This window comes from Phocoena sinus, chromosome 1, assembly GCF_008692025.1.
Source record: "Phocoena sinus isolate mPhoSin1 chromosome 1, mPhoSin1.pri, whole genome shotgun sequence".
Classification (NCBI taxonomy): domain Eukaryota; kingdom Metazoa; phylum Chordata; class Mammalia; order Artiodactyla; family Phocoenidae; genus Phocoena; species Phocoena sinus.
Window position 1 is genome coordinate 78,871 of NC_045763.1, and position 121,896 is coordinate 200,766.

Here is a 121,896-nt window from a genome sequence, read left to right on the forward strand (position 1 = left end):
CTGCACACAGCAACGAAGAGTAGCCCCCGCTCACCGCAACTAGAGAAAGCCTGCGTGCAGCAACTAAGACCCGACACAGCCAAAAAATAGAAAATAAAATAAAATAATTTTTTAAAAAGCTTTTAAAAAATGGTTTAAATGGCAAATGTTATGTGTTTTTAATCACAATGGAAAAAATGAATGAAATAATGATCAATGTTACAATGCGGATAAACACTGAAAACATCCCAAGTGAAAGAAGCCACACAGAAAACCACCCAGATCAGGCTCATCTTGTACACTTTCAATCCAGCAAGGTTGTTAAAGTGAGGAAAAGCCCCAGTGATGGTTCCAAGAAGAGAAAACTGGATTCGAATAGAAAAATACATTTCCACAAAGCTGGGGCAGCTGGTGAAAGTTGAAGCGGGTCTGTGGATAGGATTATAATGTGGAAACCTTAATTATTCCTCACTTTGGGGTTATGTGCTGGTTCTCTGGGAGAGTAGCCCTCCCACTCTCACAGGGTAAAACAAACTGGAGTATTTTGTGAAGGTGGAAAACTTTATACTGCTATTTAAACTTTTTGATACACTTGAAATTTACTAGAAAATAAAGTACTTATCAAAACAACCATGTCATACCATGCCAGAAATACAGACATCAAACTCTGTTATAGAGGCCAAGCCCTACCCAGATCCAGTTCACCCACAGTGGGGATGCTAATCACCCTTGTAGGAGTCCATATACTACAAGAGGCACCATGGGAAGATTATATTGGGAGCCACTATGTCTTGGGTGCTGTGGATGACCTGGATGTAGATGAAACAGTGAGATTTCTGAATTCTAGTTTTCCACATTCAACCACCAAATAACTGTTACATCTAAAAAATGAATTCAGTAAAGCTGCAGGATACAAAAAGAAAAAGAAAAATCAATGCACAAAAAGCATTTGTGATTCTATACACTGATAATGAACCATCAGAAAAAGAATTAAAAAAAAAAAAATCCCGGGCCTCCCTGGTGGCGCAGTGGTTGAGCGTCCACCTTCCAATGTAGGGGACACGGGTTCATGTCCTGGTCCGGGAAGATCCCACATGCCGTGGAGCAGCTGGGCCCGTGAGCCATGGCCACTGAGCCATGGCCACTGAGCCTGTGCATCCGGAGCCTGTGCTCCGCAACGGGAGAGGCCACAACAGTGAGAGGCCCGCGTACCACAAAAAAAAAAAAAATCCCACTTACAATTGCATCCAAAAAGATAACTAGGAGTAAATTTAACCAAGGACATGAAGGACCTGCACACTGAAAACTGGAAGACACTGATAAAGGAAACTGAACAGACAAAAATAAATGGAAAGATACCCTGTGCTCATGAGTAAAAAGAACACTGAGGGACTTCCCTGGTGGCGCAGTGGTTGAGAGTCCGCCTGCCGATGCAGGAGACACGGGTTCGTGCCCCGGTCCGGGAAGATTCCACATGCCGCAGAGCGGCTGGGCCCGTGAGCCATGGCCACTGAGCCTGCGCGTCCGGAGCCTGTGCTCCGCAACGGGAGAGGCCACAACAGTGAGAGGCCTGCGTACCGCAAAAACAAAATAAAATAAAAAATAAAGAAAAAAAACTACCCCAATAATAACTTATAAATATGAATGTAAAAATCTATCACAAAATAATAGCAACATGAAACCAACAGAACTTTAAATGGATAATGCCATGAGCAAGTATCTCTACACCAGAGGTTTCAGGTTGCTCAACATATTAAAAGTAAGCAATGTATTAAAGCACAATAATATCATATCAATTAAAGCAAAAAAACTACAGTGAAAATCCAGTGTTATTTCATGACAAACACTCAAGAAAGCAGGACTAAAAGGAAATTTGTTCAATATGGAAAAGAGTGGTACAAAAAGCCACAGCAAACATCATGCTCAATGCTGAAGACTGAAAGATTTACTCCTGAAATCAGGAGCAAGGCCAGGAAGCTGGCCTCCATCACCGTTACTCAGTAGTGTACTGGAAGTTCTACCCAGACTCTTGAGGAAAAAATGAAAGGCATCCGTGGGTGAATGGAAAAATTAAAACTGTGTCTCTTCACAGAACATAGGTCACATCATCTTATATATAAAACTACCTATAATCAGCAAAGAAATTATTTGAGCTAATCAACTAATTAAGCAAAGTTATAGAACAAAATATCAATTCATGAAAATCTGTCTTATATGTATACACTAGCAAAAAATAATCTGAAAAAGAATTCATGAAAACAATTCCGTTTTAAATAATGTCAACACCAATATTTAGGAGTATATTTAATCAAGGTACAAGACTTGTTTTATGTATGTAAAGTTGTATGTTTGAAATTACTGGAAAGTAAATTACTTTTCAAAACATCATGTATGTCAATAGCACGCCAGAAAAGCAGAGAAAACATCAAGCTTCCATAGAGCAGCCAAGCTTTACCCAGATCCAGTTCACCCAAAGTCCACACGTCATTTAGAGGCACTGGGGGAAGGTTATATTAGGAGCCACTGTCCTCCGTGTTGTGGACGACCTGGATACGGTAGAAACAGTGGGATTTTTGAATTCCAATTTTCCACTTCATTCCACATAAAAGCTATTAGAACTAATAAATGAATTCAGTAAAGTTGCAAAATCAATACACAGAAATCAGTTGCATTTCTAAACACTAATAATGAACCATCAGAAAGAGAAAGAAGGCAACCCTATTTACAACTGCATCAAAAAGAACAAAATACCTGGGAATAAAGTTAACCAAGGATGTGAAAGACCTGCACACTGAAAACTTTAAGACATTGATGGAGAAATTGAAAAACACACCAATAAATGGAAAGACATCCTGCTCTCAGGGAACGGAACAATTAATATTGTTAAAATACCCATTCTACCCAAAGCAATGGACACAGTGAATGCAATCCCTCCCAAAATTCCACGGTATTTTCCCCAAAAATAGAGCGAATCCTCCTAGTATCTGTGTGGAGCCACAAAGGACCCCAAATAGCCAAAGCGACCCTGAGAAAAGAGAACGGGCTGGAGGCATCTCCCTCCCTGACTTCACACTACATCACGAAGCTACAGTCCCCAAAACAGCGCGGAACTGGCTCAAAACAGGCGCAGGGACCAGAGGAACAGGACGGAGAGCCCAGAATTCAGCCCACACGGGCGGGGTCAGTTAATTCATGACAAAGGGACCAAGGACACACCACGGAGCACGACACTCCCCACAATAAATGGTGCTGGGAAAACTGGACACCCCATAACTCATGCTGGCTACCCTGCACACAAACCTGACCAAAAGCCCAGCTTTCCACACCAAGCCCTTCCTCGGTCACATGAAGACGGACCCCCTCGGCCGTCAGTCGCTCACAGAAGCTTCTCCCCACTTTTCCTCACTGTCTCTTCACCTTTCCCTCAGGCATCACCTGGGTCCTCAGGTAACCTGTTCCCTAGTCAGCGTGGACGCAGCCCCACTTTGTCCTGAAGCCGAAACCCCAGCGAGTCCTAAGGAGACGGAGACCGAGCTCCTCTCGGCAGAGACGCTGAGCCGGGCGTCCCACCCGAAGCCCCCGCCCCCGCGCCTGAGGAGGAAAAACTCCTCTCAGCTGCGCCCACAATCGAGTTCGCGGGGAACGAGCATGCGCTGTGGGTCAGAGAGGGGAGCTTTGGCGCCACCATGTGGTCAGTGCAGGAAGTGCAGGCCGCGCCTCCCTCACAGGTCACTGGAGACAGCGCCCCCTACTGACAGAACTGCTGAACCCGTTAAACTGGAAATTCAAACTGAAGTGGAGTCTCTATTCCAAAAGTTTTCTAAAATTAGTTGAGGAACAATTAATTGGAAACCATTTGGAATGAAATGAATGTAGATGCAAACTTTACAACTTATACCAAATTCACTCAAGGTTATTCAGAGGCAAATTTTACTTTATAATTTATTTTTCGCTGCATTGGGTCTTCGTTGCTGCACGTGGGCTTTCTCTAGTTGCATCCAGTGGGGCTACTCTTCGTTGCTGTGCACGGGCTTCTCATTGTGGTGGCTTCTCTTGTTGGGGAGCACAGCTAGGCGCGTGGGCTTCAGTAGTCGTGCCGCGCAGGCTTAGTTGCTCTGCGGCATGCGGGATCTTCCTGGACCAGGGCTCAAGCCCGTGTCCCCTGAATTGGCAGGAGGACTCTTAACAACTGCGCCACCATGGAAGTCCCCACAGACAAATTTTAAATACAAAACTATTCAAATTATAGAAGAAAATTGACATGAGCTTGGGTTTGCCCATGTAAATCATGAGCTTTGGAGTTTTAACACACAACACAAAAAGGCAATCTAAAAATGAAAACAAGCAATAACATGGACTTAATTAAAGATTTGTACTCTGTGAATGACCTTACTCAGAAAATCAAAAGACAAGTCACAAACCAGGAGAAAAATATTTGCAAACACATATCTAATAAAGGTTTTGTCTCAAAACACAAATAACTCTAACACAAACAACCCAATTAAAATAGGGAAAGATCTGAATGGACACCTGGCCAAAGAAGATACACAGACAGTACACAAAACTATGCCCAGGACTAGGGGGCAGAAAAACAATGGTCCAGCTCAACTCCCTGAGCCATTTGTGACTGTGGACTAGTCCTGTCCTTCATGGAGGTGTCAGAGACATGGAGAGAGAGGAAGGGGAAGAGGGCCAGTTATGCTTAAACCTAACACTAACCCTGACCATTCCAGCCACTTTCATTTGACATGGTCTAAGAAGTCCTAGTCATAGTAATGAGATTTAAAAAAATAAAAATAAAAGGAATCTCATGGCAGAAGAAAAAGTAAAACTGTCACTGTTTGTAGATGACATGGTACTCTATACAGAAAATCTTGAAGATGATACCCAAAACCAAATAGAACTCATCCGGAAACACAGTTAAGTTGCAGCATACAAAATTAATCTACAGAAATCGGTTGCATTTCTATACACTCACAACAAAATGTCAGAATGAGAAATTAAGAAAACAACCCCATAGACAATGACATTAATAAAGATAAAATACCTAGGAATACATCTAACCGAGGAGGTAAAAGACCTATACTCAGAAAACTGGAAGACACTGATGAAAGGAACTGAAGACGATACAAATGGGAAGACATAACCATGCTCATGGATTAGAAGAATTCGTATTGTTAAAATGATTCCACCCCCCAAGGCTATCTAGACATTCAATGCCATTTCTAGAAAAATACCAATGGAATTTTTAGGAGAACTAGAACAAAGACATGAAGCCATAAAACTCCTAGAAGAAAACATAGGCAGTACACTCTTTGACATCAGTCTTAGCAATACTTTTTGGACCTGTCTCCTCAAGCAAGGGAAACAAAGGCAAAATAAAGCAATGGGACTCCATCAAACTGAAAAGTTTTTCAATGGCAAAGGAAACCATCCACAAAACAAAAAAGGCAGCCTACTGAATGTGAGGAATATTTACAAACAATATATCTGGTAAGTGGTTCATACACAAAATAGACCAAGAACTCACTTACACAAGTTAGCCTCCAAACAAACAAAAACCCAAATAAAAAATTGGCAGAAGACCAAACATGTTTCCAAAGAATATATACAGTTGACCAAAAGACACACGAAAAGATGGTCAGCATCACTCATCATCAGGGAAATGCACATCCAAACCACAGTGAGTTTATCAGCTCACACCTCAAAGAATGGCTACCATCTAAAAGACAACAAATAACAAGTATTGCTCAGGATGTGGAGAAAAGGGAACCCTCATGCACTTTTGTTGGGAATGTTCATTGGTACAACCACTATGGAAAACAGTATGGAGGTTCCTCAGGTAATTAAAAAAAAACCTACCATATGATGCAGGAATTACACTTGGGGGTATCTTTCTGAAGGAAACCAAAACACAAATTCAGAAAGATATATGCACCCTTATGTTCATGGCAGCTTTATTGGCAATAGTCAAGATGTGGAAGCCACCAAAGTGTCCATTGATAGACAATCGGATAAAGAAGTTTTCATATATATGTATGAAAACTGAACAGACACACACACACACACACACACACACACACACACACACACACACTGGAATATTACTCAGCCATAAAAAAGAATGAAATCATATGACAACATGAATGGACCTAGAGGGCATTATGCTAAGTGAGATGTAGCAGACAGAGAAAGACAATTACCTTACGATATCACTTATATGTAGAATCTACAAAACAAAACAAATGAACAAACACCACAAAACAGAAATGGACTCATAGATGTCAAGAATACACTGGTGGCTGCCAGATGGGAAGGAGTGGAGGGATAAGTGCAATAGTTGAAAAAGAATGAGAAGTTCCAAATTCCAGTTACAAAACAAATGTCCTGGGGTGTGATTTACAGCATAGGGAATAGCGTCCATAATACTGTAATAACTTGTATGGTGACAAATTGTAACTAGACTTATCTTGGTGATCATTTTGTAGAGTATAAAAATATTAAGTCACTATGTTGTGTTCCAGAAAACTAATATATAATATTGCCTGTCAAGTATACCCCAATTTTAGAAAAGAAGAAAAAATACTATCTTAAAAAGAGGAGGGGGGACTTCCCTGGTGGCACAATGGATAAGACTCTGCGCTCCCAATGCAGGGAGCCGGGGTTTGATCCCTGGTCAGGGAACTAGAACCCACATGCATGCCACAACTAAGAGTTTGCATGCCACAACTAAGAAGCCCACATGCTGCAACTAAGTAGCCCACATGCTACAACTAAGGAGCCCACGTGCTGCAACTAAAACCCGATGCAACCAAATATATAAGTAAATATTTTTTTAAAAAAAAGAGGGACTTCCCTGGTGGTCCAGTGGTTAAGACTCTGTGATCCCAATGTAGGGGGCCTGGGTTCGATCCCTGGTCAGGGAACTAGAGCCCACATGCAGTAACTAAAATATCCCGCATGCTGCAACAAACACATGGTGCAGCCAAATAAATAAATAAATGAATATATTCTTTAAAAAGTGTTGGGGAATTCCCTGGTGGTCCAGTGGTTAGGACTCTGTGCTTTCACTGCTGAGGGCGCAGGTTCAATCCCTGGTCAGGGAACTAAGATCTGGCAAGCTGCACGCTGCAGCCAAAAAAATTTTTTTAATTAAAAATGTGTAAAAAAGAGTGTAGTGAGATAAAGAGCGGGCGTCAGATGAAACTTTGAAAGGATGCTGATTGAAAGGCCAAGTGCATCCTGAAGTTTGACTCTCAAGTGGTCCAGACAAACTGAGGACTTGAAGAGGAGGAGTCATGTGATGCTACTGGAATGTTCATTTGTTTCTTTGTTTAAATGGGGTTTATTATTTTTTTAAAGAAGTTTTGAGTTCGCAGCAAAACTGGGCAGAGTACAGAGAGGTGCCACATGCCCCAGCTCTGCTGTTACTGCTCTCTCCATCCACCCCCTCCCCGCCACCCACACAGGTGCTCAGAGTTTTTCTCTCCCCAGCTATCCTATCAACATTCTGTGTGTTGGTCACTATCGCTGACCACTACATGGACACATCATGGTCATCAGAGTCCAGAGTTTACACTAGGGTTCATTCCTGGTGTTGTACATTCTATGGGTTTTGACAAATGTATCTCACCATGAATGTATCACAATGAATAGTTTCACTGCCTTGAAAGTCCTCTGTGCTTGACCTATTTATCATACCCCACCCCTTAACCCCGCCACAAACCCCTAGCAACCCACCCTTTCTGTGGTTTGCCTTTTCCCAAATGTCATAGGTAGTTGGTACCCTAAGATATGGCACCTTTCCAGATTGGCTTCTTTCAGTGAGTGACATGCAGTTAAGGTGCCCCACCTGTCACCCCGTGGCTCCCTCTCTCTCTCATTTTTCTTTTCAGTGCGAAGAACATTCTGCTGCGTGGATGGAGCCCCGTCTATCTGTCCATTCACCTTCCGAAGGACATCTTGGTTGCTTCCAAGTTCTGGCAGTTATGAATAAAGCTGCCGTAAACGTCCAGATGCAAGTTTCTGTGTAGACGGAAGCATTCGACTCATTTAGGTCCATCAGTACCAAGGAGTTTGAGGGCTGGATCGTAGAGGCAGAATGCGTTTCATTTTGAAAGACCCAGCCCACGTTCACAGAGCTTCTGAAGATGGTCGCTGAGAGCATGTCAGCATGCTGAGGAGTCAAGCCAAGGAAGGAGGTAGAATTCAAAGATGCCGGCAGGGAAGATGTGGCCGAGACCGAACCTGACCTCCACCCTCTTAGAGCTGACGGCTGGTCCTGAGAATTAAATGGGCATGAAACAGACTCACAGGAGGGAACCATACACATTTATATTTCCCACAAGCTTTACCTGACCCAGGCCGCCCTCCTAAGGAAATGAAGAAAGACCCAGAGAAGTGGCAAAACCTAAATTCTTTTCTGTTGGGTTTGAACACAGAGAGGCGATTGTAGAAAAGGAACTACACTATGTGGGGAGGCTAAGGAGGTTGAGAATTAGGTTGAACAAGGTCTGTTTGTACAGAATTCTCTCACTCTCCACTCTCTGCCCTTGACGATCACAATGTCACTCTCCTTCCAGCAGAGGGAAGGCGTCTTCCTGGGGGTGGGGCGGGGGGACATGTTATCTGCTGCTTCCAGGAAGAAAGAGGAGAAGGCTCAGAACGCCCTTCTGCACCTGCTGTATTGTGGAGGGAGGGGGAGTTGTTTTTGCTTTGTTTTTTGAAGTGTCCGTAGCTCAAGACGATATTCTGGTTTCCTTTACATCTAAGTCCTTTACCTGGGGTTAGGCTTCTGACAAGAGGAGGGACACATGTTTCTGACATGACGGGCTGGGCAGGCAAGGAGGGATAAGATGGGTGCAGGCCTGTGCCTGTTCTCTCCTCATGTGTTGGGAAGATGATTCTGCTCTTGCCAAATGGGATCTAACTTCTCCATGAACGATCTAGCAAGATATCAGCTGAAAAGAGGAAGAGTAAAGGTCAGTAAAATATGGAGAAGATCGCTGATAGATGCTGGGGTCTCCTGAGCAGTGATTTTATCAGAGGCACATGCACATCTCTGGTCTCTGAACCACCATGTTTAAGGCCGATTTGGTGTGTAGGCCATTTTCAATGTATGACGGTACCATCAGGCCACTTCGGGGTACTGTCTCTGGCTCACCCGAGTGGTGCCATCGTGCCCAGATAAGACGGGGCTCACCCGGGGTTGGCATGGTGCCAGAGAAAGGGAGACAACGGTATGTCATTGAGCTTAAGGTATTTCTAACAGAGTGGCTCTCTGGAGAGGTTGAGGTAGAAGGAGGTCAGCTGGATGTCTGTCTGCTTGTTTGTTGGGTATTGGGGGGGGAGGGGCGTGTGCTGTTTATTTTCTGGATGAGGCGAAAGAACTCTTCAAATGCAGGTGTTTGTACAAGGGGTCTGGCAGGATGGGAGGGTGGGGCTCGGTCCTTGTGCCAAGATATCTAGAGAATCTATAGCGGCTCAGACTCAGGCCTTTTCTCATAAACAGGCAGGGAGAGGAGTTGGCTTTGTCATCACAAAGCTAACTGGCACCACAGTAGTCACGACAGAAGGTTCCCAGAATGAATTGATTTGCAGGAGCCAACACACACAAACTGGAAAAGCATTCCTCATAACCAAGGCCAGAGAATACCTCTTGAAAATCAATGTTCTAAAAAGAGAGCAAACACATGCAATTCCAGTGAGAGGCCGTGCATATGGCCAGTGTATGGGAGAGATGCTCAGATGAGGACACATGCAAGCATAAACACTATGGAGACAGCTTTGGTCACCATCGCACTGGCAGGTTTCTAGTCTGGTGACCGCCAGCCCAGGGGACAAAGTGAGGAAGAAGAGACCCCAGCAGATCCCCTAGAGGGACGAGTGACCAGAGACTCCTCTCTGGGAGAACAGTGTGCAGGACCCATCAAAGTCCCACAGGTGCGACCCTTTACTAGCAGTGCTGATTCTTAGAGTCGATCCCACTACAATCCCTGCACCATTTTTCAAAGATGTCATTTCAAGGATACTCATCACAGCACTGGCTGAAACAGAAGGTGATCGGAAACAACAGTAACCTTCATGGAGAGGGGGTGGGATCCATCAGTCCTGGTCCACACGGATGAATGGATGCTGTGCAGCTGGGAAAGTGGTTGCAGGGTCTCTATCTGATGACAGGGGAGACTTCAGGGTTTATATGTGGGATGCATGTAAACCAACCATCTGCACCCAGGATCCCATCTGTAAGACTGCATATATGTAAAATCAACATAGATGTAAATGAATCTGCTTGTGTGTGAGAGAGAGAGAGACAGAGATAGAGACAGAAGGAGAGAGACAGAGCCTGAGAGAGAGGCACCAAGCCATTCATGACAGTCACCTCTGGGGGTGGGATTTGCAAAGCTCTTCTCTTCTCCCTTAGGTGATATTTCAATTTTTATAATGTGTGTATTACTTTAATAATTCTACAAAGATTAAAATTGTATGTCGTGTGATCCATTTGTATTCATCTATGGAGTAACTAAAGTACATTATTTCTTTTTTATTTTTAAAAGATTTATTACAAGGACAATAAATACTTATGACAATAATGAATTCTAAAGGAATTAAGAATTAAGTAAATAACAAAGGCTTTTGGTGACTCAGTTCCAGGCCAGCTAGGTGGCAGTACACAGCAGGGTTGGGGCAAGTTTCTCCAGGAGGTTGTGTATGTTCTGAATCAGCATTCAGTAGAAGTGAGGAAAAAGGTGGATAAGACTTGTACACTGATCTGATGACATTGAGAAAACGCAAAAAGACTGGTACACTGAAAACAACAATAGCTTGTTAAAGAAATTAAGAAAAAATTCTAAATTTCCGGAAAATAACCCCATAGTCATGGGTCAGAAGGCTTAATTCTGTTAAGGTGGAAGTACTCCATGAATAGATCTAAAGAGTCCAAAAACTGCTACCAAAATCCCAGGTTATGTTTTGCAGAAATTGACAACCAATCTAAAATTCACGTGAAAAATGCAAGGGGCTCAAAATAGATCAAGGAATCTTGAAGAAGAAGAAAAAGTTGGAGGTATGGAGAGTCAGGCAGAACCCCACGATTGGTATAAAGACAATTTATACCTGAATATACTTGAGATTCAACAGATACAGAAAAAAAGCCTTCTCGGAGTTCCCCTTATCTGAATAAAAGCAGAAACTTTTGAGAAATGACCACGGCCATAAATTCCTTCTTCAGGGTGGCTTCTATTCGCAGGAGAGAGACCAAAATAAACCTACCATAAATCCCTTCTGTGAGGTGTTTTATGACCCTGAAGAAGATGCAGAGAACACTCACGCACAGACAGACAAACATGATCACAAACTTTCTTATAACCCGTTGTTTTCCAAACAACCTGTTGTCTTTCCTGAAGAAACCCATCTGTTCTTCCCATAGAAGCCAATTCTCCCCTCTCCCTTTCTGCTATTAAGTTAGGTTTATAAGCTTTTAACTTTCACCATTTACCATGTCAGTTACTTTTTTGGTTGGCTCTTGGCTGTAGAAATAACCCTTTCCTCTTGTTCATCTACTCTTTATTTCTTTGGGCTGTCTTTGGGAGTGACTCTGGATCATGGGAGCTGCTCTTTTTTCACCCTCTTTAGTGACATCTTGTCCATGGTTAAGCTATGAAAAGGCTTATTGGGGACTTCCCTGGTGGTCCAGTGGGTAAGAGTCTATGCTCCCAATACAGGGGGCCTGGGTTTGATCCCTGGTTGAGGAGCTAGATCCTGCGTGCCACAACTAAGAGTCCACGTGCCGAAACTAAGACCTGGAGCAGCCAAAATTAATTAATTAATTAATTTTTTAAAAGGCTTATTGGGGCTTCCCTGGTGGCACAGTGGTTGAGAGTCCACCTGCCAATGCAGGGGACACGGGTTCATGCCCCGGTCTGGGAAGATCCCACATGCCGCGGAGCGGCTGGGCCCGTGAGCCATGGCCGCTGAGCCTGCGCGTCCGGAGCCTGTGCTCCGCAACGGGAGAGGCCACAACAGTGAGAGGCCTGCGTACCGCCAAAAAAAAAAAAAAAAAAAAAAAAAAGGCTTATTGGTTTTGACTCACATTTGGAATAGGTATACCCTTGGAGACCCCCTGCAAGGAAGAAACAGGTTCAATACTGCCAGGAGAATTTGCCAGTTGTCCTGGCCAAACACCTGATAAAACAATATTTGCAAGGATTTTTTTTTTTTTTAGGTTTTCACCTTAAAACAAAGATCCTACTGAAACCTCTCAGATGATCAAATTAAAAGAAAGACAAAGGAGTATCCTGGAGAGCCTAAGAACACTTCCTTAACAAAACAAAGAACAGAAATCAGATTTAGAGCAAAAGTTAAAGAGAATTCCCTGGCTGTCCAGTGGTTAAGACTTGGTGCTTTCACTGCCGTGAGCCTGGATTCAATCCCTGGTTGGGGAACTAAGATCCTGCAAGCCACGTGGCGTGGCAAAAAAAAACCAAAACAAAACAAAACTTAAAATCCTTGTACACCATCAATCATCCCACCCATATATACACTGTGCTCATGGCATCCTCCAGATGGGCAGGTCAGCCTCTTGAAGTTATCATTGAGTAGGATATGCAGTTCTTCAAAGAATTAAAAACAACGATCTGGGACTTCCCTGGTGGCGCAGTGGTTAAGAATCTGCCTGCCAATGCAGGGGACATGGGTTCGAGCCCTGGTCCGGGAAGATCCCACATGCCGCGGAGCAGCGAAGCCCGTGCGCCACAACTACGGAGCCTGCACTCTAGAGCCCACGAGCCACAACTACTACTGGAGCCCACGTGCTGCAGCTACTGAAGCCTGCGCGCCTAGAGCCCGTGCTCCACAACAAGAGAAGCCACCACGATGAGAAGCCTGCACACCACAACGAAGAGTAGCCCCCACTCGCCGCAACTAGAGAAAGCCCATGCACAGCAGTGAAGACCCAACACAGCCAAAAATAAAATAAATAAATTAATTTTAAAAAAAAACAACCCTCCGTGCTTTACTAATCTCACCTATACAGAAACAGAAATGCAGCTCTAGGAGGAATTCAAAGCCCACACAACCTTCTTACGGATATCAAAGTCTCCACTTTCTTCTTATGCCTGGGCGTTGGGAAAAGAACTGTCCTACACTCTAGAAAGAAGAAACAATTAAATAGTAATTGCCCTACACCTCTGATAATAGGATACTGGCCCCAGAAGTTCTTCTTTAAGATGCTTCCATCCTTCCTCAGAACCTTCTGCCAGCAAGAGCTGTGTCCTCCTGGTCCTGAGAACTGAGTCTTTAAATGTGAACATCCAAGGAAATAACTCTAACTTGAGGGTGCCTTGCCTTTAATTGTGCTCCTTGCCTCCTGTCATAAAACATGAGACATTTCTTTCTTCACCTGATAAGTGCAATGACAATCTCCTCCCCACCACACCCCAAAAAAAGTCACAACACTTTCTTCCTTTGCATGCTCAGCCATTGAAAGTAGCCTAGACCACTAAAATCACTGCCTGAGACTGGAAAGGAAAATGCAAACTGTAGACAAACTGGGTATTTTATCCACTCAGATTGGCTTTAAAAAACACCAAGATGGGCTTCCCTGGTGGTGCAGTGGTTGAGAGTCTGCCTGCCGATGCAGGGGACATGGGTTCGTGCCCTGGTCTGGGAAGATCCCACATGCCGCGGAGCGGCTGGGCCCGTGAGCCATGGCCGCTGAGCCTGCGCGTCCGGAGCCTGTGCTCCACAACGGGAGAGGCCACAACAGTGAGAGGCCCGCATACCGCAAAAAAACAAAAACAAACAAACAAAAACACCAAGATGCACACATGGTATTTCCAAAAATTCCTCTGTCCAGAGTTTAGTCCACAGCCTCCATAAGATTACATATCAGGGCAAATCTGAATCTTAAAAATCTTCTCCACAAATATTAGTGAAAACCTTTAGCTCTCACTAAGCAAGTAATCTTTCTTGTTCCACCTGCCAGAAACACAATTCAGAGCCTACTATTTTATATAAACAGATAATATTTTATTACTCAGTTTTACTGACTCATGGCTAAATTTTTGTAAAGACAGATATACCTATTTGCATTTGTCTGTATGATTATGTATGTCTTTTTTTTTACAGGAGTCAAGAACCTAGGAGGGTAGAGGGAAAATTGTTTTTTCTCCCATACGCATACAGTAAAATACTATTCAGAAATAGAAAGGAAGAAACAAAAAGCAAGGATGAATCTTACATGTGTACTGCTAAGTGAATGGATTCAGTCTGAGGAGGCCACACACTATATGACTCCATTTCTGTGACATTCTGGAACAGGTCAATCAGAGACGGCAAACAGGCTATGCGGTGGGGGGTTGAAATAGTCCCTGTGATACTTGAGTGATGGATACCTGCCACTATTCATTAGTCTAAACTCATGGATTTTTACAATGCAACAAGTTAACCAAATATTCAAATTCAGTTATTCAGGGTATGGGAGTGTCACAGGGTGGAAGAGAGAATGTGCCAAAGAACCTGATTTAGAAATGTACGAAAGAAAACCCACTGTTGGTGGTGGAACAAAAGGTCCTTGAGCTAGTCAGCTTTGGGAGAGAACGGAATCTGCAGTACAAAAGCAAATTGTGCCACGCGTAAATACTGGACTCTGTAAGTTCTTTCCCAAGGTGGTAGAGGCTAATAATACTGAAACCACTACATCTGTAATCCGAAGTGGAGCAAGCAATGGATTCAATGAAGGACAAATGGCGGAAGCCAGGTTTCTTACCCTCGGAGTGGGATGTTACAGATAAGCAAAGGCCAATGGTTACAATACCCACGTGACAATGGATAGTTTACATTTCCTCAATTTTAAAAACTTTTGTGCATCAAAAGGTGCTATCCAGAAAGTGAAAACACAGCCCACAGAACGGAAAAAAGTATTTGCACAGGATATAGCTAACAAGAGACTTTTCTTCAGAATACACCAAGAACTTATACAAATCATCAACAAAAAGACAACCCAAATTTTAAAATGGAAAAGGACTTCAACAAGGACCAGACAAAAAACGCAAATGGTGAACAAGCACATAAAAAGATGTGTACCAAGAAAGAAAGAAACCCCCAAGACGGAATTATGTCAGAGGAAAGCAGGAGCCAATGGAAAGAGCTCTGACTCGCCAGGGCAGGAATGAACTGCGCAGGCATATACTGTACTGCTGGCTTCTAACCAAAAGCTTAAAATAACTATCCGAGTGGGCGTCCACACCGGTTAAAATAAATAATTACACAGTGGAGGTTTCTTCTCCTCAGGAGCGCTGAATAGAAATCTCCTACGTGGAAGGGTTCCAAAGAGTTGACGTAGATACTCAGCCATTCATTAAGGAGGCGGGGCTGACCCCCCTCTCCTGGAGTGTGCGGGCCACATAGTAACTTCATCCCAAGGAAGACACACAGTACAGACTTGGGGAAAATCTGACAAACACTACCTGAGCCAGGAAGGCAAAGTTAACATGAACAGTGGTAAGTTGCCTTGATGTATGTTCCCGTGGTACAAAGTAATGAGATAGCACTTTACCCCTGTGATCTGCTTCCTCAAAACCCACGACCCCATTCTAATCACAAGAAGAACACCAGGTAAATCCCCACTCGGGACAGTCTGCACGGAGCCCGGCTAGTCCGCCTAGGCCACTGAGAGAAGGGCAGTGTGAGAAAAGGTCAGAGCCATGAACATACGAAAGTGACACTATGACGAAATGCCATGTGATACCCTGGGTGGGATCCTAGGACAGAAAAAGGGAGAATGAAGGGAACCTGAATAAAATACGGATTTTAGTTCATAATAAGGCATCCGTATTTGTTCATTAACTGTGACAATTCCATAGAAAACTAGAATGAGAGGTGAAATTAATAGTCAAATACGAACAAGCTATTGCATCACCCTGTAAATCTAGAATAAAAGGGTGATTTCCTAATAACACCCACATAAAATGAACCCTAAAATATGGGAAATACAAGCAGACCAGTTAATCATGCTCTGACCCTTTTTCCCAGCGAGCTCTCCTCTCATTGTTCTGGAGTTTCCCTCTCCTGGGACACAGAAGAAACAGACACAGAGTGGATTGGCAGCTCCCCTTAGATCTGACCCCACCTAGTATCTTCATCTCCCCCCGAGACGCCCACCCAGTGAGGACACGGTGCCAGAGGGTGTCTCAGGAACCATTGGTCCTGACATCTCAGGACTTTTTTAATTACAAGGGTTTAGACACGCTTACTCAAGTAAAATAAATTAATATTATTTTTAAATGACAGAAATAAATTATTGCTTCCAGGAGACAAGTTGAGAGTGGGGTTGGAGGTATCAGGTCCAAGGGCTCACATTCTCATAGTGTGGCCTGGTCCCTCTCCAACCGTCAGTCCTGCTGAGGGCCTTGGGGGCCCCGTTCACAGGCGCAGTCTCCCTCACTGCATCTGCAGGATGACACACACTCGACGTGCCTTCTACTGGGAAGGGTTTCTCCCTCCCTAAGGCTCCATGTGAACGCATTACTTTGAATGCCTTTGGCCTGGCTTGGGTCACATTCTCATCCTTGAGCCAAACACAGCAGGCAGAGGACTGAAGCTGGGATTGTCTAGACGAGGATCATACATTCATCTTCCAGGTGGGTGGAACGTGGGTCAGCTCTCTGAAACTGTTTGGACTGGAAGCAGGTGAGGTGTAGTTCCCAAAGGAAAGCTAGGGGCTGCACGTGGACATGAGGACAGATGCTGGCTCGGTGAAAGCGTGAGACTCCACGTCACTGACGGCCCGCTGCACAGCACAGAATCTGAAGCCCTAGGTCAGAGAGGATTCACATAAGGTCAGGGCTGCGGCCACCCACCCGATGCTCTTGCTGTCCTCCCGCGACAGCAAGAAGTTCTTCCATTTGCTGAAAAACATGGCTGATGATGGTGATAAACGAAAGGATCCTGTCTTGGGCGCCAGGTAGTTGTATTCTCTTCTACCCCATTCAGAAAATAGAAACAGTTCACATTCACATGGAATGGACAATATACATTTACTCTCTCGCCTCTGTCAAAATATGGTCCAAAGAGATCTGACCATCATGGCATCCTGCAGAGCACAACACTGATCCATTTCATCGATGAAATTATGTTGATCAGATTAGATGGGTAAGAAGCGAATAGCTTGCTGGAGGTTTTGGTGGACACGTGACTAGAGCAACCTCATTCTTGGATATTTATCCCAGAGAAATTAAAAACTTAGTTTCACTCAAAAACCTGTACACAAGTGTTCATGGCAGATTTGCTTATAATAGCCAAAAACAGGAAACGCAAATATCCTTCAATGGGTGAATAGATAAACTGTGGTATATCCATACAATAGAACACTGCCTAACAGTAAAAAGAAATAAATTATTGATACACACAGCTACTTGGGTGGATCTCAGGACATTATGAGTGGTTACATGCTGTACAATCCATTAATATTCTCAAAGTGATAAAATTATGGTGTTAGAGAACAGATCAGTAGTGGCCAGGGGTTAGGGCTGGGGGAAGGGTGTGACTATTAAGGAATAACATGGGATAGTTTCTTTGTGAAGGGGGAACATGTCTGTATCCTGATCGTGGTGATGTTTATTCAAATGCCCCTGATAGGGGCTTCCCTGGTTGCACAGTGGTTAAGAATCCACCTGCCAATGCAAGGGACACGGGTTCGAGCCCTGGTCCAGGAAGATCCCACATGCTGAGGAGAAACTAAGCCCGTGCACCACAACTGCTGAGCCTGCGCTCCAGAGCCCACGAGCCACACTACTGAAGCCCACGAGCCACAACTACTGAAGCCCGCGTGCCTAGAGCCCGTGCTCCGCAACAAGACAAGCCACAGCAATGAGAAGCCCACGCACCGCAATGAAGAGTAGCCCCCACTAGCCACAACTAGAGAAAGCCCGCATGCAGCAACGAAGACCCAGTGCAGCTAAAAATAATAAATAAATAAATAAATAATAAATTTATTTTTTTTAAAAACCTGATAGAACTATACAACAAAGAGTTCATGTAAAAGCTGGCAAAGTCCAAATAAGTTCTGTAACTAAGTTAATAAAATCGTACAAAAATCAGTTTCCTTGATTTACCAGTATGCTATGACTATGTAAGATATTATCATTGGGTAAAGCTGAGTAGCGTACACAGGAAATTTCTGTGCTATTTTTGCAAGGTCTTTTGAGTGCAAACTTTTCAAAGTCAAAAGTTATAATGAAAATTGAAACTCACTAGATCCACCTCACAGTCGTGGATCGGGGATTTCACAGGGCACGAACACCAGGAGGCAAGGGTTACTGGAGGCCACCTAGGGCTACCACACTCCCTAACAAGCATCTTGCACGTTTAATGCCGTCTCAGCATCCGCTTCCAGGTAACTCGTCCTGTGATGACCATGGTAGGTCTAGGGGTGGCTTTCTTTGTATTTATCATGCTTGGGGTTCCTCAGCTTCTTGGACTTGTGTATCGACATCTTTCATCAATTTTGGAAAGTATTTCTTTCCCTGTTTCCTCTCCTCTCCTTTCAGGACTCTAATTATACCTCAGTTAGACTTTTCGATAATATCCAACAGGTCTTGGATGCCTGGTTAGTTTTACCCATTCCTTTCACTCTTTGTGCTTCAGTTTGGAGCTTCAGTTTGGATAATTTCTATTGAAATTAATGGCTCCTTTTACCACTCTGCCCAGACAGACTGAATTAATTCTTCAATTTCAATACTGTATTTTTCAGATCTCAATTCTCCAGTTGGTTCTTTTTAGTTCCCATTTATTTGCTGAACTACACTATCTTTTCACCCACTTTTATCCATCATTTCCTCTAAGTCCTTTAGCACATTTATGATTCATTATTTTTAAGTCCTTCTCTGCTGATTTCAACACATGGGTCATCACATCTGTGGGTCTCCTTCTTGATTATGGGTCACCTTCTCCTGCTGCTTCATGTCTCAAAATTGATTTTGTATCCCAGACACTCTACACTAGAGACAGAAAATGTTTCTCCCACACTATTTCCTCTGTCAGGCAACAGGGGTGAAGGGTGATCTCTTCCAATTAAACAGCATTAGGTCTGGGTTGATTCTTTAGTTTCACTTCACCTCTGGTTCAAAGGTGTTGATGGTGGGGTCAGGCCTCTGCATCCCACGGGACCTTGAGACACTGCAATGCTCAGAATGCCCAGCGCTGCTGTAGACTTAACAAGAGCACCAGGTGGGAAACTGGTGGGCCGGGAAGATGCACTCTACCCTTCAGGGCTCCTCCAGATTCCCTTTTACCAGGCCAGCCCACACAAACACATCAAAAGTGTGCCTAGTTTGTCCTCATACCCACAACGTTTCCTTGCCTGTGACATACTGGCTCCTATGTCCCCAGACCCCAGAATTATTCCCGGGATAAAAGCAGCAGCCCAGCCTGCTTGCACTATAGTTTGTGGAAGAGAACTTACTTAAGAAAATTAACGTAAAGGGCTTAGCACACAGCCTGGCACACAGTGAGCAATTATTCATTTTCACTACTATTGATGCTGTCCCCATGTGAAATTATGAGTTCCTGGAAGAAAGATGTAGTTATTCATTTCTCTTGAACATTCTGTGGGCCCAACGCATTTCTGACAGTGGGTGAGAAGATGTGAACTGACCGTGTGTGTAAATGTCACGTGGGGAAGAGACAGGACACTATGACCCTTGTGAGAGCACGCTGATGCCCAGGCCTCGCGAGCTCACAGAGAGGGGATTTCTCCACCTGCCACACTGGGCCTTCTGGTGCCCATTGTATAGGAAAGAAGAACTGAGGCTCCACGGGCGGGTTTTAGAAGAGCAGTGAAGCACCAGGCCAAGGAAGACAATATGCTTACCTATAGCAGAGACAGATGACTTTTAGGAAAGGGGAGGAAAGCCTCAGCTTACCTGGGACAAGGATGCCAGGAGCACAGCAGCATCCCTTCTGTGTTCCCTTCGTGGGTCCTGAGGAGGCCACAGGACAGAAGAGTGAGGTGTATCAATACTACCCCAAACTCTCACACATTAACCTAGAAATCCTCACACATCAGTTTGTGCGTCCCTGACATTCTCTAAAAAATGATAAATCAAAAATGTACCTAATAAATGTGGAATCTAGAAGAGTGGTAGATGAACCCATTTTCAGGGCAGGAACAGAGACGCAGACGTAGAGAAGGAACATGTGGACGCAGAGGGGGAAGGGGAGGGTGGGAAGAAGTGGGAGATTAGGATTGACATATATACGCTGCCATGTGTAAAATAGCTAGCTAGTGGGAACCTGCTGTATGGCACAGGGAGCTCAGCTTGGTGCTCTGTGACGACCTAGATGGATGGGATTGGGGGGGAGGGAGGGAGGCACAAGAGGGAGGGGGTATATGTATACATACAGCTGATTCACTTCGCTGTACGGCAGAAACTAACACAACATTATAGAGCAATTATACTCCAATTTTTAAAAATGTATCTAAGACAATGAAGTAATAAATACACTTTTGTCTACTGGCTGGTCTCTCTTTCAGGAAGTACCCATGTTAAAAGTCACAACATGAAGGTTGAAGCATGATTTTTCCATATTGTGAAATTAAGTTAATCCAAGTAGCAACCAAGAGCGACTGAAAGTTTCTGGAGCTCTTGGTGCAACATGCAAGTGTTCGCTCAACGTGGGAATGGTGGAAAGTCAGGTATAAAGCAGTATATGCTAACAGCTGGGAATATGAAATGAATGGTTTCATCAACCATTACCAAAGAAAGTGATAAAATAACAGATTTTTTATTAAGAGAGATTTAGAAGAAGATAAAATAATCATAGCAGAACTTAAAATAGCCTTCCACACTGTATTTCTTCATTGGTCTTTCTACTCAAACAGCTGTTTGAATATCTTTTCTGATTCCAAAATTGCAAGCAAAGTTTCAAATGCCAGGATGAAATTTACAGCCATCAGAGAACTGTAACAGCTCCATTTTCTATCACATAAGTTATGAAAGGTCTAAAAGTCTCACCTTTTCACAGGATAGTCATGGGTGCAAGTATTCAGCGCAGAAGAAATTTCCCTTTGCTTGTGCAACATTTTTCTCATGAAAAGTTTTGTTTATAAAGCTATTTTGAGTACTGTTCAAACGGAGTGAATTAAAACAAAAATCACACGTCACTTTACCCCGTGCATGTACAAAGGTTGGCAAGGCAAGGGTGGGGCACGTGGAGGCCGGAGGAGTGTAAACTGGTGAAGCATTTTCTGGAGTGCAAGCTGTCAGCACTTGGTACCGTTGAACACACGTGTCCCATGACACAGCACTGCAGCTCCAGGCCGTTCCTGAAGAGACAAGGGTGTCCGTCGCAGCTTTACCTGGGAGCTGGAGGCTCCTTCCGGCCCATCACGGGGGCAGGCGAGCTGGGCGGGGCAGGCGCCTACACAGGACAGCTGCACTGTGCACATGGAACGTCGCACTGAGATTGCACTGAGCGAGAGGTGCAAGGTCTGCAGCCCAGTAACACGCACAGAGACCAAAAGCACACGCACACAAGCAGGGCGTGAAGGATATGCACATAACCTAAGACATGTTCTCAACGCTTTCGCTCAGGGGTCCAAGACGCTGCGGAGACATTAGGGTAGGGAATGGAGAAGAAAAGAAAGTAAAAACCAGGGGGGAGGCTGCACGCCCAGATGATTGCCAAAGAAAGGGCAGAAAAGGAGATTTCAGTTTTCAAATCCAGAGTCCTAGCTTCTGAAAAACATCAGAAGATTTAGCGGCACTGGGCCCGTCGCCACACGGCAACAACGCCAGGGTGCTGCATAGTGCGTCTGCTCTGCCATCCACTCTGTGCGCCCAGGCCACCTCCCTCGCTCCACACCACGAGTCCAGCCCTGCAGGCCCCTGGGGCCGCTGATGCTTGAGGACATGAGTTTTGATGCCACAAAGAACAAAAGTGGTCCTATACAGGGTGGGACTGGGAACCAAACAGGTGTGGGGACTGAGAGAAAGGGAGAAATTGTAGATAAGATCTGGATTCCTGCCTTAATCAAGTGGGCGGGTGGGCTGCTGCTGAGACAGTGGGTACTGACACAGGGCAAGTTTCAGATGAAGAGCTAAAGTGCCATTTTGGTTACATTAAGTTTTAGGTGCCGTTAAGGATCCTCACAGCACTGAGAATTCTTCTCTAAAGAGGGTCAATTAGACAGGGTTTTTTCTGGGGCCAAGAGAGGAGTTTAACTCTCCTCATGCTGAGGAGACCCCATTGTGCACTGACGCAACCTCTGTCCAGCTACGCCAGGCTGGGCACATCTATACTTGGGTGAAAAACTCACTGCCCAAGTGTCCCATAGGGTTCTGGATTTCCAGGATCAGAGCCTCCTGGGGGCACACAGTACTCCAGGTGCAGAAGGGGCCTGGAGGTTGAAGTGCACGGTGAGGAGTGTGGCGTAGGTGCTGAGGAAAAATGCCCAGGAAGAAGCTCCTACTTATGTGAGTCACGATGGCCCTTCCCAGGGCGCAGAAGCATGACATTTAGTCGAGGGCACTGGATCCCAAGCAAGTCAAAGGAAGCAGATGCCACCAAGCCTCTGAGGTGGGGTCGTCCTGCCCAGTGAGACCCTCAACCCCCATTCAAGATCTCCCTGGACCAGGACATCGAGAACTTCTCAGAGCACCACAAAGTTTGTACAAAGAGAAGACATTGCCCCACCCAGAATCCGAGCAGGAACCCGTAGGTGTGATGTAGGGAAGCTCGGAGAACTGGGACCACAAGATCTCTGCCTAAGAGAGCGGTGCCGCCTCCAGGAGCGCGGTCACAGGGAAAGTGTGTGTCTGACTCCAGTCTGGGACCCACACAGCCTGAATGCTTGGCAGACGTGTGAGTGGAGGGTCTAGTGACGATGGGGCAGATGGGCAGAGAGTCCGAGCTAGTGGTGCGGATTGGGAGATGTGCACAGAGGTTCTCACTGAGGCTGGGTTCCAAGTGAGACCATCCAGAGAGGGTGCCGGAAGAGAAGAGGGTAGAGCACGGGACACAGACATTGGCAGGAAGAGAGAGAAGGACCTCAGAGGAGCGGCAGCCAGGCAGCCAGAGGGAGCCAGAGGCCAAGGGCAGAGGACATTTCAGGAAGGAACTGGTGGTCCCATGAGCAAAGACAAATCCAAATGACTGGTAGAAAACCACACAACTTATCTCATTAAAAAATAGGGGGCTAGGGCTTCCCTGGTGGCACAGTGGTTAAGAATCCGCCTGCCAATTCAGGAAACACGGGTTCGAGCCCTGGTCCGGGAAGATCCCACATGATGCGGAGCGACTAAGCCCGTGCGCCACAACTACTGAGCCTGCGCTCTAGAGCCCGCGAACCACAACTACTGAAGCCCGCGCACCTAGAGCCCACGCACCGCAATGAAAAGTAGCCCCAGCTCGCGGCAACTAGAGGAAGCCTGCGCACAGCAACGAAGACCCAAAACTAAAATAAATAAATTAAAACAAAAATTTGCAAGTATTACATCATTTTTTTAAGGGGCAGCTAATACTCCTAATAAATAAAGATCTTTTAAAAATCGAAAAGGAAAAAACTTAAAGCCCTTTAAAAAAAGTAGGCAAAATACACAGTCTGTTCGCAGAAAAGACAAACAGCCCTTGAGCATAGAGAAAGATGCTTGATTCCACTAATAATAGACAAATGCCCTCGAACATAGAGAAAGATGCTCGATTCCACTAAAAATAGAGAAATGCCCGTGAACATAGAGAAAGATGCTTGATTTCATCAATAATAAGAGAATACACAGACAGTCTGTTCCCAGAAAAGACAAACAGCCCGTGAGCATAGAAAAAGACGCTTGATTCCACTAATAGAGAAATGCCCTTGAACATAGAAAAAGATGCTTGATTTCACCAATAATAGAGAAATGCAAATCACATTACACTGACATCATGAATTAGTTCTCGTCTATCGAGGCGACAAAAATCCGGAATTCTGACGAAATGCTCCGCTGGAGAAGCTGTGGAAGAATATGGGCAAAGAGCGTGTTAGCAGCTTCAGCGGCAGGGTCTGGGGAACGGGCAGCAGGTGCCACGTCCGGTGGCAAAGCTGAAAGAAGCAGCCCCTGGAGCAGCCCAGGAAGCCGGCAAAGGGGGTGGTGAGGAAGGTGAGGCATTCCCGCAGAAACAGGAGGACGGGCAGAGGGAACGCCAGGGGCTAAAAGGGAAGCCGCGGGGAAGGGCCCCTGCCACGGGGGGAAATTCAGGAATCTAGCCAAGAAATAAGCTGTTCCTTCCGCCCGAGGCAATGATGATCCTTAGCCCCACTCTTGTGTAAACGTCTGGATTCCCTGCCATAACATCTGTTGCCACCTACAGCTAGAATGAAGTGTTGTCTCAAAACCTATTGTACACTTAAGAAACATACAGTGGCTCATCTTTTCTTTAGTTCTTCACAGCCATTTCTACCTCATCTGTGAGATCAGAGTAAACCCAGCCCAGAATGTGTGTTCTTCGGGTTCTGTTCTATCCTGAATTCTGTTCCACCTGGAATTAAACCAACTCATTTCAAATGGGAAAAAAAAAAAAAAAAGAGTATGTTATCAATGAGAAGAATTTGATTCCATCTAACAAAGTTATGGGTACATTGCCCTTTGACCTGGCAATCCCACTTCTAGGAATCTATCCTGAAGGTACACCTCCACAAGTCAAAATGTTATATGCCTGAGGTCTTCACTTAAAGCAATATTTGTAAAAGCAAAATATTAGAAACAACCCACATGTCTCTCAGCAGGGAACTGGTTGAATAAACTGCAGTGCATCCGCATATGCAGAACTATGCACATAAAGAGCAGGAGGAGTGACTTCCCCGGTGGCGGCGCAGTGGGTAAGACTCCGCAGTCCCAATGCAGGGGGCCTGGGTTCGATCCCTGAAGAGGGAACTAGATCCCACATGCATGCCGCAACTAAGAGTTTGCATGCCATAATTAAGGAACCCACGTGCCGCAACTAAGGAGCCCTGAAGCCGCAACTAAAGAGCCCATGTACTGCAACTAAGATCCGGCACAACCAAATAAATAAACAAATAATGTTTTTTTGGTTAAAAAGGCAAGAGGAGGGTCCCCATGTGGAAGAGTGGAGGGCTCCCCAAGACACAAGCAGGGTGCTGGGCAGCCCACACAGTGTCTATCATCTGTGAAAAAAGAAAGTGAATGAGAAGGTCCATGTGGGCATTTGCATAGTTTGCTTCCAAAATAAGGGTTCACCAGAAACTCACAAAATGTGTTGTGTTTGGGGAGGAGGCAGGTAGGGAACAAAGATTTCCAGGTCTTGCTGTTGGTCTGAGTTGTGAACCACGTAAGCAACCAGAAAACTGAACAAGACAGCAATAGCTACTTAGAGACTTTGGAAAATGGGCAAGGCAGGGCTGTAATCCCCGAGAGAGGGGAAATAAAACTGTGAGCCCTAAAGCCACCGCAGCTCCCTTCCAGGCCCTGGCCTCTGCTTGGGCCTCCCTTGCCCTGACCACCCAGACCTGCGGGGCATGGGGCAAGGACATTCCCTGCATCTTTACCAAGAAATCGAGTGTCTAGCAAATTTAACTTAAAAAAAAAAAAAAAGGTGTCTCTCAAATGTAATTGAGAGGCCAGGATACAATACATCAAATCAAGATAACCAGAAACACACATATGCCAAAGCAAAGCCAGTTTAAAGAGTATAGCAATTTAATCAAAACTATAGAAATCTTTCCGCCTGGGAAAATAATATGTAAGCAAAAGGGAAAAAAAACAAGTTTTATCTAAGAGAAACCTCACAGCGAAGAGCTGTATCCTGTCACTAGTCAGCAGGCCCTAGACAATGAACCTCTTGTGAAAAGTGTGGCCCCGGGGGGTCACTCACAGGTCAGATCTCTGAACTTAGCTCCCACCATAGAACACTTTGGTCCTGTTTTTCTAGTCAGGAGGCACTATGATCTTAAAGCTTGTGTTCCCCCGCATCCACACCAAAATTCACATGTTGGAATCCTAATGCCCAATGTGATCGTGTTAGAAGGTGGGGCCTTTGGGAGGTACTTAGGTCATAAGGGTGGGGCCTTCACGAATGGAATCAGTGCTCTTGTAGAAGAGACCCTACAGAGCTCCCTCACCCCTTCCACCATGTGAGGACACCAGGAGAAGGCACCAGCTAGAACAGGGAAGGCCCTCATCCAACTCGGCTGTCACCCTGATCCTGAAGGTCCAGCCTCCAGAACTGCTGTGTGCAAGCACCCCTTCCACGGTGTTTGGTTACAGCAGCCTGGACAGACTGAGACAGGAGGAGCACCGTAGGATGTGCTTCCTCCTTCGCTGCCTGTATGTTGGCTCTAAGCCGTGTCTGCAGACTTGGAGTTGACACCAAGGCCTGTCCATTCTTGACCAGAGGAGGCAGAACCAGGAAGCCAGCTCTGAGCTCTAGTCTAAGCCCTGGGCAGTGACCAGAGGAGGCATGTCTGGGGCCTGGCATTGCAGGTTTCTCTCTCTGAGTAACTGGTCTTATGTGTCTGCCCCTCGGTGGAAACCCATGGGGAAAGGTAAGAAGTAGGAGTGAGGCAGCTCTAACTCCAGGCTAACGCTGCTCTGAGCACTTGCTGCAGCCAGGCCTTGTTCTTAAAGCTGACAACAGCAACCCTATGAGGTAGGTGCTGTTATTACACCCTGTCCACGGATGCAGAGACTGAGTCACAGAGGTGTTAACAGGCTTGCCCCAGGTCACACAGCCAGGAGGCTGTTAAAGGGTCTCCCCGCTTCAGCTCTTGCCTCTCCAGAGTAGCTGAGTGATCCAGTTAGAAAAACGCCCAGTACTGTCACCCTTCTGCTCGAAACTTTCCAGTGGCTGCCCATCTCAGCCAGGGAAGATCCAAAAGCCCTCCAGCCCTCCATGCCCTGGCCCGTTTCCCACCCCCACCCTCACTCGCACCCCCCACGCTGCTGCCCTGCCTCATCCTCAGGGGTCTGCCCAGGTGTGCGCGGGCTCCCGTCATACCTGGGCCTCTGGTCCAACGCCAGCTCCTCCGCGGGCCTTCTCCGAGAACCCTCTAAAATAATCCCCCACCCCTAGTCCCCTCCTCCCCCCCTCCCCTCCCTGGTGCACTTTCCTCCATGGCACCGTCGCACTGGGGCTCATCCAGCGTTTTTTGTTTTTTGGGTTTTTTTTGCTGCATTGGGTCTTCGTTGCTGCGTGCGGGCTTTCTCAAGTTGCGGCGAGCGGGGACTTCTCATTGTGGTGGCTTCTCTCTTGCTGTGGAGCACGGGTTCTAGGCGTGCGGGCTTCAGTAGCTGTGGCACACGTGGGCTCAGTAGTTGTGGCTTGCGGGCTATAGAGCACAGGCTCGGTAGTTGGGGTGCACGGGCTTAGTTGCTCCGCGGCACGTGGGATCTTCCCGGACCAGGGCTCCAACCCGTGTCCCCTCCATTGGCAGGTGGATTCTTAACCACTGCGCCACCAGGGAAGTCCCTCATCCAGCTATTTGAGTGTTGCTGTCTGACGAGTGTCCATCCCGCGAGGGCAGGGACGTTTTCGTGGCTGTTGCATCCCCAGTGCTCAGAGCACTACCAGGGACGCTGCAGTGGTCAAGTACTGTTGAATCAATGAATGACACGGTGCCGCGGGTGTGCGGGCAGCGGTGTAGACCCGGGGGTGGGTAAATGCAGGCGGTACCAAAAAGAACTTACGTCCCGAGGCGACTGACACGGTAAATGCTCCCACACCTGAAGGCGCAGAGATAGTGGGGCACGTGCGAGGGGCGCTCGGCCCACACTGGGCGGGCGAAGAAGGCAGGAAGTCTGTTTCGTTGACGGGTACCTCGTTAGCCAAACCGAAAGGGCCCCCAAAGCAGAGCGCCGCTTAGGTTCCCGACTTAGCAAAGGTGACTGAGCGGCGTGGACTACACTTCCCAGAAGGCTCAGCGCCAGGCGGAAAGGGTACGGACGACGCGGAAGGCGCGAGGTGTTCCGGGTCAAAGAGGGCCCCGATTCGGATGGAGGTTTGCAGAGTGTCGAGAGAGAGAGGAGTCGGTGTTAAGTAAGGCTGAAAGTTTGCCCTGAGCAACGATCAATTTTTGACTTGAAGATGTTGGTGGAAGTTGGGGGGGGGGGCAATCCTAGGAAGCACAGGTGGGGCGGGGCATGCAAGTCATCGCTGCGGGCAGCTGGACTTGGCCCTTCCGGGGAACCTCACGGAGACTGTGGGACACACCTCAGATTTGCACCCTGGCACTGTGGGGGGCGAGGGGGGCGGCGTTGTTCACTGACCCCCATCCATCTCTGTTAGAACGCTGCTTCCAGGGCATGAGTTCTCTGGCACTTTGGCCTGGGCGTGCACGTTCCTGTGACCAGAGAAAGCCCTGGGCAGAGTGCAGCAGCTTGCAATGAAAAGCTGTAGGTGGGTGTGGAGGACAGGTGTGTGGGCTCCGTCAGCATCTGCTCCAACATCCGTGTGGAGGTGTGAGTCCCTGTGAGAGGGAGGGCGAGAGGGGTGCACGTGGATAACGTGTACAGCTGTGAAACCAGATGAGATCGTCACAGAGAGGGCAGTGTAACAAGAGAAGAAGCCCAAGGGCAGAGCACCGGGGCCTCCAGCTGTCAGAGGTCCAGTAAAGAAGGAAGAATCAGGAAAAGAGACTGAGAAGCCTCGATCAGGTAGGAGAACAGCAGGAGATTGTGGCGTCCTTGAAACCCAGTGAAAAGCAGTGATCGGAGGAGAAGTGATCAACTTGACGGCAGATGGCATTTACCGTGTAGAGGTCATTGATGACCTTAAACAACAGTTCTGGGGGGTTGGGATGGGGAAACTTGACTGGAAATGATTCATGGGTTTTAATAGCTGCTCTCATTCAAAACCTGTATGAGTCAGCTTCCTCTAGGTTATGTTGAGTGATAAACAAGGTCAAAACCCAGCAACTTAAAAATCTCACTTCTCACTGCACCTGTCAGTGTCGTCAGGAGACAGAAACCACACTAGTCATTTAATATAAGGAGTTGTTGGCTAAGAGAGCTGGGTAATAATAAAAGGTAAAAGCCCCTGGTGTGTCTGGCCCTGGGTGCTTCGGCGGCCCAGATCTGTAGTCCTTTCCCTCTGCCCGCCCTGTGAGAGTGAGGCCCCCTGAGGAGGTGGCATAAACGGCGTCACCAACATAGGGCCACCCTCCCTCACACTATGTGTTCTGTGAGGCCCACCAATCACAGTTTTCTGTGTTCCACCCTTGGGTTAACAAACAAACAATATGGTTTGTTTTTTCTCTTCTAAATATAAAATACAATTCTAAAAGCACCTTCTCAAATGACACTAGGAGTGCTGAGACTGGCCAGCCTTCAAGGCCACGTCTGGAAGTCAGTAAGGGGGTGTGGGCCAGTGCCAACCCGGGGTCCTGAGCTGCATCCCCCATGGCTGTCACTGCCTGCATGGCGTCCAGGACAAACAAGTCCCTGCATCTCCCGGGCACAGCAGGGAGAGGCCAGGACTGTCTTCTCTGAGGGAAAAGCCCCGAGACTACCGGGACCAATGGTACCCAGGCCCACAAAGAGCATTCCATCTGCCCTCCCTGGCCTGGAGTCTCTGGAAGGGGTCCCAGGGAAAAGAGCCACCTAGAAAACCCCTCCCTCCTCTCTAGGTGCATGGGGTGGGGAGGGCCCTGTGTGAAAGGGGAGTCTGCACAGGCAGCCGGGTCTGGGTGGGGTGAGGTGAAGGGAGAGTGGGCGTCTCCTGTGTGTGGTGGGCAGGGTCCACGTGGGCTGAGTGTTCTGGGAGGTGAAGGGGATCCGTACACCCGTGGAGGGTGCCGTGTGTGTGTGTAGCCACGTGTGCGAGGTCTCTGGGGGTCAGCATGTGTGACCAAATGAGGTGGCAGCCAGGTAGGCAGCTCTGTTTACTAAGAACTCTCGGTGCAAGGGTGTCCTCGTGTATCCGGGGAAGAGGTCGGTCTTTGCGTGCGACCCTGGGTTGGGGGAGTGCCCTGTGCGATGTGCTTGAAGCGAGGAAGGAGCCTCGGGGACAGCTGTGACAGCAGGTCAGTTAGCAGACCCAGGGAAAGGACTTCCTGCCTGGGGCACCGTGGAGAGCAGGTGACAGATCTCCTGGGGGGATCCCCAGGGACAGAAGGCTCTGGTCTCTCCTGGCCCAGCATCCCAGGCTGCTGCTGGGCAGAGCCCATGGGCTCCTGGGCTTCCTGCCTATCTCACCCTGAGAGCTGGCCACAGGGCCTCAGGCCTCATCCTAACTGAAGGACACTGCTCTGTCCAGGGGGCCCTGCTCCCCAGCCTGCACTACCCTAGAGGCTGTGCTCCCCTGTACCCCCTGGGGAACAACTGGGGTCAGGCCCCCAGAGGGGGAAGGGTGGGTTAGTGGGGGGCAGTTAGTAACAGTTCCCTCTCACCTGGGTTCTGGGAAATCAGTCAAGGTTCAAGGCTCCTCCGCTGAAAGGCAAAGCTGGCTTGCAGGAAGTGGGGCGCGCAGGCCCAGCGTGTGGGCTGCACCGTGTCACTCACCATATTTGTTTGCCAGGGCTGCCACCACAAATAGCACAGAGGGGGTGGCTTAAACAACAGAAATTTATTTTCTCACAATTTTGGAGGCTGAAAGTCCGAAATCAAAGTGTCAGCAGGGTTGCTTCCTCCTGAGGCCTCTGTCCCTGGCGTGGAGACGGCCGTCTTCTCCCCGTGTCCTCACATGGTTGAGCCTCTGTGTGTGTCTGTGTCCTAATCTCTTCCTCTAATAAAGACACCGGTGCTTATTTATTTTTTCACAGTTCTGGAGCCTGGGAGGCCATTTCTGTTGTTGGGGCCACCCAGTCTGTCATGGCAGCCCAAGCCGAGTAACACGGTGGGAAACAGGGAACCCAGGAGAGCTGCACTAACCCCCGTCACCGCTGTCAGGCCCAGGCCACCCTCTCAAGGAGGGTCCAGAAGTGAAGGTGTCTAGAAGGCGGGGTGCCCTGTCAGGGGGATGGGTGACCCCTACCACAGAGAGGCCTGTGGGAACACAGGTTGGGGGCAGCTTCATTTGGGACCAGCCAAGCCTGGGTGTCTCTGGGCTTCCAGATGTGGGGCTGGAGGCCTCAGGAAGGGCAGTGGGGGGAGGGGTCAGTCTGCGGCCATGGTAGGCTGTCAGCACAGCCTCCCGAAGAGCACCCCTCCATGTGCTTGTTCCAGGAAGGTCCCGCTGCACCTGCCAACAGGTCCGTAGGAGCGTTTCAGGGCCTGGTTTCTTCCCAGTGTTTGCCAGGACCCCTGGGCCATGGGCACACTGGACACTTGTTCAAAAGCAGGGGGGCCATAACTTAGAGCAAAAGGAGGAGGTGAGGGACAGGTCACATGTGGGGTATGGATGCTTTGGCCCCTGCCCCCCACCCCGGCTTCTCCTCCTGAATTATCACAATCTCTGGAAAGGCAGATTGAGCTCCTGCCGGCCCCACCCCTGGGCACTGAGCAGGGACGGGCCACCGTCTCAACAGAAGCCAGCCTGACGCCCACCCCCTCCCGCATCCTCTAACACCCTGAGTCCCAAGCCCCCTCCCTGCTCCTTCCCCATTCCCCAGCATTCCCCCCCCCCCAGCCCCTCTTGTTTCCTAGCAGCGAGACACGGTGGTGGGGGGGAGGGAGAGAGTTAATAACCGCAGGGGAGGAGCAGGGAATGTGGCGAGAGAGCGTAGTACTCCCCCTTGGAGCTCTGGGCGAGAGGGCTGGGCTCATGAGCCAGCGAGCAGGGTGCTAACTGCTCACAGTAAAAGAGCAAGAGACCAGCAGCAGCTCCTGCAACCGGCAAGGCAGGCTCAGAACCGGAAGCAGATACGGAAAAGCCCAGGCGAGGAAAGCGCTCTCACCTGGGGGCGGGGGCGCCCCGGCTGGGACCCCTGCGGCAGGTGCACTGCAGGCACCTCTCGGGAGCAGCCGGGCCTGACGCTGACTGTCCTGCTGGGGATCTGAGGAGCTGCGCGCTCCGGGCACTCCTGCCTTCACCACGCCACGCAGGAGCTGAGGCCTCGGCCGTGAGTGTGCTCCTGGGGCCCGAGGTGTCCTTGGGGGCAGGATTGGAGCTCAGACACTTCTGGGGGCCTTCCAGATCCCCACTGCATACGGCAGGGAATGTAGTTTTCTCCGAAAGAGGAAAGGCGAGTTTGACCGCAGAGGAGCTGGGGAGAACAGAGAGGGGTCACGGGGACAATGGGATGGCGGCCTGGCGTCTAGATAGCAGGTAACAGTCTGGTTAGAGGGTGAACACCAAGGGTGCTGCTTCACGGAAACTTTGGAGGCTCTGGGCACAAGCGCGGTGCTTCAGGCCTGTGGGGTTACACGCCCTTCATGGCTCCACCGCAACCAGGACAGCTGTGCCTGCCACACTGCCGAGGTGCTGATGAGAATGTGAACTGGAGGGGAGACCTGGGGAACTTAACGGGAATATCTGGAAACTTTCAGTGGCAGGGCTCATGCTGGAGGAGCCCTTCATTCAAGAAAAGTCCCTGCCTGCTAACCCTCCTTCGCAAGGCCAGTCTTTTTCTCTGCATTTTCTCCATTCCATGAGCTGCCTTTTCATTTTGTTGATGGTTTCCTTTGATGTGCAGAAGCTTTCTAGTTCGATGTAATCCCACTTGGGTTTTTTTTACATTTGTTGCCTTTGCTTTTGGTGTCAAATCCAAAAAATTGCCAAGATTGATGTCAAGGAGCTTACCACTCTATGTTTTCTTCTAGGAGCCTACATCTGGTCTTACATTCAAGTCTTTAATCCATATTGAGTCAATATTTGTGTATGGTGTAAGACAGTGGTCCAGTTTCACTCTTTCACATGTGGCTGTCCATGTTTCCCAACACCATTATTGAAGAGATTGTCCTTTCCCCATTTTATACTCCTGGCTCCTTTGTCATAAATGAATTGACCATATAGTCATGGGTTTACTTCTGTACTCTCTGTTCTGTTTCATTGATCTATGTATCTGTTTTTATGCCATTACTATACTGTTTTGATTACTATAGCTTTGTAATATAGTTTGAAATCAGGGTGTGTGATACCTCCAGCTTTGTTCTTTCTCAAGATTGCTTTGGCAGTTCAGTGTCTTTTGCATTTCTGTACAAATTTTAGGTTTTCTTTTTCTTTTTTCTGTGAAAAATGTCATTCGAATTTTGATAGGGATTGAGTTGAATCTGTAGATTGCATTGTAGATATATGCTGGACACTAAGGAGTTGAGAGTGAAGGAACACGCCACATCTATGACTTCTGCTAACACAAGTTCATCTCCCTCCTCTAGATTGTCCTCCACCCCCACCCCCACATAAAGCTCCTCAATTCATCCTCAAGGTCCGGATCACAGCCCTCCTCAGAGACCCCGGGGCATGGCATTAGAAAGGGGATCAGAGGCCCATGCTCTTTGGACACTGGCTCAGCCTCCAACTAGGCCCTGCATTAATTTTACATTAATGTATGTAAATGCATACTATTGTGAAGGGTCATATTTTTAGCTGGAAAAAATTTCTTAAAAAGTCAAAGACAGGGCTGAATACTGGGCTTGGGCAGGGGGGAGCCAGAGCCAGAGGCCCAAGGAGAAAGATATCCCAGGCCTTTTCCTCTGCCAGTGAGGAAAGAGCTGACACCAGAGGGGCAGGGACAGACAGCGTCACAGGTGACCAGGCCCCGGAAAGAGCTCGGATCCAAGCTGGACCCGGAATTTGGCCTAGAGAGGGGTGTCTCAGCGAGACACCTGTGGCTCTGGGCTAGACCGCTGCAGCCAGAGTTCCCCCGGCAGTGGGAATCACTGGGCCGCACAAAGGGGCTTGTGGGTGAGCACTGTGGCAGCCGCACAGGACGCAGTGATCCGTGCCCCTGATTTGAAGCAAGGCCTTCAACCCTGCTGAGCCTCAGCGAAGTGCTGGGAAGAGCAGCAGGAGGGTGGGAGGGCACTGGGTCCCGCTTGTCTGAGCCCAGATTTCTCCTCCTCAGAGCCAGGGCCCGGAGGAGATGAGGGTGGAGGACCCTCCTCACATGCAAATCCATGAGGTCTAAAGAGGCCCTGCCACCCAGGATTTTGGTGAGGCTCCAGGGCCACCTGATACCCCCGCCCATCACCCTCCTTGTGTCGAGGAGATGTGCCCACATCAAGGCCCCACCTTCTGCTCACCCTTTTAAGAAAACCCCAAGAAACAGGGGTCCTGGGGCTTGGGGTGCTAGGCCCATGTCCTTGCCTGCACCTGGGCCTTCCCTCCTCCAGAACCTAGAAGACTGAGGTGCTGCTGCCTCCCACCCTCCCCGTACCCCTGTTCTGTCCCTCGATGCCCTGGGCTCCCGCATGCTGCTGCTGCGGGCAGGGGTCTCTGTCCATTACCTGCACCCAGAAGGCACCGCCCACCTGATTTCCCGGGCGGGAGCGGCGGGTCCTCCGCGCAGGCTCGCAGCGCCGCCACCAGGGGGCGCTGCCCCCTGAAATGACGCGGAACTGTCCCTGGATTTGGGGCAGCCCTGCGGAAAGGAGTTCCAAAACACGGGCGCGCGGAATTAAGGGTGAGCAAACGGGAAGCTTTGACGGAAGCGACAAACATCATAAAAATGGCCAGGTTCCCAAAGTTATGGTCTAGTTCTGGACCCCAAAGGTACATTAAAGAGGCTCATGTCCTGGGAAGTACCTGCCTATTGAAATTTGGTTCTGACATCTGCCCAAGTCCCCACTTCTGGGTGACCACATGTGGGACTCCAGCGCCACAGCGTGCAAGTTTGTGGCCTTTTGAGCTCATCTGGGGACGAGCCTATTTCCCAAGACACAGCCTTGTAGGGACAGCAAAGAATAAATAGGGGAGAAGAGGGCTTTGAAATCAGCAAATTCCTTCCCTAGTAAGAATCCGCATGAGTGAGTCATCCAGCCTCTCTGAGGCTATTCTGTGATAGAGATAACAGTGCCTCCTGGAGGGGTCGTTGGGACCATCAGAGGCAATGATGCTGCTCCCACCCCACCCCCAGACAGCTGAGCCCTCTCTGTCCTCCACACCCCACTGGTACACTGCTGCCTTCTGAAACCACTGTCCAACTGAGAAAACAAATACATAAAACAAACAAACCAGGTACCACTCCACATCCACTAGAATGGCTATAATCTTTTTTAAAGGGGGGGATAAAAAAGCAAGTGTTGGGGAGGCTGCGCAGAAGTTGGAACCCTTGTGCGCTGCTGGTGGGGATGTAAAGTGGGGCAGCCACTGTGGAATAGTCTAGTCATTCCCCAGAAAGTTACACATAGCATCGCCATTCCACTCCCTGGCAGTATGCCCAAGAGAACTGAAAATATACGTTTGAGCAAAACCTGGTCCACAAATGCTCATAGCGTCATCCAAAAAGTAGAAACAACCCAAATGCCCATCAGCTGATGAATGGATACAAAAATTGTGGCATAGGGGACTTCCCTGGTGGCGCAGTGGATGGGACTCTGTGCTCCCAATGCGGGGGGCCCCGGTTCAATCCCTGGCCAGGGAATTAGAGCCCACACGCATGAGAGCCGCAGCTGAGAGATCGCATGCCACAACTAAGGAGCCCATGAGCCACAACCAGGGAGCCCACATGCTGCAACTAAAGAGCCCGCCTGCCACAACTAAGACCCCGCACAACCAAATAAATAAATAAATTTTTTTAATTGTGGCATATGTACCCAATGGAATATTATTCAGCCATAAACGAAATGAAGCACTGATGCAGGCTACAACATGGATGAATCTTGAAAACATGCTGCATGGAAGAAACCAGTCACAAAAGGTCACTTATTGTACGAGTCCATTTTATGAAATGTCCAGAAGAGGCAACTCCATGGAGATGAAAATAGATGAGTGGTTGCCAGGGGTACGGGAGAGGATAACAGGGAATGACCGTGTAACGGGTGTGGGGTCTCCTCTTGGTGTGATGAAGATGTTTTGAAACTAAACAACAATGTTGGTGGCACATCACTGTGAATGCACTAAATGCCACCAAATTGTTCCCTTTAACATAATTAATTTTACATTATGTGAATTTAATCTCAATAAAATAAATAAGTAAACCAAGCCAGCATTATGTGCCTGGGGTAATGGGAGCCCAGCGACCCCCTGGGACGCCGGCCCACAGTCTGCTGCTCTGGGGCGAATGGTTCCCCCACCCCCACCTGCAGGCCCCCCATCCATGCCCCTGCTGGCACCTTCCTCTCCACATCATCTGCCCTCACCCAGGCCCTCCACCTTCCTCCGGCTTCACGCCTCTCGTCTCCTGCTTCCTCCACCCCGCCATGGGACCCATGACTACCCCAATTCCAAAACCCGCACCCCAAGGCCAGTGACCCGGCAGCAACCTTTGGGCCCATTCTTCCTCCTCTTTCACCAGCCTTGACCTGACCTGTCGGGCACTCCTGTTCTCAGCCTGAGGCTGGGCTTCCTCTTCCTGTCTAAGGCTGACCTTGCTCCTTTGGGAAACTCCTCCTGCCTCTTCAACCATGGGCTCTAAAGCAGACCCTTGGCCTCTAACACACTCAGTCTCTCCCAAATTGAGGGACGAGGCATCAACTTTCCCTCCACTCTGCTCCTCTCTCTGGCACTCCTGGTCAGACCTCTAGGCGGTGTAGCCCACAGGCAGACCTCTGCTCACCCTGTGCCCCGGGCCACATCCCAGCTTCATGCCAGCCTTGCCGGCCCAGGAGGCAGCTCCAAGGAGCGCTTCCAGCACTGCATTCCAGCGTCCCCATGGCCTTTCTCAGGGCTGACGGCTCCCCTCCTCTCTAAGCCCCCTGCTGCTTCCTCTCACTCCTCCCAAAATGTGAAGGCCTGTTCTCCGAGCTACCCTGGACCCCCCCTCTTCATCCACCTTGGGGCCGGGTGGGGGGGCAATGATAGCTACCTTGTGTTCATCAGGGTGGGCAGACATCTGGGGACACATAACCCAGAATTGGAGCCTCACCCTACAGTCACTGAGGTCCTTTCTCACTCGACAAAATTGTGTGGGATCCCCTGGGTGGCTCTCTACCTGACCTGAGGGAGTCAGGTTCTTCCACCTGGGATAGCTCCTTCCACGCTCCAGGAGAGAAGGCGAGACCCCCAGGAAGGCACTGGAAACTCAGCCTCCACTCACCCTCTCACCCCAGCCACTCCTCACCTAAAATACAGAGGCCAGGAAGACAGTCGGGCCGAGCTGCCTTCCTGCGGAACCCTACACTATGGGATGGGGACGGCGGGGTGGGGGGGGGGGCTCTGGGGGATCAGCGGCGCCTCTGTCACAACCTGCAGGCAGGTTGTCTCCCATTAGCTACAGACAGACAGCTCAGTGCCTCCTAGGTTTGCAGCCACCTCCCCGTTAAACACACTCGCTCTACAGTTTTCTGCGCCCAGACACCCAGCCCCAAGTCTTGGGGAGCACAGGTTACAGGGCCACCGTGTGAAGAAGCTGGGCCCACAGAAACAACTTGGGGAGCCCCACTCTGTGACATCTGATTTTCCCCGTAGTAGGTGAAACCTAAGGTAAGTCCCAAGACTTTTCTGTCATTCTCCAGTAACTGAAGTCTTCTGTTCCTTAAGGTCATTTTTAAAAGTCTCATTTCAGTGATTAGAATGCCCAGTCCTGTGTGAGTGGTCAAGCCGGCCTCCTGCAGTGGGCAGAAGGGACTTGGTTCTGCGTGCATTTCCTCCGCCCCTGCCTGCAGGGTCGAGGAGGAGAGGGCAGGGTCGGGGGGGTCTCACCTGATTAAAGCTGCTGAAATCCACATTCTTTGGGCTCAGCGAGTGTTTGGAGCTGACACTTCCTCCCCCTCCCCCCCCCCAGGGATCATTGCCTGCCAACCCTCATCCTGAGCCCCAGGAGTCCCACAGTTACCTACCCGTGGGCCACATCGCCTCGGCACAGTCCACCTGGGGAACCAAGAAGCCCCCAGTTTAGCGCTCTTTCCCCGACATTAAGAAATCTCGAACTCCCTCTGTCCTGACCAGCAATGGGAGTGCAGACCCCAGCGTGGAGATCACCCAGAATCCCTGCACCCTCCCCTGCCCCGCCCACCAAGCTTGGTCTTGCCTTAGGGCTTCCCAGGGATCCTCTTTCTACCTGAAGGGGCTTCCCTCTGACCAAGACAGACATCCAGCCAAGAACTACCACAAAAGCACTGAGCTTGTTAAAACCACTCTCTCTCCATCCTCCACATAAGACTGTCTAGTGTTTTTCTTATTTATTAATTAGTCTATTCACTATCTGCCCCACCCCTAGTGGAATACAAGCTCCTGGCACCTAGCAGAGCTCTGCACACAGTAGGAGCTCAATAAAAACTTTTCGTCAGTATATGGGGCCGTTAAAGCTGCATGGCAGCAGGCGTAGAACAAAACAAAAAGGTACAGATGGGAGTGCAGGGCATCCAACACTGAGGGTGAGAGTGTGGTTTAGATCCTGGGTTGCAGGGAGGGGTGGGTGGAGTCCTGGCAGCGCCTGACAAAGCGGTTTCCTGGCTGGTGAGGGTGGAAGCTGGAGTGTGAAGGTTACAGAGCAGGGGAGACTGTCAATCCTCTGCGAACAACTCTAGAAGTTTTGCTGAAACAGGAAAGAGACAGGTGTGGCTGAAAGGAAAGGTCTGTGCGTTGTGATGTGTGAGGCTGTGGGGCTGGGGAGAAGCAGCTGCAAAGGAAGAAGAGTCTGAATGTGCGGAGGCGGGTGGCGCAGGTGGGGCTAGAGGGGGCCCTGGCCCTGAAGCAGGAAGCAGGACGCTGCTCATGTGGTTCTTGGTGACTGTGGCCAAGTCCTTGCCTGTCTGGTCCGCCATTTCCGCATCTGCACCCTGAGGCAACACAACGATTGTTAGCTTCACGACTTGCATGAACAGCACGGTGCCTAGCACACCAATAATACGGAAAATGTCATTGTCATTGGTATGTCATTGTCACCCCTGTGATGTCGGGAGGAAGGGCAGGAGGGCAGATGTGGCTGCAGAGAGCCTGGTGGCCGTGGGGCCAAGGCCGGGAGGGCTGGTTTCCTCAGTGACCCGGGAGGACCCAGCCGCGGGTCCCAGACCTGCAGCTCCCGGGACCGCCCACCGGGACCTCTGCGCCGGCGGCATTGCGGAGCCGGGGACACCCAGGCTCTGCGTGCCGGCCTCAGGCCCGGGTCCAGCGGAGTCGCCTGGCACCTGCGCGCCAGGCCGGAGGGCCGGGGAGGGAAGGGTTAAGCCGCGCGGCCGGGTGGCTGTGGGCGAGCGGGGGGAGCGTGGGGAGCCGCGGGCGCGTGGCCCCGATTGGCTGGGGCGCAGGCCCGGGGGCAGCTACGGGCGGACGGCCGCCCAGACTTCCCGGACGCGCCTGGCGCCTCCGCCGCGCCGCCGCCGGCGGCCTCTGGGGACAGGTCCGCTCCCGCGCCGGCCCCCAGCTCCCGCCCCCGGCCTGTGGGCGGCGGGCACTGTCTCTCGAGGGGCTTGTCAACCGCAGTGACAGCGTCGCCGCCGGCGCCTCCCACGAGTGCCGCTAGGGCTGGTGCCCACCAGCCAGCCAGCGCCTCTCCCCGCTGCAGGGCTGAATGTGTCCTGAGGTCCAGCCGCGGAGCGACCTGCGGGTCCCGTGGAGCGGAGGGGGTCGCCCCTCTGTAGCCGATCGCTTTGGCTGACCGTACCTGGTGGGCGGGGGCGCCGGTTCTGTTAGTTCCCACCCACTCCTAGACCCCAGACCCTCGCATCCCATAACAGACCGGGGTGAACCTGCTCCCTGGGCATCCGGTGGCTGCTACTAGCACCCTCCTGCCCCGCCGTCAGCCACCCGACCTGATGCGGAAAGCTCAGCTTCTCTGCACACCGGTGCGGAATGGAATCTCGGAGACAGAGTTTTGGGTAAAGTGGAAAAGGAGAGCTTTATTGCTTTGTCAGGCAAAGGGGGACACAGTAGGCTCCCGCCTCAGAAAACTGTGTGTCCCCACCCGGGAGGATGTGATGAGGAGGTACTCATCAGTACTCAGTACTTCAAGGGAGGGGTTGCTGACAAGATCAGGGTGTGTGCAGGGCTTGTACTCCCGTAATCTCATCTCCACTGGTCACTCTCCGAATCTTGAGGAGCTTCTCGGGTCCCTCGAATCTCGCCTCGGGTGGTTTCCTGGCTGTTTCCCCCCTGATTAGCAGCTGTTCGAATCCGCCCTTTGGAACCCAGGGAAGGTCATGGAGGCTGGAGTCTCGCCTGCAAGAAATGGGGGACAAAAAAAAAAGAGGCCTCCATGCCCAGGAGCCTCACAGGGCCCCACTCGGTTTCACACTGTGGCCGGGGACCTTGGTGGTGGACGGGCAGGTCAGCACCCCCGCGCACACCCACCAGCAGCTGTTCAGACTAGAACCCTAACGGGAGCACCTGGAAGAGGCTCCAGAAAACCCAAAACTGGCCCCCAAGCGCTGAGATAGTCTCGGTGTCATTTTGAAAAGTATAGACCTGCTTGCTCATGCCAGTGAGCTGAGCACTGTTGAAAAAGATACCAATTCATAGAGAATTTCATCACAGATAAAAGATGGAGTTGAGGCTCCTGGGAAGGACTGTGGCAGTTTTCAGACAAAAGTTGCTCCGCGTTTTCCGGTCTGGACACTGGAGCAGCGCCCCTGCCCTGCCCCCAACGTAGGACCCCCTAAACCTCGACCCTGAATAGCACTGGGGGACACATCTGCCTGCCCGCCTGGGCTCCCACGGTGTCCTCTGCCTCCCCCACCCCAGCCCCACGCCGGCCTTGCCCACCAGGCTCTCTGTGGCTGCTCCCCACGTGTCCCCTCCTGGCTGCCTTCCCTTTATAGAAGGGCAGGAATCTCCTTCCAGCCTCCCTCTCCAACGGGAGGGAGGCAGTGAGGAAATCATCTGCCCCGCTCCTTCATCTGTCACCCTGAACTGTGCTCCTTCATCTATCACCCTGAACTGTGTTTCACGATAGAATTACTCATCCTTGGCCAGTGATAAAGGAAATCAGCCCAGAGGCAACCACACCGGCTGGGGGTGGGGACGCCCCATTCAGGGTTTCTGGGCCTGGGTGTGGGAAACCCAGGTAAATTGTGTCTCTGTGTTAACACACAGCCCGGAAAGAGCCAAGTTAGTGGGTTTGTGTGACCTGATCTGTATTCTTGCTGGTAAGAAGACACACGCGTGTGATTCTGTGCGTGTGCTCTGAGCCAGCATGTCAGCCCTGCAGAGTGATGATGGGGGTGGTTGGGGGCCGAGCCTTGGAGGGCGACCAGTGGGGATTCGGAATCCCGGCATGGTAGCCAGGTGGGTGCTGAACAAGGTCCCAGAGCAGAGAGGCTGCATCCCCAGGGGAAGCCACTGGAGGAATAAGAAAAGTGGGGTGAGCCACAGAGTGGGGTGCTAAGGCAGACAGGAGGAGGGGCTGGGTGTCTCGGAGCCCAGCCCGCTGCCGAGGCAGGGAAGCAGGCAGCTCGTTGGCATACAGGCAGGATGACCGGCACGGCCCCCACTGCAGGTTCGTGCGTCACGTGAGCTCCTGGCCTTCCAAACAGCAGCCTCCAGACCTTCAGGCATCCAGAGCTCAGGCAGCTCTCAGCATCTTGCCTGACAGCAAGACGACGTCCAATGGCACCTCTGGATCCTGCTGGCTCCCCTGCTTTCTTCTGCTTTTAGCCCAGGAATCCCTGAGAAGTCCTTAGCTGATAATTAAGGGGGTAATTAATAATCAAAGTGATGAGCTCAGGAGCAAGCCTTGGCCCAGAGCAGCTGAGGGCTTGTTTGATTAAAGCACAGAGGATGTGGCCACAAGGCTATTCTGCCACCTGCCAGCTGTCACCTGTAACAGGAGGTAAAAAGAGCATCTACCTCAGAGATGCTCTAAAGGCACCTGAGATTATGCTTGTGAAGCTTGTGAAATGCTGAGTCATTATGACACATATTTCCAAGGCCTCCTGAGTGCCAGCTGCCCCCAGAACAGAGAGGAGACCCCTCTAGGGCCCCCAGTTCAGGTGGGAATATTGGATTCCTATGCAAGTCAGAGCCTGAGTTCTGGAAATGCAGGAACACATGCTCACAAGCTCAAGGGACAATGTCCTCATCTAACTGGAGAGATCCAGAAGGTTTCATGGAGGAAGTGGCGTTTGAAATTGGCATCAAAAGTTGAGTAGGGAGCAGACGGAGGGGACTGGCGTCAAAGTGCTGTTCTGGGATGCGGGGGATCCCGTAGCTCCTGGGCTGCGTCCTGCAGGGGCTCTGAGAGGTGGGTCTGCCCAGTCCAGGAGGTGGGTCAGAGCCTCTTCTCCAGCTCCCACACCAGGAAGCAGGGACCGTGTGAGCCGCCCACCTTGTCCCGGGCGTGCAACACTGTACCTGGCGCAAAGGCAGGCTCAGCACTAGTTGAACAAATCACGGAGAAACGGTAACTGTGTGCTCGTCCTTCTGGCAGTGGGGCCGTGGAGATAATGAGTCGGGAAATGACAGGCTGAATGCTCCAAGCAGCACCAGGGAGGCCAGCGGGGCAACAGCAGGGGCCTAGCAGGGCTGCCCGGCAAGGGGAGGCCTGAGCCTCTAACAGGGGGCAAGTGTGGGGCAAGTGGCGGGGGCGGTGGAGGGGCGGTTCCCACCTGAGATCCAGCCCGGGGCTGGAAGAAACGGCTGGGCGGGGTCTGTGGCATCTGCTGCTCGGGTACTACGCTTCCCAAAGCCACCGACTCTGAGGACAGCGCCTCCCAATCAGCACTGGGCTTCAAGCCCCCCTAGGGCTGCGTCGAAGCAGCGCCCTCCCCACATCGGCCTCTGACTTGGGGTTCCCAGAGGCTCTAGCTTGCTGCTGGCTGTGTTGAAGGTGGGTGGCATTTTGAACTAGGCCCTTTTCCCAGGCTCTCTCTGGGAAAGTTTTACCTGCCACTCAAAGAATGCCTGGCTCCTTGAAGCCTATGGGTCTCACCTGCCCCACAAACAGAAGAAACATAGCACAGTTCAAGACCAAGATTCATACGGATGGCACCCTCACTTCCCCTCCGCTTTGTCCACCATCCCCAGCCTGCTCAGGAAGAGCCCATCCACCTGCAGAGCTAGGGGCCAAGGCCCAGGTCTGCCTGCAGGTCAGACGTCTGCCTCCTCTGGGTACCATGCCCCAGGCTGCTCCAGAAGGCCAGCCCTAGAGAATCCTCCGCGAGCGCCCCATGTCAGCAGCACGCTGTCCTTGGAGCCCCTGGGCGGTGGCAGGCTGAGATCTGAACCCACCTCTGTTTCAGACAGTGTCCACTCCAAGCCAAAGCCTGATGCCGCCAGCCCTGCCTGTGTCCCGTGTGTGACATGTCTGTGTCCATGACTGAGGCTGCTGCTCACACAGTCTACAGAGTGTACTTGCAGGAGATAAGACGAACCAGGGGCTTTCCAAGATTAAATTTCTTCTCCCAATGACTGTCACCGGGGCACTGATGACAAAGCTTTCCCCACTGATGGATGGAACCCCGGTCCCGGGCCCACTGGGTTCTCCCCAGAGTGGACTCAGACTCCGTCCCAGCTCTCGCTGCTCTACCACGCATGGGGGGCACTTTCACCTCTAACGTGCCGTGGCCCTCACTCCCTGCTCCCATGCCCCCCTGGTCCCCATAGTAAAGCCACCAGCCGCCCCGGGCAGCAGGGATGGGCCTAAGGGCCTGGAGGTGGAAGTGACCAACAGAGGACATGCTGGGGTGCTGCAGAGAGCACGTCTTCCAGGCCCTTGACCATGGAGCCCCCTCTGACGCCCCTTCCCTGGGATGGAGTTCAGGATGTCCCGCCTTTACCAGGCTGCGGTGAACTGGCAAGTGATGGGGCTGAGAGTCTGCTGTGAGGCAGACCGTGGGGCCCAGAAAACACCTGCCGAGGGACTCCCCTGCCGGCACCATGGCTAAGACTCCGTGCTCCCAATGCAGGGGACCCAGGTTCGATCCCTGGTCGGGGAACTAGATCCCGCATGCCACAAGGAAGATCCCGCACACAGAAACGAGGATCCCATGTGCCACAACTAAGACATGGCGCAGCCCAATAAATAAATGTTCTTTAAAAGAAAAAACGAAAATACCTGCTGAGAGCCTCCTCTATGCCTGGCCCTGTACCAGGTATGGGGCAACTTGTGAGCTCGTGGGACAGGCACTCTGACAAGACAGAGCAACCAGGCCTACTCTCCTGCCAGAACAACTCAAACACCAGGCAAAATACAGGAAACAATGGCCCTCGAGACAGCACATCAGATGTCAAGGGACGGGGAACCATGACGCTGAAGCATCGGGGTGAGCCCTTGGGGTGAGCCCTCGGGTCCCCCAGCGCGCTGCCTCCGGGGTCTCCAGCTGTGGCGCAGGCAGGGGACCCAGGCGGGCTCAGGGATGCCCCAGCGGGGAGACACGGAGCTGGGAGGCCCGGAAAGCTGAGGCGGCAAGAGTTCGAAGCACAGAGAGGAGAGAGCCCCAGAGTCTGCAGAGCACGGATCAGCCCGTGCGTGTGAGGATCGTGCCAGAGGCCAGGAAAGACCCACCAAGAAGGTTAAAGGGAGTCGGGTCCAGAGCTCACATGGGCTGTGAAAAGTGCAGGCTCGTTCCAACAGCCGGGCCAGAAGACCTGAAAATGGGGCAGAGGATCAAGTGGGTCTTGCCACAGTAAAATGGGACAGAATTGGCCCAAGACTAAAGGCTGCTCTGGTTCTCCCAGCAAAGCTTAAAAGCAAGACCTGAAGGGACCAAACAGCTACCAAGTAACTTCCTGGTGTCCGGAGCAAAGTGCAAGGATGTTTATGAAAATATTCAGCTCCCAACAAAACTCACAGTCCTGATTACCCAACCAAAAACCAAGAGGCACGCACAGAGGCAGGAGGATACGGCCCAGCAACAACTGGGACGAAAGCACGGGTGCTCCAGGACATGGAAGCTTTTCCTACAACCGCATCCAGGTGTTCGCGAGGCCAGAGGACACACTGAATGTGTCTGGAGCAAAAATGAATGCTGCTGTGGAGTGGGGCTCAGAGCCAGACCCTGCGGAGGCCGGCGGCACACGTACCCCGCCCCACACAGGCCTGGGATGCCTGGCACAGACTAGGTGCTCAAGGCATATACTTTCATCTTGTTTAATTCTTACTCCCTTTTTACAGACTCAGGCTCGGAGAGGGTGAAGTTTGTCCCAGGGCCACGCAGCCAGTAAGTGGGGGGTGCAGCGGCCTGGGCATGTGGCCTTGGGCGCTCTGTGCTGCATACCACTGACCCCCAGGTCTTGCCAACCTGGCGGGTTCAAGGTAGGCTTAGGGTAAGCAAGCCGGGACAGGGAAGCCCATCAGCGTTCGGGTCCAACATTAGCTGGCAGGAGAGAGGTGTCGGTGCCTGCGTCTGATCCTGCCACATTCTCCGTCCGGGACGGCTGGAGCCCAGAGCCCCCACCCCAACTTCCCAACCTGGCCTCTGCCTCAGCTTCCTCAGCTTGGGGGTGGGAGCCCGGTCTGAGGGTGCTCATTTCTGTAATTCTGTAATTACCATAATTGCCTTAACCACCACTCAGGCTGGAGCACGCTGGGGTCTGTGGCCTCGGCGTTCAGCCCCCACGTCTGTGCATTTCCGCAGCTCCACCTGGGGGCACAGACGCACAGCCCAGGGGACAGCCCCGGGCCACCCCCCTCCCCCGGCCCCACCCCGCCGCGGCTCGGGGCACCTCCGTCAGACCAACCACGGATCTAGACTGTTTTCTCGCAGCCCGCCTGCCTGACCAGGAGCCCAGTGCTGGACACAGGAGGACAGGATGAGCCAGGGGGTGAGTGCCATGCCTGCAGGTACGCACACCTGGGACAGGTGCCTGCGCTGAGTCCCACCCAGGGAGGCACCACAGACGCACCTGAAAGAGGCCACACAAACCCAGACACCGATCCTTCCTTCGCCCTGGGTGGGGCATTGTGGGGAGGGGTGTGGGGGCCTCTGTTGTGCTGGTGATGGTGACCTCGGCACTGACCGGGCAAGTACCAGGGGCCAGGCGTGGGAGGCCGCTTCAGCAACCTCCAGTGATGGGGCTTCGCCGGCGGGGGCGGGGGGGGGGGGGGGCGCGCTGTGTTGAGGTCCAGAGCACAAGAGCGAAACCCCACAGCCCCGCCTGCTCCAGAGTCGGCCTTGGCACCAGCCGCAGACTCTAAGCCAAGGCCGAGGCTCCAGGGGTCCCGCCATTAAGGGAGGGAGGATGAGGGGCCCCCCGGAGTCTCCACAGCAAGCAGCAGCTGAGAGCCAGGCCCAGGCAGGCGGGGGGACTGCCGCCGGCTCCTGCCAGGCCCCTGGCAGCATGAGCGATGGCGGGCTGAGCGATAAGAAACTAATAATTTATGTTTCCAGCTCCCGCGGCCCAGGCGCCGAGGGAAGGCTGGGCCACAGCCTTCTGCTCCCCGAGCGGCCGCGATCCTTTCTTGCACAAATTATTAACGACCAGAGAATGAATGAGTCTGTAATCAGATCAGTGCTGCCAGCACTTTTCATTTCGTTTATTTGTATAAATTCTGAAGTCAGGGTCTAGCCTGAGCTCCAAAGCCAGCCTCACGCAGGCCAGTGCCCAGGCCCCCACCTGGACAGAGGACACCCCTCCCTCACCCTCACCCTCACCCAGGACTCCAAGGGGGTATTGACAGAGCGGGTTGCGGAGGGGGCAGGGAGGGGGGCCTGAGCTGCGGCGCGCCCACCGAAACCTCCTCAGACAATGGGTCCCGGGCCAGGGTCAGAACTCTGTCCTTCAACCCACCGTAGGGCCCTCTGCTACCTGTTCTCAGGGCCAGGGCCTTTCCCTGGCCCTGAGGGAGCCCCTCTGCGCCCCCTGTCCTCCTACTCCCCAGGTCCCTGCTCCAGGCCAGCCTCGCCGCCTCTGGCCCCAGCCCTGCGCCGCACTGCGTCAGCTTCTCCTGCCGCCCCCTGCACCGCCACCCCCCACCCCACGCCCACCCCACCCCACCCCACCCCCACCCCCCCATCCCCACCCCCCCACCCCGGCGGCGGCGGCGCCTGCCTCCTGGGCTGCTCTCTCTCCTGCCCTTCCTGTTCCTGCCCTGCCGCTCCCCGGGTGCAGGGGCTGCTGGAGGCTTTCTGCGGCAGCGCTGAGGAGTGAGCTGTCCACGGTCCTCTCGCGAGCCCACTTTTAATCTCATTGACCCCTCGTTATACTGCAGCACATAAACTCAGATGTGGAGAGCTTCTGTTCCATCATAAACTGGGCTGGCAGACTTCCGATCAACAAGATAAAGCTGTCTCCTGTGAGGTGGGGGTTTTATCAGTCTTGGCCTCAGTGCTGCAGGCAGGGGAGGTGGGGTGGGGGACGGAGGTCTGTGGAATCCTCCCGCGCTGTTCAGAGGGGCCTGATGGTTCCTCCTGTTGTCATGGGCAGACCCCAGGGACACGGGCACCTCCTAGACCCCATCCCCACAGCAGCAGAATGAGCAGCCGCTGCTGGACCCCCAGGCTGGGCACCGGAAGGCCAAGAGGGAGACCCCTGTGCGCCTAGGCCGGGGTCGGTGTATGCCCCTCCCCCATGGTGGGGCTTTGTGAGCCTGGACGGAGCCAGAGTGGGGTTCAGGGGTGGGGGAGGCACCTGGACCTGCCTGGGCATCCTGAGGGCCAAAGGGCTGGAGGAGGGGCCCAGAGGGAGGGCGTTCAGGCCCAGCTCCAGAGCTATGGTGGCCGGGCCAAAGGGCTGGAGGAGGGGCCCAGAGGGAGGGCGTTCAGGCCCAGCTCCAGAGCTATGGTGGCCGGCACAGCTCTGGCTGCAGGCGCAGGTGCATCCCGCCGGGATCCCCAGAGATGGACACGGGGAGGTCTCGGCATCTATGGGCCACCGTGTACCTGGGCTCCTACTGCCCACCCAGAATTGGGGGTGATGTCTGCTGACCTTGCCTGCCCCTCCCTGAAGGCCAGGTTCTTCTTCAAAAACTCAGTCTCGGGACTTCCCTGGTTGTCCAGTGGTTAAGAATCCGCCTTCCAATGCAGGGGACGCGGGTTCAATACCTGGTTGGGGAACTGAGATCCCACACGCCATGGGGCAGCTAAGCCCGTGCACTCTAGCACCCACACGCCACAGCTAGAGAGAAGCCTGCTACCACAACAAAAGATCCTACATGCCACAACGGAGAGCCTGCCTGCTGCAGGTAAGACCCAATGCAGCCAAATACATAAATACATATTAAAAACAGAAACAAAAACTCAGTCTCTTCCAACACTCCCTTCCCCTGCTCCTAGCACTTCTGGACCAGCTTCTGGACCAGGCTGCCAGCACCACCTCTCATTGAAGCCACCCAAATCAGCACCCCCAAGGGGGCGCCACCTGACCCTTCTAAGCCACCAGCACCCTGTTCCTCACCCACTCTGGGTTCAGTTTGGTTGGAGCACCTCGGAGTACCCGGGCCTGCCCACGGCTTTGGCAGCACAGCAGGAAACCTGTGGGACTGGGGTATGTCCTGCTGTTCTGGACACAGCGGGGCCCTAACAGGGGAGGAGGGTGATCCTGGGAGGCTTTTGGAGGAGGGGATGCTGCCGCGGGTCTTGAAGGTGAGTAGGTAGTAAGTAGCAGGGCCGATGTCACCACCAGGCACAGAGGGTATAGCACCTGGACCCCTGGTACTTTTAAGGATCACAAAAACATTTTTATTTTAATTTCCTTTAAAGTCAGAAGGAAAAAAGAATATAATAATAGTGAATAATGAATCTAGCATGGATTATATTAGTCTTTAATGGAGGAGGTGGCCCACAAAGGCAAAAGGTGGTATGCAAGTCGGAATGGGACTGGGTGGCTACAGAGTAGTAGTATTGGGAAGTGGGGCTCCTGGGCAGAGGAAACCACTCAGCTGTGCTCTGACATTGAGGGAGGGCAGGGAGACCAAAAGCTGGGCCCTGGAGCAGAGGCAGGGCCTGGAGTGCAGGCAGCCTGGGCTGTTCCCCGAGCAGCCCGGAGAGCAGTGTGGCCAGACGTGCCCATCAGGCGCCAGACAAGCTGGGGCAGAGTCTGGGGTGTCATGGAAATAATGATGGGTGAGAGGGGCCAGGTAGGTCACCAGGAGGGAGAGGGATCTAGGCGGGAGCACAGATGAGGCTTGCCACTCGGCTAACGGGGAGGAGTCTAGGGTGGTCTCTGGGTGACTGAAAGCCAGACGGCGATGACAACACAGTGGTGGGAAAGGGGCTCCAGGGACTGTGAAGTGGACACATATGGTGAGCTGTAGACTCTTTAGTATCTGGACTGAAGCTAGATCTGGGGTCATAATCTATAAAGGAAACCACAGGAGTACACAAGAAAGAGAAGAGCGCCTAGGGCGGAACCCACCCAACCATCATCCACTCAATCACCCACCCATCCACCCATTCCTCCATCAGCCATCCACCCATCCACTCATCTACGCATCCATCCATCCATCCATCCATCCATCATCCATCCATCATCCACTCATCCAGCCAGCCAGCCAGCCATCACTCATCCAGCCAGCCAACCCATGTTTAAGGAGCGGGTGAAGCAGAAGGATCAGGAAGGAAGGAGTGAGGAGTGAGAGAATGGGAGGCTGATCTGAGAGGAGGGTCTCGGGGCATGTGCCCACGAGTGGAGCTCATCTAATATGCATTCACCAGCTAAAAGCAATAAGAAAGACCCCAGTGTGTCAAGGCCAGCATACGGCAGAAACAGGAAGCAGAACATCAGCCCGGAGCAGAAGCTGACAAGTTTGCTGAGGGCCATGTTCCTGGCTGAAGGTGGGATGACCCAGCCCAAGTCCTAGGTTTGCCCTTTACCAGTTTTTTGGGTTTTTCGTTCTTTTTTTAAAAATATTTATTTATTTATTTTGGCTGCACCAGGTCCTAGGTGCGGCTCACGGGATCTTTGTTGCAGCATGTTTAGTTGTGGCATGCGGGCTTCTTAGTTGCGGCATGCAAACTCTTAGTTGCGGCATGCTTGAGGGATCTAGTTCCCCGACCAGAGACCGAACCCGGGCCCCCTGCATTGGGAGCGCAGAGTCTTCCCCACGGGACCACCAGGGAAGTCCCCCTTTACCAGTTTTCAATCACCTGTCACATCTCTGAGGACTCAGGGGCTCAGGAACCCACACATTCCCACTGGATCTCAGACACAAAATTACGCAACTGCTGACATGGGGCAAATTCTCAGATTTTGACAGTGCCACCGAGTCCAGGCGAATGACCTGTCTGTTCTGGCAGGAGAGTCTGTTGGCATCTGCACGTACACAGAGCATCAAAAGTTGGGCTCCTCTGACCTGGCAGCGCAGGAGAACCCCACACTTGGAGATGCCTGCACTCCTCTATAGAGAGGTGCAAATACCTCAAACCAGCCCCAGCCCTGCCAACTGCCTCTTCTCCTCCCACTTCTCAGTGGCCTCTGAGCAGTCTTCCCAGTTCCCCAGTCTGCAAGCGGGAAGCCCCCAGTGCCAACCTGGAACTTTGTTAAGTGCCCTGGGAAAAGCGTCAGGTTGTGGCCTTGGACACAGGCATGGAGCTGCTGCCCTCCCATGTCTGTGGTAGGTCTGGTCTGGCCTCTGCACACGGGCTCCACTCAGGGTCTCAGCTAGTACCAAGCTGTGCCCTCCAGCCAACCCACTTCTGGGCACCGTGCATAATTCCAGGGGCGTGCGCATCCCAGGGCTGCCCGTTGTGACACCCCAGACATCAGCACAGAGGACTGGATGGCCTCGTGGAGAGCTCAGCAGGTCACACCCAAACGGCGCCCACAAAGACATCAAGGCGCCCCACAAGGATGTCACTGACTCAACCTGCCCTGGAGGGATAGGATCGTTGGCAATGGGAGTCCAAGACTTGGCCTTGGATGGGGTCCATCTAAGTCCGTGACCTCAGAAGGCCAGGCTGGGCCAGAGTTGTGAGGATAAACAGTAAAACTCACTGTCCACGTCAGCTTTCCTCTTCTGAAAATCCCTGACGGACAAATCAGTGCTGACAAAGTGACCGTTGGCCCTCCAGGTGACCCTGTGGGCGGGACTGTGTCCGAGAGACTCAGACCACCCACCCCTCCTCCTGCTGCAGGCAGGTGCAGAGCACAGATGGATGAGTTCCTAAAATATACAGCCAGCTGTACAGTGAAGCCCTGTAAACTGTTGCGGTGCAGCTGCGGTTTACGTGATGTTCCTCAACAGCCCTGGCCGCACTTAATGGCCGTGAGGTGGGCACCTGTGTGCGGGGGGGCCGGGGGGGCGGGGGTGATGTTCTGCGTTGTACACCCACGTGCATGGTCCCATTGTGTTGTGTGCCCGTGTGCACTTTGCCATTCTGTGTCACATGCTGCGTGTACCCAGGCCACACCGGGGCAAGGGCAAGTGCCCATGTGAGGAGCTCTCCGTGTGTGCTGGGACCTGCACCTGGGCCGCTGCATCCCCCCATCTGTGTCAGGCTCTCCAGGGCTGCTTCGTTACAAGGAACTCATTACCCAGGACAGAGTGGAGGCCGTTTCCAGGTAACCCTGGCTGTCTTTCTTTACTTCGAGGTCCCACTCTGCTTCCCCGTGCCTGAGTTCTGCCCTCGAAGGCCCCAGAGAACTTGCCACATGCTCATGACCCCTCCGCGTAGCACAGAGAAGGCACTTTGTGGGAGGAACATGGGGCCCGGAGGCCTCAGGTAGCCACAGCCTGTACCAGGGGTGCGGTGTCTCGGAGACCCCTCCAAGGTCTGCATCTGCTTCTTCACGCAGGAGCAGATGCAAGCCCTTGCGCACTGCTGCTGGGTGGGATCCATCATGGGGCCTCTGTGCCACCCCCAGGTCACCGGCAGGGACCTCGGAACAGACCACCACACCTGTCCCTGGACTCTGATCTCCCCCCTCAGTGTGGGCAACACCTGCCAACAATCAAGGGTGCCCACCCTGACCCCTGCCGGAGGGTCTCCCAGGCTCCAGAGTTTTCTCTCTTGCTCTGGTGAAGAGGATGCCTGTGGCCAACTTCTTAAGAAGCTTCTCGGACAGGAGGGTATTCAGAGTCCTGCCTGGGCAGAATCTCAGTGGGCAGGTGCTGGGGGAAGAGATGAGGCCAGGCTGGGCCGGGAGGGGCTGCGCTGGTGCGGTCCCTGCGGGCAGTCCTCAAACACTGACACGTGAGTGTGTCGGAGGACACACGAAAGCCCTGCTCGCAGGGAGCTCACATTTGGCAGGAAGTCCAACATATAAACGGTCACTGCTGGGCCAGCCTGGACTCCCTGCACAGCCTGGGAGCCTCTCAGAGCTGGGCCTGGGGGCAGTGACTTCCGCCCCCAACCAGCACCTCAGCTCCAGCTTCCCTCGGCCTCGAGGGTCCCTGCCTGGATGTCCTCTCTTCTCCAACTTGCACCAGTGGCCTGGCAGAGAGCCCGCCTGAGCTCACTCTTCCACAGCCCCTCCTGCTGCCCCCAGGGTCCCTGACTGGTGCCCTGTACTGAGGACGGCACGGTGGCGTCTCTGGGGGCCCTGGAGGAGTCTATCCCTTCCCTTTGCTTGGCCGCACTTTAGTGGGGAGCCCTCCAGCTTCTGCATCCTGAGACCATTTATAGAGGAAGCATGTAGGGTATGCCGGGCCCCCTCACTGTACGGCCCAGGGACCCTGCAGCCACATTTCACCCTGACTGCTCTGCTCCAAGCCAAAGGGGACCCCACAGGTTTTGAGGCCCTCTCTCACTTTCAGATGGGGAAACCAAGGTCACGATAAGGGCAGAGGGGGCTATGTCACACAGTGGCCAGCCAGGAGGACCCAAGTCTCAGGCCACTGCAGGGTCTGCTCTCTCCACCGCCTACTTCAGCCTCCCCAGCACAGCTCACGCCCAGGCAGGGCCACAGCACCGAGCAGGCGGCCCTGAGGCAGAGCCTGCTCTCTGCCCCCCGTGATGCCAGTAAGGGGGTATTTTCACTCCTAGGGAGGGACCAGGCATGCAGAGCCAGTGGCAGCCAAGAGTCCCACCCATGTGAGCAGACAACAGCTTCCTCTGTGCTGACGTCAGTGTACCCAGTGCACCCCGTGGTGTGTCGAGCACATGTGTGTCACTGCTCGTGTCTGGGGTCACTGCAGCTGTCTGAGAAGGTGTGTATATGTCAGCATGTGTAACATAGCCTGTGAGTATCATGGCATATGTAACCGACAATGTGTGCCCCGTGGGTGCCCCAAGTCTGGACACTAGGCCCCAACTCTTTGCTTCTGTAAATGGCGTAAGTTAAGGTCAGTGGACAGACCAGCCTCAGAAACACCTCATTTCCTGAGGGAGAGGTGGCATGGCCTGCAGCCAGCTCACAGTTGGCCAAAAGCAAGGCATGTCCCAGCAGGGCAGCCCGTCCTGTGTCTGACCTGGAGCCAAGAACAGACACATTCCTGGAGGCTCTGACCACTCTCGCAGAGGTGTCTGATGGAGCCCCAGCTAAAGTGCCACATACCTCTGACCTCCCAGGCTAACCCTTCCTGGTGGAACAGTGCTACACACAAGACCCTTGCACCACACAAGCTGTCTTGGACATGACAACTCTATCGATCTGGCATTCACGCTGCAGGCCCGTGTGTCTATGTGTGTTTTGTGCACAGGTCTTGGTGGTGTCTTCAATCTTGGCTGCCGTGTTAAGTTAGCACACGCACTGTTTGTGCATGTTTGTGGCTAGGATGTCAGCATCTGTGCCTCTGCACCTGTCCTGTGCGAGCAGCTTTGGGAGCTGCTGTGCATGTGTGTGGGTGTGAGCACACGTGTGGGCTGCTGTCTGTGTGTTTTGAGAAGGCATGCATGTGTTGGTTGCCGTGGGTGCTGTGTGGGCATGTGTGTGTGCACTGTGCCCACACCTGTGGGGCCCCTGTGATCCGTCCCTGCATGCCTTCCTGTGTCTGGGCAGGTCTCCGCCTGCGCACTCCCAGCCTTTCAGGCACCCGGGCTGAGAACAGGAAAACGGAGGCTGAGCGGGGCAGGCCCGGCCCTGCAACTGTGATCTCAGGGAAACACTGCTTTCCTCTGCATCTCTCTCTTCTTCCAACCTCACCTCTGGGTTTCTCTTCCTGGGGTTTTACACATCTGGTGCTCAATAATTGATTGATTGGTGAACGAATGGATGAGAAGGGGGCTCCAAGGGTGCGGTCTGGCGAGGAGGTAGGCGGGCACTCCAGGATGGGAGGGACCACCAGCTCTGGGCAGGCCGGGCAGCGCCAGAGGGGCGGTCAAGGCTGGCCGAGCCTGGGCTGGGGGCAGCAGGGTCTGTGGGCCGCCCCCGTGCTCCCCGGGGACGTCTCGGGTCACCGTCTGCACCGCTGGCCGCGCCGCCCCGCGGGTTATTTATGACCCCCTCTCCCTCCCTGGCGGCGGCTGCGGCGGCGGCTGCGGCGGCGGCGGCGGCGGCGGCGGCGGCAGCCGGGGCGGCGGAGGGCCCCGCGCGGGGGGGACCGCGAGCAGCGATGGCGCCGCGGAGGCCGGCGGGCGGCCAGGGGCGGAGCTCCGCCGGCCGGAGGAGGGGCTGCAGCCACCGACCCGACCTGTGTTCTCCGCGGGGCCGCCGGGCCTGAGGGCCAAGCATCGGTGATCCCAGCGCCAAAATTCTGTCCCTCTTCCCTCTGGTTCCAGTCTGCGGAGTACAGGGGAACGTGCGGGCTCAGGTGCCAGACCTGGACAGGCGGGAGGAAGTGAGCAGATGCTCCTGCGAAGAGTATAATGTCCAGGGTGAGGATGCCTGGTCCCGTCAGCGTGGGAACGTCACTCTGAGCCCCGTGGGCAGAGGGCTCTATTTCCCAAGAACAGGGGGAAACGTGGGGGGGGGGGGTGAACTGCCCTGATCAGCCAAGACCCCGACAGCCCCTGGAGGGAGGTCTCCTTGGAGTCAGGGAGCGGCCCTAGAAGGAGAGAGCGTCCTGCAGAGACCTTTGGGCCCAGTCACGGTCTTTTCAGGAGGGAACCCTGGTCCTCCAAAGAGGGCTGGAGCCAGATGGTGGCGTGGAGGTTAGGCTGGGTGAGCTAGGTGAGCCACCACACCTTGCCAGCTGGACCCCTCCCCTGAAAGCCAGAGTTGGGGCCCCCCATGGCACTCCTTAACCATTGTGGGCCAGTGTGTGATGAAAGAGGCCAGGGGTGAGTGAGGGGTGGTCCAGCAGAAGGGACGGGAGGCCCCCCTCCTCAGGCTCAGGACAGAGGAGAGGCCTGGCCTGACAGCTGCCTGGTATCTTCTCACATCTAGAGATGTGCTTTGCCAACCTCCCCTCCCCAAACCGCAGTGTGAAGGTCAGGGGTTTGGAGGCCGAAGGCTCAACAGACAGGTGCAGGCAAACATTAGAAGAGATGGGTGGAGGCTGTCTTTTGGCAGCAGGGTCAGGGCTGTGGCCAAGCAGTGGGCACACAGGCCCACTTGGCCTCCAGCTGAGCCCTGATGGCCTCTCCACACTGAGCTATGACCACAGATTAACAAGAAGACTCCTCCACGGGCCTTGGCTCTCAGGTGAGGACAGCCTCCTGCATCCATTTGACATCGCACCTGAGAGCAAGACACAGGCTACAGAGGCTGGGTGTGGGGGGAGCTCCCTAGCTCTCACTCCTGGGGTCAGGTATGTGCAGGTGTCCAGGTTACAGAGAGGGCAATGGGGCCAAGGGTGGTGAAGTAAGGAGGGGTCACTCACATTCACACCCATCTTCCCACCTGCCCCTTAAGCTCCCACAGACAGAGATACAAGGAGTAAAGGGGCAGAGTGTCCCAGACACATGCCTGGTCTGAGCCCAGACCTCACTCCCCAGGTTGGTCTTGGGGCTGTCTGGTACCTTAGCTGAGGATGAGGTGGGCAGCACGCATTAGCACACGAAAGCAGCGTGGTCTCCGGCAGTCGGCCACATGCCCAGGTGGTGCTGGCGTCTGGTGGGAGGGGCTGAGGGGGATTGTTCCCTCACTCCCAGCCCCTCCCTTGCAGAAGGTGCGAGCACTCCTATGACCCAGCTCAGCAGCCCCCCGACCCCCCCCCCACCCCACCCCGCCCAAGCCTGGTCAGGAAGATGCCCACATGGGTGCCCTACCAGGTGCATCTCAGAGGGGCACGGGCAGGGGTCTGGGAGCTGGGTTGGGATCAGAGGCTACTCTCTAGCTTGTCCAAAATGGCACACCAGAGAAATACAAGGTCTCGCCAGCTACTATCAAAACCACTGAGGTTCTCAGTTTCTCTTCCTAGTTATCCCACTGTGAGGCCACCATGCTGACCTGCAGGGAGGTGTGGGTTGATCCCAGGGGACAGCTGCCCTCATACCAGGCCTAGACCAAGGCTGACCTCTCCCCCGAAGGCACGGAGGTGGACATGGATGCGTAGGTCCCTCGTCCCCAGACTTGCACGTGGCAAGGAGCAGCAGTGTTCTCCGGTGCACAGCCCCCCACTCAGCTGCCCCTCCCCCTCCCCACGTGCCCCACCCCTAACCCAGATTGGATCTAGCCCACTTTCTTGCCCCACCCTATGGCTCAGATACTGTTTGCCGTGGAGGCAGACAGCCTGGATTTGAGACGTCAGTACAGTTACTTGGCCTCTTCGTATCTCACCTTCCTCATCTGTAAAATGGGGATAATAAAGGAAAACTCGTGTTGGGATCATCAGGTGAACTAAGGTGTGTGAAGTGTATGGTGAGGGAGCAATGGTTGATGGAACTGTTATCGTTGTTATTCACACACCACGAACCCTCCCCAACACCTTTGCCGAGGCCACACAGCGCACACCCTGTAGAGCAGAGGAGACTACCCATGCCCTCCCCACTGATGCCCACCACCTACCCAGAGCTGCCGGCTCACACACACCCCCGCCAGGCAAGCGGCGATTCCGATTCCGGTTCCGCTCCTTCGCAAGGAGCCAGAGTCCAGGACTCCGGCTGGGGCGCCCAAACAGTGACTCCCTCAGCACCTGGCGCGGTCCATGCGCGCCGCCTCTCGCCGGCATCCGTCCCCCGCACCACCCCATCCCCCAACACACACACCAGTCTCCTTTCCTCCTGTTCTCTCCCACTCGGGAATAGGGCAGAGGGTGCAGCCGGGGCCCGTCGGGTCTCCCGCGTGAGCCCAGTCGGCCGTCACGCACCCCCTGCTGGAGCCCGTGCCGCCCGCCCGCCGCGCCGGGGCCGTTTAAATGGGCCAAGTTGTGGCGGCGGCGGCGGCGGCGGCGCGAGTCTCCCAAGTCCCCGCCAGGCGGGCGCGCTCTGGAGTACGCGGGTGCGCGGCTGGGACGGCGGGGCGGGGGCCTGGGACCCTCCGGCGGGGCGGGGCACGCGGCCGGAGGCTCCACACCTCCTCACTGCCCGGCTCGGCCCGGCGGGCGCAGCAGCAAACCGGGCGCGGGGCCGCCCCAGGGGGCGCGGGCGCAGGTAGCCCAGCGCCCTGTGGAGCCCCAGGGTCCTGGAGCTGCGGCGCTGGGCGGGTCGATCGGGGATCGATACAGCTCCGGCAGCACCATGTCTCAGGCCGCAGAGGCCCCGCCAGCCGGCCGGGCAGCGGTCCGAGGTGGCCCGGCTGGGGCGCAGTAGCGGCGAGGACGGGTGCGCGGCCAGGAGCCTCCCAGGCCCCCGCCCTCGAGACCCAACTCCAGCCCGGGCCGGAACTAGTTGGGCCGGCTGCGGAGAGCCAGGCTGCAGGACCACCCGCCCACCATGCCGGCGGTCAAGAAGGAGCTACCCGGCCGCGAAGACCTCGCCCTGGCTCTGGCCACCTTCCACCCGACCCTGGCCGCGCTGCCACTGCCGCCGCTGCCCGGCTACCTGGCGCCACTGCCCGCCGCGGCCGCCCTGCCCCCGGCTGCCTCGCTACCAGCCGCGACCGCGGGCTACGAGGCGCTCTTGCCCCCGCCTCTCCGCGCCCCGCGCGCCTACCTGAGCCTGCACGAGGCCGCCCCGCACCTCCACCTGCCCAGAGACCCTCTGGCCCTCGAGCGCTTCTCGGCCACTGCGGCCGCGGCACCGGATTTCCAGCCGCTGCTGGACAACGGCGAGCCGTGCATCGAGGTGGAGTGCGGCGCCAACCGCGCGCTGCTCTACGTGCGCAAACTCTGCCAGGGCAGCAAGGGTCCGTCCATCCGCCACCGCGGCGAGTGGCTCACACCCAACGAGTTCCAGTTCGTCAGCGGCCGCGAGACGGCCAAGGACTGGAAGCGCAGCATCCGCCACAAAGGTGCGGCCGCCGTGGGGGCGCGGGCCTCTCCGGTCCCTCCCCTCTGCTCCCCGAGGACCCGTGGGTCCGGACCCCCCTCGTCCTGACACCTGGGAGACTCCATCTCTGCCTAGAGAGGGCGCTGCGACTCCGGGGCCACCGCAGAGACGCCCCCTTCCCCCAAGCACGGTCGCCTTGGTGGACCCGGGCAGAGCGCCCTCGGCCTCCGCGGTCCCCGCAGCGCTGGCCGCACGAGCCGGCGGCTCCTTCCGTCCGGAAGGTCTTTGCGGGATTCCTGGGCCTGAGGCTCACGGGGAAGTTTACGGGAACTCGGGAGAGCGGGCGGGAGGCCGACTGGGCGGGGCACTCCCCTGCGGGGTCGAGGAGCCACCGGTTCTGGCGGGAGTGGAGGGGCACACGTGAGGCGGCCGGGAGCGGACGCGCGCTGGTAAAGCGAACGGCAAGGTGCAGGGGTGGCGCAGGCAGGTGGGGGGCGCGGGGGCGCGCGTCGGAGCGGGAGCGCGCGCGGAGCCGAGCGGCGGCGGGGCTGGGAGCAGCCGCTTGGGCTCCCGCAGGAGTCTGGCTCCGAGGGCGCGACGTGCGGGCGCCAGAGCGGGCATGCGGTGGGGGAGGCGGGGTGAGCGCCAGGCCGGGGGTAGAGGGTGGTTAGAAAGTTAGGGGCCCGGTCACGCTCGTCGACTTTGGGGCTCACGGCTCCACGAGGTCAAGCGCAGTCCCGGGTCCGGACCGCGCCGCTCACCTGCGCCGGGCCCGACCCTTCTCCGCCCGTCTCCGGGTTCCGGAGGACCGGCTTGGAGAGCGTGGAGCGCGGGAGGAGTGGCGCAGGGGGAGGGGAGAAGGCCGCCCTCCGTCAAGGGGGGGGCGCTCACCGGATCTTGAGTTTCTGAGCTCTGCAGATCCCCGCGGCGTCCGCGAGGGTAGGGTGAGCCGCGAGACCTGGCGGAGGGTTCGGAAGTTGGACGGAGGCGGGTGTTCATAGTCGTGGTGGGAGGGAACCTGGCCTTGACCCTGACAGCGCCCCGGAAGCGTGCCCGCGTGCCCGGCCCCACCTGTGCCCGCCCCGCTCCCTCACTGGTCCTGCCTCGGCTCTCCTCGCAGGGAAAAGTCTGAAGACGCTTATGTCCAAGGGGATCCTGCAGGTGCATCCTCCGATCTGCGACTGTCCAGGCTGTCGAATATCCTCCCCGGTGGTGAGATGCGGGAGAAAAGTTGGGGCTTCGGGGTCTTGTTTCTCCGCTGCGGAGCTTGTGCCTGTATTTTCTAGGATCAGTCCTAACTTCAGCCCTGCCGATGGGCAGGAGGGAGCCCCCAGGGACTAACAGAGGAGATGACTTTGGGTGGGAATCCCGGGGCACCAGAGCCCTCGCCCCCTTGATGCAGGGCAGGGTCCTGCCTATCCTGGAACCTCTCCTTGGGAGTCTGGGAGCTGCTTCTCCTGAGGTCCTGGGGACAGCCCCACGGTGTGAAGGATTCCTCCCTGGATAGTGTCACTTGACTGGGGCTTGGGGACTTTGCCTTGTCACAGGTCGGGAGGGGGTCACCATGTCAGCTGGCCCAGCCTGGGAGAGGGGCCGGTCCTAAGGGAATGCTTGTTCTGGGATGTGACAGTGTGACAGTGTCGGCTGGCCTGGATGTACATTCTGGGGTGGCCACAGGCTTGGATGTGAGTGACGTGCATCTCTGGGTGCCCAGGGCTGGAGCCCTACAGGGCAAGGTCCTAGATGTCCAGGAGTGTCCGGGGATACAACCCAGCTTGGGGCACAGGAGGTGCAGTGTGGGCCTTGGGTGTCAAGAGAACTGCAGCTGGGAGCTGGTGTGGGGCCTCCAACCCAGTGTAGACGTCTCTTGACCCCTCACTAGCCTAGGGGAGCAAGAGAGACGGGGCCTGTGCCTGCCCCTGAAGCACTGCCTTCCCCATCGCATGCCCTCCAGGCAGCAGTGGTTGGAGGGTGAACCTGAAAATGAAATTTCTCCTTGAGGGGGACAGTTCGAGCCCCTGGGGGAGAGCCCATTAGGGCCATGGCTCCTGGCACCACTCAGTAGCCCCGCTGCCAGGAAGGCCTGAGAGGACCCTGCAGGCCGCCCTCAGCTTGTTTACTTTGGACTGGCGGTAGGGTGGGGGAGGGGATGTCCTGGATTCCTCGTGGGCCCTGGGGGTGGGCAAGCTAGGAAGCCACATGCAGTCCTGTAAAGACACACAAGTTGGGCAGGGGAAGAGGACGCAGCTGAACCTCCCCACGTGCCCACCCAACACACTGTCTGGCATGAGCTCGCCATACTCACAGGCATGCCCGCCCACAGAGCCCCCCAGACAGAGCATGTACACAGGCAGCCCACCTTTGCCCGCTGCCACCATACCTGCCTGGGGCAGGAGGCTGAGCTCTCGGTCCCCTTCTCAAGCAGCTGGTGCCCAAGAGGACACCCTCCAGGCTGGTCTGGGTTTTCTGCCCGGGTGAGAGGAGCCCTGTCTCTCCCATCATCCCCTTTTGAAGGTCTCCCGTAGGAGGGGGGTGGGCAGGTGGCCTGAGCACAGCATCAGCCCCCTCTAGGACATTGCTTGGCAGAGCTGCCTGCCTGTCAGGGGCTCCCAGGTCCCTGCCCTGCATGAGGGATGGCTCAGACCTGGGCCTGCCTCTTCTGAGCCCGGTCCCTCCCAGGCCCATCCCTGCACCCCTCCCTTAGGAAGGAAGCAGTCTCATGGACCCCCTTGTCTTTCCAGGCCCCACCTCTTCCACAGAGAGACTGTTTTCCCCTACTCCCCGTGGCCAGGTCCACAGGTATGTGCACACCGCACGGTCACAGAATATGGGTGTGCACGCGGTGCAGGGCTCACGCAGCCGTCTCCACAGACCCACCCTCGCTGTCTGAGGAGCCAGTGCTTGGCTGGGGCAGGGGCTTAGCACCCAGTTCTTAAATTTGTGTGCTGAGCAGGGGTGAGCAGCTGAGGTCTCTGGTGTGCGTGGGAGGCGTGTGTGTTCCCTGTCCTTGGCCAGGGTCAGCAGGGCTGCCCATCCTGGCCCCCCACCCTGGGGCCATCCCAGGCCACCCTAGCTGGTCTGGCCGCACCCCAAGTGGCAGCCTTACTGCTCTGTTTCCCTCTCCTCTTCCTTGTCCCACAGATGAGAAGCAGAGAGACATGCATTTACTTTTTCCTTAAGAGAACAGTTTAATTAAAGCGGAAAGGCAGGAGAGGAGGTCCTTTTGCCTGGGCTGCAGCAGGCTAGAGAAGGGCAGAGCCGAGGGGGCTTTGCAGCTGGGCACACTCCTGACAGGCCAGGGCTGTTGGGAACCCTCCCCCGAGAGCCTGGCCTGAAGAGGCTCGGGGCCCAGATGGGCAGTCACCACCCCCCACCCCGCCTCGCCAGAGCTCTGCTGTCGCTGGTGTAGCACCGAGCCAAGGCCAGGCCCCCTCGTCTTGCAGGCCTACCCCGGCTCCTTCCCCCCCCCCGACGCCACCCATCCCCAGCACTGCCCAGTCCATCTTGCTGAGTGTGTGCTGCAGAGCCGACCATGGGGGGGCCTCCTGGGTGGATGTGTGAGGGCAGGTGCGGCAGAGACTGTGGCTCCCAGAGCCTGGCAGGGGCACTGCCCAAATCTGGGGCTGGGGCGGGTCGTGTGGAGGTGAGGGTGGTCTGGGTCTGAAGAGAACCTTTCCTCTGGAGGGTAGCACTGTGGTGGCTGCACACCGCTGCCCTTCAGATCCAGGGCGACGCTGTGTGGGGAGGGGCGAGAGCCCCCTGGACACCTTCTTCCCCAAGCTCCTGCGTGTGTCCTGCGTGTGGCGGGGACACGTTGTCCTAGCAACAGGAGGGCGGGGTCCTAGGAGGCCCCGGTCACTGAAAAGATGAAAGAGAATTAGGTAAGCCCCAGGCCCCTGCCACCTCCCTGAACCAGTCACCTGTTATTAAATAAGAAAGAGCCCCCTGCCCACCAGACAATAGGAGCTTTTCTTGCGCGGGCTCTGAGCGCCTCTGGGGGGGCCCTGCGCGTGTGCCCCTGCTCCCTGCTCACGTGGCGGTCGCAGGACCGGGACAGGTGCGCCTCGTTGAAAAACTCGGAATCTTTTAGTTCCTAACCCAGGGGGCAGAGCCCCCCCCCCCCCCCAGGGCCCGTGGGACAAAGGGTCTCAGCTGCCAGGTGACCTGTGAACCAAAGGCCTGCAATTTGCCAGGGGTCAGCTTCAGCTCCCCCTGAGCTGGGCTCCATTTGGCACTAATCAGAAAGCAGGCTTGGCATGGGTGGGGGGTTCACGCAGAGTGTGAGGGGGGTTGCCAGGCAGACATGCAGGCAGAGGTAACTGCACGTTGAACAGTGACAGGACCCACAGCGTCCCGCGGGTACTCGCGGCCCCTCGGCGCTCCCTGGAGCTGGGAAAGCCGTGCTGGTCTCCAGCAGGCGAGTGCCTGTGGAGGGGCCTGGGCCGAGTGTGGAGCCCTGACAAAGCACTGCCACACCCCAGCCCCCCAGGGTGGAGTGGAAGGCAGTCTCTTCAGGGGTTCCTGGTGGAGGCCTTGCCCCCCGCTCTTGTCTTGGCCTCTGGCCGGTTGTGACGGTCCTGGAGGCTGGAGGTCCCTCTGCTGTAGGCACGCAGGAAGCTGAGTGACCCGGTTTGTCCTAACCTTCCTCTCCCCACTCCCTGTCCAGAACCGGGGGCGGCTGGCAGACAAGAGGACAGTTGCCTTGCCCCCTGACCGTGTCCTGAAGAAGGAGCTGACCCCCAGCTTCTCAGCCAGTGGTGACAGTGACAGGAGTGGCCCGGCCTGTGGGCAGCGGCTGGGCTTGAAGCGGGAGGACGACCCGCATGTCCGTATCATGAAAAGAAGGTGCTTCAAGGGCTAGGGTGGGAGGGCACGCGGGCTCTGGCAGGGTGGGGACATCAGAACTGGGGTCTCCAGGCAGCTGAAGGCCACATCAGGCTTCGGGTGGGGGGCCTTTGCCCTGGGGATAGGGCCCCAGTTTAGCTTGCTGTGTCTCCGTGGACGCTGATAGCTGCCACGGCTGAAACAGAACCTGGACCCCCGGGGACATGCCGCAGGATGGCTGCGAGCCCACCTTGCCCCCGCCTGGGGGCCGAGTGTCGGGCCAGGACTCGGTGGCATCGCCGGGGAGCAGGCACCACCAGTGGTCACGGCCAGAGCAGGCCACGGAGGGTAGTTGGCCAGGAGGCCCGGAGCCACTGGGTGTGAGGAAGGAAGGCGTCTCTAGGAGGAAGGTCTGGTGGCACCGCAGCCAGGCGGGGAAAGGGGAGCTGGGCGGGCCCCATGCTCGCTCTCACCAGAGGGGCTGCTCCCCCCGGCTCCTACTGTCCCTCCCAGGCTTGGGGCCACCCTTCCTTACCTCCCACCTTCTCCCCTCCTGACAGAGGCCCCTCCCTCTGTCCACGCACCCCTTTTTCCATCCTTCCATCCATCTGTCCGTCGATCATCTGTCTGTCCGGCGTGTCTTGTGCATCCCCAGAATTTTAGGCCCTTTCTCTTCCTGCTTGGTCTTTGTTTTTTTTTTGCGATACGCGGGCCTCTCACTGTTGTGGCCTCTCCCACTGCGGAGCACAGGCTCCGGACGCGCAGGCTCAGTAGTTGTGGCTCACAGGCCCAGCCGCTCCGCGGCACGTGGGATCCTCCCGGACGGGGGCACGAACCCGTGTCCCCTGTATCGGCAGGTGGACTCTCAACCACCGCGCCACCAGGGAAGCCCCTTTCTTGGTCTTTTAACATGTTCCAATTTCTCCTACCCTAACCCTAACCGTCCGGGCCACCCGAGACACACATCCCCCGCCAGCCCCCACTCCTACCCGTGGTAAGGTAAAGCACCACGTGGGCCTTCTACTGCCCTCCATCAGCCCGAGGGCCTTTTCAGGGGTGCTGCTGGGATGAGAGCGTGGGCATAGGGCAGAGCTGCTTCCTTTCTTGCCCTCGCCTGCCTCCGCTGCGTGACGGTCGCTTTCAGGAGGCAGGTTGGCAGCAGCCGGGACCCAGGGGCCACCACTGGAGCCGACAGTGGCCATGGGGCTCATTCCCTGCCCGGAGCAGCTCTAGCAACTAGGAAGTTGGGTTCAGTCACATGAGTGACACGAGTGACACGTGCAGAGGAAGCCACAGCCCCACCCCCAGCACAGCATGGGGGCTGCTCTGGTTCCACTGCAACAAGAAGGCGAGACTCGGGCTCTCAATTCTGCCCTTCCCAATTCCTCTGTCTGGTGAGGCCAGGAGCTGGCTTCTGCCCCGCGGGCCTGTCCTCGCGGCAGCCGCCAGCCTGTTGAGGGTGCTCTGAGCCAGCCCAGTTCCCTTGAGGCTGGCGCTCCAGGGCAGACACAGGGTGTGTCACACAGACACACACACACACACACACACGTCCTGCTGTCCCCGAGCCGAGTCCTGGAGGCCACACTGACCCTCTGCTTCTCTCTTTGCAGAGTCCACACCCACTGGGATGTGAACATCTCCTTCCGAGAGACGTCCTGCAGGTAGGGCCGGGCCGGGGCCAGGCTGCCTCCACATGCTGTGCATGCGCAGGACAGAGTCTTCTTGCTCCATGTCCCCTGGGTCTGCTTCTAAGTCTCTCCAGCCTCCCTCCCCTCCTCCTCTCCTTAGTCCGTCGTCTGTCTCTTGACTTGTGCCTAGGCTGTGACAGCAGCACGGCCGTGGGTGCTGGACTGCCCAACCCTGAAGCCAAAGTGCGCTCCCCCTAGCACATTGAAGCCCATCTGCCCAGAGCTAAGGCCATGACCAGCCCCTCCCACCCTCCCAGAGAACCACTGGGATGTGAGAATGGTGATGTGTGAGTGGGGTTTTGAAGGATGCATAGGAGTTCACTAGGGAAAGGGGATGTCTGCAAAGACATGGAGGAGGGAGGGAAGGGGATGTGAGAAGGGAGGAGGGGAAGCTGGTAGGCCTGGCTCAACTGGATGCTAAAGGGCCTTAGATGCTGGGACTGTTGGCATTGTCGTTCAGGCAGTGGGGAGCCACTGAAAGTTCTTGAGCAGGGGAGTAACCAGTGTATGTTTTGACAAGGTCCTGCTGGAGGCCTCGCCCAGCAGGTTGGGGGTTTGCTCCAGTCCATGGTGATCCAGGCATGGTGGAAGCAGAGAGGCTGAGGGGGCTGCCAATCCAAGATGTAGTAAGGAGATAAAAATGAGGGAACCTGATGAGGAGGTTGGGGGGTGTTGGGGAGACCCAAGTCCCCCGTTTCAAAAGGGCAGGGGTGGACAGTCTGTGGGCAGAGCCCAGGCTGTGGTGCCTGTGGTGTCTGCTCAGTGGGGTCAAGTCTTGGTCCAGCACTTCCAGGGAAGGCACAGGAAGGGCCCAACCGAGCAGGCAGTGGACGTTCAGCACTGAGTGGCCCCACTTGCTGCCTGGCTTTGTGCCAGATGTGTTATTTATTTATTTATTTTTGCGTTGGGTCTTCGTTGCTGCGCGCAGGCTTTCTCTAGTTGTGGCGAGCGGGGACTACTCTTTGTTGCGGTGCATGGGTTTCTCATTGTGGTGGCTTCTCGTTGCAGAGCACGGGCTCTAGGCACGCGGGCTTCAGTAGTTGTGGCTCGCGGGCTCTAGAGCGCAGGCTCAGTAGTTGTGGCGCACGGGCTCAGTAGTTGTGGCTCACGGGCTCTAGAGCGCAGGCTCGGTAGTTGTGGCTCACGGGCTCAGTTGCTCCGCGGCATGTGGAATCTTCCCGGACCAGGGCTCGAACCCGTGTCCCCTGCGTTGGCAGGCGGATTCTTAACCACTGCGCCACCAGGGAAGTCCCGGATGTGTTATTATTTACATTTCTGAGAAGGTCTGGGTCCTGGAGCCCAATTACAGTGGAAACGTCTTTAACTTATCTCCACCTCATCTTGAAGTTGTCCACTCAACTGATCGTTTTTATGAACCGTCATGAACATTGACGACGTTTTATGAGCCTTTTACTTGGGAAGCTACATGATACATTTGTCAGCGAAGCCTGTAGGGAAATCCCAGGCTGCTCCTCCGCTGCCTGTAGCCCCCTGCTCACCCTACCTGGCCATGGGATGTGGGAGAGGGCCCAGGTGTCCAGACGCAGGGAGCCCCTAGCAAGAGGCCAGGCCCCAGTGTGAGGGTGCTCCTTCGGCCTGGCACAGGCGCTCAGAGCAGCTGGGCTGATTTTCTGGACTTTACCAGAGGGGAGACTGAGGGGCTCAGCCAAGAGGACTTACAGCCCATCTGGCCCCCCCCCGCCGCCAGTCCCCCACTGCACACCCCAGCGTCTGGCCAGAGAGGGCTGGGCAAGCACACGGCCCAGCAGCCTCACACTGCCCCCACCCCGGCTCTGTCTTTGTCTCTTCCTGGCTCCTTTTGGCCCTGTCCAGCCATGTGTCTTTCTGTCTCTAGTCTGCTGTCTGTACTTCAGGCTCTGTCCATCTGTTTGTCTGCTGTTGCCATCCTTTCTGTCGGTCCAGTAGCGCCTGTCCATGTCTGTCTGTCCACCTCCGTCTGTCTGGTCATCTGACTTCATCCATCGATCTTCATCTGTCTGTCCATCGGTTCCATCCGTCGGTCCATTCGTCCCCGTCCCTCTGTCTGCGTGACTGCAGTGAACCACCTGCCTGGTTGGAGCTCCCCATTAGGCCCCCTGCATCCTGGGCAGCAGGCAGGAGATGTGGCCCCTGCCCTCCCGAGGCCCCTGAGCTGGCCCGGAGGTGGACAAGGGCTGGACAGTACAGCAGGCACTGGAGGAACCCGAGGGCCCCTCACGGGGAGACGGGGTCTGAGGGTTCACACGTATTCAGGCTGGCGTGTACAAAATTTCCTAGCTGTTCTTTATATAAAGCCTGGCGTGAACGACACCAGGCTTTATGTAAAGTGAATGACGGAGTGACCACACAGGTTTCCTGGGGCCCATGGGGCAGACCCCCAAGGCAGGGAGCAGGGGTTTGGTGGGTGGACTGTGGCCTGTTTCCCACTAGGCTTCGCCTCCCTAGGGCTGCAGCACCTCCAGTGCCTGAATGACCAACGAGTGAAAGCACTGCTGGCCACGGTGGTGGTGAGGGGGGCAGACCCAGTCCCTGCGTGGGGCTCTCAGCTGAGGACTCATGGGGAGCAAGCTGATGGGGCCTGACCCTACTCCTCAGTCTCTGGGGAGTTGGTCCCCCTCCTGCAGGAGTCCTAGGGACACCAGAAGGGGGTCCCCTCAAGGGAGAGCTCCATGGCGGCGGCAGCCTCGCCACTAGGCACCCGCTGCCCCTCCCTGGTGCTGAGGACAGCACTTCTCTCTTCCACCCCCCCACCCCGCCCCCGCATTGATGAGGATGATAGAGGGGGTGAGAATTGCTGCCAATTAATCCCATAAAGTACTTATTCCCACCCCACCTGCCCTCTTGTTTGCATGGCGGGGGGCCTTCTCGCCTCCAGGGAAAGGGGGTTGGGGGTGGGAGAGAGCCTGCGTCAGGGTCTCCCAGAGGCTCTAGAGCCCAGCCCTGGATGCTTCGGAGCTGAAACTGATCTGCTTAGGGGCCAGCTCTGGATTAGCGCGCTCCAGCCACCCAGGCTGGGGGGAGGGGTGCTGGGGGCTATTTAATGAGGTTTAGGGTTGGTTCCCAGGTCACTCAGTGGAGGCCCCCCTTGCAGTGGCCCAGACAGGAGGCTGCTCCGTTACAGGTGGGGTGGGGAGCGAGGGTGCTGGGGAGGGAGCGCTGGCGAGTCACAGGGTGGGCTGGGGAGCGAGGGTGCTGGGGAGGGAGCGCTGGCGAGTCACAGGGTGGGCTGGGGAGCGAGGGTGCTGGGGAGGGAGCGCTGGGGTGTCACAGGGCGGGCTGGGGTCCGTCCCTGCTCCTCTTCTATGGTATCCCAACTTCCTGCCACTCCTGGCTGCATCTGCAAGGTGGCGAGTGGCCCTTCTCTGTGCTAAGGGAGATGCTCTCAGAGCCCCAAGAGCAAACGGGTTGGGGGACCATTCCCTCCCTCTTTTCTCTGGGGTTCTGTGATACAGGCATTGAGCTCTTTTGACAGTAAGAGAAATGAGGGAACAAAGTTAAATTTGTGTTCATCCCAGGGTTCTTGGCGGGGAACCCTGGAGAGAACAGAGTGTCCTGAGCACGGGCACACCGGGGACCGCGGTGCACGTCTGTCTGTGTGTGTCTGCAGGCCTGGGTGAGTGTGCGTGCGCCCATGTGTGTTCCTGGACGCGCGCACACCTCATTGGCTGCAGACTTTGCTCTCAACCTCGGTTTCCTTATTTGAAAAAATCGAGAGTCCGTGGGGTGACTGCAAGTTTAGCACGTACACAGGAGTGAGTGCTGGGCCCCTCTGGCAGCCTACACCCCAGGAGCAGGCCCCCCCGAGGCAGGAGGCAGGGACACCGTGGCCGGTCTCTGGAGAGAGCACTGCAGGACAGGGCCCGCCCTGCACTCCAGACAGACCCTCCCTGGGAGCAGCAGTGGGGTCTGAGGGCAAGGCCTCCACGTCCAGCAGACACTCGGCAGGAGCTGGTGGGCCCAGGTGGCGCCTGCGTGGGTCAGGGTGAGAGCCCACACCCACCAGGGAATGGAGATACTCACAGCGCTTACACGCGAGCTCAGTCAGGAGCCCCACCGGGTCTCACCTTCCCCGTCTGCTTCGCTGCAGCCAGGACAGCGACCTTCCCACCCTCATACCCAGCCTGCGTCGCAGCCGCCACCTCGTCATGCCCGAGCATCAGAGCCGCTGTGAATTCCAGAGAGGCGGCGTGGAGGTCGGCCTGGGAGCCGCAGGTGAGGGGCCAGGGCAGTCCCGGCAGCGGGTGGGGTGGCGGGGGACGAGGACGGGGCTGCCGGAGCCAAGGCAGCTCAGCGAGAGCACGGCCGCCCCACGGCCCTCCCTGCGTCTCTGCCCGTCGGCTCTGGGTGCCGCCACCGCCCCCAGCAGCCTTGGCGGGCAGCCAGGGAGGCCAGCGGAGGCGGCGGGAGGGGGCGAGGCCGGCTGTCCCCCGGGGCTCTGTGTGATGGTAATTGTGTTAATCCCGGCCAGCCGTGCAGACAGAAGGCGGAGGCGGTGGCTCCACCGTGGCTGCTGCTGCAGGGGGCTTGGAGCGGCGGAGGCCCCAGGGGCAGCGGAAGGCAGGACAGTCAGGGAGGGCAGGCCTCACGGAGGCTCCGAGGTGCACACCTGGGAGTGGCTCCCGGATGGGCAGGGACACGCTCTGCACGCACGGGGTACCCACCGACCCCACAGAGCGAGGGGCCCCGAGAGGGAAGGGGGCCGCGCCCTGAGAGAGGGGGGGCTGGGGCCTGGACCTCTGCAGGGGTGGGGCAGGAGGGTGCTGGCCCAGGAGCTCTGTCCCTGAGGAGGGGCGGCTCTTGGTGACAGCAGGAGCTCACAGGGAGGGACAACTTGGGGACCCACCAGGCACCACTGCAGAGAGTGGGCGGCATGGCTGAGCTGGGGCTGAAGGTGTGGGGGGGTTGCTGAGAGGAGGTGGCAGGGGTCCCTTGCTGCCCTATGGACCAGGGCAAACCCGGGAAGTTCCCAGCAGTGGCTGCAGCTCTCAGGAAGGCTGGGCAGGGGATGGTCCACCGTCCTGGGACACCTGAGTACCCCCATCAGGGCCTCCAGGTGTGCCTGTGCCTAGGTAGGCCTCTGGGGGAGTGCTGCTTCTGGAGCTGCGTTGAGGGCGGAGCAGGCGGCTGATAAAATCGAGTTGCCCCATCAATCTGGGGAGCCTCCGGAGCCCCACAGTGGTTGAGATATTCTGAGCCGCCAGGCCCCCTGCTGCCTGCACACGTGGAGTCCTCCCCATGGTGCGTGGCCTGAGTGCGCGTGTGCGCCCCGGACCCGGCCAGAGGCCTGGGTATCCACTCACGCCCGTGTGACACGCATGTGTCAGGGTGCCCTCACTCTTTGTGCTCAGGTGCAGGGCCCGCATATGAGCACTTCGGGGGTCCCACGTGGTCTGCATGAGGCACCACGTGTGTCCAGGTTTCGCCCGAGCCCTGCCCTCCTCTCGGGACTCCACTTCTCAGCGGCTCCCACGTCCTGCGGCCGGCCCCTGGGTGGAGGCCTTCGCCCGCCTTCACCTCCTCGGCCCCAGCAGCACGTGTCAGTCCTGTTCTTACCCGGGTGGGAAGGGTCGGGAGGAAAGGGCTTGGGGCGGCCCTGCAGACCTCTGGCGACCCTGTGTGTGTCTGCTTCTGGCTGCCCCGGGTGTGCCTGTGAGTAGATGTGGCCTCATGAGGGCCTGGTGAGCCCCAGACCCCCACGGCAGGAGCCCCCTGCGGCCATGGGCCTGGTTCTCACTGTGGGTCCCCCCCCCACCACAGTCAGGTGCTCCCCAGCACCTCTCCCAGGCAGAGAGGAGCCCCACCCCCAGCGTGGAAAATGGGAAACAGATCACAGGGAGGTGGGAGCCCTGGGTCGTTCTCTGGGTCCAGGAGGCGTGCGTACAGGGTGGGGTTCGGGCAGCAGGTGTGGACCCAGCCCAGACCCACCTTCCCGCCTGGCACAGCTGGACACTGCAGCCCTGCTGGCCCTGCTGGCCGGAGACCCTTTGGCTTCCCGAGGGGCCTTGTGCAGGTTGAGCACCCCCCCACCCATCCTGCTAGGTCACTGAGGTAGGACCCTTTGTCTGGGCGGTCCCTCGTCCCTCCCGGGGCAAGGCCTGGGGCTAGGCCCCTGGGCCCTGGCCAGTGGCAGGAGGTAGCCGAGATCAATAAGTTATTAGCACCATTCTGTCAGCTGTAAAGTGCAGATTGATCTGTGCGCACTTCCCCACCTGATACAAATGACAGATTAAAGGAATAAGGAGAAGGAACTAGACTCTGGAGCTGACGGCCGGGCTTCTCGGGAGCTCCCCTTGCCAAGGTGTCACGGCGGGCCCCTCACCCACCCAGAGCCCCGTGAGGATGGAGAGGGGGCCAGGAGCACGGGGTCTGGACGGGAGGCCAGCTCTGTGGTGGGTTAGGGTAGGTAACTGTGGTGGGTCCAGGAGACCGAGCTGATTGCTGAGCTGTTCCGCAGAGACCTCCCAGGCCTTGGGCTCGGGAGGGAGCCTGGCGTCTGGGTGCAGGGGCTGGGATGGATGAGTATGGTTTGGATGTGGGACCTGAGAGAGGACTTCAGGATGGGGGGGGGGGGGCTGGGGCGGGGCCTGGGCCACGTGAGGGGCTGTACGCAGTGGGTGAGGCTGCTTGGTGCCCTTGGGGGCTTAGCCCAGCCGGGCAGGTGGGCATGTGTGTGACAGGCCAGGCCAGGGTGGTGGCTCGGGCTTTCTGGGGGCAGTGAGGGATGTGGCCTGGGGGCAGGGGCCCAGGAAGAATGGGTGTGGCAGGTGTGCCGGGGTCTGTGGCCTCTAGGAAGAGCTTTGGGTACCCTGGCACGGGACCCTGCACTGCCGGTCCTCACCCGTACCCTAGGAGGAGAGGTTGGTTCCCAGTCAAATCAGGATGCTGAGGAAGGCTCCTTACCCTGCAGAGGAGACTAGTCTGGCTGGTGCGGGCAGCATGGCACCTGTGGGGTCCCGAGTTGCTACCTGAGGCCGTAGCTGTGGATCTCCCATCGTATCTATGCACACACAGTCCAGAGCCCAGGGTCTGGACCGTCCCAGGCCCTCGCCCTGTCCCAGCCCCGCACGAGGGACCCCAGGCTGGGCACGGCTTTAACCTGGCCAGGACCCACAGGCACCCCTGAGGAATGAGGGGTGTGGTTCCAGGCTGAGCTGGAGCTGGGCTGGGACTGAGGCCGGTATTGGGGTGGGCCTGAGCTGTTCCCGCCCTGGCCCCTTCGAGCCCTGAGAGGCAGGGCGGGGTTCACTCTGCCCTCCCCCAGGTGACCTGTTGGGCAAGAGGCTGGGCCGCTCCCCCCACATCAGCGGTGACTGCCCTTCGGAGAAGAAGGCCCGAAGCAAGTCCCCTCAAGGTGTGAGCCCGACCCCCGGGGGGTGGAGGCACAGGCACTGGAGAGGAAGGGGGACAGCCCGGACCCTCTGCAGGGCAGGGTCAGCACAGCAGCAGGTTCTAAGAGGGGAGCCCCTGCCTCTCCCCCTCGGCTGTATCTGAAGGGGAAGACCCCCTCTCCTGTGCTTGCCCAACACAGAGGGTCCATTGCTTCCGGAACTAGGGCCCGGCATGGCCCCCGAGGACCATTACCGCCGGCTGGTATCCGCCCTGAGTGAGGCCGGCACCTTTGAGGACCCTCAGCGTCTCTACCACCTGGGCCTCCCCGGCCACGGTATGTAGCCCCTCCCCAGCATGAGAGCCCACACGTGCACTGGACTCTCCCTGTCCCCAGAGGTCTCTGCTCACCCTGCAAAGAGGCCCTGGGGTCTCTGGCTGCTGACACCAAGGCTGGGATTGGATGCAGGTCTTTTGGCCCCTCAAACCTCGAAAGCCCTTGTAGGTGGGCAACGAGGCCCACCTCCTCCTCCCTCTGCCCAAGCAGCCGCTTGTTTGGGTGGATCTGGGGGAGTCCCCCCCCAACAGGTCTCCCACAGACTCTCCCAACTGGGCCTCGAATGGCCACTGTCACTTCACAGATGAGGAAGCTAAGTCTCGGGAGCCCACACGAGAGTGGGAGGTGGGGGTTTCCCCAGGCCCAGCGCACGCAGGGCCCTGTGGCCCCTGGTCTGGACGGCTCCGTCTGGCGAGTGCCAGGCCCCTCCTCGGGGAGGCCAAGAGCGGGGCAGCAGTCAGCCCCTGAACGTCCACTGTGGACGTCCGTCCAGAAGCAGGATGGGCGACGGTTCAGGTTTGGCCGCCCGGCCTTCACCAGTGCTCAGAAGGCGCTCCAGCCAGAGGTGCCATGCCCATCCCACCCAGCTCCCAGATGGGACGCTTGGAAGCCCCCCTGCCACCGCGAGGGCACAGTCCGGCACCCTGTCCAGCTGCACCCGAGCTTTGCAGACCCCAGTCCGGGGGCTGGGGCCGGGGGCTTTGCCTTTTCTGGCTGGAACTGGGTGAGAAGGTGCTGGGAAAACGGGCCGGATTTCCTCTCCTTACACAGGCACTGTCCCCCAGGGCAGTCAGGCACCGAGAGCCTGAATAATTCACCAAATGTTAATAATTTAAAAATCTTCCTTTTTAATTGCTTTCCCTGCCCTGCCTGGGGCCGGCTCTGCCGGCCTGCGCGGGGAGGGGCGATGGCCGCGGGGAGCGGCGCGGAGTCGGGCTGTCAATCAGGCCCCCGCCCGCCGCCCCCGCCCGGAGCCGACGGTAAATAACCCAGGCCGCGGGCGGGCGGGGGCGCGGGGCCCTGCCGGGATCGGGATCGATGCGGGCGGCCGCGCCGGCTGGGCTCTGCGGCCTGGCACCCGGCCCCGGGCAGGACCCACCTCCGCTTTTCGGGTAATTAATTTATAAACAGACGGTGGCGGCGAAGCCTGCACAGTGGGGGGGGGGGGGCTGCGGGGCGGGGGGGAACTGTGAGGTCCGGCCCTGAGCTGGACGGAGGGCCAGGGGTGGGGAGCAGAGTGCGTAGACCGCACAGTGGGCCCGGGTGTTACCTAGGAGGGGGTTGGAGACCCGCCCCAACTGTTGGACAGGTCCCACTGCCCTCACTCTGGGGCCTTTGCACGACCCCTCCCCTCACGGGCCCTGCAGCCTTGCTCTCGGCAGTCTCAACTCTGGTTCCTGCACCACCAGACTCCCCTGCGTGAGACCTTTCCCTCTCTCCATCCCAACCACTTTCCTGTTCCTGACATCCCCATATTCCTTACAAATGCCCACCTGGCCCCCCTCCCAAGACCGGTGGGTGCCACCAGCGGGCCTTGCGCTGGGATGTCTGGTGTCGGCCCTGCCCCATGGCCTTCTGCTCGTCTTTCTGTCCCGGTGACGAACCAGCAGGGTCGGTGGGAGAATGTGCTCCGGGTCTGCGCGTCCTTGGCCAGTGTACTACAGGGTGTGGGGGACGTGAGGGCCTGGTGGGGGCTGGCCTCTGGGTCACTGCTGCTGCCGCCCCCTCCTCAGATCTCCTGAGGGTCCGGCAGGAGGTGGCAGCGGCAGCCGCGAGGAGCCCCAGCGGCCTGGAAGTCCACCTGCCCTCATCCACAGCAGGTCAGCGTCGGAAGCAGGGCCTGGCTCAGCACCGAGACGTCACCGCCCCAGCTGGCGCCCCGTCCTTCTCAGAGAGGTATCGGGGTGCCTGCATTTCAGAGAGACCCCTACACTCCCTGTGCTTGTTTCGGGGCTACAGAGCTGCGGTTGGCAGACCTATCACCTGGTTTCTGCATGTGAGGTCTACAGCCCGCACTTCCCCTTCGCCGCTGTACAGCCGCAGGGTCCTGAGTGAACCGGGCACTGTGCTCGGGCCTCGGTTGGTGGCAGCCGGGCAGAGGCCCAGAACACTTCTGGGGTAGAATGTGTGGGGGTGACCATCTCTCTGGGTGGGGTGTGTTTCCACGGAACAGCTGTGGGGCCCGCTGAATCCAGGTGCCTCTGAGACAGCTGAGGGCTTTGCTCCCCCAACAGGTAGGTGAGGGGGCTTGAGGCAGAGGAGGGGGGGGCAGTGCGAGGTCTGGGAACCCCGAAGTCGGAGGAGAGCTGGGGGCGGGGAGAGCCCCCCAGCAGTACCGATTCAGACACTGGAGCCGCTGGCTGCACAGGCGAGGCCTCCGGGGCTTGTAGGGGCCGGGAGACCCCAGGAGGGGGCTGGGGCGGAAGGACTTCGGAGGCTCCCCGCCCCTCCCGCCGGGAGGCCGCCCTCGCGCCCGCGCCCGCGCCTGCGAGTTTCTGGCTGCAGCCGCCGCCTCCTGGACCGCGGCTAATTGCGCCGCGTCCGCGCAGGGTCGGCTAGGGGCACGGGCCGCGGGGGCGGGGGCCCCAGCGCGGTAATTACCGCCACAGTCGCCGCCGCCCGCCGGGCCAGCGCCTCCGCGCCGCCGCCGAGATTAATTGGCGCCGCCAGCGGGGGCGGAGGCGACCCGAGCCGCGGCGGGCGCACGTCGACCGCCCGCAGGGCCGGCAATTAGCAGAGGCGGCCGGAGCTGGGGGCCGCGGGGGCGGGGGGCGGCAGTTCCGGGAAGAAGGGGGCGCGCGGGGAGGGGGCCCAAGGCTGCGGCGCGCGCGGCTCACCACCCTGCTGTCCACAGGGAGTTGTCGCAGCCGCCCCCCTTGCTGTCGCCCCAGAATGCCCCCCACATCGCTCTGGGCCCCCACCTCAGGCCCCCCTTTTTGGGGGTGCCCTCGGCCCTGTGCCAGACCCCAGGTGAGGAGTAGGCTGGTGCGCGATTCTGTGCCCCGGAGGTTGGGGGGTGGGGTGGGGCTGTTGGTGCGGGGCCATCCGGGTTCGTCTGTCACAGACCGCGTGCCCATCAGTGCTCCCGGCGAACCCGCCCCTTCCCCTATGGAAGCCAAGGACAGACCAGGGCGGGCTTGGGTGGCCCTGGACCACTCGGCCACCCGGCCTCGTGGTCTGTCCCCTTCCCACCAGGCTACGGCTTCCTGCCCCCTGCCCAGGCGGAGATGCTCGCCCGGCAGCAGGAGCTCCTGCGGAAGCAGAACCTGGCCCGGTAGGTGCTTCAGCCGGGGGTGGGGCGGCGGGGCGGGAAGTGTCACTGCCGAGCTGGCTGATACTCTGCGGTCTGTCTCCACGGCCAGGCTGGAGATGTCGGCAGAGCTGCTGCGCCAGAAGGAGCTGGAGAGCGCGCACCGGCCGCAGCTGCTGGCACCCGAGGCCGCCCTGCGCCCACCCGACGGTGCCGAGGAGCTGCAGCGGCGCGGGGCTATGCTAGTGCTGAGACACAGCTCTGCGCCCCTGCTGGCCCTGCCTCCCCAGGGACCCCCGGGCCCTGGTCCTCCCACCCCGCCCCAGGAGCCTGCCCGCCGAGCTCCTCAAAAGGGGGGCCCCAGCCCTGCCTCAGCCCGGCCCAGTGAGCCCAAGGAGACCACAGGGGCTGGGCTCTGGGCACAAGACGGCTCTGAAGATGAGCCCCCCAAGGACTCAGACGGAGAGGACCCCGAGATGGTGGCTGCTGGGGGCCAGGGCCCAACTGGAGGGGCCAGCTCTGAGGGGAAGGGGCTTGCCTCAGGGTCCATGCTGCCCCCTCCACTGCCCCTGGGCTTGCCCTACACGGTCAGCCCCTACTTCCACACAGGTGGGCACCCCTGCCATGCCTTTAGATCCCTCCATGGGGTGGAAGGAGACCCAGTCCCCCATCCCCCACCCAGGGTCTCAGGGAGGGCGTCCACCGGGAGAAAGATCCCTTTCCGTCATCAGTCCAACATTTCTGAACAATTAGGGCGAACAAAGGTCAGCAGACAGGGGTGGGAGCATAGGAAAGAGCTGGCCAGAGTCCTAGTAACACTCTACCCCCAACCCAGGCACCACGGGGGGCCTCTTCATGGATGGGGAGGGGGCCACAGCGCCCGAGGATGTCAGCAAGTGGACAGTGGACGATGTCTGCAGCTTTGTGGGCGGCCTGTCCGGCTGCGGAGAATATGCACCGGTGAGGGGCCCCGCCCAGGATGGTCTGAGCACCCCCGCTAGCGCTGCTTCCCACCCCAAGTTTCTCCTCAAAGACTGCGGGGGTGGGGTGTGCACCAGTGCCCCCAGTCAGTGCTTGCTGTCAGTGCTTCCGCCTCCAAGGTGGGACACGTGCCTAACACACAGGAGACTTTCATCTGACGCTTTCTCCTGCAAGCTGCGCCAGCCGCTCCTCTTGGCTCTGCTTTCTCTGGAGAGCTTTGAGGCCACCCCAGGACACACAGCCCTGGCACTTGTGCCCTGACACTGTGCCCCCCACCCCCAGGTCTTCAGAGAACAGGGGATTGACGGGGAGACCCTGCCCCTGCTGACAGAGGAACATCTCCTGACCACCATGGGGCTGAAGCTGGGGCCTGCTCTCAAGATCCGGGCCCAGGTGAGCGCCTGCTGGGGGCAGTGGTCTCCAGACAACGGAGGGGCAGCACTGAGGCTCTGCGTGTGGCTACACAGTAGCAGCCCCGCAGGCCCCATCCAGGCCCGTCTCTCCACAGGTGGCCAAGCGCCTGGGCCGAGTCTTCTACATGGCCAGCTTCCCCGTGGCTCTGCCGCTGCAGCCACCAACGCTGCGGGTTCCCGAGAGGGAGCTCAACTCGGGGGAGCAGCCCCTGTCCCCAGCACCGGCCCCCTCGCCCTATGGGGGCGCGCAGCCCCCTGCCAGCCGAGCCTCACCCAAGCAGGAGAACGGAACCGTGGCTCTGCTCCCAGGGCCCGCGGACCCCTCCCAGCCTCTGTGCTGAGCTGGTGTCAGACCCCCCATCCTTCACTGCCGGCTGCTCCCCGGCAAAGACCCCCAACCCCACAGCTTATCCTCCTTTCGGTTTTGGATGCAAAAACACAATTTTTAAAATGAAAACACATGATTTAAGAGGAAAAGAATGAGTTTCCAAAGACTCTCTGGGGGGTGCCTGCAGGGCCCGGTGCAGACCGCGTGGGGACTGAACCCAGGCCCGGGGCGGGGGCGCTGCACGCTGGGTGGCTGCAGACAAAGCAGAGATGGAGAAGGCGCAGGCGCACCCCAGGCCCTGTGGTGTCGGCCATGCGCACGGCATGACTGCGTGCCAACGCCGGGCAGAGCCCCACTCCAGGTCGGCACCTTCGCGGGGTAGGTGCGTCTCACCCGCCACCATAAGCTGCGGCAGGAGGCCAGCCCCACGGTGGTTTACGTCCCCACGGCCGCCACTCCAAGACTTGGAACAGCACTTGGTCCTTTCTGGTCTCTTATGTTGTAAAAATAAAGCTCTATCTACCATCTAAGCCCTGCGTGGGCACGGACCCCAGGGCCTCGGCTCAGCCGCAGCCGGGAAGCAGCACACCTGACTGCCTAGTGAGCCTGGGAACACCATGCAGCAGCCCCCCACAAGGCTCCAGGCGGGCAGCCCTCAGTCGTCCTCGTCCTCGTCCTCAGAGAGCTCTAGATCCTGCAGCTCATCCTCCGGCCCCTGGGCCAGCCGCCACGGCTCCTGGGAGTCCGGCCCCGCCTCTGTGTCTGGGCTTCCATCTGCAGGGAGAGTGCACAGCTACATAAATTCTGCTTTATCAGGAAGAAGCCAGCCTGGGAGGTTACTCATCACTAATTAATCACAGCACTAATTAATTTATCGCTGCTGCTGTTGCCGGGGGCCAGAGCCAGCGGGGATGGAGCAGCTGGCCCAGTGTGTGGGGGAGGGGGGAGGCCGTGGGCCCAGCTTAGAGCCGATGGCCCTGCCCACCCACCGGATCCCCCATGACAGTCTCGGTCCCCAGACAGATGGGCTCAAAAACCACGGCACCCCACGCTCTCAGGAACCACTTACCCTCTGAGCCGCTGACTTCCTCCACCCTCTGCCAAGCTCTTGGGGACCCAGGCGTCCCTAGGGACCAAGCACAAGAGCCCATGGGGGTGGACCCACCAGCGAACGCACAGAGGGGCAGCTAAGGCAGGACGGGGGCCGGGGCACAGCCCTGGACCCCACTTTCCCTTAGGTCTCCTCTGTTCAAGTGGGAGAGGACCCAGAACTGCCCTGAAAGGTGGTGGTGGGAGGGGGTGACACAAGGCCTGGGGGCCCCACCTCTCTCTGGGAAGTCGGGGGCGGCATCGGCGTCCTCAGCGCCGTCCAGATCAAAGAGGTCCTTGAATTCTGCTCTGTCCTCACTCTTCCTGTCCGCCACCTTGCGGCGCTTTACCTCTGGGAAGTTCAAATCTTCCAGCTGGAAGGACAGGGACCCAGAGCTGCAGGTGAGGGTGGGCTCTCAGGGCTGCCTGCCCACTGGCCACAGCCCAAACCACAGCCCAAGCCCGACTCACATTCCAGACCCAGTCCTGCACCCTCCTACCCCATGAGGCACTCCTCTAGCCTCCAGCCCCCACCCCCACGCAAGGACCCCGCTTGGCCACTTTTGGGACACTTGGTCGGCATCACTGGGTAGGCTCCCTGGACAGCCGCCCTACCAGGCCAGGGAGGAGGCCGCTAAGTGACATCAAAGCTGCAGGCTCCAACCATGCTCCTTCCCTAATTTTCAGCCATCACTCCCAGAACAGGCGGCCTGCCCACACTGACACCAGAACAGGGATGCAGACAGTCATGCCGCTTGGCACGGAGCTGTCCCCTCAGGTCACAACGTCACGCACCCACCGATCAGGCCCAGACCCAAAGACAGAGCTAGAGCTCTTCCTGTACCTCCCCGCTGGCCCTCCTGGTGTCCACAGGCTGGCCTAGGTGACAAGGTCAGCCCAGCACGCACTCCTCCAAAATCCCCAGCCCGTCAGGCCTGAGGGGCAGCAGCCTCTGCCCCAGCACAGCCCTGCGGCCTCTCCACCTGAGGGTCGTGGGAGAAGCCCCCACACTCTCCCCGGTTCTGCCCACCATCCGCCTCCTCAGAGCATCGGCAGCGCCAGCACTCGGTGCAGCTAGGGTGGCTGGGGGCAGCACCCACCGACCCCGCTGACATCCTCCCAGCCGTGCCCACATCCCCGACACCCCCCCACCATACCCGCTCTTTGCCACTGATCTCCAGCTGGATCTCACGGTCCCTCAGCTTCCGCCACTGGCTGTAGTACTTCGTGAGCGGGGTTCCCTCCTCCCGGGTCCGCTTCTCCCAGGCATCCTGTGCAGGGAGATCCAGGGTCACGTCCCACCCCAGGCAAAGCCCCAGACCTCAGCCACACACTGACCAGTGGCCCCCGGGCCCCGGCATCAGCCCCCAGCTGACCACTGCGCGCTGGTCGGACACGCCGAAGGAGACCCTCTGGCGGAGCCTGCGGATGTGTTCTGCGTTCTCCTGCACCTTCTCGAGCAGCTGGCGCACCTGACGGCAGTAGTTGGCCACCTTGCACTCCCGGAGGAAAGATTTCAGCTGCAGAAGAAGGGGGGCTCAGCCTAGCCCCAGGCACAAGGCTACTCTGCACCCTGCAAGCGGTGACCACAGGCAGGCGGGGGCGGGTCATGGGTTCGTGTGTCTCAGAGCCCTGGGGGACGCACCTGAGGTTGGGGGGAGCCCCAGTGCAAGTGTGTGTGGGGGGCGGGGGGGGGCTGCGTGACTCTATGGCCCAGCCCTTAGAGACCTGTGGGGGTCGAAGGGCTGACGGGAGGATGACCACCAACCCCGTGGGCCAGGCAGAGGGGTGGGCAGGGGCAGGATGGATCCACCCTCCAGGCCACATCCCGCCTGCTGCCTGTCTGTAAATAAAGTTGTGCTGGCACACGGCACACTCATTCATTCCTGCGTTTCTGTGAATTTTTTTGCACTTCTGCGGGCAAGTTGAGCGGATTGAGAAACACCGTGATTGCAAAGCCTAAAACATCTACCATCTGACTTTTTACCAAAAACGTTTGTTGACCCTCTTCTAGACCATGATCCCCAAAACTCAGAGAGAGAACGACGCACACACACTTATGTCTGAGCAACCCTGCCCCACTCACTACCAGGGCCAGATGGGCACAGGCCTCCCTGAAATGAGAAACACCTAGGCTGAAAGTAAACGGATCTCCAAGGGGCTTCTGAGAGGTAAGACCCCCCCACCCATCCCACCCCAAATGTCGCCTGAAGAAAAGCTGAGGTGGGCGGCCAGGGCTTCCTGTGACCCCCTAACGTCTCCTACCTCCTCACCCGGCCCAGGAGCACCCGGGAAAGCACGCGGTGAGACCAGCCCGACCCAGAGCCAGGGGCCGGTGCAGCCTGCTGAGCCCCAGCACCCCGGGAGCCCTCACGGCTGGTCCAGGCCCTGGGCTGCAGCAGGCTAGACAGGGGCTCACAGGTCCCGGGGTCCTCCTGACGCCCCCGGGCCAGCGCCCTCCTCAGGCTCCACACCCAGGCGTGTACCCCAACACCACGGCCCCAGGGACCCAGCTGCCAGGCGGTGCCAGCACAGAGACCCCCAAGCTGACCAGGCCCTGCCACTGGCCCTGTGCGGCTGTGACAGGGCTGCCCTGCTCTGGCCCCACGCGAGGGGCGCCAGCCCGTCAGGAGGCGGTCTGGTCTGCTGAGGGGTTGGGCCCACGCAGGGACTTGGGCGGGGGGCAGCGGGCACACACCTGCAAGACAGCGGGCAGCGCCAGCTCAGGGAACGCAATGCTGTGGGCCTGACCGTGCAGGTACTCCAGGCTGAGGTCGTACAGCTGCTCCACCAGGCCATCCTGAGGCAGCGAGGGAGCGGACAGCGTCAGGGCAGAGGGGAGCTCAGGCCTCGGAGCCACACCCAGGCCCAGGCTCATCAGGCTCCCCAGCCCCAGGAGGCCCACAGGGTTCAAGCCTGGAGGGCGGCGGGCCTTCTCCCATCCACACTCGTCTACCTCCAGTCACCCCGCACGCTGCCCTCGGCGCCCTGCGACATCCTGCCGTGACCCCGCCCAGGGCGTTCCAGGACCCCCTTGGAGGCTGGGCTCACCCGGTACGCCTTCTCCTGCAGGTTGACCTTGGACAGCTTCAGGATCACAGCAAAGTTGATGGGCCTGGAGCTCATGCGCCCCGGCCTCCTGTTGAAGTCGACCTGCTGGAAAATCTGCCCCAAGGACCCGTCAGCCTAGCCTGCCCACCCCAGTACCCTGGGTCTCTGGAGACCCATCTTGAGACCAAGAACAAGTGGCCAGACACAGTGCCAGCCCCGCGGCCTCACAGACACCAGCCCCTCCCCGCACAGCTCCAGATCTCTGGTCCCCAAGGGAGTCCCTTTGCCCTAGAGCAGGGCCCTGGTCAATGGGGCAGGACCAGGCCACACCCTTACACACTGCTGCTGTCCCCCTCCTGAAACCGGGCCAGAAAAACATGAGAACCAGTGTCTGGAAACAAAGAAGGGTCCCTCCTGCACAGGGTCACCATCACTGCAATTTCCTCACCCACGATCGCATCCCCACAGCCTGGTCCCGGCCCTAGTGGACCTCTAGCCTTTGGACCGAAACCTCTCCCTACCTAAGCTACGTGCACACGTATACACACAGGTACACACGCACAGAGGCAGCAAAGGGAACACAGCTTTGGAATCAGACAGGGCTTTCAGCCCAGCTCCGCCGCTTACTCTAATCTTGGGGAAACACCCAGATAGACCCAAGTCTGTGCCCTAAAACCAGCGCCCTCGGGCCAGCCCAGCAGAGCAGCTGTACCTACCTGCGGTGCCACTCTTGCCTATCGGGCAGGCACCGCTCACAGTTAACGCCCTCACAACCCGTGTGCTATGGGCAAAGAGCCAGCACTCAGGAGAGCTGCACCGAGTTGAGGAGTGGTCGGGCCACATGCGGCAGGAGGCGTCTTCCCTCCCGCACCCTCCGCCCCACCTCGAGCACCTGCTCACCTCGAGGATGAAGGGCAGCACCGGGATGAAGGTGCCCGTGCTCTCCGAGAGCAGTGTAAGGGTGCGCACGCAGTGCATGCGCAGCGGGTAGAAGCGGGCCGTGGGGACCAGCCTGGGGATGTGGGAAGGCGGGAGTGAGCACAGACCCCAGACTCAGACACCCCCAAACCAGCCTCACCCGCCTGGCCCCGCTGCCTCTGAACTCTCCCCACCTACTGGGCTCCAACCTCAGGAGGGGCTCCTCCCCTGCAGGGCCAGCGGCCACACCAGCCTCAGACAGATAAAAGCAGGACAGAAGGCCCCAACCGAAGTCGCAGTTCTAAGATCCTGCCTCCTTGCTCAGTTACCGGGGCGGGCACCCCACCCCACCTGGCTAGCGACTCAATTTCATTTTTTTTTTTTTTTTTTTTTTTTTTTTTGCGGTACGCGGGCCTCTCACTGCTGTGGCCTCTCCCGTTGCAGAGCACAGGCTCCAGACGCACAGGCTCAGCAACCATGGCTCACACGCCCAGCCGCTCCGCGGCATGTGGGATCCTCCCGGACTAGGACACGAACCCGTGTCCCCTGCATCGGCAGGCGGACTCTCAACCGCTGCGCCACCAGGGAAGCCCCTCAATTTCATTTTAACACGTGAGACAGCAAAACTGTTCTTTCTTCTCCCTTCAGGAGGACAAGGATGCCCTCTGCTGGCCACATGTGGCTCTGCCTGTCTCTGCCCCCGCAGACCAGCACGATATTCATAGGCAAACCAACCCCAACCATGCCTCGTCACTCCAAACCTGCTCTGTCCAAGACGTCCAGGCAGATAACCCCAAATGCCTTCAAACTGCACACAGTCCCCTCTACCTCGCGTCCCCAGAATGCGCGTGTGTGAGGCGTCCTGGACTAAGGTACCAGGTCACAGGCAACCAAGAGGCCCAGCTGACAACGATTCTGGGATACTGGGGACAAGGCCACCGACAGCCTCAGCCCAGACCTTCCTCAGGTGCTGCCAAGTCACAGACACCACACCTGGAGGCCCCAGCTGCCAGGGGCACTGGCCAGACCCTCTGTGAACAATCCCGACCCTACCCTGACCTCCAGGACAGCCTCCTGTAACCTTCTCCCTGTGTAGCCCCGGCCCCACCTCCTTCGGCCCTCGGGGCAACCCCCCAGCCCCGACTCACTTGATGCAACCGATGACAACCTGGGCCAGGGGGTAGATCAAGGGCTGCAGAGCTTCACTGGGGCAGACGGTGCTGAGGGCGCGGCCCCACAGGTGGAGGCAGTGGACAAACTGCCAGCTGTACACAGACTGGCGCGTCTCCTGGGCAGAGCGCAGTGCTCCCGGTCAGCCCCACTCAGGTGAAAGGGTCCCCTGCACCTGCGCCACAGCCCCACCAGCAAGGACCCTGGTGCCCGCCGCCAAGGGGCTGAGCTGCCTCTTGCGGGAGGCCCGGCCCCCCCCCCCCCCCCCCCCGCAGTGGGTCAGGCCCCGCCCCCACCCCCACCCCGCCCACCTTCTTGCGAGTGGTCATGGCATTGCGCAGGTGGATGGCAAGCTGGCGGATGTAGAGGAATGCGTGCTGGTAGGCGACGCCCGCGTCCAGGGCCAGCAGCTCTGTCAGAGACCGCTGCATGAAGTTGACGAAGGGCAGGGTGCTGGGGGAGGTGAACCTGCAGTTCCTCACGTACGTGATGTACATTTGCTGCCGGAAACACCTTAGTCAGAGCCACCTCTGAGCTCCCAGGGCCCCGTGCCCCCACCACCCAGCTCCAAGCCCCCTGCAGACACCCGGGCCTTTCCCTCAGAGCTGGCCTCAGCAGGAACCACGGCCCAGCCACGCGTGCCGCAGACCCCCCACCCCCGTCGCACGGCCCTGCTTCTCAAGGCCCCACTGCTGCTCAGCCCACCGGCCCCAGGCAGAGTCTGCAGTGCCGAGGGGAAGGGTCTTACGGGGAGGCCTAGACACCCAGGAAGGAGGGAGCATGAAAAACCGTGCGCAAGGGCAAGGGCCGTGGACGGACCAGAAGGGAAGGAGGCAGAGAAGCCCCAGCTGCCCGCCAGGCTGATACAGGGGGCTTCTAGAGGGTTCTGTGCAGGGCAGGCCACCCCAGGCTTAGAGCCAGCCAGCAGGGTTCCCGTCCTTCTCCACGTCTGATGTCCTCGTCCACTGAGGGGAGAGCTGTGCAGGCCATCATTCCATGTGGAGCCCCAGGGGGACCAACGGCTCCTGTCCCCATGCCGTCCCGTCCCCCACTTCTCTTGGAGAAAGCCATGACGAGGACCTGGGTCTGCCCAGGGTCACAGCACCCGCAAGAAACACCGACCACAAAGGCAGCCTGCCCAACCCTCAGGTCAAGACTTTCAACCCAGACCCTAACAGAAGAGCCAGGGGCACCGCTACCTTGAGGACGGGGCTCAGGAAGACGTCCTTCTTGTGCCGGCAGACCTTGACGAGCACCAGGAAGGCCAGCACGCGCAGTGTCTCCTCACCCGTGCCCCACAGGACCACCATCCTCTGTGGAGGCGAGTTGTCACCGCCTGCCCCGGGCGCCCCCCGCCAAGCCCGGCCAGAGACAGCCCTTCCCACAGCGCCCCCCCGGGGAACTCCCCGAGTTAGGGCTCAATCGGGGAGGAGCGAAACCAAAGCACGTCACCCCTCCTGAAGGTCGTACGGTGAAAACTGACCTCTGCTGTCCAGCGCATGTATGCACGTGGGTGCCAGAAAGCTGCCCCCAGCCCCCCAGGGGAGCCCGTCCTCGCGTGACTGGGCTGCGCTGCCTCGAGTGTGCCCCCAAGACAGAACCCCACGGGGTGGCACAGATGGCCCCTGCACTCCAGCCGGCAGCTGGGCTGCCCTGAGGCCACACACCTTGAGCAGCATACGGCACTGCTTGGGGAAGGTCAGGTAGTAGGGCACGGAGCTGCTGACGTGCTGGAGGACGGCCGCCGCTACTGTCGTCTCTGCCACACAGGCCACCAGCTGGGGGAGCAGGAGAGGTCAGCGAGGCCCGGGATACGAGGAAGGATTGGACCGGTGGGTGCAGCCAGGACCCCGTGTGACCCGGCAGGCCCCGCCCCCCAGGACTGCACCTGTATGACGGAGCTCAGGTAAGCCTTGATGTCTAGCCGGAGCTTCCCCCACAGCGGGCTGCTGGATGGCTGCCGCACCCTGCAGGGAGACCGCACCCTCCAGCTCAGACACGAGGCCACAAGGAGGGCACCAGGAGGCAGGGGTGTGCCCCAAGCCACGTCCCATGCAGGACACACACAGTGTCCAGGATGCAAGGGCACATGGGCCCTGTGGTGAGACACCCCGCCCCCCATCTTTCCCATGAGTTCAGGGACCTTTCCAGCTGGATAGACGCGAGAGACACGCCAGGACTCTCTCAAGGATGGCCCACGGCTACGCCTAAGGAGGGGTACCACCAAGCCCCAAGCCCCCCACAGGCCACCCCACCTGGCCAGAGGGCTGACCATCCTTCCTGTCTGAGCCCAGGGCCAGCCACTTCCCCCAGAGCCCCCAGACAGACCCCTGGCCTCCAGCTCCCCACACCTCTCAGGCACCCACTCTACAGTCCCAGGTCTGACCCAGGCATCGCCAACCAGCACAACAAGCTGTCTTCCTTTGGGCCACATAGTTTTTGTCGTTGTTGTTAGCCTTATGGCTTATGGGACCTCAGTTCCCCGACCAGGGATTGAATCCGGGCCACGGCAGTGAAAGCACCGAATCCTAACCACTGGACCACCGGGGAACTCCCTGGGCCACATACGCTTTACAGAGACCAAACCACTTATACTTTAATTTCAGCAGCAGTGACTGATGCCTAGGAAGTTTCTCAAAAGCATCAGCTCTCAACACTTGCAGAACTCAGCACGTTAAGTGCCTGTTAACTCTGCTAACGTGTGCAAAGGAAGCAAGTACAGGGGCCCCTGATGGCCTCCCCACGGGCTGAGGCCAGCTGCTGGGCACCTGGAGCCACGACCCAGGCGGCGCTGCCGCTTCCTCCCAAGCCCGCTGTCCTCCATGGTGACCGCTCTCCCCACTGCAGCGGCCCCCACGGAAGCCCGCACCCAGCCAACGCCAGCACCACTGAGCGCTACCTCTTTGCTGCCCACTCACTCACTGCCTGTGGCCCTACACTCTCGCCAGCAGCCAGCTGCCCTGCCCCCTCAGGCGGCCACCCCCACATGGCCGCATCAGTCCAGCCAGCCCCGACCATGCCCCCAGGCCCAGGTACTCCCATCCCCGAGTCCCGGCCTCTTCCTCCTCCCCCGCCAGGTGGTCCCGGCGGACCTCTCCCTGGAGCTTCCTTCTCCCTCTGAGCAGCGTCGGGGTGAGTGTGACCCTCCAAGCCTTTCCTGCCTCCAGGTCACGTGGCCGCAGGCTCCTGTGATCCCCAGTGGAGCCCACAAGCTGCCAAATGCCGGCTGCTGCTCTGCCCCCTCCGGAAACCTTCCAGGGCCTTCTCCGCTCAACTGACCTCTCACACGGAAGTCAAGGTCCTCGAGCCAGCACGGATGGGGCCCCTGCCTAGACACACACACTCGCACCAGCCAAAGAGCAAGGAGAGCAAACGAGACTTGACTTGTCCAAAGTGAAAAGACAGAATCCTGACCAGGAAAGACGGGGGAGCAAAGCCAAGCACACACTCTGTGGCCCTTGAGGAATTCTGGGCAGGAAGGAGGAAGGACAGGGCTACCCCCACAGGGCCCTGAGTGTCCAGCCTCTCCCAAGAGTCCTACAAAGAGCCTGGCTCTGTCCTCCACATCCCTCTGTGCCAGCTGGGTCTAGAGGGGGCCCCTAGGTCCCAGAGCCCCTGCCTTCCCCAGTGCAGGGCCCGGACCATGCCTCCCCATGCCATCCTCCTCCCTCTTACCTGCTACTGTCCTTCGGGGCTTTTCTAAACAGCAGCTCCTGGAGACAGCCAAAGAGATCTCTGATGCAGAAAGTGACCAGAGCGTTGAACACTGCAACGAGGGGACCAGAGATGCCACTCTCAGGACAGAAAATGGAACACAGAGACTGTATCCCTGGTCCCCTCACCCCAGCTCACCAGCACTGTCCGTGACCTGGAATTTGCTGGTCTCAGTGCCTTCCTGTTCTCCTTGGGTGGTAGCCACGGCTGCTCGAAACGCCTGCACAACTTCGTGGAACAGCTTTGGAGTAAGGTGCTGCTAAAAGGGCAGAAGGACCCAGAATGTTGGAGGAGCAGTCAGCTGTGCTTGGCAAAGCGAGAGGCAGCTACCTGGGGCTCCAGGAACCTGCTCTATGAGAGGAAGGCATCCTCGGCCACATCCTCAGACCAAGAGCAGAGATGGGAGCAGCGTTACGGAGCCACGTGCAAGGAACAGAAAGAGTCCAGAACCCTCCTGGAAGGGCCATGAGGGAGGGGCGGAGGAGCCTGGATCTAAACAACGGCTAGCTCCAAGTGGTATCTGGAGTCCTCCCTTTCCGCAGAAACCACTGCAAGGCCCTCAGAACGGCCCTGGCTCCACCAGCGAGCAAAGGCACAGAGACTATGTCCTGCCCACAGTGGACTTCAGAGAGCCCTGGAGAAAAACAGAGAGGAAAGGAGAAGGCAGAGGCCCTAGTCTCTGAATGAAGGAGAGAATGCAGTCCTGAGCCCTCCTAGCATGCAGGGAAAACTGCGAGATTCTCTCGTGCTGAACGGGATCAGAGTGGGCTCCTCCCACCTGCACTGCCCCAGGTAAGTGAAAGAAAGCAGGGGGGCAGGAGCTGGGGCGGGGTCGGCGGCCCAGCCCAGGCCACTTCTCACCTTCGCTGCCTGCGTCCATCTCTCAACCATGGCGAGCGTCACAGAGGCAGAGCCCCTCCTCCTCCCCATAGGCCCTCTGGGGGCCCCGTCCTCCTCATCTTCCTCCTCGCTCACCTCCTGCACCAGACACAGAGGGCCCCACCGGACCAGATGCAGAGGCCACAAACACGCCCCCGCCCCCACCCAGCTGTGCACAGGCTCTCACCTCCAGCGCGTCCGGCAGGGAGTGGAGCTGCTCCTCCTCGCCCTCAGAGCTGTCCGAATCACTAAAGTTCAGCAGGCTCTGGTCATTCTCCTGCAGGAACTCGTAGAACTCAGGGTCTTTGTCCTTCAGTCGAGAGAGCTGGTCCTTGTGCTCAGACGCACGGCCCTTACGACGGCTGAGAAGGTGGGGGTCATCAAGTCTGACCGGCTGGCACAGCCAAGGCCAAGGGGGGAGGGGGGATCAGGCTTCCTGTCCTCCTCAGAGAACCTGAGGCTTTCTGCTCCCTCCACGGCAGCTGCCAACAACCAAGGCAGGGAGCTTTCCAGAGAGTAAGTTTTCAGCAGATCTCTCTCTCCCCCAAACTCCGGACTCACACGTCCAGCAGCCTCTGCACACGTGTTTCAAACCCAAGGCGTGTTTCAAAGCAACCCTGAACTTGCAGCTTCCCCCGAACTTACTCTGCCCACACGCTGCTCTACCTCAGCTGTCGCTAACTCCCCCTTTCCAGGTACTCACGTGAAAGGTAAACCCTGTCTCTCACACCCAGGACGCACTCTGCCACGAGATCTCATCATCAATACTTCCAAAAGTCTCACGACTCCTCTCAAACCAGCATCATCTCTCAATTCACTCGTCCACTCCAGCCCCTTACAACCTGCTCTCAGCACAGCAACCGGAGGGACCCTCCTGTTACATGTCACGCGACGTCACTTCACTATTCAAAACCCTAGGCTAATTTCCAACTGTACTGAGACGCCATATAATCAGTCTACAAGATCCAGCCCCATCACCGTCTCTCCAGCTTCACCTCCTACTACTCTCCTCGCATTCCTGCCACAGCCATGCTGAACTCTGCGTAAGGCTCACACCCAACTCAGGACCTTTGCTGTTCCTGCTGCCTGAAACACCCAGATATTCTTCCCCTACTGCTGCCATTTACTCCCTCAGGTTTCATAAAACGGCCTTATCCACTCCACCTAACGCTGCCGCAGAAGCTCCCACCTATGCTCCCTAGTCCTCCAGCTCCTTCTGCTTTTCCTTCCTGTCTGCAGCACTTATTTCTTCCACCGCCCTACACGCTGTGGTTTATCCAAGGCCGAGTAAGCTCTCCTAGACCAAAAAAGAATACTATTCTCCAGCGTTTCCCAACACCGGGATGACTTGGCACAGAGCAGTCACTCCGTAAATACCGGACGGAAGAATAAACAAGCCGAAAGGTCTGGGGGAGAGATCAGAGGTCCCTAGGCCTCAGTCCTGAGGCCCCAGGAGTGGTCAGCACCCTTCTGGTGGGGCGGGCCAGGACGGTTAAGTGGGTTCTGCTTACACACGGCCCATAGAAGACGCTCCACTCACCTGGCCAAGGGACTCCCACCTGGCCCATCCGGGCTCCGGGCCGCTCCGCGTGCCGCCCGCGTCTCCGCCTCTGGGGCTCCTTCGGGTTCCGAGTCGGACTCGGAATCAAAGCCCGAGGCCAGGAACTCGTCCACCGTCAGCTCCGCCAGGCGCCTGCGGGCCATGCCGTGGGAGTCATGACTCCCCGCCAGCCCGGTGTGCCCCAGCCCGGCCGCCCCAGGAACACAGAGAGGTGCAAGAGGAGCCTCTCTGGATGCAAGCGCCCGCCGGGAGGCCTGATCGGAGCCTGAACTCACCGCTTGCGGGTCCACGCTGCCGCCATAACTGCAAGCCCGTAGCGTGCGCTCCACTTCCGGCCCCAGCAGGCCTTGCGCCAGGCGCACTTCCGGCAGGCAACCCCGCCCCCGGCCCCGCCCCGCCGCGCCCCGCCAGGTGGCTTTAAGGTTCTCCAACCTTGGCTGCGGCGGCATCCAGGCGGGAGGGCGCGTTCAGCTCTCTTTTTGGACGGGAGGCGCTCGGCCTCCCAGGGTGGCACGCGGGATGAAAGCTCCCTGCGCAGGCCTGGTTCAGTCACGGCTCCCGCTCGTTTCCGCTGAGGGACAGTCTGCGGAGCTCCAGCACCTGGCAGGACTGCGTAGGGCGGAATCCCGCCATTCCGCTCACAAATCTGTGACGTTTACCAAAAAAGGCACTAATAACGACACCGACCTGGGGGAGGGCCGGGCCGGGTCACCGTCGCCCAGCCCAGCCCACAGCCCTCCCCCCACCGCCCCCTCCATGGGTTCCGTGAACACGTGCCTGTGAGGATGTCAATGCATTGACCACGGAAAAATTGCATGGGGGGAAACGTGTCAGAGAGGACTTCTATACAAAGAGCTCTTAGAAATCAATAATAAAAAGCCAACAATCTTTAGTAGAAAAAACAGACGAAAATAGAAATGGTGATGCTATAGATGGGCTGTTTGCGAATTGATAAATGGCACTCTGATGAGGATCAGAACGATGAGAGCCGTTTCCACCTCACTGGACAGCCCCACAGCACCTGCGCTGGGGGAGCCAGAGGGGTCAGACAGCGGACAGACCCGAGCACTGTTACTGAAACCAGGTTGGCCAAATCTCCCTGAAAGAGAATGGCTGATATTTCAGTCCCTCGAGTCCTCTACTGGGAATTCAGCTACGAACACATCTGCCTAAGTACCCAGGCCGGCCCGGGCGGGGACAGCCACTTTTGCCCTGCCCTATCTGTGGAACAGCCTGCAGGTGCAAAGGCCCGGAGGCTGGAAGGTTGCCTTGGGGAAGGAAGGAGGTGGGGAAGCCAACCTATGCCCTCCCCTCCCCCCACTCGTCCTAATGGCGGAGGTCCGCGGGCCTGGACAGCCAGATCCCAAGACAGGGGACCCCACAGCGCCCAGGGCGTGCACCCCACCCCCTCTCCCGCTCTGCAGCCAGCGTCCAGATCAAGGCCAGACGGCAAAGTGGCCTGCGTGGGGTTGGAGAGAGGAGGGCAGACGCGGACCCCGGCTGGCTCAGGTCCCAGGGGCATCACGTGGGGCCATTCGGCCCCCCAGGAGATGCGGGGCCCCGAAAGGGGCGAGGGGTGCTTCTTGAACGAGTTGAGGCGGGCGGAAGGTCCAGGAGGTTTCTTGGGGATAGGCGGCGGGCGGGGCCCGGGGGGCTTCCTGGAGGAGGAGGCGGGCGGAGCGCCGAAACATTGGGAGGATTCGCGCGCTACGCGGCGACCCCGAAACCTCGGGGGAGCGCGGGAGGCGGAGCGGGCGGCGCCGAGAAACAGCGGCTGCGGGCAAGCGGCGGGAGCGAGGAACGCAGAGCCTGCCGCCACCGCCGAGCAGCCCTCCAGCCGTCCGGCGTCCGCTTGTCCGTGCGTCCTCCGCGGATCGGCGGCGGGCCGGCGGCCGAACCCATGCAGCCGCGCAGCGAGCGCCCGGCCGGCAGGACGCAAAGTCCAGAGCACGGCAGCCCGGGGCCCGCGCCCGAGGCGCCGCCGCCGCCGCCGCCGCCGCCGCCGCCGCAGCCGGCAGCGTGAGTGGGCCGGGGGCCTGGGGACCGTGACTGGCCAGGGCCGAGGAGGAGGGGGCAAGGAGGGAGGGAGGGAGGGGCGCGCCGACCCTGGCAGGCTGCCGGGAGGGGGCGACCTCGTGCCCCGCAGGCTTAGCCCTACCGCGGAGGGTCCAGGTCCCCTGCGTCACCCGCGCACACATTCGGCGCGGGGCAGGGCGTCCCGAGGAGTCTGCTCCCGAAGGCTTTGTCCCCTCCCGCCGCCCTTGAATTCCGGCTGCGCCGTTCAAAGACTCGGGCGGCCTGTCTGAATGATGGGGGGGGGTTGGCGGTCAAGAGAGGTCACACTTGCTGGTCGGTGTAGGGGTCTGCTTCAGAGCCACCGGTCAGTACGGACCGGTTTCACTTCGTGCGCTTCCCTCATGACCTGCCCGTGCCGAGGACACCGGACTCTGATGGGGGCTCAGGAAGGGCTGCCAGCGATGGACAGAGAGCCTAATCCCGAGGAGGGTCTAGAGAGCCGGGTTCTTCACGAAGGCCCCCGGGCAGAGGGAAGTGTGGTGCTTGAGCAGGGGTCGCGGCAGAGGAAGATGTACAGGTTCAATGATGGACCGGGGTCTGCCGTGGGATCCGACCTCACTCTGGTAGCAGGTTGGAGCAGAGTCTAGTTGGGCTCCCTGGATGCGAGGGAGCAGAGTGCGGTAGCGCCTGGAGAGCAGGGGAGGTCCCGAGGGGAGTGGGTCCTTGATGGAAACCTGGTTCGGGCTGCTGGGGGTGGGCGGCCTCCTGGGGGCCCAGGCCCTGCCCAGGGTCTCAGGGGTGGGTGAGCAGCTCCCTGCAGAGCACACCGTGACCAGGCACTGCCCACCTACAGCCCCGAGGCAGAGCGTGCCCGGCCCCGGCAGGCCCGGCCCACGGGCCCCATGGAGGGTGCAGTGCAGCTGCTGAGCCGCGAGGGCCACACCGTATCCCACAACTCCAAGCGGCACTACCACGATGCCTTCGTGGCCATGAGCCGCATGCGGCAGCGCGGCCTTCTGTGTGACATCGTCTTGCACGTGGCTGCTAAGGAGATCCGGGCACACAAGGTGGTGCTGGCCTCCTGCAGCCCCTACTTCCACGCCATGTTCACAAGCAAGTACTGCCTCATCGGGTTCGGGCACTTGGGGGACTCTGCAGCTCTCCCAGGGTGGGGACCAGCCTGACCTGCTGTCCCCACAGATGAGATGAGTGAGAGCCGTCAGACGCATGTGACGCTGCACGATATCGACCCTCAGGCCTTGGACCAGCTGGTGCAGTTTGCGTACACGGCCGAGATCGTGGTGGGGGAGGGCAACGTACAGGTGAGGCCGCCTCACCTCTCACGTCCTGTACCGCTACCGTGCTTGGGCCTCCGCTCTCCCCACGCCCCCAGCATCCCCTGCACCGCTGCCTCCCCTTCAGTGCTCATGTCCATTTCTCTGTCCCTGCTCCCCTGGCCCTCTCTCCCATCTTGCCCCGTAGACTCTGCTCCCGGCCGCCAGCCTTCTGCAGCTGAACGGGGTCCGTGACGCCTGCTGCAAGTTCCTGCTGAGTCAGCTCGACCCCTCCAACTGCCTGGGCATCCGGGGCTTCGCCGACACACACGCGTGCAGTGACCTGCTCAAGGCGGCACACAGGTACGTGCTGCAGCACTTCGTGGACGTGGCCAAGACTGAGGAGTTCATGCTGTTGCCGCTGAAGCAGGTAACGTGGCAGCTGGAGCACAGCCTGGACCTTGACTCGGACCCCGACCCTGACCCAATCGCCAGACCCCGGTGCCAGCCTTGGCCCCCGGCCCCCGTCATCTGGGCCCATAAGACCTGGTCCTTTGCTCCTTAGTCTTTATCTCCAGTCTCTGAGTGACGTTCCAACCCCGCCACCCATCCCCTGGGAACCCCCCACCCCCATTTTCTAACCCCACACAAGCCCTCACCATTGATACCTGACACTCTCCTGTCCTGATTACACACCTGCCCACGGTCTCCCGTGCCTGGTTCCGTACTCCCAGGACTGCTCTGGAGCTAGGCCCCTGGGAACTGGGTCTGTGACTCCTGACCCTGCTCGGCCCTTCCTCATAGGAACACTGGGCCCCCTTGGACTCTCCCTCCCAGGCACCTTCAGGGCTCCATGGGTCCCCAGGCCCCTCCCCAGATCTCAGGTCTGAGGGTCCCCACCCCCAGGTGCTGGAACTGGTTTCTAGCGACAGCCTGAACGTGCCTTCAGAGGAGGACGTCTACCGTGCCGTCCTGAGTTGGGTCAAGCACGACGTGGATACCCGGAGGCAGCACGTTCCTCGGGTGAGGCCAGGCGCTGGGGGGCCTGCGGCGCGTGGGAGGGGATGCAGTGACCGAGGATCAGGCGTGCCTGGGCCCTTCTGTGTCCAGAGGTCCCACAGGGGTGATGCAAGCATGTGTCTTGAGGAGGGTCTAGGACACACGAGCAGGCCTGACCATAGCAGGCGTGCTACCACACCCCAGCTGATGAAGTGTGTACGCCTGCCCCTGCTGAGCCGGGACTTCCTGCTGGGCCACGTGGACGCCGAGAGCCTGGTGCGGCACCACCCAGACTGCAAGGACCTACTCATTGAGGCCCTCAAGTTCCACCTGCTGCCCGAGCAGAGGGGCGTCCTGGGCAGCAGCCGCACCCGGCCCCGGCGCTGTGAGGGCGCTGGCCCTGTGCTCTTCGCTGTGGGTACGCCCACCCGTCCCGTCCCGTCCGGTCCCCCATCCCTGCCCTACGCCCCGTGTCCCTACCCACAAGCCCAGCACAAGCCCCCCCACCCCGTGCCGTGGCCACCCTGCGCTCACCCCACACCTGCTCTTCCATCCACCGCGGTGTGACCTGCTCACCAGTCACTGGCCCCACTTGCCCTTGGAGCCTCCAGGCCCTCAGCCTCGGGCTGTGCTAGAGCCTCCTAGCCCACTGCGTCCCTGGCCCCTTGTCCTGCCCCGTCACCTCCCCCTGCCTAGGTGGTGGGAGCCTGTTCGCCATCCACGGCGACTGTGAAGCGTACGACACACGCGCCGACCGCTGGCATGTGGTGGCCTCGATGTCCGCGCGCCGGGCCCGGGTGGGCGTGGCGGCAGTCGGGAACCGGCTGTATGCCGTGGGCGGGTAAGAGTGGGGGCTGGGCTCGGGTCAGGGGCTTGGCATGTGCCCACTGGGCCAACCCTGACCGGCAGCAAACCCCTCCCCTAGTTACGATGGGACTTCAGACCTGGCCACCGTAGAGTCCTACGACCCTGTGACCAACACCTGGCAGCCTGAGGTGTCCATGGGCACGAGGCGCAGCTGCCTGGGTGTGGCTGCCCTGCACGGGCTCCTGTATGCAGCCGGTGGCTACGACGGGGCCTCTTGCCTCAACAGGTAGTGGCTGGGGTCAGGGCTGGGTGGCCTTTCAGGGTTGGCTTAGCAGGTGTGGCTGCATCAGGACCGCAGAGGTCCTGCCTGAGGGGAACCAAGGGGGACCCTGCCTGAGTCAGGTCACCAGGGTCCCCTGTGCCTCTTCATCTGGGCTAGCCCAGTGGCCCCTTCTTTCCTCTCTGGCATCCTTCCCACCAGACCAGGGGCTGGGCCCAGGTGGACATTCGCCCAGCATTATCCAGGTAGCCTGTGGCCTGTGTCCACCCAGTAGGCCCTGCTTCCTGCTCCAGTGGGACTCTGGGGTCAGCCTCCGTGACTGCCTAGCACAGAATTTTAGTCATTCCTCGGGGGAGGGCAGGTCGTGGGGCCGGGACTGCCTTTCTGCCACTGCTCAAGGTCAGCGGCCGTCCTGGTGTCTACAGTGCCGAGCGCTACGACCCCCTGACGGGAACATGGACGTCGATCGCCGCCATGAGCACCCGGAGGCGATATGTGCGCGTGGCCATGCTCGGTGGGTGACTGCTTCGCATAGCTCCCACGCCAGGGACCCCCGCACACGGCAGGTGCACCATGGGTGTGTTGACTCTCTGCAGATGGGAACCTGTATGCCGTGGGCGGTTATGACAGCTCGTCACACCTGGCCACCGTGGAGAAGTATGAGCCCCAGGTGCGAAACACCCCAATCACACATTCCCCTTCCCCAGAGCTACTTTGGGCCATCACTCTCTGGCCACCCCCATCCCCCGGAGGGTCATCCCTTTACATCCACCCTGTCCCACAGACACCCCACCCTGGACTAGAGTCCTGCACGTGGAGACGGAGGGAGGCTGGTAGTGGGTCTGCCCCCAGCCCGTCCCTCCACCGCAGGTGAGCTCCTGGACGCCCGTGGCCTCCATGCTGAGCCGGCGCAGCTCCGCGGGTGTGGCGGTGCTGGAGGGGGCCCTCTACGTGGCTGGTGGCAATGACGGCACCAGCTGCCTCAACTCTGTGGAGAGATACAGCCCCAAGGCGGGTGCCTGGGAGAGTGTGGCGCCCATGAACATCCGAAGGTGTGCTGGCCCCCACACCTGTCACCACCACAGCGGTCTGCACCCCCGACCCCGACAGATGTGTCCCAGGCTCTCACCCCTGCGCGGCGTGTGCCCCCACCTCCTTCCCAGGTCTCTCCCTCCAGGGCCCCGCCCCCACTGCTCCAAGGCTCCGCCCCCATCATGCCAAGGCCCCGCCTCACCGGCTCATTTCCCCCTCCCATCCGTCCCGCCCCCAGGCTACCTCCCAAGGCCCCGCCCCCTGAGGCTCCTCAGGTGGCTACCGCCCCAGACCCGGCCCTGCGCCCTCCTCACCCCCAGCCTGGCCCCTTACCTCTCCCTGTCCGCCCTGCCGGCAGGAGCACACACGACCTGGTGTCCATGGATGGCTGGCTGTACGCCGTAGGGGGCAACGATGGCAGTTCCAGCCTCAACTCCATTGAGAAGTACAACCCGAGGACCAACAAGTGGGTGGCCGCGTCCTGCATGTTCACGCGGCGCAGCAGCGTGGGCGTGGCCGTGCTCGAGCTGCTCAACTTCCCGCCGCCCTCTTCGCCCACGCTGTCCGTGTCGTCCACCAGCCTCTGACCCGTGGTGCGGCTGCGCAGAGACCCGCCCGCGGCCTCCCACGTGCCTTAAGCCCCCTGGGCCCAGCGCCTGCCTCCCCTGCGCGTGGGGCGGGGCTCGGCCCCCACCAGGAACGTCCGGGGCCGTCTGTCCAGTCTCCGCGCGTCTAGGCCGCGGCTTTCCGTGTTCCTTCCTCAGTGTTTGTTTGTGTGCCGTTTATTTATTCACTCGTTTATTTATTGATTGGTGGTGAGCAGGCTGCAGCTGCCGGTCTCTCCGTTTACTTTTAAAGTGTCCTGTCTCTGGGACCAAGCTGCCCTCCCGGGTGTCCTCCCGCCGTGCTGCGGGCACTGGGGAGCGACAGGGTGGACACTGGCGTTGCCCGTGGGTAAGGGGCCAACTTGGGCTCTCTAGACCTGGAGGGACCGAGGAGTGATGCAATGCAGTTATGGGGGGGGACTTTCTGAGCAGGTGCAGACCCCCAGCCTGAGCTTTGCACACCTCCTTGCCTCGCCCAGCCAGGCACACTCCCGGCGGGGGCGGGCACGAATCGGGCTTCCTTCCCGCGGCTGTGGTGTCATTTCTGGATCCTGCACTGAGCTGGGCACATGTGCACCGCAGGCCGCGTACAGCAATATGAGCCCCTTGAACAATAAACACGTTTCCTGGGCTCTGCGGGCCTGTGGCTGAGTGTCCATCTCTGTCTTTCAGGGTCCCGTCTGGGGTGACCAGGAGGGCCCGGGGTGGCTACGCGGCTGGGCCGAGATGCTGTGTTGGCACCTGGGGGCTTGGAGGCCGCACCATCACATCCAGGGGCAGGGCTGTGGTGGCCAGTGTGTTGACTCCTGGCTATGCGTGGCGTTCCCCCTCACCATGGCTGTCCCAGGCGCACCTGGGAGGGTCATGGCCTCCCTCCTGGATTCTGGTTAAGCCTTGGGGACCCTGACCTTGATCTGGGGTGAGGATTGGACTGAGGCAAGAGAAGAGGCTGCGGGAGGGTCCTGGCTTCCCCTGACCCAGTTGCAAATTCCTGCTTCAACAGCTGAGAGTGAGCACACAGCCCCCTGCAGTCACTGGTGACTCAGCAGCAGGCATTTCGGTGGAAACAGGATGTGTGCTCACACGGTGGGGAGGTCTGGGAGGGGATGCCCAGGCTCACGGAGCTCCAGTTCTAGGCACCCCCAGTCTGGCCTGTGGGCCCCCTCCTATACAGACTGGGGGCTCTTCACTGGGCGGTGAGAGGGGGGCAGCCTTCCCCTCCCCGCGCTGGCTGGCGTGTGTGGAGGACCCCGGGCAGGGAACTGAAAGGCTCAGCTCAGCCTCAGGTGGGACCAGGTCCCTCCCAGAAAGGCTCCGCCTCCCCGGCCCTTGGGTACAGGGCAGGCCGCCCCAGAGCCCCGCCCCAGGAGGTGGGGCAGGAGGCTCGGGACAGAGGGACCCAGACCTGTCGACCTGCTCTACTTGGGCCGGCCGCCACCGCTGCCCATGGGGAACAGCCACTGTGTCCCTCAGGCCCCTAGGAGGCTCCGAGCCTCCTTTTCCAGAAAGCCCTCGCTGAAGGGAAATAGGTGAGGCGGGGCAGGGTACAGCTGTGGCCGCTCGGTCACAGGATCTCCCGCAATCTGCCTCGGGGGCCAGGCTGTGAGCACCCCTTCCCTTGTTCCCAGAGAGGACGGCGCCCGGAAGCTGGTCGGCCTGTTTGGCACCGAGGCCAGTCCGGATGGGGACACCACTGACGACAAGATCTTCCGCTTCATCCCTGGAACGGTGAGCAGCCGGTCAGTGAGCCCTGGCTCGAGGGGGCGTGGCAGTGGTGGTCTGCCTGTGACCGCGCGTGTGTGTCCTGCCTGTGCTGGGCCTGGGGTCTTCCCCGTCGGACCAGAGGAGTCAAGTCCACGGCACAGGCAGGAAGTAGGTGCAGCCCTGCCCTGGGAAGCTCATCGGCCGAAAGTCTGAGCAGAGTGAAACTGAGGCCCGGCCCTGAGTCAGCGGGGGCGGTGGGGCGGGGCCTCCACGCCTCGCCACGCGCCAGCCCTGCCTGGGGGCCCTGGTGTCCGCCCCCCGCCCCGGGCCCGGGCCCGGGCCCAGGAGAGCGTGTCTGGGCACGTTGGAGCTGGACGAGCGCGCGTGTCTTGGCTGCTGCCGTGTGGGCACAGGCGTCAGGCTGGTGACAGGGCCGTGAACCGCCACGCCCCCCCATCACTCCGAGAGTTAGGGGCTTCGGGTGCACAGTGAGCCGGCCTCCCCCCTACCCTCGGCCCCGGTTTCTGCAAGGGGTGTCCCTTCAGTGTCCACTGCTGCCTCATCCCACAGCAGCAGCCCCTGCGCCCCGCCCCCAGGCCCTGCCACAGGGACATGGCTCCCAAGCGCATGGCAGGCCACCCCGAGCTGAACGCCACCCCTAAGCCCCTGCCCAGTTGGCCGAGGGGGAGAGACACCCGCCCTTTAACCCAGCATGGCAAGGGGCGGGGCAAGGCTCTGCTGTGTGCAGAGGCCCTGGGGTGTGAGGGAAGTGACCCCCCAGGTCCTTGCCCCAGACACAGCTGCCCTGCGCCCCTCGGTCCTCACAACAGCTGGTGTGGGCTCCCGAGCCAGCTTCCCAAGTGTCCCAGCCGGGCTGTCCCCTCTCCTCCTCCCTGGGGTGTCCTGGGCTCCCTGTGGCCAAGTGCTGGCTTCAGAGACCAGGCTGCCTCAGAGAAGTGGACAGAGCACTTCCGACAAGTCCCAGGCGGCATCCCTCTGTGTGGCCGCATCTCAGACCTCAGCTCCCTCTGTCCAGGCTCCGCCTGGGCCGGGACGTGGCAGCTGGAGAGGGGACCCGGCTTGCTGAACCTCTGGGAGTGGGGCCGGGGGAGGAGCCAGCGCTCCACGAGCCCTGCCCGGGTGTGGGTTCTACACCCACACGAGAGCCTGCCCAGCCACGGCCCCAGGGCTGAGCCCAGGCCACAGGCCCAGCTGCGTGGCCCTTCCTGCGCCGTGGCCTGTTTTTCATGGGTCCCATCCGGCATCATTCCCCGCACTGGGTGTGGGTGCAGGAGGCCCCACCCAAAAGCAGGGACGCCAGCAAGCTGTGAGTCTGTCTGTTCACATTCCTGGGCTTGCCCAAGGGGTGCCTCAGCTTGGTCAGGGCACAGCAGCCCCTGCCAGGTCCCCAGCACACCCTGATCCCAGACCTCAGCCCCTCCAGCCCCAGTTCGGTGCCCGTCCCGGTCTGACTCCATTCTGACAGTCAAGCCCCTGTTTATAGAGGATTCTCTGTGTGCCAGGGTCAGCTGTTGGTGGGCACTCACCCTCCCTGTCTTCAGCAGACAGACAGGGAGCCCCCAGCACACTCCAGGCCCGTCCTAGGCCCTGGCCCAGCAACGGGCCCCATTCTCGTACCATTCTCACCCCATGACCGAGCCAGGTGATAAAACAAAGAAGTAAAAGACAGAGTAAGCCAGACGTGGCCAGCGCTGAGCAGAAACGTACAGGAGGACCAATGCGCGGGGGTCAGTGAGGCTAGAATGTTGGAAGGGCACCCGGACAGGGGCTCACAGAGAAGGGGGTCTGAGCCAGGCTCTGGATGGGGTGAGAAGGGGCTGGGCTGAGTGGTCCGAGCTGAGTGGTCCAGGCAGAGGGGGCAGCAAGGCCAAGGTCCTGAGACGGGCACGTGCCTGATGTGAGGGGAGAGGACCCCTTGGTCATTGTCAGGACCTTGGCCTCCGCTGAGAGGGAGATTGGGGGCGTGTGGCAGTGTGCTGGTGGCTTGAAATGGGCTGTGACGGGAGTACTTACACCAGGGAAATTGGCAAATACTACAAATCAGCCCCCCTCTTTCTTGGTAGAACCAAGTTTTAAAATGTTAGTAGCCAACCCTGAGGTGTGGGAGGGATTCGAGCATCGTCTCACCTGGACACCTGAGAACCCTTCTGACCAACAAGTCTTGGGAGGTTGAATAACCAAAATAAGGGAACACGGTTGGGAAATAGCGAAGCTAAGGTTGTATCTGCGTTGAATTGAAACCTCGATGACTCCAAGACTAGAGCACAGAGTTCTGTGACCAGCACGGAGGCTGTGTGTGTGTGTGTGTGTGTGTGTGCTGCGTTGCTTGCATGTGAAGAGGCTGTGAGTGTGGACAGGGTTCTGTACACACGTGTGATGCTGCGTGCGCCTTCTTAACCTGTGTATTGTAAGACTGGGGGCCAGGGCTGCTGGCCGCTGGTCAGGCCCCCTCGCCTGAGCTCTGCCCCCACCCCAGAGCATCCCGAGCCTGGAGAGCCAGCAAGAAAACCTGGAGCAGCCTTTCCTGAGTGTGTTCAAGGCAGGGCAGCGGAGGGCGCCCGTGAGGAGCCTGGGCACAGTTGTGCACTACACCAAGGTCCAGCTGCGTTTCCAGCACAGCCAGGTGGGGGCCGGGCCGGGAGGGGCATGCTTGAGGGCCGCCCCGGGGCCTGTCCCCAGCCCTCAGACCCTGGCCCCACTCTCCCCCAGGACATCAGCGACTGCTACCTGGAGCTCTTCCCCTCCCACCTCTACTTCCAGGCCCATGGTTCCGAAGGACTCACTTTCCAGGTGAGGGGACATGGGCAGCAGAGGAGCTGGGGGAGAGGGAGAGAGCAGCCCCTTGGGGGGCACGCGGCCCAGTCGTGCTGGGCCCAGTTCCCCAGCCCTTCCCTCCCGCTGTGCACGGGCAGGGGCTGTTACCGCTGATGGAGCTGAGTGTCTGCCCGCTCGAGGGATCCAGAGAACATGCCTTCCAGATCACAGGTGCGCAGGGGCACGGGGGTGCTGCCTGTGCTGACCTGGCCCCCAGGAGGGCGAGAGCACTAAGGCTGCTCAGTGAACCTGGCCGTCGACCGGCCCCAGGACCTGGGCGGGGCTCGGAGCATGTTGAGGGGTCCTGGCCTTTCCTCCGATGGGCACACATGCGTCTGCCGGGCTGGGGTGGAGGGCAGTGGGTCGGGGGCCTCCAGAGCTGTGCGTGTGGTCATCAGTGGCTCCCCCCAACCCTTGAGGAGACTTTCTTGTGGCCGCTGGCCTAGCCTACTCTGCCCCTCTCCCGCAGGCCCGCTGCCCGCCCCCCTTCTTGTGCTCTGCCCCAGCCAGGCCGAGCTGGACCGCTGGCTCTACCACCTGGAGAAGCAGATAGCCCTCGTGGGAGGGGTGCCGCGCCGCCACCCGGCACCGCCGCAGGTCAGTGCTGGGAACCCCACGCCCCTTTCCATCCCCACTCTCCTCCTGCCCTTGAACCCCCTCTACCAGGGCCCTCCTGAGAACGAGCTCCCCTGGACTCTGCAGCACAGGCTGACCCCGCTGCGGACGGCATCAGGGCTCCAGGTGGTGGGCACCGCCATCTGCGCCTCAAGGGTCAAGCTGCAGCATCTGCCCTCACAGGTGGGTGGGGGGCGCAGAGGTGGAGGAGGCGGGGGAGGGGCGCAGGCGGCAGGTGGGGGCCCTGGGTGTGTGCCGGTGGAGCCCCTACTCTGCCCTGCGGCCCCTCACAGGAGCAGTGGGACCGGCTCCTGGTCCTGTACCCGACCTCCCTGGCCATATTCTCCGAAGAAGCAGATGGGCTTTGCTTTAAGGTGGGTCCCTCCCCACTGTGGACCCGCCCCAGGGACGCACCCTCTGCGTGGGGGTGGGAGGGGGCAGCAGCTCAGGAGGAACCTGTATTTCGGGGCCTGTTGGGACAGATAGCACTGGCCCCACCCACCCAGCCTGCTGCCCTGGTCAGTCTGATCTTAGCCTGACGTGGGCGAGGAAGGTGGGTGCCCTGCCTCAGCGTCCCGTGTCATCCTAGAGGGTCCTCAGGCACCAGCAGACCCATCACCTGGGTGGGTGGCGTGGGGGCCCCTGGTGCCCCTAAGAGGGGCCTAGACCTCTGAGCGGCATCTTCCTGGTGCCTGAGGCTTATGTGTGCGTGTGTGCACGTCGGGCCCGGGCGTGGGTGTGAAGGTCCTTCGGGGCCAGAGCGAGCGTCATGTGCATCAGGGTACTACATTCTACTCTGGGGGTGATCGTGGCTTTCAGTCACTGAGAAACACACAGGGGGCTTCCTCGTAATCCCTTCCCACCCACCCCCATCTTAGCGGGTGGCCCAGGGGACCAGTCCCCGACCAGTCCTGTGTTGGCCATTGGCTGGCGAAGGCCCCACCTGGAGACCGGGGGTGAAGGCACCCCCCAAGGACAGACGGGGAGTGCCTGGCCTCCCACGGGGTGTCGGCCTTGGACCTGCCTTGCCCTCTGCCCGGCGTCCGAGTGCCCACCCAGCTCGGGAGGACAAGACGGGGCAGTGGGCACAAGGGTTGCTCCCCCTAACTAAGGCCTCGTCCCCCCTGGGTGCCCCGCAGGGGGAGCTCCCGCTCAGCGCCATCCACATCAACCTGAACGAGACGGAGAAACAGATCCGCTCTTTCCTGATCGAAGGTGGGCAGAGGCCAGGCCTGGGAGAGAGGGTGTGAGCCTAGCGCGCACCCAGCTCTGCAGCGGGGCTTTGCAGGGGGCACCCGGCCTGCCAGGCCCCCTCACGGCATCTGTGTGCCAGGCCGTCTCATCAACACCATCCGTGTGGTGTGTGCCAGCTACGAGGATTATGGCCACTGGCTGCTCTGCCTGCAGTCGGCCTGCCGCGAGGACAGGACCTCGTCACTGCCCGGCCCCGAGAGCTTCCCGGGGCTGCGGGCGCCCCCACAGGTGAGGAGTCAGCAGGGGAGGTGCCGCTGGGCAGCGGTGAAACAGGAGGGTGGGCCTGGGCCCGGGGCGGTGGGGGGAGGGGCCCTGCCATCTGGCTCACCCTTACCCACCGCCGGCTGCCCAGGCTGTGGGCAGTGGCCGAGGCTCACTGTCCTCTGGCGGACGGACCAGCTGGGACTCGGGGTGCCCAGCACCCACCTCCAGCCACACCAGCCACTCCACGCCTGAGTCCACCGGAGGCTACCCTGCCCGGCCCGCACCAGTGAGTATCTGGGGGGGGAACGGGCAGAGGAAGGGGGCGGGGGACACTGCGGCGAGTTTGTGTTGGGGACCCCACTGCAAGTAGGGCCCTAGTTCCTCAGGGGAGGGGACTCAGACCGGAGGGGCTCTGTGTAGCCTCAGAGGGGTATGTGGGAGAGGGCTCTGGGGAACATTCTGGAAGGTCCTTGGTCCCCACAGGAGCAAGCCAGCCCTGGCTGCCCCAGCGTCGGTGGGCACAAGGCAAAGCTGAGACGGGCCGGCAGCAACCGATCACCCAGGAGCAAGGCCCAGGGCGAGGGGCCCGGTCCAGCCACCCCACTGCACCTGGACCTGACCAAGGTGGGCCCAGCACGCTGACCCCGGCTCCAGGCATGGCTCTCCCTCCCGCCCTCCATCTCCCCGGCCTCCTCGGTCCTGGAGCCACCCAGAGGCTTCTTGCACAGAGAAGGGAGGGCTTGGACGCTTCCAGCTCCAGCGGTTCTGTCTGTTCTGTCTCTCTTGCCTGTAGTTGAGGCTGGAGGATGGCCCTGAGGCCCCAGACCATTCTCTGGAGACACCGCACTCCCCGCTCTACGCTGACCCCTACACACCACCTGCCACTTCCCACCGCAGGGTCACAGACATCCAGGACCTGGACAAGGTCAGTTCCCTGCTGGGTGACAGAAAGAGCTGGACGTGGCCACAGCCTGAGGTTGAGAGGGTGCCTGAAGCCTGAGATCTGCTCAGGCTGCCACGGGAAGCTAAGGGGGTTTTTGGGGCAGGGGCCCCTCAGCTGCACGGAGGTCCCAGCCCAGGGCCTCAGTCACCAACGCTCTCCTGACAGTTCCTCAGTGCGATGCAGAGCTCAGTCGGACCTGAGCCCTCGAGCCCATTCCCCTTTGGCCCCGTGTCCGTGCCTGTCTCTGACCCCAGCTCTGGATTCTCCGGCCCCCACTTGCTCTCCGAGAAGGGAGTCCCGCAGGCCCGAGCCTCTCAGCGGCATCGCGGCTCCATCAAGGGCCGGGGGTCCCGGCCCCCAGGCTCCCCTCAGCTTGTGAGTAGCAGCCCCCACCCCGGGCAAGGGGTTCTGCAGCGGGGGGTGGAGAGGAGACCGCATGGGGCCTCCTGGGACCCTGAGGGAGCAGGAGAGACGGAAATGGGGGAAGGGAGGATGGGCGGAGACCAAGGACGGGAGCAGCGGCAGGAAGGGGGTGGGGGCAAGAGGAAAGGTGGGGGTGGGGTCCGGCAGGTCCCTGAGCTGGCCACCAAGCCGATCTGAGGGCCCATCCCTCAGACTTGTCGTTGGGGTCCCCAGGTCTCTCCTGCGAGGGAAGTTGCGCCCGAACCCCCGCCACCTCCCCCAGGTGAGTGAGGGCCCTGCCTCTTCCTGGGAAAGCTCTGGGTGTTGCTTCCTGAAAGCGCATGCATCTCTGCCCTCCCCACCAGACGGCCGCCCCCCAAGGAGCTCCAACAGTGTCTGGGACAAAGCTCTGTCACCTTCCCACCAGCGGTGGCCTCGAGGAGCAGCTGAGGCTGAAGGCGGGCTCGTCCAGTGGATCTGATGGCCACCAGGAGGCTGCTTCTCGGGACCACCTGCCTGCATTGACCCTGCAGGAGGGGCTGAAGCAGGACCTGGGGCTTTTTAGTGGGGCCACAGGCACCCAGTATCGAGTCAGGGTCTGACCCCAGCAGGTGGAGGGGGCCTCCAGAACCCTGAGTTACCCTGGGCTCTTGAGGGGTCAGGAGGGCCTCATCCTCAGGACACCTTGGCCAAGGTGACTGGACGCCCAGAGGGGCCAAACCTCGGCCCGCCTCTCAGGGAAGGAATGAGGGAGGGGACTCGGGGTAGGGGCTTCACCTGGGAGAGGGGGGGATGGCACAGGTGTAAAGGTCAGAGGGCTGAGAAGGTCAGTTAGCGAGTCAGAGTATGTGAGGCCAGAGGGCACAGGGTCTGAGACATCACAAGCAGGAGGCAGGAAGGTGGCCTGGGCGCATGTGAGCGTGAAGGTCGGGAGAAACCGGCAAGAGACTAAACAAGAAAGAAAGAGATTTTATTGGTGCCGTGTGTCCACGCGTTCCGTCCTGAGCAGCAGGAGTCTCCTGCGTCCCGGGGACCCTGTGTGTGCTGCCTCGGAGCTGGACGCCCCCCCAGCGCCTAGTCTGGCAGCCCCCTTGCTCCACTACTGCCCGCACCCTGTCCACCTTCCTGTGTCACCTCCGGCTCCTGTCAGCTCTGGGCGAACCCAGATGTCCCGTCCCTCCACCTGATACCCTTGCCTTCTGCCTCTGCACCTCCTCCAGGGCTCCCCAGAGGAGGGGCTCCAGGCTCTGCCCTACAGACCCCCAGCCTGCAGGGCCCCTCTGGGTACCTGCTCAGCATCTCGGGCGGGAGCCGAGGAGGCCTTGACCACAGACCCCTGGGGTTCAGGGGTTAGAGAGGCCTCAGAGACCTCCAGCGGCCCAGCCCACTTATAAACAGGGCAGAGGGTCCCTGGGACGCCAGCCCCCAGCCTCAAGGCCCTCTGCCCAGATCTCCAGCTGGGGCCTCGCTGCTGCTCTGAAGCCCCATCATGCCCCTCCCCCCAACAGGATAACCACATAGGATTAGGACTCCAGTTAACTCTGCTTTCAGATAAACCACAAATAATTCCTTAGCATAAGTAGGTCTCAAACTACTCCAGTTTCGATGGACACCTTGTGTTTTATGTTGCTAATCTGGCACCTTACTGACTCCCAGCTCCCTGCTTGGCCTACCCTCCCAGCCTTCCAGAATCTCCCACTCCCAAGTGTGGAGCACAGCCTCGGCCTCGGCCACTGGCTGGACCCTCGGGTGGAGTCCAAGGGAGCCAGGACCAAGGATGCAGGCTCCTTCCTAGACGCCGCAGAATGCAAGGGCCAAAGGGCAAGGCCTGAGAGCAGCACCTCATCCTGAGCACCTGTGGACATTTCCTCATCCTGCATCTTCCTGGGCGGAGCCTGGGTCTTAGGAGCTGGGGCTGCGGCGCCCCCGCCCCACCTGCCGGCGGAAGTACCGGATGGCGGAGATGGTGCCGATGTTGGCCAGCAGAACTGCAAGAGAAGTACAAGACCTCCTGAGTGCCGGCTCCATTCCAGCCCAGTCCCCACCCTCCATCCACACGGCGGGGTTCTCAAAGGATGGGAGGAGGCCAGCGGGGCAAGGGTGGGTGAGCAACGCAGGAGACCCGTCAGGGGAGACACCTGCGTCTCCCCATGTGCCCCTCACCCCTGCTGGCCCAGCAGCTGGGACACCACCACTGCCCCTCCATTTGGCTTCTAGACACCAGCCCCCCGCCCCCCGGGCCCACAAACCTGTTTTCCAGGCATCTGGGGCATGCAGGTCTGATGTTCTTACAGCCCAGGTAGCGAAGGCTACAAACACCAGGCACATGTCATTCTGGCTGAAGGTAAACGAGGTGAGGGGACCCCGGGGTTCCCCTAGGAAAGAGAAGCATGTCCTGAGCTCCTGCCGTTGTCCCACTCACACACACCTGCCCTGGGACATGTCTCTCCTGGCCATGTCTGTCCTGAGACATGTCTGTCTTGAGTCACATCCTCCCCGTGATACAGGGTAGCGTGTGGCATAGTTGAGTCAGGCTGACTTGGGCGAGTACGTCTGGGGCACCGTTTCCTGGTTTGTAAAATACCGTCCGGGGGAATGCGAGCCTGCTCTGGCAGGCGGCATGGCCTGAGCTGGAGCTGCCCCAACACCTGCCTGCTACAGGCTGGGGGCAGGCACTGCTGTTACCTGGGCCTGAACACAGGGCCACGGTCAGTGTGGAGCCAAAGCCCTGCTCGACTGGGGCTGCCCCACCTGGACTGGGTCCTGGGGTGGCCAGGAGCTGGTCCTTCCTGCCCAGATCATCCCTGAGGGCCCCCACCAGCTCGCAACCCAGGGTCCTGGCTTGCCCCTCCCCAGTGGCCCTCTTGGCCCAACTCCCTGGACAGTGTGTACCCAGGTCCTAGACAGGCCATGGGGTCCCCGCAACACACACCTGCTTGCCTGATGGCCGGGGCAAGCTGCTCCGCTGAGGCTGGGCTGGGCCCTGGTGGGGTGCCGGTCCCCACGTCCCAGGGGACTGACCTGGGGGTCTCCGTGGCCTGCATCTGGAAAAGCGCAGCTGGCCCCAGCATGCCCCCTGACGCGTCCTCCCCGAGGAAGTGTTCGTAGGCCTCGGGGATGGAGATGGGTGTGGGATCTCCTGGTGGAGGGGCTGGCACAGGCTCAGCCTGGAGGGGTGGGGCCTGGGAGTTGCCTTCCCAGGGCCTCGACCTCTGGGTTTGGCCATCTTGGAAGAAGAACTCGCACACGCCCGGCCACTGGACTTCGGCCAGAGCCTGGCTAGCCTCTGCTTCCTCCTCAATATCTTCATCCTCTTCCTCGATGGTGTCACAAAGGAAGAACTCATAGGCTTCTGGGAGGGTCACCGCAAAGGAGCAGCTGTGCCCAGGCCCCGCTGAGGCAGAGGGGGCAGGGGGAGGCAGGTGCTTCAGGATCCGAGGCTGGGGGGTCCAGGGCCCAACTGCCATGGTGTCCCAGGCTCCAGATGCCCTGCGGCCCCCAGCTGCTGTCCTGGGGGCTGTGGCTGGGAAGGCTGGGCCCGAGGCCTCTCCTGACCCTGGCTCCTCGGGGCTGGGCACAGCCATGGAGAATCGCACTTTCTTCTTCTTGGGGGCTTGGATAGCGCCTAGCGGGGGCTCCCCAGTGCGGTGTCCAGGGGCACCTGCTGAGGGGTCCCCTCTGGGCTTCTGTCGGCCCCCCTCTGGAGACCGAATAGGGCTCAAACCCAGCTTGGCCACTGGGGCAACCTCCAGCTCCGCCACGTCAGGCCCAGCCTCGGGGATGGGAGCAGGTGTAGACACACCCACATCAGACCCAGCCTCAGAAACCAGGTGAGGCAGAGCTGTACGGCGAATAGCCTTTGAGACAGGCGTAGATGAACCCACCTCCAGCTGGACCCCTGGACCTGGCACAAGCAGGTCCACATCCAGTCTAGGCTCGGAGGCAGGTGTAGACAGAGGCTCATCGGGTCGAGGCTCGGAGGTGGGTGTGGACAAAGCCACGTCTGACTTAGCCATTGTGACATCTGCAGAAGCCCCCAGGTCAAGCGTGGATATAGTGCGTGGCTCAGTTCTGAGGGTCATTCCGATTAGGTCTGTACCCTGCTCAGTGGTAGGGACAGATGTAGACAGATCCACACCTGGCCCTCGCCTGGCCACCTGCTCAGGGGCTTCTGGAGACTCTGGCCCCAGCTCGATCTGCCCAGCTCCTGCTGTCTGCCCTGTGGTCCCCACCCGGAGACCCTTCCCCCTGGACCCAGCCAGGCCAAGGCCGTCCTCGGCCCCGGCCTCAGTGAGCAGTAGGGAGCCCAGCTGGGTGGGAGCAGGGCCTGGGTCACCCAAGCGCCCACCCGCCTTGGTGCCTGCAGCCCGCCTCTTCTTTTGGCTGGGGGGGCTGCCAGGGGGCCTCTGGGGGGCAGCGCTGCAGCCGGTGGAATCGGGGCTCCGAGCGGGCTCACCCGTGAGAGTAGGGGCAAGACCCCGGGGGGCTGGGCCCTGCAGAAGCCTCTGCCTCTCGCCTCTGGAAGACACTGGACCCGGGAGGGATGAGCCCTGGACCAGAGGGGCAGCACCAGGGCTGAGGGACGGCTGAGCTTCTGGCCGCACGGACACGCTGGGCGTCTGCTGACCGGCCTCCGGGGCCAGCACGGGCTCACACCAAGACCTGCTGACCAGCTGCCGGGCGGCTACCTTCTCCCCCTCAGAGCCAGGCCGGTCACTCCCCCTGGGAGCCAGCTGCCCCTCAGGAAGGGGCAGGGGCCCTGGGGGGCTGCTGCCACTGCTGTCCCTTTGGTCAGTGTCACTGGACAAGAGCTCATGCCCAGAGGCCAGGCTGGCCCGCAGGAGGGCACACTTCGCGTCAGCGGCTGATAACTCAGCCCGGTCCTGGCCGCTCAGCTGGACGCTGCACTGGAAGCTCTCCATTCTGGGTCAGCAGAGACACGTGAACCACAGACCAGGCTCTTCATGGGCCCAGGCCTGGGGCCCTGGCCGGCACACACTGCCCGCACCCCACCTGCCCCCTGGGCATCCCACGCCTCCCTGGCTCAGGGGCCAGCACTCCATCTCCGTCCTGAAAGAAAGCAGAAGAAACAGAATCCAGAGGGAAGCTGTGCTGATCTCAAACCTGATGGCTTCCTGGAGCTAGAACATCCGAAACCCACCTTCCGTGCTCCCAAACTGACTGCAAATGATAACGTTACAGTGACATATTGCTACAGTCCTGCATTCAGGTTAGTGAAGTCCACTAAAGAATAGGGTTCAAAAAAAAAAAAAAAAAAAAGAATAGGGTTCCTCATGTTTGGGTTTTCATCCCCAGGAGGAGTTTTCCTCCACAACGTTATGCATTTTCTGTTCAGCTGGGTCAGCCTCCAGCTTTCCTGCAGAGTTGTTGGTACTGAGGCCAACTCTATATACCAAAGCCCATTTCAAGGACCACCCACCAGGGCTCAGTTTACCTGGGCGACAGTCAGTGCCGGACTATCCCATCATGCCTCAGAGGAGCCGCAGTGCCCAGCAGGTGACCAGTCTTTGGTTATGACCTTCCACCGGCCTTGGCTGGGACAGACTGCTAGGCTTCCTCTGAGCTTACCAAGGTCAAGCTAGTGCTGGCCAGAGCCCTCTCAGGGGTCATCAGGACGAGCCTGGCTCTGCCCCTGCCTGGGCAGGAGGTCCCACAACAGAAATGAGCCTCCTGATTCCCACCGGCCCCCCCGGGGCCATCCTCAGTGTCTGTGCCCCTGACCAGATCTGCCCAGCCGGCAGAGGTCCCCTCCCCGCGTCTCAGTGAACTGAGGCAACCCTACCTGGCTGACACCCCCTGACCTCTCAGCCCCCTGCAGGGGGCTGCCTTTTGGGCCTTGGTCAGCTGCCACTGGACCCAGGGCGGTGGGAGGTCACTCTGGCCAGGCAAGTCCTGAGATGGAGGTGCCTTGAGACCAGGGCACCGCAGCTTCCTGACCCCGCTGCACCTCGTCCTCCCCTCTGGTCCTAGGGGAGGTCCCAGTGGGGGCTGTCTGCCTTGGGACCCCTTAGGGTGGGAGTGAGGGGCTGACAGTACTGTACCTGGGACCCCACAGCCAGCCGGGGCAGCGGAGCTGGGCATCCAAGCTGCCTGTCCCAGAGCAGCATGGTGCAGGGCTCGCTGCGCAGGCCCCACCCCCATTGCCCAAAATACCACAGCCCCGCAGTCACATGTCTCCTGCCAGGCGGCAGGGTACAGGCCACAAATAGATGGCATTTGAGGGTCTGCCAGCTACGTGAGGGACGCCTTCCTGGTCAGGTCAGATGCCAGTTAGAGAACGCTGACCAGCAGTCAGGCCCACAGGACCTCCCTTTCCTAAGCTGAAGGCTACCCTGCTGCCCATCCTGGCCGAAGGCTGCCCTTTCCTGTTCAAGTGGCCCCGCCCACTGTGAAAACTCAGCCCTCCCCACTCCTCCTGTCACCTCACCTGCCGGCAGCCCCCCAAGACCAGCACCTCTCCCGACCTAGGCTCCTGCAAGCGGGGCCCAAGGCGGGGGTGGCAGTGCAGTCTGTCTCTCCAGGAACGGGGGTCTGGTGCTGCCACCTGCAGGTCACCAGCAGGAGCTGGGCAGGAGGCAAGGCCTCTGAGAACAGCCCCTTACAGGCATCACCCTGCCCAGTGCCCTGAGCACTTTTCCAAAATGTGTCCATCCTGAGAGGGACGCCAGGAGGATCCTCCTTCACAGTTGAGCTTGGTAAGGCACAGAGAGGGTGAGTGAGTTGTCCGTAGCCACACAGCTAGTAAGTGGCAGAGTTGGGCCCCAAAGGCCCTGCTCAGAGCCATCCTGCCCTCGAGGCTGGTGTTGCCTATCCCCAGCCTGGTCATTGTGACACACACCCCTCCCGCTGGGGACAGAGGAGGGAGTAGGGGGGTTGGACAGCAAACATTGAAACTAACAGGTAAATAGGATCATTTCTGACAGCAACACATCTTAAGAAGGACCTAGAGTGGAGAGGAGGGTGGCCTCTGAGGAGGGTCCAGGGGATTGAGACTGGGCAGGTGGGGACCACGACAGCCGAGGCTTCGAGTGGAGGAGGCCGAGTCACCCCGGAAGAGCGAGGTCGTGTGACGTTCTCGGCCGCCCTGGGTGGGCAAGCCTGGTCTGAGGTCTCTCCTCGCTGCCTCTGTGTGTTGGGAAAACCCAGGTTTCCCTCCTATGTCTCTCCTGTGAGTCTCCTTTACTGGTCGCCAAAAGTGTGTGTGTGGCGGGGGGGGTGTCCCACGCCAGGCAATTCGGTGACACCAGCTGCGTGTCTGACAGGTTAACTCAATTCTGATAATATCTGGAGATGCTTAGGGGCTCAGTCCCACAGACTGCCCCCAACTGCAGACGCCAATGGCAAGGAGCAGGTCCCCGGGTCACCCACCACTTCTGTCCGACTTGGCTACAGATGTGAGCTTCCCACGACCCATTGCCCCTTGGCTTAAATTAATTTGCCAGAGGAGCTCAGAGAACTCAGGGAGACATTCACTAACGCTCACCAGTTCATTATCAAAGGGCGGGATGAAGGATGCAGATGAGGGCCCAGGTTGGGAGATGGGCAGGGCTTCGTGGGAAGGAGCGTGGACGCAGCTCCACCCACCTCCGGCGCTCGGGATTTTGTGGAGGCTTCTTCACACAGCCATGATCGATCTAACCCCATTTTCAGCCCCCCTCCTTTCTCAAGAGGATGGGGGCGGGGCCGAAAGTTCCACGCTTCTCATCAGGCTTGGTCTTGCCGGTGAGCAGCCCCCACAGGAGCCCCATTAGAACAAAAGATGCTCCTGTACTCTCGGCAGGAAATTTCCAGGTTCAGGCGCTCTGTGCTGGGACGGGGCAGAGACCAGTACCCATGCTGTCCGCCTTCTAATCCCACAGTCCTCTTCCCCGTTCCTCCTCAGGCTCTGGACTCGGTGGCTAAGGCTGTGTTGGCCAGCTTCGCCGCTGAGGGTGGTCCACGTGCGATCCGTGCATCGCTTTCCTGTGGATGGAGATTTGGGTCATTTCCAGTTTGCAGCTATTCCGAGTGATGCTATCTATGAACATTCTGGAACATTTCTTTTGGCGGTCTTGGAGAGTTGTGGGGTCAGAGGTGTTTGTCCAGCTCTAGAGGACACTGCCCAACAGTTTTCCGGGGTGGCTGTGCCCTCGCTCCAGTGTGTCTGCGCCCACACTGCCTACGGCCTGTCACCGCCTGGTGCAGCACTTTCCTTAAGAATGAAGTTACTGGCCATTGTCATCTTCTTTTTAAATATTTATTTGGCTGCACCAGGTCTTTAGTTGCGGCAGTCAGGATCTTCGTTGCAGCGTGTGGGATCTAGTTCCCTGACCAGGGATCGAACCCCTGGACCCCTGCATTGGGAGCGCAGAGTCTTAACCGCTGGACCACCAAGGAAGTCCCCACTGGCATCCTCCTTTGTGAAGATGTGTGTCTCTTCAGTGCTTCTGCCTCTTTTCTATGCCTTTTTCTTATTGATCTGTAGGAGTTTGTTACCCATTCTGGATAAGGATTCTGTTTTGAACATTTGTACTATGAATATCTCCCCCCCCATCTCAACTTTTCAATCTCTTAACAGTGCCTTTTGATGAACAGAAGTTTTAAATTTTAACATAGTCCAAATTATCAACAATTTTCTTTATGCTTATAACTGTTTCTTTTTTTATTAATTAATTAATTATTCTTGGCCGCGTCGGGTCTTTGTTGCTGCGCACGGGCTTTTCTCTAGTTGTGGTGAGCGGGGGCTACTCTTCGTTGTGGTGCGCGGGCTTCTCATTGCGGTGGCTTCTCTTGTTGTGGAGCACGGGCTCTAGAGCACAGGCTCAGTAGTTGTGGCTCGTGGGCCCAGTTGCTCCACGGCATGTGGGATCTTCTGGGACCAGGGCTCAAACCCGTGTGCTCTGCACTGGCAGGTGGATTCTTAACCACTGAGCCACCAGGGAAGCCCTGCTTCTGTCTTTTTACAGAACTCTTTGCCTGCCCCAGAAAGTCATGAAGATTTCGCCATGTCCTTCCACGCTTTTAGAACTTCATCGTTTTACCTTTCTCACTGGGACTACAACCCGCATGGTACTGATTTTCGTGGATGGTGGGTGATGGGGGTCCTGTCACACCTTTTTGTTTCTATGTGGACACCAGTTGGCCCAGCGCCACATCACGACTCCGTGGCACACACGTGTGTGTCTCTGTCTACAGAGACACAGCAGCAGAGCCCCCCCATGGACTTCCCAGACAGAGGAAGTTTGGAGGGTTTGGGGCAGGGGCTTTTCTACAGTTGCCATGGCTGCCCTGGAAGAAGGCAGTATAGGACCCGAGGGGAGGCTGTGGGGAGGGCGCGGTGGACCTGGTTCCTTCTGAAGAGCAGCTGTGGCTGGAGTTACCCGAGCCGTCCCCTCTCTCTCCTCGCCCCCCAATCATGGGCCTCCTCGTGAGAAGGGCTCTGGAGCACACGGGCATCTGCGCGCTTCTGACCCAGCTCCGCGCTGGGGGCCTTAAGTCTCTGTGGAGGCCCGCGAGCGGGTGTAGACGGACGGGCTGGAGGAGCCGCCGGGGAGTGGCGTCGCCGGGCACGCGGCCTGCGGTACCGCCGGAAGCCAGCAGCGGGCGAGCAGGCTCCACCGGAAGTTGGCAGGGCAGAGCCGTCGGCGGCTGGCTCTGCGAGGGCGGTGTGTTTGGGGGCGCCAGGGCCCCTTCCCGAAGCCACTTAGCTTGCTTTGAGCCCTTGACCTTGAGACATAAGCCCTCAAAAATAAGAGCCGACTTTCAACGAGCAGCTGTTACACGCCCGGCAGTCTTAAATGCTTTACACAGATTACAGGCTTTTTACTTTTCATTTTTTAATAGTTTATTGATGTATAATTTAATATGATAAACTCCACGTATTTAAAGTGTAAAGTTAGCTAAGTTTTGACATGTGTAGTCACCCGGGAAGCCATCACCACACTCCCCATCATCCCAAGGGTTCCTGTGCCCTTTCTGACGCCCCCCTCTGCCCAGGCAGCCACGTGGGCCTTCTTTCCCTTCTGCCACTGCAGTTGGGTGGCACCGTCCAGAACTTCATGTAGATGGGATCATACAGTAGGCACTCGTTGGTATAGTACAAAAGAGTGCAGTATGACTGTCTTCTGTCACTGAGCATAATTATTTTGAGATTCGTGTATGCCAATAGTTATTTTTATAATTAATAAGGAGTGTCCCATTGTTGGACATGCCAAGATTTGTTTATCCATTCACCTGTTGATGGACATTTGGGGCTATGTTACAAACATTTGTGTTTAAGTTTTTGTGTGAACACGTGCTTGCATTTCTCTTGGGTAGACTGTTTTCCGGCATGGTTACCATTTTTTCACCCCCCCAAGAGTTCCTGAGAGTTCCAGTTGCTCCATATCCACACCAGCACTAGGTCTGGTCAGACCTTTTTTTTTTTTTTTTTTTTTTTTTTTTTTAAAGCAGAGGTCTTCTTAGAAGCCCATATGATTTAAATTTATTTATTTATTTATGGCTGTGTTGGGTCTTCATGTCTGTGCGAGGGCTTTCTCTAGTTGTGGCAAGCGGGGGCCACTCTTCATCGCGGTGCGCGGGCCTCTTACTATCGCGGCCTCTCTTGTTGCGGAGCACAGGCTCCAGACGCGCAGGCTCAGTAGTTGTGCCTCACGGGCCCAGTTGCTCCGCGGCATGCGGGATCTTCCCAGACCAGGGCTCGAACCCGTGTCCCCTGCATTGGCAGGCAGATCCTCAATCACTGCGCCACCTGGGAAGCCCTGGTCAGACTTTTTAACTTTACCATTCTAGTAGATGGTTAGTACTGTCTCATTGTGGGGTTTTCTTGTTTTTTGTTTTTTTGCTTGCTTTTTTTTTTAAACGATTATTAAAGAGGGTATTTTATTTTATTTTTTAAATTTTATTTATTTATTTGGTTGTACCAGGTCTTAGTTGTGGTAGGTGGGCTCCTTAGTTGCAGCTCACCAGCTCCCTAGTTGTGGCATGTGAACTCTTAGTTGCAGCATGCATATGGGATCTAGTTCCCTGACCAGGGATTGAACCCGGGCCCCCTGCATTGGGAGTGTGGAGTCTTAACCGCTGTGCCACCAGGGAAGTCCCTTATTGTGTTTTTAATTTGCATTTCCTTAATGACTAAAGTTGAGCATCTTTTCGTGTGTTTAAATGCATCCAGGAAATTCCCTGGTGGTCTAGTGGTTAGGACTTGGCGCTTTCACTGCTGAGGGCCTGGGTTTGATCCCTGGTCGGGGAACTAAGATCCCACAAGCCGCGTGGCAAAAAATTTTTAAATAAAATTTTAAATTTAAATAAAAATTTAAATTTTTAAAAAAAATTTAAATTTAAAAATAAAAATTTAAATTTTAAATAAAAAATTTTTAAATAAATAAATAAATAAATGCATCCATATATCTTCTTCCATGAAATGACTGATCAAATCTTCTGCCCATTCTCTTCATTGGGTTACTTGTTTTCTTATTGTTGAGTCTTAAGAGTTCTCTATATATTCTTTACGTAAGTTCTTCATCAGTTACGTGATATGAAATTATTTCCTTCTAGTCTGTGGCTCATCTTTTCATTTTCTGAACAATGTCTTTTGAAGGGCAGAAGTTCTCAATTTTGATGAATTCCAATTTATCCATTTTTCTCTCATGGATTGTTCTTTTGGTTGTATCTAAGAAATCTTCGCCTAACCAAAGATCCCAAAGATTTTCTAAATTTTCTCCAAGAAGTTTTTTTTTAGTTTTAGGTTTTGCATTTAGGTCTATGATCCATTTTGAGTTAATTTGTGTATATGGTGTAAAGACATGGTTCCAGATTATTTTATTTTTGTATGGATATCCAATAGTACCTATACCATTTGTTGAAAAGACTCTTCTTTCTCCACTGAATTGTCTTAGCACCTTTGTTGAAAGTCAGCTGACCATATAGGTATGGGTGGTTCTGTTTCCAGAATTCTAGGTTGATAGTTTTTACTTTCAGTAAAGATGTAGTTCCACTGTCTCCTCACATGCATTGTTTCCAACAAGAAATCAGCCATCATTTATCCTTGTTCCTCTGTATATATCATGTCTTTTTTTCCATAGAGGCTCTTCAAACCTTCTCTTTACTGCTGTTTTTATAGAGAAGGGGTTAACAGCTTTATTGATATATAACTTACACCCCATACAATTCACCCATTTAAATTAGTTTTTAGTATAGTCAGAGTTGTGCAACCATCAATATAAACAAATTTAGAACATTTTCATCACCCCACAAGGATACCCCGTACCCCCATATGTACTCATTCCCCATTCCCCTGGACCTCCACCCCAGCCATGGGCAACCACTAATCTACTTTGTACCAATTTGCCTATTGTGGACATTTCATGTAAATGGACTCACACAATATGTGGCCTTTTGTGTCTGGCTTCTTTCACCTGGCATAATCTTTTCAAGGTTCATCCATGTCATAGCATGTATCAGTACTTCATTCCTTTTTGTTGCCAAAGAATATTCCATTGTATGGATATAGCACATTTTATGTGTGTGTATGTATGTAAGATATGTAAATAATAAGATATGTAAATAAATTGTATGTATGTATTATTTATTTACCTTTTTGGCCATGCCGAGCAACATGTGGGATTTTAGTTCTCCAACCAGGGTTTGAACCCACATCCCCTGCAGTGAAAGCATGGTGTCTTAACCACTTGACTGCCACACAAGTTCCCTAGCACATTTTTTTTTTTTTTTTTTTGCGCGGTACGCGGGCCTCTCACTGTTGTGGTCTCTCCCGTTGCAGAGCACAGGCTCCGGACGCGCAGGCTCAGCGGCCATGGCTCACGGGCCCAGCCGCTCCGCGTCATGTGGGATCCTCCCGGACCGGGGCACGAACCCTTGTCCCCTGCATTGGCAGGCGGACTCTCAACCACTGCGCCACCAGGGAAGCCCCCCTAGCACATTTTTAAAATTACCCATTCATCAGTTGATGGAATTTGGGTTATTTCCACTTCTTGGCTATGATGAATAATGCTGCTGTGAACATTTATGCACACATTTTTGTGTAGACGTGTTTTCATTTCTCTTGATATGTACCTAGGAGTGGAATTGCTGGGTCATATGGTAATTCTACATTTAACCTTTTGAGGAACTTCCAAACAGTTTTCTAAAGTGGCTGCACCATTTTGCATTCCTATGAACAATGTGTAAGTGCTCCAATTTCTCCACAAGCTCACCAATACTTGTTACCATCTGTCTTTTTAATTATAGCTACCCTAGGGGGTATGAAGTGGTATCTCATTGTGGTTTGATTTAAATTTCCCTGATGGTTGATGATGTCAGGCATCTTTTCCTGTGTTTATTGGCCATTTATATATCTTTGGAGAAATGTCTATTAAGATTTTTCTCCAATTTTTTAGTTGGGTTGTCTTATTATTGAGTTGAGAGAGTTATTTATATATTTTAAATACAAACCTCTTGTCAATATGTTTTGCAAATATTTTCTCCCATTCTATGTGTCTTTCACTTTTTCGATAATCTCCTTTGAAGCCAAAAATTTTTAATTTTTATGAAGTCCAATTTATCTTTTTTTTTTTTTTTAACCTTTTGTCACTTTTGCTTTTGGAAACATATCCAAGAAGGCTTTGTCTTCTGGACCTGACTTCAGGTCCTTCCTGACCCAAGGTCATGAAGAATTACTCCTGTATTTTCTTCTAAGTGTTTTATAATTTTAGCTCTTACACTTATGTATATCATCCATTTTTAGTTAATTTTTCTGTATGGTGTGAGGAAGGCGTTCAACTTCATTCTTTTGCATATGGATATTCAGATGTCCCAGCACAATTTGTTGAAGAGACTGTTCTTTCTTCTAATGGATTGTCTTGGCATCCTGGTTGAAAACCAAGTGACTAAAAGTGAAGGCTTCTTTCTGAACTCTGAATTCTATTCCATCAATCAATATGTCCAACCTCATGCTGGTACCACACTGTCTTGATTATTGTAGCTTTGTAGTAACTTTTGGAATCAGGAAGTTTGAGTCCTCCAACTTTGTTCTTTTTCAAGATTGTTTTGGATATTCTGGGTCCCTTGGATTTCCATATGAATTTTAGGAGCAGCTTGTCAATTTCTGAAAACATGTTAACTGGAACTTTGAAGAGATTGTGTTGAATCTATAGATCAATTTGGGAAGTACTGTCACCTTAACAATGTTAAATCTTCCAATCCACGAATGTGGAATATCTTTCCATTTATTTAGGTCTTCTTTAATTTCTTTCAACAATATTGTATAGTTTTCAAAGTATAAGTTTTGCACTTCCTTTATTAAATTTATTCATAAATGTTTTAGTCTTTTTGATGTTATTATAAATTGAATAGATTTCTTATTTCATTTTCAGATTGTTTGTTGAAAACATATAGAAATATAACTGATTTTAAAATATTGATCTTGTACCCTGCAACCTTGCTTAACTCATTCATTAGTTCTAACAGTTTTTCTTAGTGCATTCCGTGGAATTCTCTACATATAAGATCATGTCATTTGAACACAGATAGTTTTACCTCTTTTTTCCAATATGGATGCATTTTATTTCATTTTCTTGCCTAGTTGGCCTGGCTAGAACTTCCCACACCTTTTGCTTTTTGTTTGCTGGCTTTGGTTTTGGTTTTGTTTTGGCAGTTCTATAATTTTACTGGACAATCAGCAGATAGTTCTCATCCACATTAACTGTCTGTAGATTTTTGAAAGTGGTGACAGGTACACAGGTAACCAACGTATAGAGCTTGTTTGGTGAATCTTCATCTTCATTATGCCCACACCTCTGACTAGAAGTTGTGAGAGCAGAAATCATTTTTTTATTGCTGTGTTTTAGCAATTTGATTATGATGTTCCTTGATGCAATTTTCTTCAAACTTCTTGTGCTTGGGACTTCCCTGGTGGCGCAGTGGTTAAGACTCTGCGCTCCCAATGCAGGGTGCCTGGGTTCAATCCCTGGGCACTAGATCCCACATGCATGCCGCAACTAAGAGTTCACATGCCACAACTAAGGAGCCAGCGAGATGCAACTAAGGAGCTCACAAGCTGCAACTAAGGAGCCCACCTGCTGCAACTAAGACCTGGGGCAACCAAATAAATAAATATAAATAAATAAATAAATAAGCAAACTTCTTGCGCTTGAGTTTCCTTGAGCTTCTTGGATCTGTGGGTTTATCATTTATGTCAAGATTGTAAAACTTCCAGTCATTATTTCTGCAAATGTTTCTCACCTTCCCCCCTCCTCTGAGACACCAATTACATGTATGTCAGGCCCTTGACGTTGACCACAGTTCACTAATGCTCTTTTCTTCCCCCAGTCCCCACTTTTTAAATCTGTTTTATTTTCAATAGTTTTTATTTTTATGTTTGCAGTTTACTAATAGTTTTCTCTTCAATGTCTAATCTCTAGTCTGCATTACTCCCACCCAATGTATTTCTTACACCAGACATCATAATTTTCCAAAAGTTCAATTGGGGTTTTTGTACCTTCAATGTCTCCAAGACATTCAGTCTTTCTTCTAGCTTCTCAATCATGTGAAGTGCAGCTATAACAACTGTTTTAATGTCCTTGTCTATCACCTGTGACAGTTCTAGGGTGCTTTCAATTGGTTGAGCTTTCTCATTATGGGTCAGATTTTCCTGCTTCTCTGCATGCCTGGTAAACTTTTACTGGATGCCAGACATTGTGAATTTTAACGTGTTGGGTGCTGGGTATGTTTATGCTACTATAAACATTCCTGAGCTCTGTTCTGGGTGCGGCTGTTATTTGGAAGCAGTTTGACCCCTTCGGGTCTTGTTTGTAAACTTTGTTGGGCAGGCCTAGAGCAGTGCCTAACCTATGCTGGTCATTCCTCACTGTTGGACAAGACCCTGCTGGGCACTCTGCCACCCGCCCTGTAGTTATGGGGTTTCCATTCTGGCTAGTGGAGACTGGAACTGTGTCTGGCCCTGTGTGAACTCAGGGGTTGCCATCTAATTCTTTGGGTGGTCCTTTCCCTGGCCTGGAGGAGTTTCCGCACAGGATGTTCTAATCAGGTCTGAGGCGGAACCCCTGCAGCTCTCTGGAGTTCTGTCTCTGGCACCACCTCTCTTCCTTCTGACACCCTGTCCTGTGAACTCCAGCTGCATTGGCCCCCCGGACTGTCAGCTCCACCTCCCTAACTCAGGGAGTCTCCCTGGCTTCCTGCCCTGCACCTTGGCCTGGAAACTGTCTCCAAGCAGTCAGCTGGGGCAGTGTAGGGCTCACTTCATTTCTTTTCCACTTCTCAGGAACCATTTTTTCTTTTTTGTTAAAGAGCTGGGCTTTTTTTTTTTTTTTTTTTTTTTAACATGTATTTTTGGCTGTGTTTGGTCTTTGTTTCTGCGCGTGGGCTTTCTCCAGTTGCGGCGAGCGGGGGCTACTCTTCGTTGAGGTGTGCAGGCGGTGCACACCTTCTCATTGCGGTGGCTTCTCTTGTGGAGCATGGGCTCTAGGCACGTGGGCTTCAGTAGTTGTGGCTCGCGGGCTTCAGTAGTTGTGGCTCGCAGGCTTCAGTAGTTGTGGCTCGCGGGCTTTAGAGGGCAGACTTAGTAGTTGTGGAGCACGGGCTTAGTTGCTCCGTGGCATGTGGGATCTTCCCGGACCAGGGCTCAAACCCGTGTCCCCTGCATTGGCAGGTGGATTCTTTTTTTCTTTCTTTTTTTTTTTTTTTAATTTATTTTGGCTGTGTTGGGTCTTCGTTTCTGTGCGAGGGCTTTCTCCAGTTGCAGCAAGAGGGGGCCACTCTTCATCACGGTGCACGGGCCTCTCACTGTCACGGCCTCTCCCGTTGTGGAGCACAGGCTCCAGACGCGCAGGCTCAGTAGTTGTGGCTCACGGGCTTAGCTGCTCCGCGGCATGTGGGATCTTCCCGGACCAGGGCTCGAACCCGTGTCCCCTGCATTGGCAGGCAGATTCCCAACCACTGCACCACCGGGGAAGCCCCGGCAGGTGGATTCTTAACCACTGTGCCACCAGGGAAGCCCAGGGACCACTCTTTTTCATGCTGCAGTTTCATATATTTTAACCAGCTTTTTAATTGTTTTAGGCAGAAGGGTAAATCTGGCCCCTGCTATTCAGTCTTGGCTGGAAGCTGTCATAATGCAGATTATTTATTTTATTTAATCCTCTCAACCACCCAGTTCCATAGGCAGGTACTATTACTAATCCCGTTTTACACTTGAGATTTTGTGACACACAGTGACAACATGCAAGGTCACAGTGACAGCAGAGGTAGGGTTCAGTCCCGGACTGTGTCAGGCGCATCCCTGAACCACTGGTGGGGAGGTCGAGGATGTCCTGCACAGGCGCCCCGCGTGGAATGTGGGGGCAGGGTGTGGACCTGCAGGTACTCCAAACACAAAGCAGACTGAAGAGGCCTGAGTCTCTGTGGGGAGGGCCCTGGCCGGCTCTGAG

General features: G+C 57.3%; 5 protein-coding genes across 22 annotated transcripts; 3 read left to right on the forward strand and 2 right to left on the reverse strand.

Moving 5' to 3' along the window:
* Positions 1-57,023: 57,023 nt before the first annotated feature.
* On the forward strand, positions 57,024-81,913 carry SAMD11 (sterile alpha motif domain containing 11). Of its 2 annotated transcripts, XM_032627887.1 has the most exons (14): positions 57,031-57,975; positions 59,074-59,165; positions 62,620-62,798; positions 64,388-64,438; positions 68,553-68,677; positions 71,727-71,816; positions 71,994-72,128; positions 73,862-74,024; positions 74,983-75,098; positions 75,324-75,402; positions 75,491-75,987; positions 76,214-76,338; positions 76,642-76,752; positions 76,868-77,232. In XM_032627887.1, exons 1-14 carry the CDS (start codon positions 57,459-57,461, stop codon positions 77,111-77,113), a joined length of 2,526 nt encoding a protein of 841 aa, XP_032483778.1. In that variant the 5' UTR covers positions 57,031-57,458; the 3' UTR covers positions 77,114-77,232. The 2 variants fall into 2 exon arrangements, with proteins under 2 accessions (XP_032483788.1, XP_032483778.1); XM_032627897.1 differs by lacking the exons at positions 76,214-76,338; positions 76,642-76,752; positions 76,868-77,232 and adding exons at positions 79,020-79,029; positions 81,499-81,913 and having other exon boundaries at positions 57,024-57,975; positions 75,491-75,965.
* On the reverse strand, positions 77,215-89,822 carry NOC2L (NOC2 like nucleolar associated transcriptional repressor). Of its 4 annotated transcripts, none has more exons than XM_032627988.1 (19): positions 89,758-89,822; positions 89,462-89,614; positions 88,109-88,283; positions 87,904-88,020; positions 87,181-87,298; positions 87,004-87,094; positions 85,217-85,295; positions 84,996-85,106; positions 84,528-84,641; positions 83,640-83,828; positions 83,307-83,446; positions 82,141-82,252; positions 81,241-81,354; positions 80,888-80,989; positions 79,566-79,709; positions 79,347-79,460; positions 78,425-78,563; positions 78,170-78,226; positions 77,215-77,874 (listed from the first exon to the last, which is right to left on the reverse strand). In XM_032627988.1, exons 1-19 carry the CDS (start codon positions 89,781-89,783, stop codon positions 77,756-77,758), a joined length of 2,214 nt encoding a protein of 737 aa, XP_032483879.1. In that variant the 5' UTR covers positions 89,784-89,822; the 3' UTR covers positions 77,215-77,755. The 4 variants fall into 4 exon arrangements, with proteins under 4 accessions (XP_032483879.1, XP_032483871.1, XP_032483897.1 ...); XM_032627980.1 differs by having other exon boundaries at positions 87,181-87,301; XM_032628006.1 differs by lacking the exon at positions 78,170-78,226.
* Positions 89,823-91,243: 1,421 nt separating this feature from the next.
* KLHL17 (kelch like family member 17) lies at positions 91,244-97,437 on the forward strand. 9 transcript variants are annotated; one of them, XM_032627933.1, is made up of 13 exons: positions 91,245-91,501; positions 92,352-92,611; positions 92,699-92,820; positions 92,981-93,202; positions 93,679-93,795; positions 93,976-94,189; positions 94,468-94,612; positions 94,697-94,864; positions 95,284-95,372; positions 95,455-95,528; positions 95,729-95,910; positions 96,249-96,356; positions 97,168-97,437. In XM_032627933.1, the coding sequence occupies exons 1-13, from the start codon at positions 91,383-91,385 to the stop codon at positions 97,400-97,402; spliced, it is 2,055 nt and encodes a 684-aa protein (XP_032483824.1). In that variant the 5' UTR covers positions 91,245-91,382; the 3' UTR covers positions 97,403-97,437. The 9 variants fall into 9 exon arrangements, 8 of the variants coding, with proteins under 8 accessions (XP_032483859.1, XP_032483850.1, XP_032483840.1 ...); XM_032627910.1 differs by having other exon boundaries at positions 93,679-94,189; XM_032627916.1 differs by having other exon boundaries at positions 92,981-93,135; positions 93,699-94,189.
* Positions 97,438-97,890: 453 nt separating this feature from the next.
* On the forward strand, positions 97,891-105,414 carry PLEKHN1 (pleckstrin homology domain containing N1). 6 transcript variants are annotated; one of them, XM_032628038.1, is made up of 16 exons: positions 97,891-98,024; positions 98,124-98,223; positions 100,697-100,843; positions 100,930-101,010; positions 101,133-101,205; positions 101,504-101,631; positions 101,701-101,832; positions 101,943-102,023; positions 102,789-102,864; positions 102,983-103,131; positions 103,256-103,393; positions 103,591-103,731; positions 103,901-104,032; positions 104,154-104,425; positions 104,687-104,735; positions 104,818-105,414. In XM_032628038.1, exons 1-16 carry the CDS (start codon positions 97,942-97,944, stop codon positions 105,052-105,054), a joined length of 2,019 nt encoding a protein of 672 aa, XP_032483929.1. In that variant the 5' UTR covers positions 97,891-97,941; the 3' UTR covers positions 105,055-105,414. The 6 variants fall into 6 exon arrangements, with proteins under 6 accessions (XP_032483929.1, XP_032483939.1, XP_032483954.1 ...); XM_032628048.1 differs by having other exon boundaries at positions 101,737-101,832; XM_032628063.1 differs by having other exon boundaries at positions 104,216-104,425; positions 104,818-105,066.
* An 11-nt stretch (positions 105,415-105,425) lies between these two features.
* PERM1 (PPARGC1 and ESRR induced regulator, muscle 1) lies at positions 105,426-109,706 on the reverse strand. Its single transcript, XM_032628018.1, has 3 exons — positions 107,385-109,706; positions 106,702-106,827; positions 105,426-106,440 (listed from the first exon to the last, which is right to left on the reverse strand). The coding sequence occupies exons 1-3, from the start codon at positions 109,372-109,374 to the stop codon at positions 106,355-106,357; spliced, it is 2,202 nt and encodes a 733-aa protein (XP_032483909.1). The 5' UTR covers positions 109,375-109,706; the 3' UTR covers positions 105,426-106,354.
* Between the last annotated feature and the right edge of the window lie 12,190 nt (positions 109,707-121,896).

Excerpts from the sequence above, each read along its gene's own strand:
- KLHL17 (XM_032627910.1), top strand. The coding sequence starts at position 91,383 with ATGCAGCCGCGCAGCGAGCGCCCGGCCGGCAGGACGCAAAGTCCAGAG. Across the intron at positions 92,821-92,980 it reads TGGGGGAGGGCAACGTACAG|ACTCTGCTCCCGGCCGCCAG; the intron begins GTGAGGCCGCCT and ends CTTGCCCCGTAG. Across the intron at positions 96,357-97,167 it reads TACAACCCGAGGACCAACAA|GGTCCCGTCTGGGGTGACCA; the intron begins GTGGGTGGCCGC and ends TCTGTCTTTCAG.
- SAMD11 (XM_032627887.1), top strand. The coding sequence starts at position 57,459 with ATGCCGGCGGTCAAGAAGGAGCTACCCGGCCGCGAAGACCTCGCCCTG. Across the intron at positions 57,976-59,073 it reads GCGCAGCATCCGCCACAAAG|GGAAAAGTCTGAAGACGCTT; the intron begins GTGCGGCCGCCG and ends CTCTCCTCGCAG. Across the intron at positions 72,129-73,861 it reads CCTGGGCCTCCCCGGCCACG|ATCTCCTGAGGGTCCGGCAG; the intron begins GTATGTAGCCCC and ends CCCCCTCCTCAG.
- PERM1 (XM_032628018.1), bottom strand. The coding sequence starts at position 109,374 with ATGGAGAGCTTCCAGTGCAGCGTCCAGCTGAGCGGCCAGGACCGGGCT. Across the intron at positions 106,828-107,384 it reads CCCGGCCATCAGGCAAGCAG|GGGAACCCCGGGGTCCCCTC; the intron begins GTGTGTGTTGCG and ends TCTCTTTCCTAG. Across the intron at positions 106,441-106,701 it reads CCCAGATGCCTGGAAAACAG|TTCTGCTGGCCAACATCGGC; the intron begins GTTTGTGGGCCC and ends CTTCTCTTGCAG.
- PLEKHN1 (XM_032628031.1), top strand. The coding sequence starts at position 97,942 with ATGGGGAACAGCCACTGTGTCCCTCAGGCCCCTAGGAGGCTCCGAGCC. Across the intron at positions 101,011-101,132 it reads CCGAAGGACTCACTTTCCAG|GGGCTGTTACCGCTGATGGA; the intron begins GTGAGGGGACAT and ends GTGCACGGGCAG. Across the intron at positions 103,732-103,900 it reads TGCACCTGGACCTGACCAAG|TTGAGGCTGGAGGATGGCCC; the intron begins GTGGGCCCAGCA and ends TCTTGCCTGTAG.
- NOC2L (XM_032627980.1), bottom strand. The coding sequence starts at position 89,783 with ATGGCGGCAGCGTGGACCCGCAAGCG. Across the intron at positions 88,021-88,108 it reads CCCTGCCGGACGCGCTGGAG|GAGGTGAGCGAGGAGGAAGA; the intron begins GTGAGAGCCTGT and ends TGTCTGGTGCAG. Across the intron at positions 83,447-83,639 it reads CCATGACCACTCGCAAGAAG|GAGACGCGCCAGTCTGTGTA; the intron begins GTGGGCGGGGTG and ends CGCTCTGCCCAG.